The sequence below is a fragment of the Phascolarctos cinereus genome, unplaced genomic scaffold (assembly GCF_003287225.1).
Source record: "Phascolarctos cinereus isolate Bilbo 61053 unplaced genomic scaffold, phaCin_HiC Scaffold_5;HRSCAF=322, whole genome shotgun sequence".
Taxonomy (NCBI): Eukaryota; Metazoa; Chordata; class Mammalia; order Diprotodontia; family Phascolarctidae; genus Phascolarctos; species Phascolarctos cinereus.
The window spans coordinates 27,324,486-27,428,916 of NW_027555958.1; the positions used below are offsets into that span (position 1 = coordinate 27,324,486).

General features: G+C 46.0%; 2 protein-coding genes across 2 annotated transcripts; one reads left to right on the forward strand and one right to left on the reverse strand.

Moving 5' to 3' along the window:
- Positions 1-409: 409 nt before the first annotated feature.
- ASL (argininosuccinate lyase) lies at positions 410-19,684 on the reverse strand. Its single transcript, XM_021007036.2, is given in 18 exon segments — positions 410-1,102; positions 2,736-2,842; positions 3,022-3,102; positions 3,770-3,853; positions 5,196-5,255; positions 5,441-5,525; positions 6,078-6,192; positions 6,477-6,539; positions 7,392-7,444; positions 8,827-8,904; positions 9,076-9,153; positions 10,742-10,839; positions 11,008-11,064; positions 11,618-11,701; positions 12,834-12,913; positions 12,916-13,027; positions 19,211-19,269; positions 19,593-19,684. Coding segments are annotated over 17 exon segments (1,392 nt in total). The 5' UTR covers positions 19,223-19,269; positions 19,593-19,684; the 3' UTR covers positions 410-957.
- A 3,223-nt stretch (positions 19,685-22,907) lies between these two features.
- On the forward strand, positions 22,908-71,111 carry CRCP (CGRP receptor component). The gene is made up of 6 exons (XM_021006999.2): positions 22,908-23,068; positions 37,430-37,466; positions 40,646-40,744; positions 44,352-44,446; positions 62,082-62,139; positions 69,679-71,111. The coding sequence occupies exons 1-6, from the start codon at positions 23,061-23,063 to the stop codon at positions 69,817-69,819; spliced, it is 438 nt and encodes a 145-aa protein (XP_020862658.1). The 5' UTR covers positions 22,908-23,060; the 3' UTR covers positions 69,820-71,111.
- Positions 71,112-104,431: the final 33,320 nt, after the last annotated feature.

Here is a 104,431-nt window from a genome sequence, read left to right on the forward strand (position 1 = left end):
ATAGATATAAATATAGAGACAAATCCATAGTATATGTTATGTATAACATATGGCATGTATTATGTATAATAGAGGCATAGCTATCTATCTATATATGCACATATATATGTTAGATATTGATATCCACGTATGCGTGTATCTGTCTAAACATACTCGTGTTTTCTGCCCGGCCCACAGAAGTCACTTAAATGCTTGTTAACTGACCGTGTATATATATATATATATATATATATATATATATATATATATATATATATATATATATATATGTATATTTGTATATACTTATATGTATAAATGTTGTCCCCCACTCCTCCTCTCACAGAATGTAAGCGGCATGAGGGCAGGGAATGTTCCCCTCTGTATATCCCCAGCCCCTAACACATAGGAGACATTTGACAAATGCTCGTAGAGGAATCCATTGGGAGTCTCTTTGTAAGTAGACACCACAAAATCATAGGGATTACAGATCCCGCTGGGCTTCTGTAAGCCTGATTCGGGGCCTGGGCCTTCTAAAGTTAGACCAGTGCAGTAAGTGGAGCCAGGGAGTCACTGAGAATCCCAGGGAAGAGGGGCCAAGGGCCGTGATGTTTTAGAGGACTGGAGTCCTGTCCCTTTCTTCCCCTGCCCATCTCTCTTTTCCTTCATCCCCTCCCGGGCCCAGACCCCCTGCACCCTAGCCCCATGGAATGCTTTATAATAAGCTGGTACGCTCAGGGCTAGAAGGGAGGCCCAACCCCCTCCTTTTTACAGATGTGGAAACTGAGGCCCAGAGAGGTAAGTCACTTGGCCAGGGTGTCCCAGCTGTCTGAGGCAGGATTTGTACTCGGTCTGCTTCGCTCCCAGCCCCACACTGTCTCCACTGCCCTCCCCCAGATGATGGCGAAGTCAGAACACGAACGCCCAGTCCTCCCCTGGGAGGCTGTGAGTGGGGGTAGGGGGCTGGGTGGGGGGTCTCTATCGGGGCAGGGTCTGCAGCAAGTCTCTCAGCTGCTGGATCTGCCAATCCACGCTGCTTCTGGCCGTCCCGCCCAAGGCTTCGTACTGTTCCACGCTGTTGGCGTAGTTCCACACGTGGCTCACGTCGCTGGTGAACAGGGGGCTGGAAGGGAAGAAGGAAGGGGAAGGTGTGAGGACGGGAGTGCCCCTCTTCCCCTCTAGTCCCACGGAAGGCCCCAGGCGAGATTCCCCTTCTTGGCCTCCCTGAAATTATCCCATTCATTCTCCACCCAAACTCTGCCCCCGGCCAGGCTCAGCGCTGCCTCCTCCAGGAAGTTTTCCCTGTTTTACACTGGCCCCTGGCTAGGAAGCATTGCTTCCTTCCTGACTCTATGTGACCTCTGCGATGCGGCTGACCACTTCCTAGGGAGGCAGCATGAGGTGATGGAAAGAATCCTAGATTTGGAGTCCAAGGACCTGAGTTTAAATGCTGTCTCTGCGACTTGCCACTCAGAGGCAGCTGGTGGTACAGTAGATAAAATGCTGGGCCTCGAGGCAGAAAGACCTAAGCCCCAACTCAGCAGCAGACACTTACTAGCTGTGTGGCCTTGGGCAAGTCACTTACCTCTCTTTGCCTCAGTTTCCCCACCTGTAAAATGGGATCATAATAGCACGCACCTCCCAGGGTGGTTGAAAGGACCAAATGAGATTATATCTGTAAAGGGCTTAGCACAGGGCCTGGCACATGGTAGAAGCTAGAAATACTTATTCCCTTCTCTTCTCCCATGGAACCTTGAGCAAATCACTAACCACTTTGGGGCCTCAGTTTTCTCATCTGCAAAAGTAGAGAAAAGGCAGCTAGGTGGCACAGTGGATAGAGCACCAGCCCTGGAGTCAGGAGGACCTGAGTTCAAATCTGACCTCAGACACATGATACTCATTAGCTCTATGACCCTGGGCAAGTCACTTAACCCCGACTGCCTCACCAAAAAAATAAAAAAGCAGAGGGAGGGTGGCACTTTTCCCGATGACCTCTAAGGCCCTAAATCTGTGAACCTGGATTCTAATCATTTGTGTGTGGTTCATTCTCCTCATACCCCAGACTGTAAGCTCCCTGAGGACAGGATCTAGGTTTTCTCTTATCCCAGCATCCCTGGCACCTGAGAGAATGTTCCACACAGGTAAACTGAAGCCCTGCTAGGTGGTGATTCGCCCAAGGTCACACAGGGAGGGAGAGGTAATATTTGAACCCAGGTCCTCTGACACCAGAAGCAATGCTCTTTCCACAGTACCCCTTCCCCCACTAGAACGTGAGCTCCTGGAAGCCGGGGATTAATTCCTTTTTCACAGTGGCTGGCCCACAGTAAGAATTTAACACAGATTTGTCGATTGAGTCGGCATGAGAAGGATCTGGCACGGCGCGGGCATGAGCAATCTCTGCACGGGGCCGACCGCAGCCCTTACAGCGCAATGCTGCATTTGGCCTCTGATGGCTGATGTGGTTAAAAAAACACACAACCTGCCAGTATCAGCCAAGCTGGTGGTGTTTCCCTCAACTTGGCAAAGTTGGTTTGCTGTTGAGAAAGGACAAGACTATAGATTTTCTAGACCTGGGTTCTGCTGGCAGGGTCAGTGAGAGCCCACACTGCCCTCCAGGCCAGGATGAGCACTAGGGGAGGGCTTTAGCAGTGTAGACAAGCATACAGTAGGTGCCTAATGGATGCTTGTTGAATTCAGTGGAGAGGGAGACGGAGAGCTGGCCAGAGCTGCAGGGGCCTTAGGAAGGGGCTTCCCACCTGATGGTCTGCAGCTCCATCAAAGAGAGTTGGCTGAGGGCCAGCTTCTTGGTCTCGGCCATGAAGACAGCTTTTCCCGAGGCCTCGTGGGCCCTCCTGAATGGCATCTGGGCCAGAGGGAAAAGGAGGGTGGTGATGCCGTCTTTCCCTCCCACCTCCCACGTCTCCCTCCTGCCCTTCATGCTTGTTCAGTCCCCTGGCCCAGAAGCAGGGCTGCGAGGCTCCTGGGCCCGGGGGTGGCTCCAGCCCTCTGTACCCCATGACATCCGGATCCGTGGCTTCTTACCCCCTTTCTGACAAGATAGTAGGCCAGGTCAGTGGCGAGCATGTCTGGGCTGAGAGCCTCCTCCATGCATGCCTTGTTGATCTGCAGTAATACATAGGAGAAGCACATTTTAAAAATACCAGAAAGTGATCAGCTTATAAGAGGATGCCTGCAAATACGGTAATTTTTTTCAAGAGTCACTTTTAATGTGTTTTTCATGACTTCACATGTATAATCAAATTTGATCAATATATATCAAATATATAAAAATATATCAAATTGCTTGCCTTCTCAAGAAGGCAAAAGGGATAGATTTTGGAACTCAAAGTTTTAAAAAATGATTGTTAAAAATTCTTCTTGCCTGTAGTTGAGAAATATTTAATGAAATAAATAAAAATATTCTTTAAAAAGTCAATTTTGTTAAATTTAAAATATGCCTTTTTATAGGCCTAGAGATGGAAGGGACCTTAGAGGTCATCTTGACCAACCCCCTCCTCTTACAGATGAGGAGCAGAGGTCCCCAGAGGGTGACTGGTCCAAAGCCAGATGGGTTATGAGTAGCACAGCCTACGTCCAGACTGGAGGGTCCTTGGACTCCAAATCCACTGGGGCTCCTCCTGGGCCTCTGGGCTCCCAGCCTCTCTGCCAACCCCTTCTCTCAGCCCCGCCCCGGCTCTCCAGAACGGGAAGCAGTGGGCAAGCCTTTGGGGAGAGAGGACTTGGGAGAGGAGGATAAAGGCAAGGGAAATGGTGTAAGAGGGAGTCTTGCCTTCATGGTAGAGATGATGCCGGTGGCCACCTGGAGCACAGAATTCATGGTGTCGAAGACTTCAAAGACGGCCTCTTTGTCCTCCTGTGGGGCCAAGGTGGGAGAGACGTTAGCCGGGAAGGAGGGGGCTGCAGAGCGGGGTCTCTCTCCGACTCTTCTCTCTTCCCTTGCCCCCAGTCTCTCAGTGTTATCACCCTTTAGGAGTACAAGGACTCCTCTCCCAGGTGCTCTAGCTTCCTCTGGAGCCATGGATGGCATTGGCCCAGGGGCCTGGGAAGCACCTAGCCCTGCCTTCTACCCCCAGATCCAGCCAAGAGAGCCTGGTGGGAAGCAGGGGAGGGTTTACTGGCTGTAAAGGAAGAGCTCTGCTTTCCCAGGCCTGTGGAGCACCTGCTATGTGCCAGGCATTATACTAAATGCTTTACAAATATTGTTCCATTTGATCCTGGCAGGTCCCGTTTTACAGTTGAGGAAACTGAGGCAAAAAGAGGTTAAGTGATTTGCTTGGGGTCACACAGCTAGGGAAGGGTCTGAGGCTAGATTTGAACCCAGGTCTTGACTCCAGACCTGGTGCTTTATCCACAGAGCCATCTAGCTCCTAGAGGGAACTCCTGCACAGAGATCAGCAGGGAGGTATTTGTGCAAACATGCTTCCATTCATGGGTGAGCAGGCACTGCCCTGAGTACCTGGGAGTCTGAGCTGCTTGGGTCAGGGAGCAGCTGAGGAGGTACTCTGGTGTATGGGAAAGGGAGATAAATTTGGCTTCAGGGCAGCTGGGTAGCTATCTCTGCCATTTATCAGTCAATAAATCACCAAGCATTCATTCATCCATTCAGTTATTTATTTATCCATCTATTTATTTGTTTGTCTATTTATTTATTTATTTGCTAGGCAGTCGGGGTTAAGTGACTTGCCCAGGGTCACACAACTAGTAAGTGTTGTATGTCTGAGACCAGATTTGAACTCAGGTCCTCCTGACTTCAAGGCCAGAACTCTATCCACTGCACCACCTAGCTACTCCTTCACCAACCATTTATTAAGGACCTACTACATGCCAGGCTACCTACAAGTCTCAGCTAAAACCCTGCCTTCTACAGGAACCCTTTCCGGATCCCCCTTAGTTCTTTCTAATTATTTATTATTTAATATTTATTAAGTATCTAGTGATTTCTAGTTTCTCCCACACACAGCTTGTTTGGACGTAGTTGTCCTGATGCTGTCTCCCCGACCCTGAGTGTCTTGAGCTCTAGGACTGTCTTTTGCCTTTCTTTTTATCTCCAGCTCTTAGCATAGTGCCTGGCACACAGTAGGCGTTTAATAAACGTCTAGTAACTAACAGACCAAATGAAAACAGGCCCTGCCCTCAGGGAGGTTACAGTCTACCCGGAGGGGTATACTATCCGTTAGTCCTAGCAGGAGCCGTACCTGTAAGTCTTTGTTATAGGTGCTTGGAAGTCCCTTGAGCGTCATCAGGAGCCCAGCACACTGAATGATGGGAAACCTGGGGGTGAGACTTGGGGCCTGGACCCTAGGGCTGGGCCAAGGCCTTGGGTGTGGAAGGGCTGGGGTTCCGTGGGAGTGGCGATCCTCCCCCTCCCCTGCACTTGGACCCTGATTCACAACTCTGCCCATCCACACACCCCCATCTCCTCTTGGCCAGTGCCCCTCACCCGGCCAAACACGCGCCCCACTTTGCTCCGAATCAGCTCGAGACTGTCGGGGTTCTTCTTTTGGGGCATCAGGCTGCTCCCGGTGCTACCGACACAGAAACCACATGTTTAAAATGGGTGAAGATTCCCATCCCACCATCCACTTGACCTGCATCTCAGAAGACTCCCAGATGAGGGAAATAGTAAGGTTACAGTGGAAAGAAGGCCCTGCTTAGGATTCATGGGACCTGGGTTCAAATCTCTGTTACTTACTACCTTTGGGCATGCCACTTCCTTCAGACTCAGTTTCCTTCTCTGTAAAAGGAAGGGTTGGCCTAGAAGGCCTCTGAGATCCCTTCTAGTTCTGTATCTATGACCCCATTGGTGTGACTCTGGGTTAGCCATTTCACCTCTCTGGGCCTCAGTTTTCCCATCTGTAATAGAAGGGGGTTTTTGACTCAATGGCCTCTGAGGCCTCTTCCAGCTCTCCATCTGGGTTCTGTGACCCCGATCAAGGGGAAGAAGCTGAGGGAGTCCATGTGGGGAGAATCTAGAGGCTCTGTTGTCTGGGCTGGTGCACCCCAGTTGGCCATCATGGGAGAAGGTCAGGGAACAGGTAGGGGGAGCAGGGCATGGAGGGGGCAGCCCTCCCCCTTACCTGTAGGCATCAGATAGCTGGACAAAGCTAAATTCCTTGGTGCCATAAATGATCAGGTCCTCCGCCATCTTGCTGAGGTGCGTCATGCATAGAGAACCCCAGAAGAGGAACTCAGCTTTCAGAGTATGGGTAAAAAGAAGAATGTCCCAGGTTTGAGCCCTCCTAAGGTGTTACCTACCCCGGCCCACCAGTCACCTCCCTCCTCATGATGGGACATACCCAGGACCCCTGAAAAACATGGGGGAATCCCTGGGATTTAGGGAGAGGTTGAGGGGAGGGTGTGTGTGTGAGGAAACCACTGGTGAAACAGGATTTGGTGGGGAAGGAAACGAAAATGAAGAGAAGCTGGGGGGAGGGAGTTCCAGGCCAAGGAAAGAGGACCCGGGGAGCAGAACTCACCCACGAAGTCTCTCTCGCTGGTGGCGTCCATGCTGTTGAGGGTGATAGCACTGAAATTCAACTCTGAGGGGCAGTAACAAATCCACAGGGGAATGAGGTGCTTCCCTAGTCCTCTGGGGGCCCCAGCACCCCCCCCCCACACGTGGTAGTTAACAAAGTCCCCAGCTCAGCCTCCTGGCCCCCACCTCAGGGGGCAGGGTAGGGTGGGGGATGGGAGAAGGAGAGTCTGCCATTCAGCTCAGAAGGATGGAGAGACAGGATCCTGGCCCCCAGCTGGGTGACCTCTCTTCTCTGGGCCTCAGTTTCCTCCTTTGTCAAACAAGGGGATTGAACTAGATCTGGGATTCTTAACCTAAGGGGTCCATGGACCCTACAGACAGGTGAACTTGAATGGGAAATGAATTTATATCTTTCTTTTCACTAACTCCTTTGTTTCCTTTGTAATCTTATGTATTTTACGCATTTAAAAACAGGAGTTTATATTTAAAAATTGCATTTTTATTTTGTTAACCTTTGGTTTTCTTTGTAATATTATGTATTTTATTTTATGCATTTTAAAAAAGGGGTCCATAGACTTCACCAGACTGCCAAAGGGAGTGATGACCCCAAAAGGCTAGGAGCCATTCTGATTGCCCTTCCAGCTCCAACGTTGGCCCCCTGGGAGGAGCCCTGGAGCTGTAAGCCCAGGACTGAGGCTGGAACCCTGCCTCGTGACCTTTGGGGGACCCCCTGGGCCTCTGAGCAGCTTGGGTAGACAGCCTCTGAGGGCTCTTGAGGCCCAAAATCTAGAACCCTCTGTCTGAGGGCTTTTTGAGGTTCTTTTTAGATCCAGAGCTGTGGTTCTAGGCAGAGGAGATGGGGGCCTGAAGGGCTTGGAGAGAGGAGGTGATGCCTCCTACCCAGGGCAGGGCTTACCTTTTCGGAGCAGCTCTCTATCCACTCCCAAGGGGTTGCCAGCGATGGCCCCACTGGAGGACATGGCGGGAGAGGGGAAGAGGGATAGAAAACATGGGGAAACTCTAGTTAACAATAATCATGACAATAAAGCGACTTACATCCCCAGAGCATTTAAGAGTTCTGGCATGCTTTCTTCTCAAGCCTATCAGATAAGTAACGTGTGTGCCCATTTGACAGATGAGGAAGCAGAGGTGCAGAGAAGTGAGGTGATTGGCCCAAGGGCACACAACTAGCAAGGCTCTTGGGCTGGATTTTAACCTGAGGTCTCCTGACTAAGTCTGGGGCCCTTTCTGATGCTCCTGGGGCCTGTGAAACCATTCTTTCTCCCCCTTCCCTGTACATACCCCCTAACACTCCTGTCCACTTCATCCCTTCACAGGCCTCTAGAACTCAGCTTAGAGAAGGAGAGGTCATTCACTGTCCCATCAAAAGGAAAGAAAAATCAGAGAAATTCCTTCCTTGCACCAGGAAGGAGGCAGTCTGGCTTTTTTCTTTGGGAAGCGCTGGTCACCAGCTGTCTCCACCCCCACCTCTCTCTCTCATTTTACTCCTGGGCCCAAAGCATCTTTCCTTCCTTCCTTCCTTCCTTCCTTCCTTCCTTCCTTCCTTCCTTCCTTCCTTCCTTCCTTCCTTCCTTCCTTCCTTCCTTCCTTCCTTCCTTCCTTTCTCTCTTTCTCTCTTTCTCTCTTTCTTTCTGGCAATTGGGGTTAAGTGACTTGCCCAGGGTCACACAGCTAGTAAGTGTTAAGTTGGTCTGAGGCCAGATTTGAACTTAGGTCCTCCTGACTTCAGAGCCAGTACTCTATCCACTGCGCCACCTAGCTGCCCCCCAAAGCATCTTTCCCAGGAAACTTTCAGCCCGGCTCATGATCCAATAAAGGTCGACGACCTGGGTCCCCTGAAGGCAGGACAACAGGGTTCTAGTCCAGGGTAACCTTGGACAAGTTTCAGTGAGTATCCCACAGTGAGAATTCTTTTGATTGTATCTTAGAGCTGGAAAGGGGACCTTGGGGTCTCCTAGTCCAATTCCTTCCTTTTACAGATGAGGAAACTGAGGCCCAGGAGGATAAGTAACTTTGTAAGATCATAGATTTAGCTGAAAGGGACCTTGCGGACCATCTGGTCCAATGCGCCTACTTTACAGATGAGGAAACTGAGGCCCAAGGGGATGGAGTGAGCTGTCCATCGCCACACCAGTGATAACGATGGTGGGCTTTAACCCAAGGTTTCTAACTGCAGAGTCAACGCTCTTTCCACCATCACCACTGTGATTCCTCCATGTCTCCTCTCCTGGCCTCAGTTTCTTCCTCGGGTCTAACCACCCCATTTGCTAGACAGTCCACCCGTTCCCTTCCAGCTGTGACATTCTGTGAAGACCGGGTCCCTCACTCACCTCCCCAGGGGCAGCACGTCAATTCTTTTCCTCACCTCCAGCAGACGCTCCAAGTCTCGGGACAGGGCGACGGCGTGACTGTCAGGGACAGAGGAGACGTCAGTGCAGGAGAAGATTTGGGGTTCCTGAGGTGACCTGGCCCCAACTCCCGAAGGCCAGGTTTGAAGCAGAGAAGAGGGTTTGGGGTGCCCTCCTCCCCGAGCTCATCTTCCCAGGCCAGAAATCCCCTTCGGGGGTACCTGCCCTTACCTCAAGATCCAGTGGCTCCAGCGAATGGGCTGAGCCCTCTGTAGGTGGGTGTAGCCCGGAAAGAGCACATCTTTTTCCCTAGGGCAGGACCAAAGAGGGGCAATCAGCACAAACATGGCAGCTTTCCAGGGTACAATACTGCTCACACTCTCCACCCCAACATGGGAACGAGGGCTGTTCAGTGGGTCTTCTTGGGAACAAACAGGGATGTGACCGCATCTTGGAGATCCTTCTGTCCCTCACAACCTGGCCCCCTCCTGTCTTTTCCAGTCTTCTTGAAGACATACTGGTCTACTTGCTAGCCTTCAAACCCAACTCTCCATCTCTGACCTCCAAGCTTTTTCAATGGCTGTGCCTCATGCCTACAGACTCTTCCTTGTACCCCTGGCCTTAAGACCTGGCTCCAGTCCCACCTTCTGCGGGAGGCCTTTCCTAACCCTCTGCTGATACCTTCTCTCTGAGATGACATGACATTTACTTTATAGGTATAATATATGTATATATATTTTGCATGTTGCCTTCCTGATTGGAATGTGAGCATTCTGAGGGCAGGGACCGTGTTTTTTGCCTTTTTTTATATCCTCAGTGTCTGACACAATGCCTGGCACATAGTAGGTGCTTGATAAATATTAATATATAAATATTAATGAGGAAATAATAAATATTCTTCACTTGTTGACTGTTGACTGACCAGGAAAGCAGACCCCTTCCATCCCCTTGGGGCTGAGCCCAAAGCTAGGACTGGCATTGCTGACCTAGGCCTCTCCTTGGCTTGTGTTCCCAGGACAGCACGGGGAGGGGGAGATTCTTAAACATTAAACATGATGCCCCCACTGCTGGCCATGCAAGGGACCTTGCCCTCTCTGTCCTCAGCTCAGTGCACTCTGGGTCCCCGTTTGCTAACAGTAGATCCCCACCTAGCATTTCTTCTCTGTGTATTTTTTCCTCTCACCCTGCCCCCCACCTGGTCCTGGGAGATAAGGGTCAAGGAGATGAAGCTCTACTTCTCCCCTCCCCCCTTTGCCACCCAGCAGGTGGCCCTGCCCCTCTGGCTCCTCCTGGGTAAGGGGGAGCGATGCTGAGGGAGTCAGCCTGTCCAGGGCCCCCCAATTCCCAGCCAGGCCTCAGTCTTAACACGCTGGGGGTTACTCACCCAAGCCCCCCGTCATGAGGCACCCCTCTTCCCTGCACCTCTAGCAAAGGCAACCTATAAACAGTCCGCCCTAAAGGGAAGGAGGTGGGGGCCACCTTCCAGTAAATACCCATATCACAGGCTCACAGAATTAGATCTAGAAGGGACCTTTGAGGTATTAAGTCCAACATCCTCATTTTAGAGATGAGGAAACTGAGGCCCAGAAGTTAAGGTCCCACAGGTGGTAACAGATATGGCAGAATTCGCACTCAGATCCTCTATCTCCAAGGAACCAGTCTTTCCACTGCACTGCCTGCCTCTCATAATAGGAACTTAATGAATATTTGTCGACTGACTGTTTGATTGACCTGGAGGACAGCCCAGAATTCCCTCCCGCCCACCCAGTCTCAGTCTCAGGATCTTCCCTCTCTGGGCCTCAGTTTCCTCCTCTGTCAAAAGCAAGGGTTGATGTCTGTGACCCTTTGGAGCTCAGCCACTGTGTGTCCTGGGATTTTACAGGAGGGGGTGACTCACGCTTCGGCTCGCTCCACCATGGTTGAGAGAAGCGTTCGGAGGTGGGCAGACAGCTCGGAGCAGGACCTTCGCATCCAGAGTCTCAAGTCCGTGACCACCTGCCAGAGGGGGAGGGCCGGCTCTCAGAAACGTGGGGGTCCAAGCTCTGTGCAGCCCGAGAGCCAGGGACGGGGCACAGAGAAGTCCCCCATGGCGAGGGCTGGATCAGAGGGTGGGCGAGAGAAGGGCATCAAGCTCGGCAGCTTGGGGGTGGGGGGGGGCGGTACCTGGTCATTCCGGCTGCGGCCAGTGTGCAGCTTCCCTGCTGTCTCCCCAATGAGCTCCTGCGAAGGGGTGGGGGACAGGCCCAGAGGGCGTGTGAACAGCTGCTGATTCCCATCCAAGGGCCCAGCACGGGATTTCTCCCCAGCATTTGGGCCCCTGAGGACCCCGTTTCCCTCAGGGTCAAGCCTGAGTCACCTCAGCCACCACTGCCCACCCAGGCTCTGTTCTCCCCCTTTGTGGATGGACAGACACGGACCCCTCCCCGCCACTGCCCCATTCTTTCTAGCAGGGGCCCCTTCCAATGCAATGTCAGGTCCCTCCCAGCTCCACCCCAGGTTGGAAGAGAAAGATGGCGGCTTGTGCCCAGGGAGGCCTTGGATGTGAGGGAGAGAAGGGGATTAGGCTTCTCCCAGAGACTAATGGCCTCCCCAGCGCCTTGTATTTACCATGTACATACTGATTTATATACCTAATAGAATATAAGTTCCCTGAGGGCAGGGAATGTTCCATTTCTGCCTTTGTAGCCTCAGCACCTAGCCTGGGGCTTGGTTCAGCAAGGGCTCAATAAGGGCTTGATTGGTGAAGGGAAGGGGGGAGGGGGGTCCGGCACACCTTCAGCCTCCGCTCATTTGCTGTATGGATGTCCTCGTCACTGGGGTTTTGTGCAAACGTGCCGTTGGCCCACTCCTCGGCCACCTGCGTCCACGACAGCGAGCCCCAGAGTCAAGATGGTGCCCCACATGGCTGATACCTCGGTGGGAAGGGCAAAGCCAGGAGGCGCCTGCCCTGCTCCCACCCTCAGCCTTTCCCCATTGGCCCTCTCTGTCCTGCCATTAGCTATCTGGTTATAGGACGTGCCCCCCAGCAGAATGTAAGCCCTGTCTTGGCATCTCCAGCAAACAGCAGCCAGTAGGTGTTTAATAAATGCTCCTTGAATTGGATCCCCCCCCCAGAGCCCCCCAGAGACACTGGCTATACCTGAAAGGGTGTCCTGGGAGCACCCTTGTCCTTGGGGTAACCCCTCACAACCCAGAGTATCTTCAGCACAGGCTTACACCATGGGGGTTAATGGCATCACAGATAACTGAGATTTCTGTAGCATGTTAAAGCGCTTTGCACAGTGCCTTCTCTAGCACAATGCTGAGAGGTAGAGAGTGCGAATATCATTATACCCATTTTACATGAGGGAACTGAGGCTTTACAGCTAACAGGTTGGGATTTGAACCCAGATCTCCTGACTCCAAATTCAGTAGTTTTTCTACCCCAGCACACTGTCTCATACACATATGTATATTTATTGTCATTTTTGGTGTGGATGGATCCGTGATTTCACCAGCTAAGGAGGTCCCTGGTGAGGAAACTCCATCCCCCAATTCAGATCAGCACATACTCTACCTTCTAGTCTTTTTTTTTTTTAAGGCAATTGGGGTTAAGTGACTTGCCCAGGGTCACACAGCTAGTAAGCGCCAAGTGTTTGGTCTGAGGCCAGATTTGAACTCAGGTCCTCCTGACTTCAGGGCTGGTGCTCTATCCATTTCACCACCTAGCTGCCCCTACACCTACTAGTCTTAAGAGAGCTTCCAGGCCATTGGGAGCTGTGGGTTACTCAGAGTCACACAGCCAGTGTGGGTGAGTGGGGGAGACTTGAACCTTGGACAGCACATCCCTAAGGCTGGCTTCCTAGGCATCATACCACACATGGTTGAATATTGCCGAATTAGGTAGTAGGAGAATACCTGTCGACAGGGAGGTCATTTTCTCTCTAGAGAGAGAAATGGAAATGATGGGGCCATTGGGTATGAGCAGGGAGGAGGGGAGCTGCCAGTACCTTGTCGAGGCCATGAAGGATCTCGCCCAGCTCGGCTTTGGTCAGGAGCCCTGCCTTCTCTAGCCCTTTGCTGTAGGCCTGCTGCCCTGGATGTCGGCCTCCCACATGCGCTGGTCATAGGTGATGGATGCGTTGAACTTCTCCATGATGGGGTCAACTGAGCCCACGAACCGGCCGCCCCACAGCTTCCCACTCTGCCCAGGAAGAGAAGGGGGCACAGTTAGCACCCGAAGGATCCTGGCGGTGGCCTGGGAGAAAGCCCAGCCACAGAGCCCAAGACCCTCCCAGCCAGAAGCAGAGCCACAGAGCCAGGGACGGAAAGGCACCCTTGCAGGTGGGGTGGCAGCTCCAGGTTCTGATGCATCATTTCCCACCAATTAGGGCAGCTAGCTGCCCCCCTAGCAGATGGCAGAGCCCAGAACACTGGGCAGCCAAGTTTGAAAGGAAGGCTTAGTGCCAGCCCATGGGTGATGCCCAGACAGGGTGGGCCAGAAAAGAACATTTCTGGTGGGAGTCTCTGAGACCTAGGTGCCATAGAGGGAGCTCAGACACACCTCCTTTATAGATTTGTATCTGATCAGCGGTCCCATCAGGGACACAATTAATCTGCCAACAAGCATTTATGTGGCTCTTACAATGTGTCAGCACACGCTGTGGGAAGCACCGGTGAACACCAGGCTTCCATAAGCCAGCACGAGGACCCAAGTATGAATGGTTCCTCCAAATCCACTCAGTCCCCCTGCACTCAATAAACTCCAGGGGCCCCCGATTACCTCCAGGATCAACTCTAAAATCCTCGGGCTTTTTAAGCCCTCCACAGCCTGGCCCCCTCCTACCTTTCCAGTCCTCCCTGTTCTTGACTCCAGGCCTTGGAATTCTCTGTCTCATCTCCCCCTGGCTTTCCTGGCTTCCTTTGATACAGCTCAAATTATGCCTTCTATAAAAAGCTTTTGCCCATCCCCCCTTAATTCTATCTTAATTATTAATCTTAATTATTCCTGATGAAATTGCCTCCAAATGACCCTCTGTGTGTAAACACACATAGATAGATAGAGAGATAGATAGATAGATAGATAGATAGCTGCTGAGGCAGCTAGGTGGCTCAGCAGATAGAATGCTGGGCCTGCAGTTACAAAGACTTGAGTTCAGATCTAGCCTCTGACACTTACTAGCTGTGTGACCCTAGGTAAGTCACTTCACCCTCTTTGCCGTAATCCACTAAAGGAGAAATGGCAAACCACTCCAGGATCTTTGCCAAGAAAACCCATGGACGGCACTGGCGTTTTATGGTCCACAGAGTTAGGCACTACTGAACACATCTATTGTAGAAGTTGTCTCCCCATTAAACTGTAAGCTCCTGGAGGACAGGTATGATTTTCGTTTTTCTTTGTCTCCCCATTGAATGCCTATTGACTTGACTTGTTCACTTGCTATTTCCAGAGCACTTGGGCGGTCTCTTCCAAAGAGCTTTCACATAATTTATTTCTCTGGTCCTCACAATTCCCAAAGACATAGGCAGAGGAGGTATGATTGTCTCCATTTTCCAGATGCAAAACAGAGGCCTAGAGAAGTTAGGTCAGTTGCTTGTGATCACCCAGCCAGCCTATGACAGAGCCAAGATGGATAGGGTCAGGAAGACCTGAGTTCAAATCTGCCCTGGACTTGTTTTGGCAGAAAGGACCTATCTATCTAGACATTCTCTTTGCTCCAGGAGTGAGCTTAGCCTCCTAGTTAGCCAACGGTTCTGATATAAACAAGAGCTGTTGGGTGAGCCAGAGGACTCTGCCCTGGGGGTACCTCTCCAGCTTCTCTCTACACCCACTCCAGCCCCTGCGCATTCCTGTCAGTCTGAGAACTGATACCAGCCCTCCATCTCCTCCCCCAGGCTTCAGCACCAACTGTGTGACCCTAAGTCCTTTAACAACTTCTCTGTGCCTCAGTTTCCTCATCTGTAAAATAAGGGAGTCAGACTAGCTGGTCTCTGATGCCCCTCCCAGTTCTGAAGGTAAGCCCCATGCTTCCGGCCCCTGACAGGTGACTACCGGCTTCTGGGAACACTGGCTTTAGAGCTGAAAGGTATCTCAGAGACCACCCAGTGCAGCCCCCTCTTTTTACAGAGGAACTGAGGCCCAGGGGGGCATGCTGACCTGTGCCATGCTCTTTCCCTCAGCCCCACAATCCCTGTTGCCATCGCCACTCCTTATTTCTCCATTTCTGGACCTGCAAAGGGAAATATTGCAGGGAACCCTGGCCCTGACCTTCTGGGGTCAAAGTTCCGAGTGACCACATAGTTCAGTCAGCCAGTCAAGATACAGTGAGGCAGCCAGGCCCCTGGGCTCTGTGTTTGCCTGAGACCTTGCTAATTTCCAAACCCAGCGCCTTTCGAGGGGCACAGCTGTATCCAATGAAAACTCATGCTAGCGTGGGCAGACGTGGCCTGAGGACCACGGAGCAGGGACTAGTCTTTCTGACTGACATGGAATCGTGGGAAGATGATACCCAACAGAGCAGGGTTCAAGCCTGGTTCTTTCTCAACCATCCTACCCATGGGACCTTTGGCAGACAATGTCACCTCTATGTGCTTCAGTTTACTCATCTGTAAAATGGGGATAACAATCCTTTTCATTACCTACTTCACAGATTCATAGAGCCTCAGATCTAGATTCTAAAGGGACCAGAGATCAGACTTCTTGTCTCAGGCTCATAACCCTAGAGCTAGAACTAGGGACCTCATAAACCATCTATTCTAATGGTCCCATTTCACAGATGAGAAGACTGAGAAGGAAAGCATTCAAGTGACTTGTGGGGCATGTAGTAAGCATCAGAGGCAGAATTTGAACCCAGGGCCTGACTCCACAGCCAGTACTCCTTCCACTGTACCATAACTGCCTCCCTATTTAAAGGAAGGAGCCTCTTCCTCTACCGTAAGGATAGGGACTGGCCCTGAGATTTTATTGGTATAGGGAAGTTCCCAGGTGAGGAAACTCCCTTCACCAACAGGATAAGCAGCTTTTCAGTGGCTTAGAGGCTTAGAGAATTACCTCAAACATACCTGGAGCTGAATCAGATTAAAATATAATTGGGAAATATTTGACAAAATAAATAAAAATACAATGAAACATAGATAATGTTAATATGTGGATTTCTAAGTCAATATGCCCCTGCAAGGTTATTTATGTCTCATTTAGTGGCCCCATTTCTATCTGAGTTTGGCACAGGCAGGATTTGAACTCAGCCAGAACCTGACCTCGACAAGAAGATGGAAGTGATCTGCTCTGAATCCCCTCAGCTCCCTTCCTCCGTTTCTCCAGATCTTTAGATGTCCTCACCCCCATCTCTCTCCTTTCAGTCTTAATCTTCCTTTGTACCTTCCTTGCCCCCAGTGGAATATAAGCTCTTTGAGGGCAGGGTCGCTTTCATGCTTGCTGTTTTGAATCTAAAACCTTAAAGCATCATAGAAATGTGTGTTATAATAATAATAATAATAATAATTAGTAGTATTAGAATTGTTATTAGGGGCTGAAATAATTTCCTTCCAAATGACTCACTCCAGCCCTAGCCCAGGGCTGCTGCTGGCACTAACAACTTAAGTGCCTCTGAGTTCAAAAGCAAGTCAATTAGCTCTGGGCTCCCAACCAGCCCCAGATGTCCAAGTTAGGCTGCAGGCAAGACTGCAAACTTCTGGAAAACCTTTGGCATCTCTCTTCGGGAGGATGCCACTACCTCCAGGCTGGTGAAGCTGGTGGCATGTCAGAGATGGAGGAAGGACCAACATGTTCTTGAAGACTGGGTAGCCAAGTGGTCCTGCCAGGGGAGGGGAGTCTTCAAAGTGCCGTGACAGTATGGTTCAGAAGAAAGGGCCCTACAGGCAGGTAGGTGGTACAGTGGATAGAGCATGGGCCTGGAGTCAGGAGGACCTGAGTTCAAATCTGGACTCATATACTTACTAGCTATATGACCTTGGGCAAGTCAATTGCCTCAAAAGAAAAAAGAAAGAGTTTCCACTATTAAAATAAATAAATAAATAAATAAATAAGAAGAAAGAGCCCTATATTTGGACAACTTACAGGAAGACTCTGGGTCCTGGCTCTGAAACCTTGGCCTGGGGACTTTGCCTCACTGGACCATAGCTTCCTCATCTATCAAATGGGGAGGTTGAACCCCTGAGGTCCAGCCTAGCTTTATCTCTGATCCTATGACTTTCATTCAGAGCATGAAAAGGGTAGCATGGATACTAGAAGTGGGAAGGATCTTAGAAATCACTTAGTCCCAGGATTCTTTGCCTTTTTGTGTCCCAGGCCCCTTGGGCAGTCGGTCTGGTGAAGCCTAGGGACCCCTCCTCAGAATCACGTTTTTAAATACAAAAATAAAATACCAAGATTACAAAGGAAACAAAAAGCTAGTGAGAATAAAGATGTCCATATTCATTAGCCTCCTGAAATCTATTCCTGGATCCCAAGCTTAAAAATCCTGATCCAGCCCCTTTCCCTTGGAGGCCAAGTGACTTGTTTAAGGTCATAGAGGTAACAAGAGGCAAAACTGGGATTTGAATCCGGGTCCACTGACTCCAACCTGGGGCTGTTTCCACACTTTGCCAGGCATGTGCCAAAGAGGAACCTGAAAGGTGGTTTGCTTTCCTTCCCCTACCAGTGCTGAAATAACAGCCAGAGGCAGATTCTGAGCTACCCCTGTCAGCGGGATAAGGATCACAATTTGCATCATGTCAGTAACTTCCCAAACTGTTTTGATTAGCTTGTTTGGTCTTCACAATAACCCAGGGAAGTTGGTAGGGCAAGAGTCGTTGTCATCATCATCATCATCATCATCATCATCATCATCATCATCATCACCATCGTCATTCCCATTTTAGAGAAGAGGAAACTGAGGTTTGAAGGAGGTGGCTGACTTGTCCAAAAGAGCAAAGCTAGGTCTTTTGACTCTCAGATACTAAGTCTCTGGGACACACAGCACATCAACAGTAAATGCCACCTTTCGGTCCAAGGGTTCAAAGTTCAGAGGGATCAGGACCTCAGTGGTCCTCCGACCAGCCCACAGAAGCAGCCAGCTATTATTATTCCCATTTGACAGATAAATCAAGGGAGGTCAGGTCATCTGTCTTAGACTGAGTGCCCCTGAGTGGCCAGGAACAGGACCCAGGATCCTCACCTCCCAGTCCCTGGCCCTCAGGCTGCAGAATGAATTGAGACAATGGTCCAAGTGGTTTCTGCCCTGTTTGCTGACTCCCCTCCCCCCCTTTCCCCATCCCACTCTGCACTTTGACCCTATTGGATTCTTAAAAACATCCTCCTCCCCACCCTCCCTCCTCATTGGATTTCCCTAAAAATTAGCAGTGGCTAGATGGATTTAGAAGACAAGAAAAACTTTAGGGGTCTGGGGCCAAAGGAAGTCTCAGAACTTGAATAAGGAACCCTGAAAAGGCATCGAAGGGCCTGTGTATCTGCCAAAGAAAGATGGGGCATGAAAAGAGGAGGCATAAAAAGCATCATGGGATTGAGAAATCATGCAAGGAGAAGCCCCTCCACTGACTGGGGCTGGGGCAGGATGGGAGGTTTGTCCAATGTGACTGGCAGAGGCAGTGTTTGAACCTAGCTGAGAAGATGATAGATTTAGAGCTGCAAGTGGCCTCCAAGGCCAGCTCATTTGACACAGGGCTTAGGGAGAAATGACTTGTTCAAGGTCACACAGGTAGTAAGTAAGCATTGGAAATGGAGCAAGGGCCCTTTTGGCTACTATGGGGGGGGGAGGCAGAGGGCAGGCATGGTTAATCTTTAATGTACGGTGCTATTTCCTCCTACTCCCTCTTTCCCTCCCCATCCCCCAGAGAGCCATTCCACAGACAATTTTTGGCTCCATTGGGTATTGGGGCCACAAGATTTGGGCAATATGGTAAAAGAGCAAAGTGCGATGTAGGGAGGGACTGTGTAAGCAATGCCAGGGCTGGCTCCATTCCCCAAGTGGTATATTGTGAGAGTTTTCACATACAAGGGGGCTGTCTCTTAACAAGGGAGAGTATAGGGTAGAGAATCAATAGGAGAGGAGGAAGGGGGGAAGGAGTAAGGTGGCCACTGCTTTGCCAGACCTCAGGAATAAAAGCATCTCATTGCGATCTGGAAAGGGAGGGAAAGTGGGAGAGCATGGAGCTAGGGACAGGAGGCAAGAAGAAAGGGCCACCTCCTTCTCTCACTCACCTTTTCTGGGAGGCCCTCCTCCTGTACCCCCCTCCCCAAAAGTGATCTTCGGCATTTTCCTAGGAGAGAAGTTTAGGTACGAGGTGAACCTTCCGGGGGGAGGGGATGGAGCGCCAGGGAAGCAGGTGGAGCTAGAGGTGTCTTAGATGAAGCAGAGAGACGGCTCACCTCTGATGCCATTTTGGACAAGTCCTTTTCCCCTTGGCTGATCTCAGATCTTGGATAATCTGGAAAGTATGACATGGATGGCGTGGGTTAGCTGTCCCCCTGGCAGCACCCCCCCCATGCCCATAGCGGGGTCCCAGCCATTCCCTTGCAATCAATCATCCACCCCGTGCCCAGAATAGGGACACGGCCGCATTCCCCACCCTGGCAGCCCACCGTCCACCCCGTGCCCAGGGCAGGACGTGGCTGCCCTCCGGGTTCTTGTCCCCTGGCCACCCGTGAGCTCCAAGCTCCGGCCAGGCGTGCCAGGACGGGGTAGGGCATCACGCTGCTGCCCAGCGCCACACCCCCTTCCAGGAGGGTGCGGACAGGAGCCCGGACTCACCTGATGCAACAGCTTCTGCCCAGACCCCAGCCCCTCCGCCAAGGCTTTTCCTTCCCGATGAGGACGACGTCACCAGGTCCCCACTCCTAGGCCCCACCTCCTCTGGGAGCTGCACCAATCAAGGCCTTCACTGCGTGGAGGTGGGGCTAGCGGCTTTACCTGCCCTTCCAGTGGGTAGCCTCTTGTCCCCAGGCGTCACCCGGAGCCTCCCATATTTGTGTGGCCAACTGTTGATCCTGGATGGTGATGAAATCTGGCTGCCAGCTTGGGTGTCTGACTTCCCCATCTGGAGAGCTCTCAGCCTGGCCTGTAAAATGTCTCCTGCGTCCATGTCATCTCTCCACCGGCTCCTGTCTGCTGTGCCTCTCTTCCACCCTCCCCATCTAAATGGTGCTGGACCCTACCCCACCACCCTCTCGGAACCCAGATCCAGAGCTGCGAGGGACCTCAGAGGTCCACCCTCACATTTTACAGATGGGGAAACTGAGGCATAGAGAGCTTAGGGGGCTTTCTCAAGATTATACAGATATAGACCACTTCCGACCAGGAATTTGAACCCAGGTGCTGTGACTCAAAATCCAGGGTTCTTTTCCCCCATGCCACGTTGCCCTCCCATGCTATATCTTTGCCCAGCTTCAGCCATGGTCTTGACACGGTCCAAGATTCTGCCCCGCTCGACATTTTTTTCTGTAAGACTTCTGGAAGTTGCCATCGGCTAGGATCGCATGCAAAACCACCAGCAGTATAGCCACTGAGAATACCAGGTGCATTCATCTGCCTGGCCTGGGCTTTGGCTTTGGTCCCTCTCCTGTGCCAGAACCACTGACCTCAGAGCCAGCCTGGTACACTTAAGCTGAGAGGGCAGGGGTCATGTCTTTGAACTCCCTGTGCACACACTGGGGTGACAATGCGGTGAAACGCCCTTAGGTTATTACACCATCTACAAGGTGTCACTGGAGGTCAGTCGGTCAGTTTCAGCCTGTCCCTTCCTGGGGACTTGTTTCTTCTGAGTTGTCACGGACCTGACTCAGCTGATTATGACGTTACAATAAGCCTCGTAATTGGTCCTCTTCTCTCCAACCTGTCCTTTGCATTGATGCCAAATTGATGTCCTCGATGCCACCCCACGCTCAAGAAGTCACAGTGGCTCCCTCTTGTTTCTAGGAAAAAATCCAAACTTGCAATTTAGCATTCAAAGTCCTTTCCAATCCCCATGCCAAAGACCTCAATCTGCTCTCTATGGAACCTTCCAGACTGATTTCATTTTGCTCCTCGGCCACATACCCAAACTATACTGCTTCCTCCTAAACTTGACCTCCCGTCTTATCTTTGGGTAGAGTCTATACTCAGTCCAGAAAAACTGTCCCTGCTCACTCCTCCCTCCTGGGAATCCCAAGATCTCTTCCAGACAGAGCCCATGAGCCACTTCTTAAAGGAAGCTTTTCTTCATCCCCCCTCCCCCAATTGTTTTATATTTACTCATCTTTGTACCAGCTTTTACTCCAATAGAAGGTGAACTCCCTGAGGGCAGGTAAAGCTTCATCTTTCTCTGTCTTGTCAGCCCTCCTTGGGTTGTTATGAGGATCAAATGAGATAATATTTGTAATGAGCTCTTCCTTCGAACCTCAAAGCACCACATGCTAGCAATTATTACTAAAGGAGTGGTTGGAAAGGGAAGAAGTATTTACATAGTGTCCATACTGTGCTAAAACCATTCAGGGTCAGTGCCATTATTACTCCTATTTTGTTTTTTCTTTTTAATTATGATTTATTATTTTTCCCCCAATGACATGTAAAAACAATTTTCAATATTTTTAAAAATTTGGAGTTCCAAATTCTCTCCCTCTCTCCCCACCTCCCTCATTGAGAAGGCAAGCAATTTTATTATCCGTATTTTCTACAGTTAAAGAAACTGAGGCAGAAAGAGATTCAGTGACTTGCCCAGAATTACACAGCTAGTAAGCATCTGAGGTTGCATTTGAATTCAGGTCTTGACACCAGACCTAGCGCTCTATCCACTGTGCCACCAGCTGTCCCTATTGTTATTATTATTACTATTATAAATACACTGCATTTGGAGCCAGGAAACCTGGGTTTAAATCTTGCCTCTGACACTTATAGCTTTGTGACATTGAGCAAGATGGTTAGCCTTCCGGAGCCTCAGTTTCCCTATCTGTAAAAAAGGGATGATAACATCCTACCTCATTGGATGAGATTGTGTATGTGAAGTGTTTTGCATGCTTTGAATCCAAGTCTACCCGCCCATCCCACCCCACTGAAGTCAATGTTTTCTCCTTTCTTTCCTGACCCAATTCCTTTCCACCTTCTAGTGTTAATCGACCAAGTCATTAAGAGTAGGGATGCTTTCCTTCTTTGTCTTGGTATCTTGGGCCTGCAAGAAAACTAGGTGCTTAATAAACACTTGGTCACAAACATTAAGTACCTACTATCTCCATCTCCCCCCCCCACTAGTGCAAAGTACTGGAGTGTGAAGCCCAATCCACTAATGTGCACTTAATAAGAAGCTACCCTAAGCTCCTTGAGGGCAGGGACTGTCTTTTGCCTCTTCCTGTATCCCAATCCCGACTTGGTCACTGTTGGATCTTGATTTCTCAGAGGGAATGTAAATAGCAATTGTTTCTGTTTGATTTTTTTTTTGGACTAGGTGAAAAGAGGCCATGCTCTGCCTCATTTCTTACCTAGCCTGAATCACTGAACGGGTGTTGCCTCAGTCAAACTGAGACCTGGCAAAGACCTTAGCTTGAAAAGGCCAAGGCCTCCCACTGCATCCAGGGCCGTCTGCGGTCGTCCTGATCTATATCTTGCCACTGGATGGAGAGGCTCTGAAGGAGAAAGTGAGGCTGGTGACTGCACAGTCCTGCCTCACTTAAAGCCAGTCACTTGCATGTCATGGTGTCACCTTCAAGAATGAAGGACAAACAACAATGATCCCTAGCAGTTCAGCACAGCTCCTGGCCCAGGGAAGACGCTTAATAAATGTTAATTGATTGATACTGTGTGCCGGGTTCCACCGGGCATCTTGGTCTAGAAGCAATGCAGGATTGATTCAGCTCCAACTAGGGGCTTGGAAAGCAAAAGAGAGTCAGTCCCTGTCCTCATGGAGCTTGCACTTTAAAATGCAGCCAAGTCTGCAGACCCCGTAGCAAAGGCAAGAAGGCCGAAGGCGTTCCCCTGTTACTTCCTCCCTGAGCTCCCATCCCCGCGGCCACAGCTAGGGGGCTGCGCACTGCAGGCGGGGGAGGGGGGGGGGCTCGTAGCCAAGTGAGCGCGCGGCGTGCATCCGGAGGCGGTCCCTGCGTGCGTGCGCGCGCGCGCGCGGAGGGTGGGCGGCTCCGTGACGTGAACCGGGAGCCCTGCCCCGCCTCCGGCCGCCCCGCTGCCTGCAGCTCGGCGTGGAACGCGGATTCCGGGGTCGTGGGAGAGCGGGGAGGAGGAGGAGGAGCCAAGATGGAAGTGTGAGTGGGCAGGCCCGCGCGCGTGGGAGGAGGAGAGGGAGGCCCGGGCTGGGGGAGGAAGGTGGATTGTGTCCGCGTGTGTGTGCATGCGTGTAGGTGCACACGTCCATTTGTGCGTGTGTGCGCGTGCATTTCTGGGCTTGCGTGCGTGTGCGTTTCTCCCGTTTATTAAGCTCCTACTATGTGCCCCGCACTGAGTTAAGTGCTGGGGAGACCGAGGAAGGCAGCGTACGGTCCCTGGGGTGTGCGTGTCCGGCCGTGTCCCCGTCCCCGCGTGGGCCGCTGTGCTGGGGTGGGGGCAGGGCGTGTTTGTGACTCAGCAACACCGGCTTTTTCCTTTTTTGCCCCCGCCTCCCACCCCCCTCTTTCCCTTCCAAACCCCGGAGCCCTTCATGGCGCCCCCCACCCCCCGCCCCAGACCAGTGTGGACACTGCCCAGCTCCGGCCCTTTGCGGTGCCACGCTCCGTGGCTTTGTCTCGGGTGCCTGCTTGGTTAATTTTTTAAAAATTAATTTATTTTGATTTATCAACAATCACTTCCATAAGCTTTTGCGTTTTAAAATTTTCACCTCCTCCCTCCCCCCTTCCTCCCCTAGACGGTGCACAATCTGGTAGAGGCTATAGGGATACGTTCCTATTAAACACTTTCACATTAGTGATGTTGTGAAGAAGAATTAGAACCAATAGGAGGAACCACCACAAAGAGGAAACAAAACACAACAGAAAAAGAAAAAGAGCAAATAGCCTGCTTCGATCTGCATTCAGACTCCGTGGTTCTTTCTCTGCACGTGGACAGCATCTTCCATCATGCAACTTGTGGAGGTGTCTTAGATGCTTGTATTGCTGAGAAGAGCCAAGTCTATCAAAGTCAGTCATTCTTACACTGTTGCTTGTTAACAGTATACAACGTTCTCCTGGTCCTGCTCACTTCATTCTGCATCTGTTCTTGTCTTTCCAGGTTTTACTGAAATCTGCCTGCTCATCATTTCTTATAGCACAATGGCATTCCATTACATTCATATACCACAACTTGTTTGGCCCTTCCCCAATTAGTGGGTATTCCCTCAGTTTCCAATTCTTTGCCACCACAAAAAGAGCTGCTATAAATGTTTTTGTGCATGTGGGTCCTTTTCCCATTTGTGTGATCTCTTCGGGACACACAGACCTAGAAGTGCTATTGCTGGGTGTAAGGGTGTGCACATTTTTATAGCCCTTTGGGCATCGTTCCACATTGCTCTCCAGAATGGTTGGATCAGTTCACAACTCCACCAACAATGCATTAGTGTTCCACATCTTCTCCAACATTTATCATTGTTCTGTTTTGTCTTGTTGGCCAGTCTGATAGGTGTGATGTGATACCTCAAAGTCATTTTGATTTGCATTTATCTAATCCATAGTGATTTAGAGCATTTTTTCTTATGACTATAGATAGCTTTAATTTCTTCCTCTGAAAACTGCCTGTTCATATCCTTTGACCATTTGTCAGTTTTGGAATGACTTGTATCTTATAAATTTGACTCAGTTCTCTGTATATTTTAGAAATGAGGCCTTTATCAGAGACACTGGTTGTAAAAATTCTTTCCCAGTTTTCTGCTTCCCTCCTGATCTTGGATGTATTGGCTTTGTTGGTGCACAGACTTTTCAATTTAATGTAATCAAAATTAACCACTTTGCATTTCATAATGTTCTCTGTCTCTTGTTTGGTCATACATTCTTCTGTTCTCCATAAATCTGACAGGTAAACTATTCCTTGTTCTCCCAGTTTGCTTACAATATCAGCCTTTATATCTAAATTGTATACCCATTTGGACTTTATTTTGGTATATGGTGTAAGATTTGGGTCTATGCCTCGTTTCTGCCATACTCTTTTCCAGTTTTCCCAGCAGTTTTTGTCAAACAGTGAGTTCTTATCCCAGAAGCTGGGGTCTTTGGGTTTATCAATAGTAGATTACTGTAGTCATTGACTACTGTGCCTTGTGTACCTAACCTATTCCACCGATCCACCGCTCTATTTCTTAGCCAGTACCAAGTAGTTTTGATGATTCTGCTTTATAGTACAATTTGAGATCTGGTACGGCTAGGCCACTTTCCCTAGCGTTTCTTTTCATTAGTTGCCTTGATATTCTGGACCTTTTGGTCTTCCAGGTGAATCTTGTTATTCTTTTTTCTAGCTCTATATAATAATTTTTTGGTAGTTTGATTGGTATGGCATTGAATACTGCTTGGTTAATTTTGTTCATTTGTTAGCATTTTTATGTAATCTTATGGGACCCCTCCCCCCAGGGGGCTGGTGACCTGCCCAGGGTGATGCCATCAGCATGCACTGAGTATGTCTACTGGGCTCCGTGTTGCCCCTGACCTAGACTAGACGGGAGATCTTTGGACCTGTCACTTCACTGTTGAGCCTCCATTTCCTCATCCTAAAATCTACCAGTCAGCAAATACTTATTAATGAGCTACTGTATGCCCAGCACCAGGCCAGGTGTTAGGGATAGGCGTGCAGAGACTGAAACCATCCTTACTGGGAGGGGTGATATTTTTCAAAATTAAGCTTTGTTTTTTAAAAATTAGCCAAAATCTGCCTTCTTTCCTCCCCTTTGACTGAATCCAAGTTAGGATTTGGCCACATGTAGCCCCGAGGCTGTGGGTTCCCCATCCCTAGACTAGACCGTCCCTTCTGTTGTATAAGACCAGCCCTCACTCAGTCCACCAGGCTATACTGCCTTTTTAACGTCAGCAACAATGACACCAGCTTACATTTACGTGGTGACGTAAGGACTTTGCCATTTCATCTCAGCTTCTAAGGTCCATGCTAGCATTGTCTGCATTTTATAGATGAGGAAGCTTATTGTAACTGATAGAAGGCATCAGGCTTCAGAGTAGCTGCTTAGGTCTAAGTCACATACATACTGTCTCTGTGACCCTGGTCACATCACACTTATCTCTGAACCCCAAGCCATTCTCTAAGACCACAAGGTGGAAAATACACTATCACCCCACCATGGGAGTGAAACCACAGGTCCAACCAAAGAAAACAAAAAGTTATAGAGCAAGTGGTCCTCATGCATCAGTGGAGGGTGTTTTCCATACTGGGAATTCCCCATAACCCATGAAATCGTGGAGTTGTTATTATTACTAATGTGAGAGTACCACGTGTGTATATGCATAATTATGGAATATATGTAGGTGAGAGCAAGGGATAAAGATGTCTGGGGTATAGTGGAAAACAATGGCTTTTGACCTCCAAATCTGTGATCCTAATATGTATATATGTGTGTGTGTGTGTGTGTGTGTGTGTGTGTGTGTATAGGTATATATATATATGTGTGTATGTATATATTTAAATATTTTATTTTTTCCAATTAACATATATAAACAATTTTTAACATTAAAAAAAATTTTGAGTTCCAAATTCTCTCCCTCCCTGTCTCCCTTTCCTCTCCCAGAGAAGGCAAGCAATTTGATATAGACTATATATGGGCAGTCATGCAAAACGTTTCCATATTAGCCATGTTGCAAAAGAGAACACAGACCAAAAAAAAAAACCAAGAAAAAAATTTTAATGTGTGCTTTGATCTGCATTCAGACTCCATCAGTTCTTTCTCTGGGAATGGATATCCTTTTTCATCAGGAGTCCTTTGTCATTGTCTTGAGTCATTGTATTGCTGAGAGGAGCTAAGTCATTCACAGTTGATGCATCATACAATGTTGCTGTTACTGTGTACAATGTAGCATGGATATTTTTAAAAATTTAATATTAAAAATAGCAAAAATGTATTTCCCCCTCTCATCTCTTACTTCCATTGGAAAAGAAAAAAAAGAAAAAGAAAAACAAAACCCATGCAACAAATAGGCACGGTGGTGCAAAACAAATCCCCACATTGGTGCTGTCCCAAAACCTCGTATCTCACTCTGCAGCCTGTGTCCGTCACCTCTTTGTCCGGAGATGGGTGGCGTGTTTCAACATTTGGAATCATGGGGATTGTTGCTTTGATTAGAATTCTTAACGTCTTTCAAAGTTGTTTGGCAGCTGATTAGAAATGAGGGGTGAGGGACAGTTGAGGGGTCAGTTTGGACACCAAGGTGATGGAGGGGCCTTTGACAGGAAGGCAGAGTGCGGAAGAGGGGAAGGTTTGGGAGGGAAGGTGACGAGCTGAGTTCTTTTCGCGTTGAATGTGCGGTGCCTGCAGGCTGTCCACTAGGCAGCTGGCGGTGTGGGACGGTTGCTCGTGAGACAGCAAGGAGGACCCAGGCTGTGTTTTGGGCGGACCCTTGAGCATCATCTATAGGAGATGCATGGGGTGACGAGGCTTGGGTATCTTTGGGATACAGCGTCCACATCCATGAGACCACAGATCCATCCCTGTGTGAGAACATACCCTGATCTGAATGGGTCTTAACAGTGTGGGGCATGTTAATAAATAAGCTCCATAAACAGATCAATTATTATCTCACTTAGCAAGAAAGAGAAAGTGCTGTCAGAGTCTTGCTATTTCTTAGAGTAGGGGTGTCTAGCTTGTCAGTGTTCTCTAGGTGCATGTCACTGGGGGAAGGACCCCTTTGGTAGAGTGGGTCAGGTCTTGATTTGAATCATGCCTCAGATGCTTACCAGCTGGGCGGGGCAAGTCAGCTAACCTCCCTGGGCCTCAGTTTCCCCTTTCTGAAATGAGGGAGACAGATTCAGTGTCCTGTAAAGTCTCTTCCAGCTCTTAATCTTTGATTCTGGTGTCTTCATCCTGCCCTGTCAGTGGCTTTTTGGAAATCTGGCCCCATAGTCAAGTTCTTGCCCGCTGGCATCTCTGGAAAAACCCCAAAGCCCTGCCTAATTTAGAAAATGAAGTGTCATGTCCGGGGAAGCTCGGTGTCTGCCTAGGGGATTTTCTGTTTTCACTGTTTCCTTATTTTTCTCAACACCCTAATCCAGCTACCAGGAAAACAGAATCCTTGCATGTTGGTGGATCTGGTCTTAAGGAAGGTCCCCAGCCCTGGGCTGGGCCAGGAGGTGTTTGGTCTCTCCTCTCCCTTAAAAAAGCAGACCTCTCCCTCCTTTGACCAGGCCATGTGGTTGGGCCCTCCCTGGTCACTGTCATTAGTCCTGAGCCTTAGGCATCACATGGTGGTCAGGTTTCAAGGCCTCAGTCCGTGGTCTATTTTTCCAGCTGAGTAGAAGCATTCCTATTCTGACTCATTAGACAAGCTTGTGAGATGATTGTGAAATGATTGTGAAATGAGTGAAGTAAGCAGCCCAGCCACCTTCATTGACTGTTGAGCCCAGAAGGGGCAGAAGAAGAATGAGGATGCCATGGAGTTTTTCCATCCAAGGGGTTCAAGATTTGAAGGGTTTTAGTTAGACCAGAGGCTGGACCAGCCCTAGTCAGGGATGTCGAAGTGGAGACTTCTGTTTGAGGGTGGATTAGACTGGATGGGGCACAGCTGTAGATCCCAGAGGAATCTTACAGGTTGCCACTCCCCTCATTCTACATTGGCAGAAGGTGAGTCCCTAAGAGTTTGGTAAATGGCTGCCAGGGTCACACAGCTACTAAGTGTCAGAGTTGGGATTTGAACTCAGGTCTTCTTGAGTTCAAGTTCAGCAGTCTGTTTTGTTGGTAGGTGGGTGGTGTGGAACACCAGGCTAGGGAAGAGCCACTTTGTGGCCATGGGCAAGTCATTTGGCTTCTGGCTTAGTTTTCTTATCTGTAAAGTGAGGATAATTTACCTGTCTTAACAGAGTTTGCATGGGGCAACTGAACTGATGTATGTAAAGTGCTTTTAAAATTAAATTAACCCAGGGCAGCTAGGTGGCGCAGTCGATAGGTCTCCTGCTTTGGAGTCTTAGACACTTGAAGCCTTAGACACTTGAAACTTACCATGTGATCCTCGGCAAGTCACTTAAACCTGATGGCCTCACCAAAAAAAAAAAAATTAAATTAACCCTGTAATCTCATAGTAGGCAACACCCTTTTGAGGTAGCTGTGGGTTGAGCTTCTTTCTCCCTGCTTTACAGGCGGAGAAACCGAGGCTCATAGTGACTGACTCACTAAGGCTGTAGGTTGTAACATACCTTCTCCTGAACTGTCTTCAGAGAGGTCTGCCTTGATGAGTCAACACATAGGGAGGAAGAAGAGGATGCAGATTTCTGATGTGCACCAGAGTTGAGCTCACCTCTTCCAGGAAGTCTTCCTAGATGAACTCTATTTTATTTATAATGCCCATCTTGCATCACTTTTAGGAACACAGTCACTTAAGCCCAGAGCACCCGCCCTACTATGTTTTTGTCTTATTCATTTCCAGATGTCTCCTCAAACTCCACCAAATTAGCCCTCCCTTGAAAGAAAGAAAAAACAGTCAAGCACAGCCTCACCAGCATGACCATGTCTGACAGTGTATGTGACGTTCCGTACCTGTAACGCCCACCTCCCTACCTGAAGCAAGCAGATGCTTCAGCTCTTCCCCTCACCAAGTTCCAACCCACTGGTCACTCAGCACTCTTCAGGGCACACTGTATGTTCTTTTCCTCTTTCTCTTTCTGTCAGTCCGTGCGCATCTCCCCATGCTTCTCCCAGTTTCCCATTCTCTGTTTCTGCTGGTGCAATAATATTCCATTGTGTCTGTATCTCACAGTTCCTTTAGTCGTTACCCTGCTGATGAACACTCATTTGGCCAACATTCCGTTTTTCGGGCTCATCTTGATTAATTCGTTAGATTGTGGGCAAGGACTGTCTTTTGTCTCTTAAGCACTTAGCACAGTGTATAGTAGACACTTAATAAATGTTTATTGATTGATTGATTCCCCTCAGCCTTCTATTCTGATAAAGGGTTTTGTTAAACACTCATTTGAATTGAATCAGCTTTGGCTAGAACCATGGGGAGGTGTGATTCGGGAGGAAATACTCTATACTTCCCCAATCCCAGTTTTTTGTTGTTCAGTAGGTTTTTCCAGACCTCTCTGGACCTCTTTTGGGGTTTTCTTGGCAAAGACACAGGAGTGGTTTGCCATTTCCTTTTCCAACTCATTTTACAGATGAGGAAACTGAGGCAAACAGGGTGAAGTAACTTGTTCAGGGTCACACAGCTGGTAGGTGCCTGAGGCCAGATTCGAACTCAGAAGGATGAGCCTTCCTGACCCCAAGCAGGGTGTTCTATCCATTGCACCCCCTAGCTGGAATCCGAGGACCTGGGTTCAAATCTTGCCTCTGACATTTATACCAGTGTAACCTTTGGCTCTTCCCAGCATTTGGCTGTATTGACCACCCCTTCTCCCTGGATCCTCTCTCAGCTCTAGACTCTTTCTGATGCTGGTTTGTCTTGGTTCTCCTTTTCAGTCTGCTTTGCAGGTTCGTCCTGTCTGTCATGACCCATAATGGCGGGAGTAGACCAAGGCTCTTTCTTGGTCCTCTTCTCTTTCTATGGTCTCTTACTTGGTGACCTCATCAGCTTCCATAGGTTTAATTATTATCTTTATGCTGATGATTCTCAGACCTTTCTTTCTTTCTTTCTTTCTTTCTTTCTTTCTTTCTTTCTTTCTTTCTTTCTTTCTTTCTTTCTTTCTTTCTTTCTTTCTTTCTTTCTTTCTTTCTTTCTTTCTTCTTTCTTTCTTTCTTTCTTCTTTCTTCCTTCCTTCCTTCCTTCCTTCTCTTTCTTTCTTTTTTCTTTCTTCTTTCTTTCTTTCTTCTTTCTTTCTTTCTTTCTTTCTTTCTTCTTTCTTCTTTCTTTCTTTCTTTCTTTCTTCCTTCCTTCCTTCCTTCCTTCCTTCCTTCCTTCCTCCCTTCCTCTCTCTTTCTTTACACCCATCCATCCACCCATCCATCCATCTATCTCACTAAAGCTTTGTCTCTCCATACCTCCAAAGAGAGATCTCTTTCTAAGCCCCAGTTCTGCACATTTCAAACCGGATGTCCCAGTGACATTGCAAACCCAACATGTCTAAAACAGGAGTCTTTGTCTTTATCTTTCCCCATAAACCTCATTCTCTACTAAATTTCCCTATCTCTGTGGAAGGTAGCACTGTTCTTCTGGTATCCTGGGTTCATAACCTCAGCTCTCCTGGGTGCCACATCTGTCCAGTCAGTTGTCACATTTTGGGTTTCCATTTCCGTGGCGTCTCTTACATCCGCCCAGCCGCCACATTCGTTCAGACCTTCCTTGCCACTCACCTGGATCTCCCCACTGCAGCCTGTGATTTTCCTTCACCTGCACTTATGGCTTTGTCGTACTCAGTAAATCGCCATGGTTTCCTCTCACCTCCAGGATCAAAGGGAAACTCTTCCATTTCACTTTTCAAGACTTTTGGAGGCTTTGGCCTCCCTAATTCTTTCATCCTTGTTATATGTTATTTCTCTTTATGCACATGTTGGTTCAGCCAAACTGGCTTCTGTCTGTTCCTCTGTGTCTTTGCCCTGGTCATCCCCCATTCAGAGAATGCCCTTCTGTCCTCCACCCCCAAGATTTCCACTCCTCCTTCAAGACACAACTCAAACACTCCCTTTTGCCTCTTTTCTTTCCTGATCCCCAGGCTGGTGCCCCCATCCCCAACTTTGTTGTCTTTATATTTATCCTGTTCATGTACAGAAGATGTAATGCATTCTCCTGTGATAGCTTATACATTCCTTGAGAACAGAGATTGTTTCTCTATCCCAGGAACACAAGTGCTTAATAAATATTAACAAAATAAAATGAGCTCTTGTTAATTGATGGATGGGGCAAATCACTCGATCACTCTGGGCCTTAGTTTCCCTATCTGTAAAGTGTTTTTGTGGGTGTTGGGGGGTGAGGTTGGGCTAGCCAGACCGTGAGGTCACCTCAAACTCTCGATCTAGGAATCTTTGGTTGGGAAGAACCATTGGTCCACAAGCATTAATAAGTGTGCCACTGAGCTAGGTCCTGGGATACAGAGACAAAAGCATAGGACGGGGGTGGAGCCTTCAGCCTCCATAGCACCGGTTTACAGGTTGTTGCTAATTAGTGTTTTCAGTCTTGTCCCACTCTCTGTGACCCCATTTGGGGGTTTTCTTGGCAGAGATACAGGAGAGGTTTGCCATTTCCTTCTCCAGCCCATTTGACAGGTGAGGAAACTGAGGCAGACAGGGTTAAGTGACTGGCCCAGGGTCACACTGCTAGTAAATGTCTGCAGTCAGATTTGAAGATGAGTCAGTCTTCCTGACTCCAGGCCTGGGGCTCTGGCACTGTGGCGCCACCTAGTGACCGTACCGTTCATCAGCACTTTCTAATAGATGTTCAGTGTCAAAGGAGGCCTTTCGTGGTCTCCATCCTCCCTCCCCCGCTTTGTCCAACTCTAAATGCCTTCCTCTCCGAGGTTACTTTGCATCCATCCTGTGTGTATCTTGTATACAGAGCTTGTCCACAAGCCTAATAAATACTACATTTGTTTATTCTTGTGTGTATTTGTTTATGGCCTGGTGCTGATATACGTAGGGTTATTGACCAGAGCAGCCGACCACCTATCCTTTGTGACCCAGTAACACCCGGAGCCCCCCCCCCCCATCGAGGCTCCTACCTCCTTGTCCCCACCCCAACCCCCACTTTGGTGAAATGGATGAAAAGGTAATTTTGGCTCCTTGTTAATTAGATCCAGAAAAGGTAGCAGTCCTCCTGAATCCAGTTGAATTGATCTTGGTGTGGACGGCAAGAGGGTGGCATGTGGGGAAGTGCCGGACTTGCAGTCTGGAAGGTTTGGGTTCGAATCCAGCCTCAGACACTCTGTGGCTCCGGGCAAGCCATTTAACCTTTGCAAGACTCAGTTTATTCATCTGAAAAATAGGGATAACAGTAACATGTAGAACCAAAAGACATAACGTACGTGAATATTCCCCCGTTTCCAGAGCTGCACGTCGTCAGAGGGGAAATGGAAAAAAAAAATCATTCTAAGATCATAGATTTGGGCAGCACAGTGGATAGAACGTTGGACTTGGAGTAAGAAAGCCCCGAGTTCAAATCCTATGACATTTATTAGCGTGTGACCCAGGGCAAGTCACTGAATCTCTGTCTGCCTCAGTTTCTTCCTTCATCTGTAAAGTGGGGATATTTATAGTATCTTCCTCCTCAGGTTGTTGTGAGGATCAGATGAAATGTGCTTTAACACCTCAAAGTGCCACACGACTACTACTACTACTTCTTTTTTCCTCCTGCTCCTCCTCCTCTTCCTCCTTCTTCTTCTCCTCCTTCAGTTAGGGCTAGAAAGGCCTTCAAAACCGTCTAATCTAATATTCTCATTTTACAGATGAGGAGACTGAGGGAAACGGAGGTTAAGTGACTTGCCCAAGATCACACAGTTAGTAAGTGTCTGAGGCTGTGTTCAGAGCTGACTCCTCCCATAATACCATCTATTTTGCTCCTTTTGCTGCACCATTCTGGGTGGTGGTTTCTTCCATGAAGAACAATATTCATGTATGTATGTATGTATGTATATATATAGATACACACACACATTTTTTTTTGTTCCTCTGGAAGTTTCTAGGAGAAGAGAGCCAAGCCAAGCCCAGTTTAGAGCAGAGCCATCCATTTAGAAGTATTTTAAGGCTCACAGACTGTCCTCAGTCCATAAGACTCCCTGCCTTTTCATTAAATTGAATTACATTATTTAATGAGCAAAGAAGCCATGGGATCAGGTTAGCAGTTTTCAGGTTGGGATGGATGGACACTCTGGACACTAATTAGATCTTTTTTCTTCCTTTAGTGGTTTTTTTTTTTTGAAATTCATCTACTTCATAGAATAAATCAGAGATGAGGTCATTTGCAGGGGAGGGTAGCTCTTTCTATGTCTCCCTTTTGATTTGCTAAAGCAGTGATGTATTACCATGATGACTGGTCCTTAGGGTCCTAAGGCCGTGGGGCACCCGTGGGGTCTGGTATAGATTTTTGGATCATACTGTGGCCATGTTGAATCCCAAGGCCAAGCACTAGACCCATGTGTGGTCCAGTTCACTGCTTATTTGGTCAGAACAAATATTATCTTGGAGTCACTCAGTCCACAAGTTTTATCAGGTATCTTTGTACCTGGAATTATGTTGGGCTCTGGGAACACAAAAACCAAAATAAAACAGCCCCTGCCCTCAAGGCTTGTATTCTAGGGACCTTCCATACTTCCTCTTGAGATGATGGGGATATTGATGGATGGAACATGAAGACCATCCACATGTTATCCCCATGCCCCCCCTCCCCCATGTGTGACAGCCTTGTACATTTCCCAGCTTTGGATTTCAGGAAATCCCAACACGAATAGAATCACACAATTTCTGAGTTGGAAGGAAGCTCAGGAACCATCTCATATAACATACGCCTGAAAACAAATTTCTTCTTTAACATGTAGAACAAGTCTGACTTCCAGTGGGAGAAAGCCCACTTTTCTCCCAAGGAAACTCATTCCATTTTTAATTTATTTTTTAATTAATATTTTATTTTCCCCCAATTACATGTAAAAACAATTTTAACATTCTTTTTAAAAAAATTTTTTTGAGTTCCAAATTTTCTCCCTCCCTCCCCTCCCCCCTCATTGAGAAGGCAAGCAGTTTCCACTTTTTAATAGCTATTATTGAGGAGTGTGTGGATAGATTTCTGGGGGCTCATGAACTTGAATGGGAAAAAAAATAAATCTTTATTTTCACTAACCCCTAATTGATATTTAGCATTTCCTTCCATGTGAATGCTTTAAAAAACATTATTCTGAGACAGGGTCCATGGGCTCCCCTAGCTTGCCAAAGGAAGAGTGATCCGTGACACCATTGAGCTCTAATTGTTGGGGAAATTTTTCTGGCTCAAAGCCTAAGTTTGCCTCTTTGCAGCCTCTGTCTCTCACTGTTCTGAAGCAAACTACCTGCATGGTCTCAGACAAGTCACTTGAGCTCTGCGGGCCCGCAGCTTCCTCATCTATAACAGAAAGGGGTTGGATTAGTGGCCTCCTAGGTCCCTTTCAGCTCTAATTCTGTGAAACCGTAAACTTCTTCCCACAAGTCATTTAACCTTTCTGAGCCTCAGTTTCCTTATCTATAAAATGAGGAAGAATTTGACTCAGTCTCTTTGGTCCCTTCCAGCTATAAATCTATGATCCTACAGTATGTATTTGTATGTACATACATACAAAATACAGACTTAGAGACTAGACCTTTGCTTTCATTGGTTTAGGGGACCTCCAGGTGAAGAAAGTCCCTCCACTAGTGCAGGTTGGCACCTTCTCTGAAGCTTAGGCTGTCAGAGATTCGTCCAGATCCTGAAAGATTAAGTACTTTGTACAGAGTCACACAGCAAGTGTATGCCAGAAGCAGGGCTCAAACCAGGGTCTTCCTGGTTGTGAGGCCAGCTCTCTGTACCCTGTATGCCTTCTCCTATATGACCCAGTCTTCCCTGGCTGCCTTCCTTTTCCCCTGATTCTCAGGGGTCAGCTTGGTCTCTTCCAGCCACATACCGCCATCATTTTCTCTCCTTTGACTGTGTTGAATTTTCCATACTTTCTCCTTTGGGCATCCAGATCCCTGAAGGCTCCACTTGGACCCTGCCCTCTGCTTCTTCCCCTCCCTACAGACACACTAATCTGTCCCTGCTCTGTGTTCTGGAGCATAGAGCTGGAGGCAGCCTCAGAGCACAGCTTGCCCACTTCTGCTTGGATTAGAGACAAGGAAACTGAAACCCCAAAGACTTGCCCAAGGAAGTATAGCTAGTAAGAGACAGAGTCAGTGTTCACACCTGGAAGTATAGCTAGTAAGAGACAGTGTCAGTGTTCACACCTAGAAGTATAGCTAGTAAGAGAGAGAGTCAGTGTTCACACCTAGAAGTATAGCTAGTAAGAGAGAGAGTCAGCGTTCACACCTGGAAGTATAACTAGTAAGAGATAGAGTCAGGATTCACACATCAAGCTCAACCTCTTTGCTTATCACCCAACTCCCTCCTCACTTTGCAGTCTTCTTACATCTTATTCTGGAATACAGCTGACTTTGTATATATTTGTTTGCACGGTGTCTCCCCCATTAGATTGTAAGCTGCTTGAGGATAGGGACTGGCTTTTGCTGTTTTTTGTATCCTTCTTTGTTGTTGCGTAGTTATTTCAGTCGTGTCCTACTCTTCACAACCCCATTTGGGGTTTTCTTGGCAGAGATACTGGAGTGGTTTGCCATTTCCTTCTCCAGCTCATCCCTTTGACAGATGAGGAAACTAAGGCAAACAGGGTTAAGTGGCTTATCCAGGGCCACACAGCTAGTAAGTGTCTGAGGCCACATTTGAACTCAGGAAGATGAATCTCCCTGACTCCAGCCCTAGGGCTCTGTCCACTGTGCCACCTTCTTACTATGTCTGTTAAATTGGTGTTTTTGTTTTTTGTGAGGCAGTCGGGATTAAGTGATTTGCCCAGGGTCACACAGCTAGTAAGTGTCAAGTATTTGGTCTGAGGCCAGATTTGAACTCAGGTCCTCCTGACTTCAGGGCCGGTGCTCTATTCACTCTGCCACTTAGCCACCCCTAAATTGGTGTGTCTTGATTAAAGAGCGGAGAGGCTTGGGCCCTTCTATGACCCCCAAAGCTGCCGAACCACTGACTGATTTATTGTGGGGTAAGTACTCATCAGAGGGATGAAGGCTGTGATGCAGCATCTGTGCTGCCTCTGTTGCTGGCATCAGATGCATTTTGGCCGATCTGTAGGTAAGAAGATATTCCATTTCCAGCCTCTGCGTCTTTGCCTAGGTGGTGTGATCTCTTCCTGGAAGGTGCTGCCTTCTCACCTCTGCCTCCTAGAATCTGTAGCTTCCTTTAAGGCTCGCCATCTTGCCTGAAGTCGAAGCCACTCTAATAGAAAATGTTTTCTCCCTCATCAAACTACCTCCTTTTTACTTACTCGTGTAGACGCCGGATTCCCTTCCACCCCTCTGTAGACTGAAAACTCCTTGAAGGCAGGGGCTGTTCCATTTTGTGTGTGTGTGTGTGTGTGTGTGTGTGTGTGTGTGTGTGTGTGTGTATGTGTTGTAAATCCCCCCACATCTGGCACAGTGCCTGACATGTTGTAGAGGGAGCAGGTGCTTAGCCAGTGTCTACTGGACCGGTTGACTTTTCAGAGCCATGTACTGGAACATTCTGCACTTGAGTCCTGAAGGCTTCTTTGCTCTCTACTTTGGTTTAGTTCCAATTCTCTTCTCTCCTGTGCCCAGGCCCCTCCCAGGTACCTGGGGACTCTCATTTCTGCCCACTGACCTCCACTTTCATGTCAGGGAATAGGACATGGTTCCATCAGATCTTAGCTTTGGCATTGGAAAGGACCTTAGCGGCCGTGTAGCAGCCCCGCCTCCTGCTCCGGAGGTCGGACCATTTATTTTTCTTGATGGGATTATGACTCTGTTTTTTATTTCTCTGCTTCCTTTGCAGGAAGGATGCCAATGCTGCTCTGCTCAGCAATTATGAGGTAATTGGCTCTGGGTTGGATTATCTGACAAGCTTTCTGGCCCTAAGTGCCTCCTGAACCCCATAAGGGTTTGCATTTAGAACCTCAGAGATGGAAGTGACTTCGAAGGTCATTCAGCCCAATCCCTAATCCTTCAGACAACAGCAGTGGGGATCAGAGGATTTAGAGGCGAAGGTCTTCTAGGCCATCTAGAGATGACGCAGAGCTTGAGCAGGAAAGGGGTGAGATCAGCTCTGTGATGGAGGAATGGTCCAGAAAAACCTGCGCTTGGCTCAGAGTCCAGAGACTTGGGTCTGGATCCTGCCTCGGACACTTACTGGCCGTGTGACCGTAGACAAGGCCCTTAAATTAGATTTGGTTTCCATCTCTGCAAAATGGGGACAATAATCCTTGCAACGGTTCGGCCCAGAGGTGTGCTGTGATTAAAATATTGAAAGCCATATCCAGTAGGTGAGAAGGATAGGGAGGAAAAATAGGAAAGAGGAAAATACACAAGCAGTTGTAGGCTAGAATGTGAATGGGACGGATTTACCCATAAAACGGAAATGGATAGCAGATTAAAATTTTGAATTCAACAGTATGTTGCTTTCAGGAAACATTATAAAAATAGAGAAACACAGAAAGATAAAATGAAGGGCAGGAGTAGAGTTTAGTATGTAAACAAAGCAGGGGTAATAATCATGATCTCAGACAAAGTTGTAGTTAAAATAGATTTTATCAAAAGAGAAAAATAGAGGAAGTATACTATATATCAGCAGTATTACTTAATATTGTTTAAGACTACTTAAAATAACTAGGCAGTATAAAATGCCTGAGCCTATACTTGCCAAAAACAGATTCAGGAACTGTATGAACATAAATATGAAACACTTTTTATACAAATAAAGTCAGATCTAAATAACTGAAGTAATATTTATTGTTCCTGGGTAGGTATCACCAAGCTAATTTTAAAAATGACAATTTTACCCAACTAATCTAGTTATTCAATGTCATCCCAATTAAATTACTGAAAAATTTCTTATTGAGTTAGAAAAAATAATAACAAAGTTCATTTGGAAGAACAAAAGGTCAGGAACTTCATAGAAACCAGAGAGAAAAGATATAAAGGAAGTAGATTCAGCAGCATCAGACCTTAAACTATATAATAAGGTGAGACATTGTTGAAGTGTAAAATGGATAATTTCGATTACTTTAAATTAAAATTTTCTTGTATAAATGAAACCTGTGGAGCCAAGAAAAGAAGGAATGGGGAAAGTTGGGGAAAACTTTGGTAGACAGTCTCTCAGGTAGGATGGGATTGGGTTGAATATTGCCGTGGTATAGGAAATGATGAGTTGGTTGATTTAGAAAAACATGGGAAGGCTTGGGCTTATGAAGGAAGCTGCCAACCATCTCCAGAGAAACAGATGATGGGAGAAAATAAGTGTAGTCTGGGCTTACGTATATGTGTATGTTTATAGATATCTATGTATGGGTATATGTATCTATACTTAATTGGAGCCTTCTTTAGGATGGGGGTTGGGGGTCAGGAGCAGGAAAAATAAAATGAGAAGTGGACAGCAGACAATAAAAGAAAACCCACAAAGAAGCAAAGAAAGACTGGGCAGCTTTGAAAACAATGTGTTGTATTTATTATATAGGTTTTCTTGAAATCGAAATTTATTATTTTATATTGAATCCTCTCACGTTCTGCTATGTACATGGTAATATTTCTTTTCTTTCTTTTCTCGTTTTGTAATTAAGTTTGAAATAAATTTTTAAAATTTACACAAAAAATAAAGCCATATCCATAAAATCACAGTTAGCATAATATTTTCCTTATAAAGATGAAAAAAAACCCCTCAAGTTTTAAAAATGAATGTTAAAAATTGTTTTTATATGTAACTGGGGAAAAATAAAATACTAAATACATTTTTAAAAACACTTTACAAATCTTAAATCAGATATGGGAATGAGAGGTATTGGGATTTATTAGGTTGGGGGGTGGGGAGGGAGAGGGGATATTTAGCTAGTGAAATAAGGCAGCCACATCCCAGTCTGTTTGGACTTAGCTGTTACTTCTTTGGGATCTGTGGGAAGGCGGGTGAGGCTGCCCTTCTGGTCCACCCACCTCTCCTTCAGCCAACCCCGCTGGCGCCCCAGCACTGTGTCTCTGTGATTGGGACAATGTGACTCCAGCCTTGGGCAGGTCGCTCACTGCCCACGCAAGCCCACTTCCTGTGAGCTCTGCTGAGGCAGCCAGTATGGACAGGGGCCACGTCCTCATCAGCCAGAGACCTTGACCCTTCCTCTGTCCTCTGTTCTCTGTGGCCATTTGGTTTTTCAAAAACAGGAAAGAGTTTTGTGTTCTTTGCTCGTGAGATGTCCCCCTTTGACAGCACTGACTTTGCCTGACTATGGAGAAACAAGGACATTCCCCCTGGGCAGGGGTGGGATTGGGGCAGGGGGTTTCTGTAGCATTTTTGCCAACCTGCCCACATGCTGTTTCTCTGAGTGTTTTTTCCTCCACATTATCGGTAGCAGGCTTTCTTCTTACACAAGAGAATCTGGCTTCCCTCTTCTGCAGGAATCACTCAGCTTGGCTTTGGATTTACACCCCGGCCAGTGATTTCCTTGGCATAGGACCAATGCAGCCCACATCTCTCTTTTTACAGATGAGAAATCAGGAAGTGAAAGGAGGATGTGACAGACATGATCCTTAGTCATAGATATAATAATAACAATGATGATGACAAAAATTTTTGTCTTTAACTCTCCATGACCCCACTTGGGTTTTCTTGGCAGAGATACTGCAGTGAGTTTGCCATTTCCTTCTCCAGCTCATTTTACAGTTAAAGAAACCGAGTCAGACAGGGTGAAGTGATTTGCCCAGGGTCACACAGCTAGTAACTGAGGCCAGATTTGAACTCAGATCTTCCTGACTTCAGCACTACTGCTCAGTCCTCTGACCCCAGAGGTCCATCCTACCCATTTTATTAATGAAGAAACTGAGGCCCAGAGAGATTGTTTTGCCCAAGGTCACACATATAGTAAGACTGAATCAAGGTGAGGTTCTCTGAGCTCGCTCACTGCTAAATCCCAGTGCCTCTTTTTTGGGGGGTGCAGGGGGAGATCATTTCTAGTTTAAAGCCTCAGATTTCTTCATCACAACTTTTTTATTCTCCCCCTCCCTGATCCAGGTATTCCAGTTACTTACTGACCTCAAAGAGCAGCGGAAAGAGAGTGGGAAGAACAAACACAGCTCGGGTCAGCAGAACCTGAACACAATCATGTACGAGGTGAGGTTGTGAAGCGCTCTTTGTCTCTGCCCTCCCCTTCTTCCCTTTATGTGTCTCTGTCTGCCTGTCTGCCCCTCCCCCTCTCCTCTCTCCCCTTCTCCCCCTTCCCTTCTCTTTCCCCTTCCCCTCTCCTCTCTCTCTCTCTCCCTTTCCCCTCCCCCTCCTTTCCCCTCCCTTTCTCCCTCCCCTCCCCCCTCCACCAGCCCTGTCCAGCTGCTTCCTGGCCAGGGTCCCAATGGCCACCTGGGTTGACCTGGAGCCAGACAAGCTGCAGTTGGAGGTGTTTCTGCTGTCCTCTGGGGAGGCCTGCCCATGTCCCTGCTCCTCGCCCTCCCCCACTGCCCACTTCCAGTCATGAGTGGGGCCCTTCCTGTGAGGCAGAGAAAGTAGGTGAGCATTACCCGTGCTGAGAGTCAGAGATGGAAGGTAGAAGTCAGGAATCTGAGGCAGCCGGAATTGGGTGAGTCGGCGAGTTGGGGTCAGGGAGGCATGAGTTCAAATCCCCCCTTGGGACATTTATTGGCTGTGTGACCCTGGGCAGTTCACTTAGCCTGTCTGAGCCTCAGTTTCCTTCTCTCTAAAACAGGCATGATAAGAGCACCTCTCTCCCAGAGTTGTGAGAATCAAATGAGATATATCTATAAAGCACTTAGCACAGTGCCTGGCACGTAGTAAGCACTACATAAATGTTAGCTATTCTTTTTTTTTTTTAAGGCAATTGGGGTTAAATGACTTGCCCAGGGTCACACAGCTAGTAAGTGTCAAGTGTTTGGTCTGAGGCCGGATTTGAACTCAGGTCCTCCTGACTTCAGGCCCGGTGCTCTATCCGCTGTGCTACCTAGCTGCCCCAGCTATTCTTATTAATATTATTATTCCTGGACAAGTCACTTAACCTTTGTCTGCCTCAGTTTCCTCAAATGTAAAATGGAGGTAATGACAGCACCTACCTCCCAGGGATCAAACGAGATAGTACAGTGCCTGGCACACATTGGGTGCTTAATAAATGCTTACTTCCTCCTCCTAATGTTTTTGGCATAGAAACCATTTGAGGACAAGTCAATATCTGGCTGTTCTCTGTTTATATTTCTGTTTTGAGGCCTCGAGTGCAGTTGTATAGATGACTGCTTTGTGTAATGGAATAAGAAAGCTGGGGTATCCACTCTTCTTCCAGAGGCTGACTGAAAGCATTTGGGGACCAGGCCAGTAGCAGAAAAGAGGGTGAAGCAGCTGTGGGCCTGTAGATGTTTAACATCTGGCTCTCTAGAGGGAGAATACTATACCCACAACACACTTATAAATTTAATCTACATGATAAATACTAAATCCATCAGTCTAGACCATCAAAACAATAAATGAAACTAATTTGTAGCATTTGCCAATTTCTGAGATATAAACACTTGCATTAAAAATCTAACGATCAGCTCAGTAGGTACAGCTGGTTCCGGCCACTCTGGCTTGGAAGCACTTTACATGCTGAGATGTTGGGACATTTGAGAACCGGAGTGCTTAAGGTAGCAAGTGTTTCCTCTCTTCCCCCCGCCCCATTTTAAAAGTAGAAAAACTGAGGCACAGAGGGTGGGTGAATGGGGAGGCAGTTTATCCAGTGTGGACATGTGGTTCAACATTTGGTTTTCCCGATCCCGGTCTTCCAGATGGTGGAAGGAGACATGCCTTCATTTAGTTTACTCGTGTTTTGCCAATTAATCGCAGTAAGATGTGTCTGCATTATTCAGTTGTGTTTGCAAGCGTCCCGTTGTTTATGCTCATTCCAGTTCAGTTCAGGTAATCTTGGAGACTAGAATAATGGGGGTCTGGGGCACCATCTTGTCCCTGACTTCTCCATCACCGTGCCCCATTTTGAGGTTCGTTGAGAGGGTGTCAGTAAAGGGATTTCCTCCCGACCCTGCATGTTTCCCTGTGCAGTGGGGAGTTCCTCTTTGAAGCTGTCCATCTGCACACATTTATCTGTGTGGGCTCTAGTCCAAGGAATAAATTTCCCTCCCTGGACTGCTCCCTCGCTTTGGCAGGAGACGAGGTTAAAAGTTGTAAAGAGATCAGGCCTCTGGTTCTCAAGGTTGGGGTAGCTGGGTTGGAAAATGATGGGCAGCCTCAAGGACAGAAGATGCAGGCAGGGGAGAGGGGCAGCTGAGTTGGAGTGGGGGAAAGGTAGGGGGTTGTATATAAAATAGCCTTCATCCTTGCTCCTCCGCTTCCATTCTCCCTATCCCCACCAGGCTTCTGGGGAGCAGGCCAAGGGTGCAGACTGACTGAGGCTCTCATCACGAAAAGAGACCAGCTTTCGTGACAGCTGGAGCCAAAGGGAGATGTTCAAGGTCTGGCAACAGAGGAAGGGGAGCTGGGCTGCCCCCAGAGCCTCAGCTGGGGTCATCCTTCCTGTAACGTGGCCGAGGCTCAGAGCCTTCCCTGGGCCTAACTGGTGGGGAAGTGGTCAGCTTAGTGTCTTCTTCTGCCACAAGTGAGACCCCAGGGAGACAGTCCCTGCCTTCTAGGAACTTCTCAGGGGCCCCAGCAGAGAGAGTGAGGGGACCTGCTCCCTCCAGGTTTTCCTCTGGACAGGTTCAAAGGAGCTTTCGCCTCTTACAAAGGAGGAGGAGGCATCTCGTGATGAGGCCCAGAGAGGTCTAGTAATGAATCCAGGGTCACACAGACTTTAAGGAGCAGGCAGTCTATGGAGGTCCCAAGTTGTCTGGATCGATTAATGAGCAGAGAGCCCCTCCCGCTCCAGAGCAGGAAATCACTGCCTCTTGTTGGCCTAAATAGGCATCTTCCCCCTCCTCAGATTCTAGTTTTGAAGGAGTCCAGTGTTTGAGTGTCAGTGCTGATAGAGATTTGCTGGCCTCAGAGTCAGGAAGACCCAGGTTCAAATCCTGCCTCTGACTCATGCTGGCTGTGTGACCTTGAGCTAGTCACTGCACCCCCTGCTCTGGGCAGCTCTTGAAGACTGTAAATTGCATAAATTGGATAAAACAGATAAAATTGGAGGCCATTTAAAACTACCCTAACCCCAGAGAGGAATATAATGGATGTAGGAGAGATAGTCATCGACATTTGGGGCCAGAGGACCTGGGTTCGAATGCGGCTCTGCTACTTTCCACCTGTGTGACCTTGGGCCAAACTCTTCCCCTGCTCTGGGCTTCGGTCTGTTCGTGTTTAACACAAGCCCTATGATCTCTTAGGTTCTTTTCACCCCCGTGTGCACATTGTGGCACCCGTGGAAAGAGAACTGACTCTGATGTCTGAAGATCTGAGTTGAAATCCTGCCTGGAATGCTTTCTGTGTGCCTTTGGCCCTTATAAAATGAGGGGGTTGGATCAGATGACCCCTGCGGCCCCTTCCACCTCTCCAGCGCTAGGCTCTTCTGGCCGAGTCCTTCCGTTTCCATCAGCGAGGTTCTTTTCAGCCCTCTGCATCTCGTGTCCTCAGCCCCGCCAGTGTTGGGGCAGCGAGTGTGCTGGACGAGGGTGTGGGACCTGCTGATTCAGACGCTCTTGAGGAAGCAGCCCGGCCAGTGTGGAGTCCTTCCCGTGCTCCCCGCCCCTGCCCCTTGTTTCATGCCTCCCTTCTTTCTTTCCTTCCTTCCTTCCAGACGATGAAGTATCTGTCCAAAACGCCCTGCAGGCACCAGAGCCCGGAGATCCTCAGGGAATTCCTCGTTGCCATGAAAAGCCACAAGTTAACCAAGTAAGTCTTACATCTTGCCATCTTACAAGCTGGAAGAGGGCCGTGGAGAGGCCGCGTGAGGAAAATTATACCTGGAGGAAGGCCACTCAGCAGCTCTGCTCTGAAAATGTTTTTGTTGTCCTTTGTGAGCATCAGCACGATGGTGTTGTGATATAGGTACCTACTGTCCAGGTGAGGCAACGGGGGGCCTTCCTTCTACTCATGAGTGGCCATGTGGCTCAGTGGGGTCAACGGAGTGCAGAGTTCTGGCAGGCTGTGAGACCTGGACAAGTACCTTGAGTTTTCTGAGCTTCGGTTTCCTTTTTTCTAAAAAGGGGCTAATGACCTCTATTTCATAGGGCTGTAGTGAAAATGGTATAAAAATGGGAGCAATCTTCTCCCCCCTCCAACTTAAAAATTATTTTTATTGATCCTTTTTAAAAAAAATTTTATTGTGCCCAATTACATGTAAAAACAGTTTTTAACATTTTTTAAAAAATTTTGAATTCCAAATTCTCTTCTTCCTTCCCCTTCCCCCTCATTGAGAAGGCAGGCAATTTGATATAGGTCATACATGTGTAGACATGCAAAACATATTTCCATATTAGGCATGTTATGAAAGAAAACACACGAAAAAAGCCCCAAGAAAAAATAAATTAAAGAATGCTTCGGTCTGCATTTCGGCTACATCAGTTCTTTCTCTGGAGGTGAGTATCATTTCTCATCATGAGCCCTTTGGAATGGTCTTGCATGGTGGTATTGCTGAGAAGAGCTAAGCTGTTCAGGGTTGATCATTGTTACAATGTTGCACTCACTGTGTACAGTGTTTTCCTGGTTCTGTTCACTTCACTTTGCATCAGTTCATGTAGGTCTTTCCAGGTTTTTAATGAGAGCATCCTGCTCATCGTTTTTTATACCACAGTAGTATTCCATTACAGTCATGTACCACAACTTGTTCAGCCATTCCCCAGCTGATGGGCATCGCCTCAATTTCCAGTTAATTCTTTACCACCACAAAAAGAGCTGCTATGAGTATTTTTGTACGTATAGAACCTTTTCCTTTTCCTTCTCTTTTTTGTGATCTCTTTGGGATATAGACCTAGTAATGCTACTGCTGGGTCAGTTGGGACATGCACAGCTTTATAGCCCTTCAGGCATAGTTCCATATTGTTTTCCAGAATGGTTGGATCAGTTCACAATTCCACCTACAGTGCATTAGTGTCTCAGTTTTCCTATATCCCCTCCAACATTTGTCATTTTCTTTTTCTGTATATTAGCCACTCTGATACGTATGAGTGGTACCTCTGAGTTGTTTTAATTTGAATTTCTCTGATCATTTTTTCATATGACTATATATAGCTTTGATTTCTTTATCTGGAAACTGCCTGTTCCTATCCTTTAACTACTTATCAATTGGAGAAAGGCTCTTATTTTTATAAAATTGACTCAGTTCTCTATATATTTGAGAAATGAGGCCTTTATCAGAGAAACTTGCTGTAAAACTTTTTTTAGTTATTTTTACTATGTATTTCCCTCTATCTTATTCCTCACTCTCTTTCCCGTTTATCCTACTCTCTCCTTTTTCCCTGTCCATCCTCAGGTATTTTTCTTCTGACCACTACCTTCCCTAATCCACCCTCCCTTCTATTAGCCCCCCTTCTCTTATGATCTTTTATGTTTTTAACATTCATTTTCTCTTATATCCATTTCCCCCTCAACTCCATGCACCATTTCTTACAAGAAAAAAAAATTTTAAAGAGCAAAAAAAAAAAAGGCATTTCAATAAAATTAAACAACGCAACAGCCAGGTCTGACAGAATATGTAGTATTTCACAGCCATGGTCACCTACCTGTGCAGTGAAGGCAGGGGAGTCCATTTTCTTGGGGCAGACTTCTTGGTCACTGTAAGATTAGCCAGGGTTCAATTTTGTTTTATTCTTTCTATTAACAGGGTTGTCATTGTGTAATCTTTTCCTAGCTCTGCCTGCAGAAGTCTTCCCTTGCTACTTTGGGTACTTTATACTTGTTTTGTGCTGTGCAGTAATTTCCCACCATACACACCCACCCACACACCCATCCACTCATCCACAGTTTGGTTAGCCCTTGTTCAGCCATTTCTTAGCCTATGGGAATCAGTTCTTTACTACTACAAAAAGTACCGCTAAATCATTATTGTAAAACATTTTAAAAACATTAATTTTTTTTCAATGAGCAAAAATCTATTTTCTCTGTCCCGTTGGAAAATGAAAATGAAAACCCTGTAACAGTCTGAATCCATCTTTTTTTTTTTTAACATTTCTTATGGACCAGTAATATTTCATTACCAGTTCCCACAGTGGCCATATCAAAAAAAAACTCTCTTAGTCTGTACCCTGAGTTTATCACCTCTTTTGTCAAGAGGTGGGATGCTAGAATATTATTTTCAGGAGTCACCACTGCCTGTAAAGTCTCTCCTAGAGACAAGTTGAGCACTTGAGTTTCTGAATCTTCTTAATCTGGGAAATTTTTTTTTCTTTTTTTTTTCCATTCATTTCCCCTTCTTTTAAGAGCAGAATTCACAATAAAATGGTTGGGAAGAAAAGTTCAGCTACTAAGGACTTCATATAAACAGTTGACATATAAACAATTCCTCCCCACTGGTGTTCATTTCAGCCCAGAGTGGCTTGCCAGCGTCTTCTCTTGAGTTTGCCAGTATTTCTTTTTCCCCCATGACTTTCTTTTGTGAGTTCATCTCGGAAAAATGCAAGGCATAAATAGTAACATTATAGGTTTAAGACTAGAAAGGACCCTAGAGATCATTTAGACCAACCCCCTTGTTAAAATAAGGAGGGCAGATGACTCACCCAAGGTCATGCAAGGTAGAAAAGGCAGTGCCTGGATTCAGACCCAGTCCTTTCATGGGACTCTGTGGCAGTGGAATTCCATCCCCCAGAGAAAAGTGGTTTGTTTCTACTTCTTTGTTACAGCAAAAAGTGCTGCTGTAATTATTTTTGAACATATGAATCCTGTTCCTTTATCTTTGATGTCTCTGACCTCTTTGGGGTCTGTTTGGCCTACTTTTTAAAAAAATAATTTTTTTGTTATTTAAAATTTCTTACTTGTACTGACATTTTATCTTCTACCTAGTTAATTATTTTATTTATTTAAAGATTATGGACTTGGCAGTCATCAACATAGAAACATTTCTATTTTAAAAGGATGGAAAAAAAGGATTGCCTATGTAACTGAATCTACCATGTTTACGACTTGGTTTTTAAAACGTATACATCCTTCTTAACGTGATAGTGTCAACCATGCCCTGCTCGTCTCTGCCCCCTCCTGGACTTCTCTGTCTTTTTTAAAAAATATATTTTATTGATGCTCTTTTTTTCCCTGTTTCTTCTTCTTTTTTTTTTGTAGCACTATCATTTCCTCATTCCCCAACCCCAGAACAAGCCCACCCTTGTCACCAGTGACTATAAGCAAGCAGAAGCAGTCTTGTGGCTTATTGGGCATATCTGAAAATGCCAGCCATTTGAGCCCATCACTGAGAGGAGGAGACTAGAGTCCTCATGGGTTCTTGCATTGGTCAGAGTTCTGTAGGCTTTCCCAGGGGCTATCTTTTATAGTGTTATTAATATTGCACAAATTGTCCCCTTCACTCTGCATCAGTTCATATCAGTCTTCCCAAGTTTCTCTGAAACTACACCCTTCATCATTTCCCATGGCACAATGGTATTCCATCACATTCATAGACCATCACTGGTCCAGCCATTCTCCAGTTGATCTGTTTCCCTCAGTTTTTAATTCTTTGCCACCACAGAAAGACCTGCTATAAGTATTTTTGTACACATGGGTCCTTTTGACCTTTTGAGGATTATGCCTCATAGTAATATCACTGGGTCAGAGGTTAAGTGACTTTTGGAGCCTCGTTCCAAATTGCCCTGGACCAGTTCCCAGCTCCGGTAATGGCCTGGATGTTCTCCACCGCCTCCAACAATTGTTACCTGCCATCTTTGCTGATCCCGTGGGTGTGAGATAGAACCTCAGTGTTATGTGATTTTGCATTTTTCTTTTTATCAGTCACTTGGAGCATTTTTTCTCTATAAGTCCAGTCTTTTGAGAACCTGCTTTTAGGGCAGTTATAATCTGGGCACTAGCTGGGTGCCCAGAGCAGCAGCCATACAAATACCTATCTTCCCACCTGCTCATCCCTTAGCCTCCAGGTCACCTGATGGGTGTGTCACCTTCGAGGGCAGGATATGTGTTCCAGGACAGTGACTGGCAGGGTGTGTGGGATCCCCCACTCCTCCCTTTCATTTTGAGGAGGGCAGAATGAGCAGGGGTGAGTAGGTTGTGAAAGACCACAGACTTTATGACATCCCACCCCCACCCGCCCCTCTTCCTAACCTTCTCATTATTGCCCAGGGCATTTCCATCTTTCCTGTCATTCAGCTTCACCATCTCTGTCGTGGGGGCCATTTTTACATTCATATCATCCTTTCTCATGTGATCCCTTCTTTCCATTGACCCAGCAATCCCCTACTTTTGTCAGTCGGTCAGTCAATGGACATATATTAGGCACCTGCTGTGTGCCAGGCATTCATCACCTTTTGACTAGACTATTTAATTTGGCCTTGCTGATCCTCTGGCTCCCCTCTCCAAACCATCCTCCATGTGGCTGTTGGAGTGGTCTTCCTAAAGCCATAAATATATGTGGCTTCCTGTGGACTCTGGGGTCAAAAGGCATTTATCTCTCATTCTTTTCAAATTTCACCTTTTTCTCTGAAAATAATTATGAATGCGGTAGTACATATATGTAATTTATAAATATGTGTATGAATATGTATAATTTATGGACACATGCATATTGCCTCTGGGTACTCACAATTTTTTTATGATAGGAATTGTCTACTACTACTACTACAGGCAATACTCTGGAGAGATTAGGCATTTGTAAGGAGATCATTGTTTACACAGTAACTACAAGGTTAAATAGAAAGAAAACAAAAGGAATTTAATATTGTGCAATTGTAAATACCAGGTTGGACCATGGAGAAGAGTTGAGAAAAGCAGACATCTCTTTGTAGAAGTGGGGGATTGTGGGGTGGAATGTTGCATACTCTTTCAGACATTTGGGCCCTGGGCCCACTCCCTTATTTTACAGGTGAGGAAACTGAGGTGTAGGGAATTTAAATGACTTGCACACACAGGCGGTAAATGGTGGAGCTAAGATTTCAACCCAGGACCTTGGGCTCCAGTACGTGACATTGCTTCCCAATGTATTGGTTGGTTTGGGGGCTGGTTTTTTTCTTCTTTCTTTTTTGTCTTTTGTTACAAGGGATGGCCCCTTGAGTAGGGTAGGAGGAAGGGATATATTTTGGGGGAATGAAGGTGATAGAAAAAAAAATCAATAAAATCATATAATGACACAGTGATGCATGTAGCAAGCTTCTGCTGTTCGGGGCGACCCTTAACGTCCCCAGTGGAGTCTTGTTTCTAAGCTGTTCTGTAGAGAAGAGGACCAAGATCCTGACCAGAGAAATCCGGAGCTGGGAACCCCGGGGAGGCAGCCTCACCATCCCTACAAATAAGGAGTGAGCCTTATTCTGTGTTGTCTGAGGACTCTTTCTTTTCTGCTGTTTTTTCCCCGTATAATTTTATGATTCTGTGGCCAGAGAGAGTCCCCAGTGGCTGCTTTCTTCTCCTTCTTCCTTTTGGAGAAAGATAGTGAGCAGAGATGACCAGACAAGCTGCTGCTGGGATTGCTTTCTAAAACAATGAGCCCATCGATGCCCAGACACTTCCTCCAGACCCAGGCGCTCAGCACAGCCTGGAACTGGGCCTCTGTTTCTCTGTCACTTTTAGACAGGTAAAACTGATCAATCAGCACACATTTATTAATCCCGCATAATGTCCTAGGCCCTGCTAGGTGCGGAGAATTTAAAAAAAAAACAACAAACCAGTCCCTGCCCTCCAGGAGCTTACACTTACACTCTAATGGGGACACAGCTTGCTCATATTTGAGTACATGCAAACTCCCACAAAACTGATGTCAGAGAACCTCGGGGGGAGGGGCCTCACAATTTGGGGTGAGGGCGGGGCTGGGGAAGGGGACCAGGAAGCTCTTGTTGTAGAAAATGAAGCTTAAGTTTAGTGGAAAAAGAAAGGAGAGATTCCAGAGAGCCCGGGTGCGGAAGGAGGGCCAAGGCACAAAACCCCATTAGCTAATTTCAAAACATTTCCTATTTGCAAAGTGTTGAGCTCAGCATTGGTGGGAAGGAGGTGGGGTGGAGTGGGGGGTAGAGAGCAGTTAGATTAGGAGGATGTCCCTGTAGGAGCTTGGAGACTAATGAGAGGATAAGATAGATAGATACATAGATAGATACATAGATAGATAGATAGATAGATACGTAGATAGATACGTAGATGCATAGATAGATAGATACATAGATAGATACGTAGATACATAGATGGATAGATAGATACATAGATACATAGATACATGGATGGATAGATAGATAGATAGATACGTAGATAGATAGATAGATAGATACATAGATAGATAGATGGATAGATAGATACGTAGATACATAGATGGATAGATAGATAAATAGATACGTAGATGGATGGATAGATGCATAGATAGATAGATACGTAGATACATAGATGGATAGATAGATAAATAGATACGTAGATACATAGATGGATAGATAGATAAATAGATACGTAGATACATGGATGGATAGATAGATAGATACGTAGATACATAGATGGATAGATATGTAGATACATACATAGATGGATGGATAGATAGATACGTAGATACATAGATGGATACATAGATACATGGATGGATAGATAGATAAATAGATACGTAGATACATAGATAGATACGTAGATACATAGATGGATAGATAGATACGTAGATACGTAGATACATAGATAGATATGTAGATACACAGATAGATACGTAGATACATAGATAGATAGATAGATAGATAGATATAGATAGATAGATCTGTTGTTTAGTTGTTTTTCATTTGTCTGCCTCTGTGATCCCATTTGGGATTTTCTTGGCAAAGATACTAGAGGGGCTTGCCATTTCCTTCTCCAGCTCATTTTACAGAAGAGGAAACTGAGGCAAGCAAGGTTAAGTGACTGGCCCAGGGTCACACAGCTAGTACGTGTCTGAGGCTAGATTTGAACTCAGGTCTTTCTGACTCCAGGGCTGGTGTTCTATCCACTGTGCAACCTAGCCGTCCCATACACAGATCTATCTCTATAGAGCGAGAACTTGCAGTCTAATGGGAGGATAAGGCATATATCTATATCTACACACACATGTATATGTATCTATCCATATCTAGATGTGTGTATTATATATGCACCCACACTTAAGCCAGGATATGTTAGTTACACTGGGATACAGGCAAAGGAGAAGTCTAACGAGGTGGAAAGATGGCCAGATTTGGAATTAGAGACGCTGAATCCTGGCTTGAATCCCGGCCCTGACACTTGTAGTGTCTGAGCGGCCTTGGGTAAATCACCACTTTGGACCTCCATTCCCTTAACTGTAAAATGAAGGTCCTTTCCAGCTTTGAGGCTGTGATCTTGTGAGCCTAAGGAGGTGATGTTCACTTGGGAGAGGGAGTAAGTATTAAGTGCCTTCTGTGTGCAGGCACTGTGCTAAGTGCTTGACAGATATGGAGAAAGTAGACTTCGGTCTGGGCCTTAGAAGGGAAGGGTTTCAGTGGCTAAGGAAAAAGTGTATTCCAGGGATGTGGGGAGAGGCAAGAAGGGACAGGACAGGATCAGGGGTGCTAGTTATGTATTTTTGGTTGGAATGTAGAATCTGAAGAGGAAGAAAGTGAAATAATTCTGAGAGGGTAAGTTGAAGCCAGATTGTCAGGGGCCTTAAAGTTTGTGTTCTATCCCAGAGGCAATTGGGAGCCACTGAGGTATCGGAGCCATGGAATGATCTGGTCAGATCTCGTGCAGTAGGAAGAGTATTTTTGGCAACTGCAAAATAATGCACCGTGAGGGGCAGCTAGGTGGTGCAGTGGATAGAGCTCTGGCCTTGGAGTCAGGAGGACCTGAGTTCAAATCTGGCCTCAGACACTTGACGCTTACTAGCTGTGTGACCCTGGGCAAGTCACTTAACCCTGATTGCCTCACCAAAATGCAAAAAAAAAAATGCACCATCATTTCTTAATTCTGATTTATAATGTAAACTGGATAGAGCCCCTGGTTAGGAAGACCCGAATTCAAATATGCCCTAGGATATTTACTAGCTGTGTGACCCTGGCCAAGTCACTTATCCTCTTTTGGCCTCCGTTTCTCCAGCTGTAAAATGGGCATGATAATAGCATCTGCCTGCCAGAGTTGCTATGAGGATCAAATGAAGTAAGAATTGTGAAGTGCCTAGCACAGTGCCTTGTACACAGTAGGCGCTCTATAAAAGGTTCTTCCCTTCCTGCCCTCGCAGGAAGAGGCGTGTGTAGTGGGTCGGGTTGCTGACTTGCTCCCCAGTGAGTTTAGAGCTCAGCCCTGAGGTGCGGGCGGCAGCCAGGGGCTCCTCAGGTCTGGTCCAGACTCTGCTTTCTGTTCCAGAGGGCAGAGGGAGCCGCGTCAGGGCGGATGGCAAGACCTCTCGTTTGGATGGAGAGAACTGTTGCAGACTTGTTCTCTGCCACCAGGGGGAGCCATGGTGCTGTGCAGCCTCCCAGGCACTCCTGCAGCCCCAGGTCTGACCTTGCTCCTCCCAGTCCTCCAGTCTGAGCATTTCCACTGATGGAGAGAGAGCTCCTGTGATGGGCTTGTTGGCCTGGGGCGGAAGGGACCTCAGAGGCCATCCAGCCCCATCCCCCCATTTGACAGATGGGGAAACTGAGGCCCAGCCTGGTTAAGTGACTTGCCTGATGTCACGCAGGTAAGTGTCAGAGGCAGGATTCAAATCCAGGTCTCCTGACACTGTGTCTAAGCGATGGATTGTAACCTCCTTGAGGACCAGGCTGAGCCTTCTTTGTGTTTGTGATCTCGGCGCCCAGCACATAGACAAATGCGCTTGTGGAGTGATTGGTTGAGGTTTAGTTTCAGTGACTTATCCATGGTCACACAGCTGGTCGGTGGCAGTGATGAGATTTGAACTCGGGTCCTCCTGACTCCCAGGCCTGCATTCTGTCCACAGTGCCAGTCTGCGCCTGGAAAAGTAACAGTGGCCTTTACAGGGGGTTCTGAGGATTAAGGGAAATCCCCCGTGTACAGCTTGCCCAGCACATTTAAATCCCCGCGTAATTGTAAATCATTTTTATTATGATGGGGAGGCCGCTAGTGTGGTTGGCTGAATTTAAACCCCCTCTGCCTAGAGCACTTGCCTTTGGCCTCACTTCTGTTTAGATATTTCCTGCCCAAACTGGTAATGACCCATTAAATAAGAGCAGATGGGCTGATACAGAGGGGAAGGCGTCCACAAAAACCTACCAGAGACAGAAAGCCAGCAGCTTCCCCCCGCTGCCGGGCAGGCCAAGGGGATGCGATCGGGAAGTTCTGGGAGCTGCTCCCGCAAGCCAGCTTGGGGTGGGGCTTGGAGCGGCCGAAAGAACACAGCCCCTGAGCTCCCTCAGAGCTCTCGGTTTATGATTTCGTAAAAAGAAAAATGCCTGTGCATCCTCATTCCCCCTCATTCATTAGAGGTGGCCCAGGTAGCTGGTCTTGTCTGGTCGCTTCCGGGAAGCTCAGCCCCCACGGAGTTGGAGGTCTTCTGTATCCAGATCTGTATCTGTCTGTCTGTCTCTTTGTCTTATCTACCTACCTACCTATCTACTTCTCTGGATATATCCACCCGTCCATCCACTTAACCAATCTATCTAGATCAATGCTTCTTAAACTATGGGTCATGAGTGGGAAAAGTTTAAGAAACCCTGGTTTAGATATATCTCTCTTATCTACCCACCTATCATCTGTCTAATCTATCTAGGTATAGCTGTCTTCCTGTCTATACAGCTATCTACCTCTCTGTGTAGCTTATCTTTTTACCTACTTACCTACCTTTCTATCTCCATCTATTTATATATCTACCTACCTTTCTATCTTATCTAGATCTATTTATCTATCTATAGGTATCTATATTTATAAAAGGAGTAGATATATGTGTAGATATAGATAGAAGTCAATATACAGAAAGTTCTTGCTTTACATTCACGTTATACAAATTCAGCTGTCCAGTGACTGGCCAGCCCAAGCTCCTCTTCTAGGTAGGTGGTGGCAGCAGCAGGGCTGGGGCAGCCCCTTGCCAAGGGTCCTGCCCTCTACTCACTGAAGCTGCTCCAGCAGCCAGGGCTGAAGAGCTGCCAAAGGGGCGGGGCCATGTGGAGCCCCACATATAGATAACTATCTATATCTCTCTGTCTCTATCTCTACGAAAGGACTGGAGATAGATGGATGTATGGATGAATAGATGGATGATGGATAGATGGATGGATGACAGAGATGGGATTGAACTGTGGCCCTTTAATGCTAATTCCAGCAATCTTTCCAGGTACTGGGCATACAGAGACAAAAGGAAAAACAGTCCTTTCCTTCAAGGAGATTGCATTCTGCTGGAGGCCGTCGCCTGTAAACAGACACACAGACACACTCACACACACATTTATTTATTTATAATTATTTGAGGCAGGAGAGCTCACTAATCCTAGAGGGATCATGAAAGACTTTGTGCAGGAAGTGGCCTGTGAGGGGAGCCTTACCAGGAGATGAGAAAAGAGGTGGAAGGGAGGATGGTGTGCAGGGTGCGGGGGACAGCCTGTGCAGAGGCACGGAGATGGGAGATGAGGAGTTGAGTTTTGGAATCACATCAGTAGAGCAGTTTGGCTGTAATGTTGGGCACGTGAAGGGGAGGGATGGGAAATGAGACTGGCAGAGTAGATTAGAGCTGAATTGTGAAAGGCTTTACATGCTGAAATGAAGAGTTTGCATTTTATGCTGGGGGCAATAGGGAGCCATTGGAGTTTCTAGAGCAGGGAGAAGTGAAAGGGTCAGACCGGTGCTTTAAGAAGAGGACTTTGCAGTTGCTTGCTTTACTGACATCAGTTAAATCAGAAAGCCAGTGGATCAAAGCCTGAGGATTTTTTTTGTTTTTTTGTTTTTTGCTTTTTGGTGAGGCAGTTGGGGTTAAGTGACTTGCTCAGGGTCACACAGCCAGATTTGAACTGAGGTCCTCCTGACTCCAAGGCCAGAGCTCTATCCACTGCGCCACCTAGGTGCCCCTAAGATTTTTTTTTTTAAATTAATTTATTTTGAATTATCAACGATCACTTCCATAAGCTTTTGAGTTGTACGTTTTTCTCCCTCTGCCTCTCCACCTCCCTCCCCAAGACAGCGCACAATCTGATATAGAAAGCCCAAGATTTTGCCCTGGTGATTTGATGGGTTTGTGTTCTGTTCTCCAGGGCCCTTGGCCAGACGTCCTTCATTCTCGGTTCTCATGGCCTTTTGCACAAATGGGCCCATCTTTTAGAAGTAAGTGTTTAAATGCCGCGGAGGAAGCAGCTTTTCTTCTCATCAGATGAGATCACTTTTCCTCCATCAGGAATCCAGTGTCACCAACGAGACCAGGACAACGATGGCTGGCAATTTAATTTACAGAAGCCACGGCAGGAAAACCACTTGTTAATGGAGAAACCCTGACGCCCATGATCCCACTGATGCTTCCTTCTTGCCAGGGAAGGCAATGGTTTCCTTGGAACCCACCTTTTTTCTTTTTCTCCTTGAAACATTAAATTATTTTTTTTTCAATTAACAAGCATTTATTTTCTCTCTTCTCCCACTCCCCTCCACTAGGAGGGGGAAAAAAACACCGAACCTTTCATAACCAATTTGCACAGCCCAGCATTGGCCACGGCCAGAAACATATGTCTCCTTCTGCATCTTGAGTCCATCAAGTTTTCCTGGTTTCTCGAGAGAAAATAAGGTAGTCTTTTCTGAGCAGGCACCAAGCTAAGACTCAGATGGAGGGTTTTTCCAGCACTGGGACTTCTCCCTTAGAATTAAGCTCACAGCTTTTAGGAGAGAGACAGAGATGGACAGAGACAGGGAAACAGAAAAGGAAGGAGAGACAGAGACAGAGAGAGATGGGGAGAGACATCTACATAGGGGAGAGAGAAAGAGAGAGTTTGTTTAAAAGGTGGCCCAGTGGAGAGAGAGCTGGGCCTGGAGTCAGGGAGACCTGAATTCAAATCCAGCTTCAGACACAGCGTAGCTGTGTGACCCCTGGCCAGGTCACTTAACCTCTGTCTCCCTCGGGTTCCTCACCTGTAAAATGGGAGTAATAGCACTTCCATGGCAGGGTTGTTATGAGGATAAAATGAGATATTTGTAAAGTGCTTTGCAAACCTTGATGTGCCCTATAAATGCCAGTTGTTATTATTAATATTAATTATGTTTTAATTTTTAGTGTGTGACCATCTTAACCTCATGCCGGTGATGAAGCCTTACTGCTCCTTCTTCTTGTCCCTGATTGGTTTTTGTTGCTGAGGCTAGTCTGGTTGTTTCCCCAGTAGAATGTAAGCTGCTGGAGGGCAGGGGCTGCTTAATGTCTGCCTTTGCAGCCTCAGCACCTGTTCCAGCTCCAATGCTTATGGATGGATGGATGGAAAGATGGATGGATGGAAGGATGGATGGATGGAAGAATGGATGGAAGGATGGATGGATGGAAAGATGGATGGATGGATAGGTGGATGGATGGAAAGATGGATGGATGGATGGATGGAAAGAAGGATGGATGGATGGATGGAAAGAAGGATGGATGGATAGATGGATGGAAAGATGGATGGATGGATAGATGGATGGAAGGAAGGAAGGATGGATGGAAGGATGGATGGATGGAAGGAAGGATAGATGGATGGAAGGATGGATTGATGGATGGAAGAATGGGAGGATAGAAGGATGGATGGATGGAAGGAAAGATGGATGGATAGATGGATGGATAGATGGAAGGATGGATGGAAGGATGGATGGATGGATGGAATGTAAGCTCTTTGAGGACAGGGTCTGCTTCATTCATCGCTTTTGTACCAGCAGCATGTTGCACGATGCCAGCCATGTAGTAGAAACTTAGTTAAGGTTTGTTTGTTTCAGTTTTTTGGTAGGATCTTAACCCTCATTTCTAAGAAATTAGGAATTTCTTGGCTGTCGTGGGAATGTTTCACTCAGATCAACAAACATTTATCACAGTAACATCATAGATGTGTTTAGTCAGTCAACAAGCATTAATTAAGTGCTTACTGGGTGCCAGGCATGGTGCTAAGTACCAAGGATAAAAAGAAAGGCACAACCCCAGTGTTGGATCTCAAGGAGCCCACATTGAGGGGACTTTAAAGGGCATAGAGTGTGGTCCCTCCTGAATTTTACAGAGGAGGAAACCGAGTCCCAGAGAGAGGAAGCTACTCCAAGGTTACAAAGATAGTAAGTGGTGGGGATGGCTTTGGAACTCTCTGCATGAGGAAATCACCTCTGTTGAACAGGTTGGCCCCTTCTCTGGTCCTCCAGTATAAACATTTGCAGTGATGGAGAGAGAGAATTCATGTCAAAGGATCAGAGCTCTAGAGCTGGGAGAGACTCTAGAGGCCATTTGGACCAGCCTGTTCATTTTACAGATAAGGAAACTGAGGCCTGGGGAAGTTGGTCCAGAGTCTTTTTTTTTTTGCGTTTGTGTCCTCAGCACCTGTAATAAACAGCACTTGGCACATATGAAGTCCTGAATAAGTGCTTCTCTGTTGTTGCTGAGGCTCCTCTGTAATAGTGGCAGAGGCGAGATTCAGACCGAGGTCCTGTGACCCAGAGCCAGGGACCGGTGGGAAACTTCACTCCTCTTTGGTCTGTCCCCAGACATCCGTTGGGAGCAGGGCACTGGGTGTGTGCGCCTTTGTTATCACAGAGCTGACCCGTCCTGTTCTTGCCTTCTCTGGCCTTCCTAGAAATGAGAGCAGACAAACAGCTCTTTCAGTGATGCTGCGTTCACAGGCGGTGACATCGCTGCTGCAGACGGGCTGTTAAAAGTCTTTATTCTTAGGGGAGAGACGTTCTTTGGATGTTCTGAATGTGGCACCAGCTCTGGCTTAATCCAAGGCTGAACACTTAACCTCCAGCGTCTTAGGCCCAGTCTTTAAAAAAAAAAACCCAAAACAAAAAACTTATTTATATGAATAACTTTTGTTTTTAACGTCATCTTCATTTCTGAATGTGTCCCTTCCCCTCTCCTACCTAGAGGGCCATCCTGAGTGACAACAACTAAAAGAGAAAGGCTAAAAAAAAAAAACCGGTTCAGCAAAACCAGCCACCACGTACACTGTGTCTGATGGAGGAAGCCGTATTCCGCTCCCATAGTCCCCTGCTTCTGCAGAGGGGGGAGGGAGAGAGATATGAAGAGGGGGAGAGAGAAGGGAGGAGAGAGAGAAAAAGGAGAGAGAAGGGGGGAGAGAGACAGAGAGAGAGAAGGAGAGAGGAGAGAGAGACAGAGAACAAAGACAGGGAGAGAGAAACAGAGAGAGGGGTGTCCCTGGAGAGGAGAGAACGTCAAGGAGACAGAGTGACGAACAGTGTCAGAGGCTGCAGAGAACTCAGAGAGAATGAGGATGGAGAAGAGGCTGTCCCCGGGAAGTCCAGCCTGTCTACTGAGACAGACCATTCACCTCTCCAGCTCTGGAGGTGTGGGTTCCAATCCCAAGCCTTCAGCTGTCTAGGCCTTAGTTTCCTCATCTGTAAAATGAGGGTTGGGAGTGGATAGCCACTGACAGCAGCAACAGCCTTTCATGTGATGCTGTAAGGTTTGCAGAGTGCTCTAGAGAAACTAATTCATTTGATAAGGGCCAATCAGAATGAGTCTAATTCTTGCTTTTCCATAGGAGGGCCCTTCATATGCTTGAAGACAGTGGTCACGTCCTCCATTTTGTTCTCTAACCCAGACCTCCCTCCTTCCTTTCCTTTTCTCCCTCCTCTTCTCCTTCCATTCTGCTTCTTTCCTCCCTCTCTCCCTCCCTCCCTCCTTCCATCCTTCCTTCCTTCTTCCCTCCTTCCTTTCTTCCCTCCCTCCTGCCCTTGAGGGTGGAATGATGGGGTGGCACACCTGATGAGGCAAATTTAGGCTTGATGAAAGCAGAAATATCCTAATGATTCGACCCAAAAGCTTATACTCTAATGGAAGTAATAGATCTGTAGTGACCCAGAGTTGGAAGGACCTGAGAGATGACAGATGTCCCTTATCAAATGAGTAGTATGATGCCCATTATACGTATGTGTTATTCTTCTTGTTCCATTGTTTTAGCAGCACCCAACTCTTCATGACCCCGTTTGGGGGTTTCGTAGCAGAGATACTGGAGTGCTTTGCCATTTCCTTCTCCAGCTCATTTGACAGATGAGGAAACTGAGGCAAACAGGGTTCAGTGACTTGCCCAGGGTCACCTAGCTAGTGAGTGTCTGAGGCTGGATTTGAACTCAGGAAGATGAGTCTTCCTGACCCCAGACCTGGTACTGAATCCACTGTCACCTAGCTGCCCTATAGCATAAATAACAGACTGATTTTTAAAAGTTTATTAATATGTTTAATTTTTACATCCTTTTTATTACCCACTCTTCTCCCCCATTCTGAGAGGTATTCCCATAATGCAGAATGAAAAAGAGACAAAAAAAAGCAGCTCAGCACATCTGAGCACATGTCCCTTCAGTCTGACAGCATGTGCCATTTCCTGTATCCTTAGTTACAGGCTCTTCCACCTAGAACTGGAAGTGATCTTAGAGGCCCTCTGGTTTTGGCCATCTTGATTTTATACGCAAGGGCCAGGTGGATGAGGGGATTTGCCCCAAGGTCACACAGATGTTAAGCAGCAAAGGTGAGATTTGAATCCAGGTCCTCTGACTTCAGAGCTTGTCCAGGTACTTCTCAGTGCCTCACCTGCAAAGGAGGAGATGTGCGTTCCATAACTCTTCTTTGGTGCCCAGCCTGGGCATTCTAGTTACCCAGCCTTCAGTTCCTATGTTTGCTGTTGCTGCTATTGTAACTCTCTCTGTTTACCTTGTTGTAGTCATTGTGTGTACATCTTGTGTCCTGGTTCTGTTCACTTCGCATCAGTTCGTGTAAGTCTTCCCACCCTTCCCTGTATTCTCTGTTCATCATTTCTTTTTTTAAAATTTTTTAAATTAAAAAAAAATTTAAATATAAAATTAAAAAAACAAGAATGTCATGTACACAGTAGAACATAGGAGAGGATTCAAAATATATAGCAATAACTTTTCATTTCAAGAACACCTGTGTGTTAAATACTGTGCATTATGTTGAAAGCCGTCCATCTTTTCTTTGCTCCTTGTAGGTTTTCTTTTGTTCTCTGCTGCATACTTTTTACTTTGTTCTTTTTTCCCCCCTCCCTCCCCCTTGCCCACCACCCCAGGGCTACAACTGAGCGTTCAATATATTTATATATAGGTATTGATATATACATACACACACATACATACATACACACGTATATACATGCATACACACATATATGAACATATACTTTCCCTAAGAAATTCTACTCCTAATCTTTGTTTTTATGTTTATACAGATCTCTTATTTTCCTGTCTCTCCTGACACTTCTACTTTACTTCTGTCTGCTACCTTACCCTCCTATTACTTGACCTACCCCCACTCTAGCAGTCCCTCCCTTATCCTCCCATTCCCCTAAATCTAAACCCCCTTCTATATCCCCTTTTGGCCTATTCCCACACCTTCCCCGTGTTCATCATTTCTTGCAGCATTAAGATAAGATATACTATCACCTGCCACAATTTAACAGGCCACTTTTGAGAAGGAGTCATGAACTGCCTGATTAGGAACTCAGTGTCATAAAGCTAGGACTGGAAAGGACATCTAGGTCAACCTCCTTGTTTTATTGATGAGGCAAATGACAGTTTTCCGCCGTTTCTTTGTTCAGCTCCAGATTGCATGGAAAGGACTCAGAAAATAATAGCTTGCAGCTGGGCAGCTAGCTGGTACAGTAGATAGCGTGCTGGGCCTGGAGTGAGGAAGCCTTGAGTTCAGATCTGGCCTTAGACACTTCCTAGCTCTGTGACCCTGGGCAGGTCCCTTAACCTTGTTTGCCTCAGTTTCCTCATCTGTAAAATGAGCTGGAGAAGGAAATGGTAAACCATTTCAGTATCTTTGCCAGGAAAACCCCAAATGGGGTCATGGGGGGGTTGGACCCAACTGAAAACGGCTAAACAACAACATTTATGTAGTGTTTTATAAAGGCTTTTAAGTATATGGTACCTGCCAGGCACTTTACAAATATTACTTCATTTTATAGTCTTTTATAGAGGTAGTTTTTTGTTTGTGTTTTTGCTTAGGCAACGGGGTTAAGTGACTTGCCCAGGGTCACACAACTAGTAAGTGTTATGTGTCTGAGGCTGGATTTGAACTCAGGTCCTCCTGAATCCAGGGCTGGTGCTCTATCCACTGCATCATCTAGCTGCCCCTATAGCTGATTTTTTACCGATGAAAAAAAATGAGGTTAAATCAGAGAGACGATACAGGTAGCAAGTGTCTGAGGCCGGACTTGAACTCATAGCTTCCTGACTACAGATGCAACGCTCAGTGGGCTATACCTCCAGGAGTGTGAGATGTGTCTGTTGCATTTGACAGGGCAGAGAAGCTGCAGCTGCTGAATCACAGGCCCATGACTGCTGTGGAGATCCAGCTGGTGAGTGAGCCCAAGCCACTGGGGCTTCAGGGGATGAGTGGGAAGGAGCAGAGGCTGGAGCCGCTTCCCAGGGGGCAGAGGGGACCTGTTGCCTTTCAGGGCATCTTTCCTTAAAGGGCTGTCTTGTGGAAAGGGGACAAGACATAGTCTTGCTTGGCCCTAGAGGTGGGATTGGGGAGTGGGCTGGGGCTTAGAGGCAGATTGAGGCCAACCATGGGAGCTCCCTGGGTCCCTGCTCCCTGGAGGTTTTCAGACAAAGGCTGGCTGACCACTTCTTGTCACTTAGCTCATAGACATTCAGGTATAGGTTGCTCCAACCCAGAGATTCTTTGTCTCTGCCTGAGCTTGGGATCTATCAAATATGCCAGAAGCTGAGAATGAGCCAGAGAGGGTAGGAGCTAGGATCACAGGGTCACCAATTTAGAAGCCGTCTAAGCCCCCCTCATTTTACCAAGGAGGCGACTGAGACCCATGAGGATGAAATAAATTACAAAGGTAGTAATAATAGTAATGGCTAATGGTTTGCATTTATTTATATGTCTCTTTAAGGTTGGCAAAACACTTTACAATATTTTCTCATTTGACCCTCACAACAGTCCTGTGAGATAGGATCTGTTAATAACCTCAGTTTGCAGATGAGTAAACTGAGGCTGAGAGAGGGAATTTGGTAGTAAACTAGCCTCTCAAACAGGATTTGAATTGAGGTCTTCCTGACCTCAAAGCCAGTGTTCTTTGTCCTTTACCAGCTGTTTGGACAGAACTGGGATTAGAACTCAGGTCCTCTTATTTTAAATCTTTCCACTGTACCAGACTGCCTAGATTTGTCCCGATGGGGTCATTTTTTAAGGATGTTGAGAAGCGGCCGTGTCAGTTGGCTGACTTCTTAGAAAGCCGCATTGACTCGGCATGCAGCTGGTCCTTGGGGACCAACAAAAGCCGGTGGCCTCTTTCCCTGCACTGACAGAGGGGCGTCCCACCGTGGTTGCCAATAAACTGTGTCATTCCTGGAGTGTCTGCTGAGGAGGTCCAGAGATGTAAGCTCTAACGCCATTTGTATCAAGACACCATAACAACCTGCTTGGGCTCTGCGGGATAGAAAGCTTAATGAAGTCAGAATGAGTGGCTGTTTTCAGGTCAGCAGTCCCCTGCGTTGGCCATCAGAAACTTTGTTTGGGAAGGCAATAAAGCAAAAAAAAAAGAGCAGATTTTGGAGACAAATGTACAGTAATCAGCTCTTCTCTCTGGGTCTGGGTCTTTTCTGTTCCACGTTGCCTTGAGATAATAAATGTGTCCTCACTGAAATTGAGAAAAGTGTTCAAGAAAAAAGGACACAGAGAACCTAAAATGTCTGGCCTATAGATCCCTTAGAATTGGGTGTTTGGGGGAAAAAGGGATGGGGAATGGGGATAGATACTGGACCTGTTATTTCATTGGTATAAGGAACTCCCAGGTGAGGAAAGCCCTCTACCAATGCAGGTCAGCACCCTTTCTGCCCAGGGTCAGACAGTCAAAGGCCGGACTTCCTGGCCTCAAGGCTGGCTCTCTTCTGACCACATCACAGTGCTTCTTTTTCAGTAGGGGAGGGGAAGAGGCAATAATTTTTTTTTAAAGGACCATGAAGGGTATTGTTTTTTAAATGTTGCTGAAACTGCTCAGCAGCTATGTGGATAAAGGGCTGGCCTTGGAGTCAGAAAGACCTGGGTTCAGGTGCTGCCTCTGGCATTAACTGGTTATGGGAACTTAGGTAAGTTAGTAGTGGAAAGAGCACTGACTCTGAGGCCCGAGGTCTTGAGTTCAAATCCTACCCCTGTTGCACCTTGGGCCAAGCTAGAAGGGACCTTGGGAGTTATTGAGATGAAGAAACAAAAGCCCATAGAGGTCGACTGACTTGCCCCAGTGTCACTCAGCCAGCAATCCTCTGTGGTAGGATTTGAACCAAGGTCTTCCTGACTCCACGTCTCACATACCACCTAGTCTACCACCACCTCTCCTTCACAGGCCTAGAAAAAACTCCTAAAGGTTTAATTTTTGTTTCTGTGTTGACAGAAAAGTGTTTATTGTTTTCTGAAACTGTTTTGGCCCTTTTTAAACAGACAGAAAAGTTAAATTAGGATACCAGTTTCCCCAGGTGTCTTTCCAGGGAAGCTGGAGATCTTGTCGCTCACCCGCTTTTCCCAAGAAGCGGCTGCTGTTTTTTACCTGTTTGACATCGAAGACTGTGAGCTTCAGAGGGCGTCAGCTTGAAAAAAACAGCCCCCGAAAACAAAACACCACGAGACCGTGACTCCCATCCCACTGGGTTACAGGTCACAGGCTGCATCTCTGTCTCTTCCGCCAACATTAACCAGCACCATGTGCTGTTCTTGGCTCAGGGACATGAGGTGACGGCAGGGAGGAGGAGGAGGGGAAAAGAGAAGATGGGGAGAAGAGGAGGGAGAAGAGGAAGGGGAGGAGGAAGAGGAGAAAAAAGGGGAGGAAGGAGAAAGGGAGGAGGGGAGAAGAGGAAAGAGGAGGAGGAGGAAGAAGAGGAAGAAGACAAGGAGGAGGGGAGGAGGGGGAGGAGGGGAAAGGGAGGAGGGGGAGAATAGGAAGGGGTGGAGAAGGAGGAAGAAGGGGAAAAAGACAAGAAGGAGGGGGAAGAGGAGGGGGAGGGCCTGTGCTTGGAGCTTAGACCACTGTATGATGGTAACTTGAAAGGAAGAAAGCAGTGTCCTCATCCTGGCCTTATCTCTGAGATTCTTCCCCTCCCTAACGTGTTCTCTACCTCTGCCCTCCTCAGAGAGATCCATCCATCCTTCCCTCCCTCCCTATTTCCTTCCTTCCTTCCTTCCTTCCTTCCTTTCTTCCTTTCTTTCTTTCTTTCTTTCTTTCTTTCTTTCTTTCTTTCTTCTTTCTTTCTTTCTTTCTTTCTTTCTTTCTTTCTTTCTTTCTTTCTTTCTTTCTCTCTTTCTTTCCTTCTTTCTTTCTTTCTTTCCCTTTCTCAAGATTTTCTCCAAGATTCTCTCCATCTGTGATTCTTTCACTTGTCTCCCTCTCCACCCCTTCCCCTCCCCCTACCCCCATGAGAGATTCTCTCTCCTTTCTTCTTTCCTCCTCTAGCAGACTCTCTCCCTTACACTGGGGTAGTGATGTCTCTGGGATGTCTCTAGCACTTTCTGGGGCAGCGGTACAAGTGCTTAAGGATCATCACCTACTCCCTAGAAGAGAGATTAATTGATTTCATCCTGGGCAGCCAGGTAGTACGGTGCATAGAACACTGGGCCTGGAGGCAGGAAGGACCTGAGTTCAAATGTGGCCTCAGTCACTTAACTAGCTATGTGACCCTGGGTAAGTCACCTCACCTTGCTTGCCTCAGTTTCCTCATCTGTAAAATGAGCTGGAGAAGGAAATGGCAAATCACTCCAGTGTCTTTGCCAAGAAAAGCCCAAATGGGGTCACAGATCTCATGCTGTGAAAGTGGAAAATGGAAGGGGGCTGAGGCTTTCCACGTGGCTGCCTTTCGGCTATCCCTTTCCCCAGCGCCAGGAAGCGTTCTCACCGGTTGCAGCCAGCTGGCTTCTCCCCACTGCCCTTCTCTCACTGGCACTCCCCCCCCCCCCGCCTCGTGTATATTTTCTCTGGTTTGTATCTATGTGTCCGGTGATCTTTCCTCCAGGTAGAATATAAGCTCTCTGGAGGCAGGGGCTATAACCTTTGAACCCCCACGGCCCCCCTGGTGCCTTTGGAGTCGGGACCCAGGCTCCCACCCTTCCTCTGCCATTTATCATCCCTGTGTCCTCAGCCTTAACCTCTCTGCTTAAGTGAGGTAGTCATCTCTAAAGAAAAGGGGTGGAACCAAAGGGTGTCGGATTCCTTCCAGCCCTGAGGCCGGGATCTTGTGGACTGTCTGTATCTGTTGGACCCTGGGACTGTGGTTATTCCAGTTCTGTTCCAGTTATATAACCAGGGTCAATGTCAGGACTTAAGGTTTTAAAATATCATAACTTTTTTCTTTGCATTTTTCTTGTTGAATTGAAATGATTTGCCAAAGTCATCCCTCTGGATAGCAAGGAAGGAAGCAGGCATTGATTAAGCTCTCACTGTGTACCAGGCACATGCTAGGTGCTTTAGAACCAGTCCTACCTGCTTGATCCTCACATCAGCCCTGCTGAGACAGGGGCAGGTGCTGGTGTTTTCCCCATTTTACAGTTGAAGAGGCTGAATCAGATAGAGGTGCAGTGACTTGCCCAGGGTCATACAGCTAATAAGTGTCCAAAGCTGGATTTGAACTCAGGTCTTCCTGACTCCAAGACTAGAGTTCTATCCATTGCGCCATCTAGCTGCCCCTTGTTTTCCATCATTCTTGCGGAGGCCTCTCCCAGTCCCACTTTTGCTGAAAGTCTCCTCCCTTTCCCCAGTGCCTTGCCCTCTCCTGCAGCCCAGCAGAGCATTTGATTCCTTTGGCTCCCACCTCCCTGTTGACTCCTGTTGAGCTTGTGGTCTGCTAGCACCCTCAGATCTTTTTCGAGTGAATGTTTTTTTTCCTTAGCCATCTCTTCTCCACAGTGGATGCTATGCCCTTTTCCTGAGCTATTTCAGTAACAGTTTCTAAGATAAGCGAGTTGACACTGTGAGGTCACTCCAGACAGGAGAGGTTGTGTATACTTTTTAAAAAAATGGTAATTTGTGAAGTTTACAGATGAGTAAACTGAGGCAAACAGGGTGAAGTGACTTGCCCAGGGTCACATAGCTAAGTAAAGGTCTGAGGCCAGATTTGAACTCAGGTTTTCCTGACTCTAGGCCCTGTGCTTTACACATACTATTGTGTAATGTGTATACACATGTGTGTGTGTGTGTGTGTGTGTTGTGTCTTTGTGTTCTATATTGAAGGACAGACTTGATTTCCACTGGTCCAGAACAGCTCAGCCCCCTTTTTGTGGAGAGAGAGCAGGAAGTATTGTTACTTATTTAAGATGGGGGGATGAGAGTGGAGAGAATGAAGAAAATATGTTTAATTAGTGATGTGGGGACATGATAAAGAAGCCTTGTGCTTTGGGGGCCTCTGTGGGGCCAGCAGAGAGGTCCCCTTTGTGTCTTAGCTCTTAATCCAAGGCCCAAGAGGCCTGGGAGGAGAGAATCCTGACAGCTCTCCCATCTGTCTAGGCCTGGGAATAGAATGGAATATTATATTAATTCCATTGCATTAATATTAAGGCTGTCTGAGAGAGTGTGCAGTAGAGTGTCTGCTCCTTGAGGACAGGGACTGTGAACAGCACCTAGTACAGGGCTTGGCATACAGAAAGAGCTTAATAAGTGCTTGTGAATTGAATGGGAATGAAAGGAATTGATGTCATCTCTAGTACTGTGTACAGTTGGGCAGGAGGGGCCTCTGAGCTCAAAGTTGCTGGATCGTAGGTGTAGACCAGGGAGGGATCTCAGAGGCTAGCTGGGCAGGGCCACCTTGCTTTACAGATGGGGAAACTGAGGCCTGGAGTGGTTAAGTGACTTGTTGAGGATCACCCAGGTAGTCTGTGTCAGAGGCAGGATTTGAACGCAGGTCGAGCATCCTTTTAGTCCAGCCCAGTCCGGGAAGGATTCACCAAACTTTGAGACAGTTGGGCACCCGTCTTCATCATAAGCATCTTCATGGAGGGCATTCCAGAGCTTGCTTCACTTAAACAAATCTTTAAAAATTAAAAGTGCCTTCTTTATTGGCTGTTCTGAAGGCAGAGTTTGGCGGCTTTCCCCCTCTTCCCTGGCCCCCTGTCCTCATGTAGCACTTTGCCCTGGTCTCACATCTCTTCTCTCTTCTTTATAAAATCTCGTGGAAATGGGAAACATCTGGTGGCCATCCCCAGCCTCCTGATCCTCTCCTAAGCCGTGAAGACAGCTATTATGCTTTCCTCTCACCAGGTTAAACGGCCCAGACCGGGCCTTCTCCTGGTGCCGCTCCTGCTGGCCTGCGGGCACATGGCACATATGGCTCTTTTGCAGAGCGCAGCTTTGCTTGGGCATCTGGTCGATGAAATGGAGATTCCTCCCAGAGCGTTTGGCAAAGAGATCACATTCCTTGGGCCATTTGATCTTTTGAAAGGGATCTTTGGTGGGAATTTTCCCCCCCCAGAGCATGATGGGAGGTAGTGTGGTAGGCCACTCTGTTCTCCCCGCCCCTGCCCAGGAGAGCCTGGGATGGTTCCTGTGTGGCGCGGGAGCAGTTCCCTGCTGGAGTCCCAGCTCTGTCCTGGACTCGCTGTATGACCCTGGGGAAGCGGCTTCCCTTTGTGATCCTCTGCTCTCCTAACCTGTGAAGTAGGAGGGCTGGACTGGGCAGCCTCTAGAGGCCTTTCCAGCTCGGGGCTGTTAAGCCCAGTATATCTCTACCCTTTCTGATCCCTGTCGGCCAAGATTTCCATTTACATTGTGGGTCTGAGTGCATTCTCTTTTCCCCTGTAAACCTTCTTCTCTTCTGAACCTTCCTGCTTCTGGCAGGGGCACCTGGACAGCCGACCTTGGCATTCTCCTCTGCTCCCCATCCCTCTTTCTGGCCCCTTCTCTTCACCAGGCCCAGCTCAGCTGTCTCCTAGACCATTGCAGCGGCCTCTGTTTGGGCCTCCCTGCCTCCGGTCTCTCCCCACTCTGGTCCGTCCTCCACATTAAACTTCGGTGGTTTTCTGGTGTCTCATTTTTTATCTCATGTTTCTAGTATCCTTTTTAATTCTTGATTTTTAGGTGCACCGGTTTTATAAGCTACCCAGTCATTAGTACAGGGGCCATATAGTGGTTTGAATAGCCTTAAGCTGCCCTAAGACTTTGGGGACCTCGTGTACAATTTATAAATAAGCAAGCTTGCACATACTGGGGGGAGGCTGGGATATTGTGGTTGACAGGGATATACAGTCTAACAAGCTTTGGAGACGATTGTTGTAAAGTAAAATAGATTCCTCGGCCGGGCATTTGAAGCCCTTTCCAGCCTAGATCCTGGCTACCCTGCCCCTATTCTGGTCTAATCAGCCCGTATATCAATACCCAGATACAATATTCTCTCCCCCTCCTCAGTGCCCTCCCTTATAACACAGAACTTAAAAAAAAAAAAAGAGGGAAGTCTTAGCAGAATGAACTAATCCATCCACTCTGTGTCATGGCTGCTGTGGTTCTACCGATTCTGGCATCTTAGCTTTAGAGATGGAAGGGACTTCAGAGGCGTCTTCATTTTACAGATCACTGAGACCCCCAGAGGGTAAGTGACCCGCCCAGAACCACATGGTTTATAAGTGGCTGGGGCTAGATTTGAACCCAGGTCTTCCTGACTTCCAAGTTTGGTGCCCTTTGAGAGGCTTGATGTGCTTGAATCCAGGAGGACCTGGGTTCAAATCCTACCCCGGCTACTTGGACAGGCCATTCGAACCCCTCTGAGTTTCGGTTTTTCATCCGTGAAATGAGAGGGTCGCACCGAGTGACCTCCAACGTTTGTTGCGGCCTCTTCCTGCGTGCCTTTCCCTAGCCCCCGTCTGTGGTGCCTCTGTCCCTTTTTCACAGGCTGGTGGGTTTTCTCCTCCGCAGATGGTGGAGGAGAGTGAAGAGAGGCTGACAGAAGAACAGATTGAGGACCTTCTGCAGACTGTCACCAGCATCCTCCCTGGGGACCCTGAGGCCGAGCAGAAGCCCGAGGACATGGCGGTGGATGAAGGGGACCCTGAGTAACCGTGGGCCCCGGGACTGGACTCCAGACAGGGAGCCGGCTGAGCAGCTAAGAGACCTTGGCTTCAGAGAAGCCCCTCCCCGTTTACAGGGACCCCGACCCTGGTGGCGAGGGCAGCGAGCCGGCACGGCCTGCTGAGGAGGGAAGGACTCGGAAGGGGCAGCCAGCTGGGGGAGGGGTGGGAACCAAGCTGTCGGCCCCTTGGGTCAAAGTTCTTCTTTCCTCGTTCCAGCCCCAGCTGTGAGCACCTCCCTCGCTCCACGGTGGGGCCCTGCCATCCTAAGCACTTTCATATGTCTCTCCCCGCAAAGGGCCGTCTCTCCAGCTCCCCTTCCAAGCGCTGTGGATGGGGGAGCTCTATTTCTCTGGGCTATTCTGACGGCTTCTTGTTATTCTGTTAGAGAACCACAAAGAAGAAAAAGAAGAAAGGAATAATTAAAAAAAAACCCACACATTTTTCCCAGCATGCCAATTGAGTGAATTTAGCCAGCCTTTTCTTAAATTCATTTTATTAATAATGCCCCTTGTCTCAAGATCGGGGTTTTCCAGTGGAAAAACTGTGACTTAGTAGCTAAAGAGCTAGCTGGCTTCAGAGGCCTGGGTTCTGGGCCTGTCTCTGACTCGAGCTGGTTGTCTGACCCCAGGCATGTATGTAACCTCTCACTGCAGTAGGCTGCTCTCTCAGACTGTCAGTTGCATTGGTATGCAGGGATTCCTTGTATCGATGAAATCTCCAGTCGAATCTTTCAACTTATTTTTTTGGAGCTCTGCCGTCTAAAGTGGAACCCTTTCTTGTCTTTTCTGGTTTTTGGCCTTTTTTTTTGGTTAAATTTTTTTGGATTAACAAACATACATTTTCTCTGCTCCCCCCCCAAATCTTTGTAACATATATGCAAAACAGCTTCCCACAGTGGCTGTGTGTCCAAAACTGTGCCTCGTTCTGCTTCTCCAGCAGGTAAATTAAAGGTAAAAAGATGGTTTTCCACTTAAGAGCTGGACACAGGAGTCATGGAAATGAGGGCTGGAAAGGGCCATAAAGCTCCTCTGGTTCAGGCTTGGCTCCAAAGAAGAGACAAAATGCATCTCCCTCTGTCCTTGGCAGAGGTGGGGGCCTGGGGGTGTGGATCACTGCATATACTGTCACACTTGGTTCATGTGGTGGTTAGCTTTGTAAAGTCCTTTTTTTCCTTTTTAAATTTTTTTTTGTGAGTAATGGCTTGCTGGATTGGTGGGGTGGGGTGGGGAGGAAGGTGAGAAATTTAGAATGGAAGATTATGTAAAAGAAAAAGATAAATAAAAGCTTTTTTAAAAAAAATCCATTCCTACCTCATTTTAATTTTAATTTATTAATTTAGTTTAATTGACACCTCCTTTTGCTTTTATACCACAGTCATAGGACCCTGACACCCCCAGCTGGCTCCAGACCCTTCCTTGTCACAAAGAGATTCAGCCATCCCGCACACTGGCCACATTCTGTAGGACAGCTTACGCCACTTTGCATTTTTGTTGGTTGATTAGTTATGTCTGACTCTCCGTGACCCCATTTGGGGTTTTCTTGGCAAAGATACTGAAGTGTTTGCTGTTTCCTTCTTTAGCTCGGTTTTACAGGTGAGGAAACTTAGGCAAACAGGGTAAAGTGATTTGCCCAGGGTCACCCAGCTAGTAAGTATCTGAGGCTGTATCTGAACTCAGGTCTTCCTGACTCTCGGCTTGGTACTCTTATCTACTGTGCCACCCAGCTGCCTTTTACAGATGAAGAGCTGGGATTTGAACCCAGGTCCTTGGGCTTAGTCCAGAACTCTTTCCTTGGGTCTTTGAATGTGAACCAACAGATTATTAGTTCATTATCAAGTGAAAAACTCATTCCTATTCAGCCTTAGCCACAGGTATTCAGCCTGAGTGAGGATTCTGGGTAGACGGTTCTGCTCTGCCGCAAATGTCAGGGCTATGGTGCTTTGCTTAAAAGGGGTCGTTATTTTTCCAGATCTGTGGCTATGTTTTTCCAGAAGGTTGTCTGCTTTTAATGCCACCATCCAGAACATTGATGTGGCTGCAGTTACCTATTTAGGTCCCTATTGGCTGGACTCATCCGTATTGCCCCCTCCCAGGACGGAGCTGAGCCAGGTTACAGTCCCCTTGAAAGTGAGCCAAGGATTCCTCTGTCCGTTTGGCACACTGAGTGTTGGCCATCAGGCTGTGCACGTGTCCCTGTCGGTGATGCTTTCTTTTGAATTAAGGTGTGCGAGATGATTTACTGGACAGCAGTCCTCTTTACCGCCCAGTCCGCTGAACAATAAATCATTTCCAGGTGTCTGCTAAGCTCCAGGGAAGCCTTATAACAGAGCAGTTGGCTCTGTGGATGGAGGGAAAGAAAGAAAGAAATCTAGCGTTAGGGCAGTAGCAGGTATTTCTAGGAGCCATTATCAGAAATATCATTGTCATCAGTGAGGTCCTGACTGAACTAGGTTCTGTACTGAATTCATTTACAAAGATCCAGTCATAGGAGTGTATGTTTGATGGTGAGAGAGACCTTAGAAATCAACTGATCCAACCCTTTCCTTTTACAGCTGAGGAAACTGAGGCACAGAGAAAGGAAGTGAGTTGCCCAAGGTCGCTTAGATCCTGGCCATGAGCCATCCAGGGTCTTCTAGATAATGTACTTGGACACTATGATGAACATGAACAAGTGAGGGAATTTGAGAATTAATTGTACCCCTGGGACTAAAGCCTGATGTCTGCCTGCATTCTTTGATGTCTTCGGTTTCTGTAAGTCCAGGTACATTACCCTGTCCCTGTTCCCCCAAGGTAGGATGGAAAAGAGCGTGTGGCACAGTAGAAAGAAGACTGGTGAGGGGTGAGGATTCCTCCAGCTTCTGTGACCTACTCACTGAAATGACGGCAGATCATCTCTGCACTCTGTGGGTCAGTCTCTTCATTTGTCCAGGGGTAGAGTTGAGTCCACTGGGGAAGAGGTCAGCAGAGAAACTGACCATGTAAGAAGGTGCCAATACACCGCGTTGTTCTCCCCACCATCCCTTTTTGGTTTGACAGAATCACAGAGCTTCAGAAGCGGGTCGGCTGAAAAGATGACCGTCTAAGGCAACCTGTGTCTGAATAAGAATCCCCTCTTACCGTCCTTTTAAAAAAATTAAATTCATTTTTGTTACATTTTAAGTTCTGAACTGTCTTCCTACCTCCCTCCCTGCACTAGAGAAGGCCACCATTTGATGCAGATTTATAAATTATGTCAAACCATCCTATGCATACTTCTGTTTATCAGTTCTTTCTCTGGAGGTGGATAGCATCACCTACTTTTTCCATGGTATCTCTGTCTTCATCCTCTCCCAGGGAACCACCCCTTACTATAAAGAATGAAGACTAACATATCGAAAAAGTCTGCTCTGACGTTCAGTATTCTGTATCTCTGTCACCCCCTCCAAAGACGTTGGGGGAGGTAGACTTCTCATGGCTCTTCTTTGGAGCCAAGGTTAGTCTTTGTAATTTCACAGCATTAGATTTTTATTGTTTTAGTGTGCTTTCCAGTTACCTCGTTTTAGTCATTGTGTGTGTATGTTCTTTTCCTGGTTCCACATGGAAAAGGAGGAAGGAGATTAATAGACCTTCTTAGAACACATGATGAAGAGGTCAAATGCCTGCTGAAATACTTTTGGAATAAGCAGACATCACTTTGTCAGCAGTAGTAAAGACCAGTAACAGATATCCATCCGTGGGCTTTGTTGAATGTAAGTGAAATGGTTTACTGCTAGATGGAGCCCAAGAAACCCCTGAGATACAAGAGGGAAAGCCAAGAGCCTTGGGGATGTTCACATGAACCCATCCAACAGTATGGGAATGAAGATGCTTCAAACATGGGGATGAGTCAGTAGATTGGTTTGTGGAAGCCTAGAGGGTTTTGATGGGGATTCAGGACCAAGTCGATGACACCAGAAATTACAGAAGCGTTATCTTTAAGGAGCCCAGACCTAGGGACCAATGCAGATCAGGCAAGGAAATGGTGGAGATGGTGCAGTACTTCCCTGCAGGTGGCAAAAACTAAGCACCTACTGAATACTCATCATTATGTGACCTGGTGGCTAAAATAATACATTAGAAGCTTGTCTTTCACAATCGAACAGGCAGCAAATCCCTAAAGTACAAATAGATCTCAAGATATTTTAGAGGATCAGCCAACAAACTATAAATATTACATTTTTATCAGGATATATCAGGGGCAGCTAGGTGGCACGGTGGATAGAATGAAAGGCCCTGGGAGTTAGGAAGACCTGAGTTCAAATCCAACCTCGGACACTAGCTGTGTGACCCTGGGCAGGTCACTTAACCCTTTTTGTCTCAGTTTCCTCATCTGCAAAATGAGCTGGAGAAGGAAAGGGCAAACCACTGCAATATCTTTGCCAAGAAAACTCCAAGCGGGGTCATGACTGAACAATTCAACAGCGAATCAGGATAGTGGCTTCTCCTTAGATGTTTTCTATCAGAATTCCATTAAAAAAATAAGAATTTTTTTTTCTGGTTAGCTCAATTGAATGAGCATTCATTTGAGTCATTGCGCTATGCCGAGGCCTTCGTATGAAGTACTATGGCAGACACCAGTAGAGCATAAAATATCATTTCTGCCCTGAAAGATATTAACAATCCAGTTGTGAAGCACAGATATATAAAGACCCCAAACCACCCTACCCCGTTTAGCTCTTGATAACTTAAACTAGGTGAGAACATGTCTTGACCAATCCATCGATCAAAACACCTTATACTAGCTTTAAATTAGAATGCTATTAGAATTATATTCAATAGGTTGATGAAATGTCACCCTGCCCCAGGACCAAGGGATCATCCGTAAGTTATCAAGTGAGTTTGGAAAGGAGGCACGTCCCAGAAATTGGAGCATGTGGCTTTCTAATACATTCCTGAGGAGGAACCACCTGGAAAGAAGAGGGGGGACGGAGAGAGGCCTCTCCTTTGTCCTTAGCCAGGTGTCCTTCCCATCCCCCTTTTTTTTTTAATGTATATACAGATGTTTATAATTCACACAAACACTATACATAGCACTACATACGGTACAAAGATTATATAGGTCTGTGTAAATACACATTTTTTGTACCTAATTCTTTGCTTGTTGTCTTTTTTATTAATTAATTTATTTTTAGTTTTCAGCAATCACTTCCATAAGCTTTTGAGTTTAAAATTTTTCTCCCCCTCCCTCTCCTCCTCCCTCTGCAAGATGGCGTGCAATCTGATACAGGCTCTCCATAAGCATTCCTATTAAACATATTTTCACATTAGTTACGTTGTAAAGAAGAATTAGAACCAATAGGAGGAACCACAAGAAAGAAGAAACAAAACAAAACAGAAGAAGAAAAAAGAGCAAATAGTATGCTTCAATCTGCATTCCAGCTCCATAGTTCTTTCTCTAGATGTGGATAGCTTTTTCCAGCATGAGACTTTTGGAGATGTCTCCAGACATCTTAGATGCCTAAGAAGGGGTTTTCTAAAGCACAGATATTACTCTCTCTCTCTTTCTCTCTTTTACACAAACACACACACACACACACACACACACACACCCATCCCTCCCTACTCAATAAACTCTTCTGCCTTCATTATACCTCCAGGATCAAATATAAAATGCTCTCTTTGGCATTCAGAGTCCTTCACTGGGTCTCTTCCCATCTTATACTTCTCTCCCATCCATCTACTTTGCCATCCAACACTTGCCTTCTTACTGTTGCTCCCACTCTATCCATCTCCCGACTGTGTGTCTTTGCATTGACTGTTACCCCTGCTTGGAATGCCCTTCCCCATCCCCTCTGCCTTCTTAGCCTCCTTCAAGATCTATCTCAAATCCCACCTTCTATAAAAGGCCCTTCCAAGTCCTCCACACTCTTAATGCCTTCCCTCTGAGATTACCTCTTTCCACTTTATATGTATCTTGTCTGTACTTAATTATTTGGATGTGGTCTCTCCCGTTAGACTGTAGGCCCCTTGAGGGCAAGGACTGTTTTTGCTTTTTCTTCGTATCCCCATTGCACTTACCCCCATGTCCTATAAGGTAGGCAGGGTTGGGGATTATGTCTATTTTACAGATGAAAGAACTGAAGGCATGAGCAGTTAGCTAGTTAAATGGCTTATTTATTAGCTAGAAATTAGCTAGTTAAATTTCCTGGCTCCTCTGGAGGACCAAAGCCGATGAGATGGAGGAGAGGGAAGAGTCTTCACCCTGCCTTGAGTCCCCGAAATATGGATGAGACCATGACACAGTTGCCTAACTCAACCCTACCAGGCCTCTCTTCCATGTTGAGGCAGCGGGCCCATTGTATGAAGCACATGCCAACGGACATGAACCAAGTGAGTATGTTTGGAAAAAATGTTTGCTGGTGAGCAGTGATGGGAAGAGAAATTGGGAAAATTGATCGGGCCTCTTCAGTGAGCTCCTGGTTGGGTGAGGATGGCTGTGCTGGGCCCAAGCGGCCTGGACTCGATGGGGAGGTCTTGGAAAGGAGGACTTGGTGCCCCCAGAATCCTCCAGGCAGCTGATGTCTCCTTCCCTGCTGTGGGCCAGCTCTTCTCCCACCGTGCTCTCATTGTCTGCTTGAGGCTGAGGCTGTTCAGATAATTGTGGGGCGAGTCAGTCTGCTTCCAGCTGCCTTTTTTGATGTGGGTTGGCTGTCATCTGTGAGCTCCTGAGACCAGTCTCGAGGCTAAGTCTGGCCATAGTATGCTGGGGCTCTGGACCCAGGGAGTTAGAAGCTCAGGAGTGGGACAATGGACTCTCTGGGGCATCTGGAAGTGGCTGGAGTTTCTCATGCTTCCTTCTGGACCCCAGCACCTTTAAGGAGTAAAGGGCCTAGTCCTTATTCCCTCTAAATATTCACCATGGTTTAAAGAAAGTAGTAATGTGTATGGTAGAGACCAAGTCAACCTGGAGAAGACATGAAGAAATACTTCGTCTTTCTTTGGAGAAATGGAGGACTGTGGGTTTGGAATGCTGAATATACTCTCACACACTAAGTCTGTTGGTTTTGCTTAACTTTTTTTTTTCTTTATTACAAACGAAGGCTACCCAGGAGAAGGGATATATTCAGAAGCAACTGCTGACTTGAAAACAAAAGTCACCAATATAATCTTTTTTTTTTAAGTGAGGCAATTGGGGTTAAGTGACTTGCCCAAGGTCACACAGCTAGTAAGTGTCCAGTGTTTGCTCTGAGGCCGTATTTGAATTCAGGTCCTCCTGACTTCAGGGCCAGTGCTCTATCTACTGCACCACCTCGCTGCCCCTCACCAATATAATCTTGCAAAAACAACAACTAATTAAATCAAGTCTATATGCTGGGCAGGTGTTCCATAACCCGACTGAGAGGGGAGTAATAGAATAGTGTCTGGAGATTCAGATAGAGCGGAAAGAAGCTGAATTTGGAGGCAGCCCCAGTGCCCAGCCTGGCTCCAGCTGTGTGACCTTTGGAAAGTCCCTTCACCCTCATGAGCTTCATCAAGAGATTAGGAAATCTCTTAAAACCCTGCCCATCTCTAAATCTGTGAAACTCGGGACTAGTCATTTCCTCTCTGAAACTATTTACTCAGGGAAGTCATTCGAAGTCTTTGAAAGTCAGTTTCTTTACTAGTAAAATGGGCAACAGAACAGCCAGAACTTGCTGACTTCTGTAGGCCTGGAGAATGAGTTTCTTTTGATTGGCTGCCAGTAATGCCAGAAAATTGCTGCTTACTCACCCAGTGATGCTTCAGGCTGGGGGACGGGTGAGGGTGTTCTGTAAACTGCTTTGCAAACCTACAAGTGGTATTGTCGTTATTATTACTGTCATCATCACCATCATTATTGTTATCGACAATATTGGTGATAATAACTACTATTAAACACCAATAATAATACAGCATTAAATATAATATTAGTAGTAGTATAATATTTAGTATAGTATATATACTATATGTAGTAGAGTATATAGTATATGTACTATATATAGTAGAGTATATAGTATATATACTGTATGTAGTAGAGTATATAGTATATATACTATATGTAGTATAGTTTATAGTATATGTACTATATGTGGTAGAGTATATGGTGTATATACTATATGTAGTAGAGTACATAGTATATGTAAGTTATATACTATATATAGTATACACATATGTAGTATAGTATATAGTGTTCAGTATATAGTATAGATAGTATAGTATCTAACATAATGATTATTATGTTATTATTAGTATAATAGTGTAATATAGTGTATAGTATAATACAGCATACTAACATTATAGTAAATCATAATAAAATATTTATATTATATATTATAATAAAATAAAATATACATATAACAATATAACATGCTAACATTATTATTAATAATTATTAATGCTGGTAATATTAGCTATATATTATATTATTATTACCAATAATAATCATTATTGGTGATGATATAGCTGTATTATTGGTAATATTGATATTATTGGTAGAAGTTGTGATAAAAATAACAATAACAACCAGGGTAAGGTCACCTAGGAAAATGGAGACTCCTTCTCTGGGGAGACTGAAGCTAAGTGTTTGAGTAGCAATCTTTTCTTTTCACACCGTCTATGTTTTCTGACCGGTTGGCTGCTGTCTCCCTGACTGTTGACCAGGTCCAGTTTGTGAGTAAAGACAGCCACGTCATCCCGGCTTCACGAGGCTGGTGGGAAGGAGGGAAGAGAGAGCCACCGGACTGCTGGAGCTGAGAGAGCCTGGGGGCTGTGATGAAAGAACACATCAGTGTTTCTTTTACGTCATTAGTGAAATCCTTTGGTCTACATTTAGGGTGTTTGTAGTTTACTCCCATTACACAGAGCCTCCATGCTGTTCCCTGATGTAAGAAGCATTTCTGATTCGTCCCTGGGGAGGAGGGGATGGCTGGAGGGCCTTTGGGGATGAGGACTAGGCGGAGTGCCCCCAGGACGTGGTGCAGGAGTGGAAAAAGCCTGGGATTTGCTGTCAGGGAAGCCTAGGTTCAGATGTGGGCTCAGACACTCACTAGATAGCTTCCCTTGGGCAAGCCATGTGACTTCTCAGATCCTCAGTTTCCCCATCTATAAAATGGGGACAGTAGTATTATTATTAGGTGTGAGTCCCTTATCCCCATTTTGCAGATGGGGAAACTGAGGAACCAAGCAGTGAAGTGACTTGTCCAGGACAACACAGCAAGTGTCTGAGGTGGGATCTGGTTGTCAGGAGGAAAGCCCTTTAAACTTTATAGTGTTGTCCAACCAGACATAGGGGTTGGAGGGCTGGCCTTGGCATCAGGAAGGTCTAGCCTCTAATCCTGCCTCAGACACATATTGCCTGTGTGACCCTGGACAAGTCACTTACCCTCTTCATGCTCCAGACCATAAATTGAAGCGAAGTTTCTCATTTGCATTCAATAGGGAGAGTTTCCACACTGGAAACTCTCACATGAATGATGATGATAGCTAACGTGAACAGAGCCCTTTAAGATTTGCAGTGACTTTATATACATCATCTCGCTGATGCTCATAACAACCCTGTGAGGTAGGTCCTAGCATTACCCTCATTTTACAGATGAGAAAACTGAGGCTTAGGGGGTGAAATGACTTGTCTAAGGTCACACAGCTAGTAAGTTTCTGAGTTGGAGCTGGAAACCCAGTTCTTCCTCACATACTCTATCCAGTATCCCGCACTGCCTGGAAATAAAAATTTCCCAATAAATATGAAGAGTTATTTCCTGTGCTCATAAAAGCCCTTGATTCCTTCTCCGGCAGGGCCGGTCTGATGGATGGGAGGAGTCGGTGCTGTGAAGGGTCCAGAGTTCTTTGGCTTTTTGTGTCCAGGGCCCCTCTGGTCAAGCCTGTGGGCCCCTTCTCAGAGTAATGCTTTTAAGTGCATAAAAGAAAATGCGTAAGATTGCAGAGGAAATCTATTATGCTGAAATAAAGATGTCATTTTTTTTCATCTAGGTTCACAGACTCGTTGAGGTCTATCTTCTGACCCCTTGTTTAGACCCAGGTTAAGAATCTCTGATCTAGTTTAGCGCTTTCATTTTATTTTTTTATGTTGCATTATATTTTTATTCATTTTGTTAAACATTTTCTACATTTTCAAGTTTCTAAATTTTAATATTTATTTTTCCCTAATTACATGTAAAAATAATTTTAACATAATTTTTTCAAATTTTGAGTCCCCCATTCTCTCCCCGCCCCTCCTCCCTGCCCCTCTCCACCCCTCCACCCCACATTAAGAAGGCAAACAATTTGTCACAGGTTATATACGTAACACCTTCATTTTAGAGATGAGGAAACTGAGGGAGGATAAATAACAAGCCTATGGTCACACATACAGCAAGTGGGAATGGTCCTCTGAATCCAGCTCTGGGGTCATTCCACTTCTGCAAGGAAGAAGAAGCAGAGGAGGCGGAGACCCTGAGGTGTCTGGGGAGGGCCGAGAAAGGGCTCCCCACTGGGCTTCCCTCACAGTTTTGCCCAGAATCGTCACCAGCCATCATTACACTTCAATCTCCCCTCCATCGCTCCCATCCCCTTTCTCCACCCCACTCCTTGAAAGAGTTGGAAGAGCGGGCCAGTGCCTCATCTCCCCTGACATCCCTTCCCATGGACCAGAGGGCCTGGGGACAGAGGGGCTGAGAGGCCCTGGGGACTGGGGGTGGTGGAGGCACTGCGAGGCGTCCTCTCAGAAAACCCGTGAAGCTCCTCAGCCGCTGGAGTGGCTGGCTGCTTTCTAGGCATTGACAGTTTCTAAGAAAAGGCTAAACTTGAAAAGGCTTGTCAGGTCTGAAAAATTCTGTGAGTACGTGTGTGAAAATCCTAGAATTATGAGTTGGAGAGAACCTTTGAGATTACCTAGGCTAAATCCCATGTAATAAATAGATGTCCAGCCGTCCATCTGTCCAGCCGTCCATCCAAGACTACGTCTACATACATGCACATATCTGTATGTCTATAGTTTGAGCCTTTGGACATGTTAGGTCAGTTCACAGACACACCCTGGATCACTGATCGTTTGTCAGAGGGAAAAGGGGGAAGTTCTGAACTCAGGGCCCCTTCCCCAGCCCATCCCTATGGGCCTGGCCTTCTTCCCCTGTGGCTGTCAGTCCCCTGGCTCTGCAGCCAGTCAGTTTCCTCTCTGTCTGTAGCCACTGTAGAATCTCGTCCAGAAGGGAGAAGCAGCCAGGCCCAGATAGGGGTTGGGAGTCTGGAGTCAGCCAAGCTAAACAGACTGGCTTCCCTTGCAAGGCCCAGCCCTTGGGGCCAGGCCCACCACCGCAGGAGGGCAACTGAGTCAGCAGGAAAAGAGGCTGGGCGGGTCGCTGCAGAATCAGAAGGAGTAACAGTTGGGTTCCAGAAGTCTGGGAAATGAGAAAATAGGCAGAGAGAGAGTCTCTAGGGTGTCAGAAGTGAAGGGGCTCAAAGATCCTGGGTGCAGTGCCAGGAAGACCCGGGCCTGGACCTGACTGTAACACTAGTAACACTAGAAAGTCTTGGGCTTGGAGTTGGAGAGACTTCTTTTGCCTTTCAGATGCTCGAGCTGTGTGCCTTTGGGCAAGTTACTTAATCTCTCCAGGACTTAGTTTTCTCATCTGTGAAATGAGGAGGCGGGACTCCATGACCTCTAAGGCCTCTTTCAGCTTGAAGTATAAGATTCTATGATTTTTGTTTGACAGGGGTGGAAGAGGAGGTTGGGAGAAACAAAGTGATTTGGCCTGGCTCGTCGGTGGTACAGCCTTTTACTGGTAAGAAGCCATTAGTGCTCCCCAAGTTGCTGGAAGAGGCCATATGGTCAAACCCCCTCATTTTATTTTACAATATTAAAGTTGTTTTTTTAATGAACAAAATTCTGTTTTCTCTCCTGCCCAAGAAAAGAAAACCCTTTGTAACAAATATGTATAGTCAAGCAAAACTAATTCATGTCTTGGTCCTATCTAGCTAATGTGTGTCTCAGTTTGCACCCTGAGCTCATCAGTTCTGTCAGGCATCGGGTAGCGCCATGGGTCCTCAGGAAACTCAGTTGGTCATTGCCTCGATCAAAGTCCTTAAGTCTTTCAAAGTTGTTTGTCTATACAGGTTGTTATTGTATAAACTCAGCCCTCTCCTTTTACAGATGAAGAAACTGAGACATAAGGAGCAGAGGTGGATTAAGGTCATTCCAGATAAGCTGGAATAAGGGTGGGAGTCGGGATTCAAACCCGGGTTCTTTGACTCCAGAGCCCTCTCCACAAATTAGAGTTCCCCACTAGAGTCAGGGCTGTCTAAGATGAGACTAGGCCAACAGGACTATAGACAATGAAGGGAGATGGGGCAAGAACTGGGAAGAGGAAATCGAGAGAGTTGGTGGGGGGCACATGGACACCTTGATAGAGAAGTGAAAGATGAGATTGGCTTTTTTTCTTTTTCTTTTTTTTAGGCAGTTGGGGTTAAGTGACTTGCCCAGGGTCACACAGCTAGTAAGTGTCAAGTGTTTGGTCTAAGGCTGGATTTGAACTCAGGTCCTCCTGACTTCAGGGTCGGCGCTATATCCACTGCGCTACCTAGCTGCCCCAAAAGATGAGATTGTTAACAGGAAAGGAAAGAGACTTCTGATAATAACCCAGGCTCTGAACTCTTTCCAGAGTTTTAGAGGAGTGCTGAGGTCCTCTGGAAGATAGTGAGCCTGGTCACCCAGGAGAGAAGTAGGTCAATAGAGAAGGAAGCTGAGGGCCAGACATGGGGAGACTTTCCTGGGGAGCTGGGGTGGGTGATATGGTGATGCTGGAGGGGGACAGATAGAGAGGGAGCAGGGGAGAGGCAGTCACAGGGTACCTGGAGAATAGCCAAAATAGGTAACTAAGTGGCATTGGGGGTAGAACTCTGGTCCTTGAGTCAAGAAACCTGAGTTTGAATTCTGCCTCAGACATGTCCTCGATATATGACTCTGGGCAAGTCACTTTAACCTATGCCTGCCTCAGCTTCCTCATCTGTAAAATGGAGATAGTAACAGCATCTGTCTCCCAGGGTCATTGTGAAAATCAAATGGTATAACATTTGTAAAGTATTTTGCAAACCTGAAAGCACTTTGTAAATATCTGTTATTATTATTAATGGGAAAGCAGGCCTAGCCTGGAGCAGAGAGATGGGGAGAATTAGAACAACCACTCACCTGGGTCCTTGAGCAAGATGATGGAATAATCCTAGGGTCATCAATTCATAGCTGAATGGGACATTTGAAAAAGTGGGGAGCTATGAGTGTGGAATATTGCATATACCATCAGAAGACATCAACATGGGGCAGCCAGGTGGTGCCATGGATAGAGCTCCAGCCTTAGAGTTAGCAGAACCTGAGTTCAAATCTGGCCTCAGACATTTAACACTTACTAGCTGTGTGACCCTGGGTAAGTCACTTAACCCCATTGCTTAACCAAAATAAAGCAAAAAAGGAAAGAAAGAAAGAATTCGTCAATGCATTTGTAGGTTTTTGCTGAACTGCCCTTTTTCTTTCTTTTAAAAAAATTTGTTACATGGGATAGTGGCTCATCTAGTAGGGAAGTAAGTATATATTCAAAAATGAAATTGACATAAAAACAAAATATATTAACAAAAATAAGATTTATTTTTTTAAAAAAGGAAATTATTTATATGAACTTATCTGTGTATATGTTGTAAAATGGAAGCCCATTGAGGGCAGGGACTGTTTCGTTTTTTGTTTGTTTTCCTTAGCACCTAACACAGCGCTCAGCATGTGGCAAATGCTTAATAAATCCTCCTTGAATTTAGTTCTTGGCGCCTGTCCTTTCCTGGGTGCATTCCCCCCACCCCGCCCCAGTGCCTAGCACAGTGCTGTACCACATAGTAAGTGCTCAGGAAATCTTTCTTGCCCATGATGAACAATCCAGTTAGGGCTGCAGCCAGTGACCCTGAATAGGAAGGCCAAAGCCAGCTGGCCCTGGTGAGTCTGGAATCATTTATCATCAGCCTCTAACTTAGCTGGGGAGTTGGTCACTGGCTGATAAATGAGTTTTTCAGATCTCTGACTCTCTCTAGAGAAACTGGATGCAAAGGTGGTCTCTGCTACATTTTTGGTGTTATGGGGGTGTTCAACGCCCAATCACTTCTGTCTCTGAGACTCAGCAGCTGGGTTCACTGGCCTCCAAACAGGGAGGGATAGGGGTGGTGGGGGAGAGATGGCCAGCAAACACTTGGCTGCTTTCTCCTCCTCTATCTTCTCCCCCTGCAGAAGAACTCCAAGAGGTTTTCCCCCTGGGGGTGGTCTGCAGCACTCCCAGAATGGCTGCCCTGGCCAGGGCAGGCTGTGCCCCCGTGGGATGCCCAGGATGCTCCAGGACTGCCCATGGGCAAGAAGGGGTGGAAAGAGTGAAGCCAGAGCTGCTCCTTGGAAAGCTTCTCAGCCTGCATTTTTGGTGAGCTGGAGAGTTAATGATTAAAATATATCCACATGTGGCTAATCCCCCAAAGGGCAGCAAACTCTGAGTATATTTTAACTCATCCATTCAGCCTGCTTCAAGTCACTGTCCTCAGCTCTCATTTCTGAGCCCCCTTTTTTCCTCCCAGGGCCTTCTCTAGGGGAGCAGCCAAGCACTCAGAAGACCTTGTCAGGTTGGATTAGAGCCACAGACTCATAGATTTCGAGCTCTTAGAAGTCATAGGATCACAGAATTAAAATTACAAGGAACTTTGTAAGTCATCCCATACCATCCAGGCCCCTCATTTTACAGGTGGGAAGACTGAGGCTCAGTGAGGTTATGTGACTTACCCAGAGTCACACAGTGTCAGAGGTGGGATCTGATCACAGATCTTTTCGCCCATGTCCAGTACAATATCCACTGCCCACATATTCCCTCACAGGTCACCTACTCTTCTCCTTCCTTTCACAGAAAAAGAGAATGAGGTTCAGTGACTCGTCTAGGGTCACACAACTAGTAGATAGCAGAGAGGAAGGTCTAAGGCAGGTCCTCTGCGGGCAAATCTGGCTGATCATTTTCTACATGGATTGCTACCCGGATCAGTTAATTCATAACAGTGTGTGACCTCAGACTTGCTCATCCTGAGGTCAGCGATCCAAGGACTTCCCATATCCAGAAGGTAGCTGGAAGGGGGTGGGGGTGGGGAAGCCATCTGAGGACCTGGGGAGGAAGCCAAAGTTAACACAATAAAACCTAGCAGAACTCCTCATGTCCTTATTTTGCTGACAGTAAGCCAGACTGGCCTAATGCAGTTCCCCGAACTTAACTCCTCCACCCATTTGCCCTGGCTGTCCCTCATGACTAGACTGCTCTTCTACTTCTCTGAATTGATTCAAGGACTCAGCTCATGTCACCTCTTATGAGAAGCCTTTCATGATTCCATTTTGTTGTTATTGAGTTGCTTTAGTCATTTCAGACTCTTTGTGATCCCATTTGGAGTTTTCTTGGCAAAGATACTAGAGCAATTTACCTTCTCCTTTCTCCAGTTTATTTGACAGATGAGGAAACTGAAGCAAACGGTTGAGTGACTTGACCAGGGTCACATGGCTAATAAGTGTCTGGGGCTGGATTTGAACTCAGGAAGATGAGTTTTCCTGACTCTAGGCTCAGCACTCTATCCACTGCATCCCCTAGCTGCCCCATGATTCCCTTAGCAGGGGTTATTAACCTGGCGTCCATCAACTTGTTTAAAAAAATTTTTTTTCCCGATAATTACATTCCAGTAGAATTGGTTTCCTTTGTAATCCTGAGTATTTTATTTTATGGATTTAAAAACATAATTCTGAAAAGGGGTCCATAGGTTTCACCAGACTGCCAAGGGGGTCCATGAATAAGTCACGCTATTAGTAGTTAATGTTCTTTGGCTTCTCTAACACAATCCCACAGATACTTAATTGTTTAAATATTGTACCCCTCAGCAGGATGCAAGCTTCTCTCGGTCAGGGATGATTTTTGTTTGTTTTCATTATGTATTTGTAGACTCAGTACCAAACACAGTGCCTTGCACACAGTAGGTGTTTAATAAATGCTTGTTGAATCAAATTGTTGCAGCTTCTGATCTCTGCAGAAGCAGCAAATTAAAAGAGGAAAAGAGCTGCTGTATGCAGACACAAGCAAGGGTAGAGGTGAGGGGAGGAGAAAAGATAGCTGACAGACTGAACAATTTAAAAGTAGAGTACTCTGGAATTATTTAACACAGGGTTAAACAACCTCAAGGCCATCCTTCTATTGCAGCCTAGCATAGAAACTAAAGCTCATAAGGATAGTCCTGAGTTGTCAAGAAAAGATTAAATTATATTCAGTTTACTCTGCTTAAGAAGTCAGGGAAATGCTTATTCTTTTATTCAAAAGGGTTAAAATTTTGAAAAAATTTTTGATGGCACACCCTCAGCTACCAGGAAATCTAAGCCCCCCAAGAATAACTTTTTTTTTCTGGAAAGTTGTTGTTATTTATCTTTCATTCTCAAAGAGGACATCAGGAAGGTGATGCCATCCATGATTTGCAAGTGAATTGGATTCAAGTGAGGGAGGGCTGTGCAAAGTCACCAGCCTCACTCTCTCCTCTGGAGCCATCTGGGTCCAATGGTGATATATGCATCAGGATACTGGAGATGGCCCTGGATGGGGTGGGAGACCTTGGCCTTTTTAAGCTAAGGTCTTTGCCAGGTCTCAGTTTGTCTGAGGCAACACACATTTAGTGATTAAGACTAGGTAAAAATGAGGCAAAGAATGGCCTCTTTTACCTAGTCAAAAAAATAAAATCAAATCAATCTGGAAAGGGAAGCCGCTCAGGGTTTCCGGCCACAACAGAAACAAATGCTATTTACACTCACTCTGAGCCATCAGAATCCAAACGATGACCAAGTGAGGCTTGGGCTGGGACCCATTGTTGGCCAATCAATGAGAGCCAGAGTGATCTGGTCCATAAGAAAGAAACCTAGCCTGTAAACCCCAAGATATCTTGTGAGGTTTCAGCAATGAAAATTTATATTCCTTTGGGCAGAGCACCCACAGGTAAGGATATGATTCTTTATGTGGACAGAGGGAGAGGAGGGAAGGAAAGAAGGAAGGAGCTGCATTGCCCAACTGGAACTGGCCAGTTGGGTCCCCAGTGGGGCAGCTCACAAGGCTGTTGTTTGTCCTTTACTCTTGAAGAGGATCATGCCATCAGGAAGGAGATGACAGGACTTGCAAGTGAATCGGCTGGAAGTGAGGGAGGGCTGTGCAGAGTCATTAGCCCTCACTCTCTCCTCCTGAGCCATCTGGGTCCAGATATAGATCAAGATGACTGGAGATAGCCCTCTTCCGGAAAGTTAGGATTTTACTGGATGGGACAATGAGACCAGACATAGAGAAGGCTGTGGGAAGGTTGTCCCTACTTTCGGGAATTTCCTAGTCTGATGGAAATAAAATTCACTGAATGGAATAGGCATGAAATGTGCAACAGAAACACATAGGCATGACTGTAACTAACTCCAGCTGTAGGGAGCTGTAAGGCATGAGTGCTGGGTATGTTGGAGTGACCACCCAGCTGGGGATGTTCTGCACGATGCACACAGCTGAGCCTTCTGTTTCTCCTGGAGGGCTCTTTTCTACATCGGGTAGAGCACTGGAATTAGTGTCCTGCCCTAAGGTTCACAAACGCTTTATAAGATCATAGGATCATAGATTTAAATCTGGAAGGATCCTTAAAGGCTACCTACTTCAACCCCTTCATTTTACAGATCGAGGTGCTGACCCATATTTGTGGAGAGACTCTTCTCACCTGGGTGTTCCCTGAACCAAAGAAATCCCAAGTGCAGTCTCCATTCCCATCCTCATATGCCAGGCACTATGTGGGGTGCTGGGGATACAAGGGCTAAGGGAAGCAGTCTGGAGCCCTAAAGAAGTTTCCATTCTAGCAGGAGAGACAACCCATAAGTAAATGCAAGATGATTTCCAGGAGGAGGACATGGGATTATTAGGAAGGGCACCATGGGAAAGTACAATCTGAGAAAGGCCCATACGGTCAGAGGTTGGTTTAATTCCTGCGAATTCTGGGGGTCTGAGAAGGTTTGGTGGAGGAAGGTGGAGGAGGTGGTAGTTAAATAGGACCTAGAAGGATGGCTAAGATTGGACAGGCAGGGCTAGGAGAAAGAGCATTCTGGGAGAAGCAGCATAACAAAGATGCAGGGGTGAGCATCACAGGGCATGTTTAGGAATGAGGAGTCCAGTTGTATAGGAAAGCAGGGTACAGAAAGGGGAGAAGTGGTAAAGTCAGAAGAGCAGATCAGGTTCCAAGTTGCAAAGAGCCTTGAATGCCAGGTCAAAGGATTTGGGCTTTGTTCAGCATGAGGAGCCATAGAATCTAGGTGCTGGCTGGATCGATGCAAGATTGGGGATGAGCGCTGTGAAGGTCAAAGGGGAAATTAACTGAGGTCAGGAGATCAGCCTGACAGGCTATAAGTTCAGGAGAGTGGTACCAAGTATTTGAACCCTGGGTGGCTGTGAGATGGCTGGATTTTTTTTTTTTTGGATTGGAGAAAAAACTTGACCTTGAAAGACCAAAACTACAGGGGTATAAATTGGTTAGTTTTGTGAAGACTAGGCATTTACGGCACAGAATCGGGTCCAAGTCTAAATAGCAAATGCTAATTAAACACCTACTATGTGTAGACCTTGGGCAAGTCACTTCACCCTGTTTGCTTCAGTTTCCTCATCTGTAAAATGAGTGGGAGAAGGAAATGGCAAACCGGTCCGGTATCTTTGCCAAGAAAACCCCAAATGGGGTCACAAAGAGTCAGAAATGACTAAAACAACTCAACAACTACAAATATGTAGAGTGCCGTGAACCAAATTTAGCAAAGTTCTTGCTCTCACAGAGTTTATCATCTAGCAAAAGAAAAGTTATTAGCACAAATGCCATTACAAAGGAGCACTTGGAAAGTGCATTAGAGAAGTGGAGATTCAAGGATTTGGGTTTAAATACTAACAGTAGCTACTTTTATGATCCTGTAACTTCCCTGGGCCTCAGTTTCCCCATCTGTAAAATGAGCAGGATGGTTTCTGAGGTCCCTTCCAGCCCTAGATCTCTCTCTGATCCTATCACTGTAAGCACTGTGTGGACATTGCAGGGGAAGGTCATCACTCCTCAGTGCACTCCAGAAGTCTTCCTGGAGAAGACAGCCTTGGATTAGGCAGTAAAGGATTGGTGGTGTTTTACAGGTAGAGAAGAGCATTCCATGCACAGAGGGGAGCATGAGGGAAAACCCAGATGGGAAAAAGGCAGGTGCATGGCCACAGATGAGGAAGCAGCGGCCGTAGCAAGGTAAGTGCTTTGTTGAGGGTTCTATGGGTAGTAAGTGGCAGAGATAGGGCTCAAACCCAGGTCCTGTCTCTGAGTGTGTCTGTGGATGTGAGTCTATAGGGCTCACCTGGATGGTGTGTTTCTATGAGCGCATGTGTTGCTACATAACTGTCTGTCTGAACTGTGTTTCTGTGTATGTGTTATATGGATGGAATATTTCTATATGCATGTGCATTTTTGCATGTTTGTCCTTGAGCTGCATTTGTGCGTATCTATTACAATGATGGCACATGTCTGCATGCATTTAGATTTCTGCGTATCTATGTAGACTTGGGTTTGTATATGTGTTGTGTGTATCGGAGTTCAGTGTGTTTGATGTTTTCTGTACATGCGGTGCATTCCTTCGTGCATTTTGTGTGTTTTGTGTAATTTTTTTGTGGGGGGGAGGGACAGGGAGTGCACCAGGTATATTTTAAGCAAGGTCTGTGTGTGTGTGTGTGTATGATTGCATATGTGTACCCGCGTGGGTGTGTGCATCTGCCACGTTCGTCTCTTGGCAGTCACTGGAGGAATTCACATGATCCCATTTTTCCCCTTACTCAACAGCCTCATAAGGATCTGCAGGAATTTGAGAGAATGGGCATTGCTCAGGATGAGTAGCCTCGGAGGGGAAGTGGGGTGGGGACAGGGCTGGGATGGAAAGCAACTGTGGCTGGAGCCGGGCTATGCCTTTTCCCCTACTTAGCCCCAGGTCCGGTACTGGGCCTGCTGGAGAAAGACCTTAAAAGCCACGTGGCTCATGGCCCATTATCAAACAGAATCATGCTGGAGAACTTTCACCGGACGTCAGAGTCAAAAGCAACCCCAGAGGAAGCCTAGTTCAACTTGCATCTGACCAGGGATCCCCCAGACAGCTTGCCTGAGGAGTGGTGGTCTGACTTCTGCCTAGACACCCCCAGCTAGCAGAGGGAGTCTGCTACATCCCAAGGCTGCCCCCTCCACTTTGGGATTCCTCCAAAGGGCAGGAAGAATTTCATGATGTGAAGCTGAAACCTGTCTCTCTAACTTCCAGCCACTGTTCTGGTCGTCCCTCTGGGGCCAAGCCCAATGAGGCAGATGCCTCTTGATAGCCATTCGGGGAGTTGAGCATAGCTACCATGCTAGCCCTGAGTCTTCTGCTGTCCAGGACAAACATCTCCACTTCCAGTCCTCATATGGCCTAACCTCAAAGCCCTTCTTCTTGGGAAGGAGAAGGGATGATAGACCATTGTGAGAAGTCTCATTTTATAAAGCAGAGAGAAGGGAAGACCAGTTTAAATAAAGCTTAGCAAGAAACAGAAGGAAGCAAAGTCATCTCAAGGTCACTGGGGCCCTTCTGGTTGCCTTCTGGATGCTTTCAACTTTATCCATTGATGTCCTCCCTAAACTGTGGTAGCCAGGACTGGCCATAATCCCCCAAGCACAATCTGACTAAAGCAGAACTAAACAGAGCCGTGACCTCTCTCGCCGAAGATGGCTTTGGTCTCTTGGCTGTCATACCACACTGTTAATTCATATTACATGTTCACATTAGCATATGTTACATATAACTCCTGTTAACATAACTCAATAGAATATAAGCTCCCCAAGGACAGGGTCTTTTTCACTTCTTTGTATCTCCAACACCTAGCAATGTGCTTGGCAGTCACTTTATTATTAAGCATTTATTAAACACCTACTGCATGCCAGGCACTGTGCCAAGCACTTTACCGATATCTCACTTGATCTTTACCACACCTTGTAAGGTAGGTGCCATTATGATCCAAATTTTACAGTTGAGTAAAGTGAAATAGACAGAGGTTAAGTGACTTGCCTCAGATCAGTCAGTCAATAAACATTTATTAAGTGCTGACTATATGCCAGGCACTGGGTCACACAGCTAATAAATGTCTGAGGTTGAATTTGAACTCAGGATTCCCTGAGTCCAGGCCCAGCACTCCGTCCTCTATAATATATAGCTGCTTCCAGGAATAACTATGAGAGATGTTGAGGAGAAGGACTGGACAAGCCTTGCTTGGCAATGGGAGATGAATGAGAGAGAATGTTAAGGACCACTTCTATCTTTCGAACCTGGGTGACTAGGAGGACGGTGTAGAACCTTTGGCCAAAGTCAGGAGGACACGTCCCAGCCTTTCACAAGGCTTAGGCCATAATAGCTGCTTAATACACTCAGTGAATGAAGGTCCAAGGAAAACATTACAGTCATGAGTCATTTTTACTGACCCCCCATTAGTAGGAACCATGAGGGATTTAGGATCATCCTTGTAACAGAGTCCTGGATCATCAGAGGAATTTGTAGTTTAGTCTAGAGGGAACTGAGAGCCACTGCAGCTTCTTCAGCAGAGGAGTGACCCGGTCAGATGTGTGCTTTAGGAATAGCAGTTTGGCATCTGAATTGGGGAAGGGAAGAGGTTATTGCAAGAGTCCAGGTGAGAAGTGATTCGTGTCCAGGCTAGGAAGCAACCTTTCTAAACTGTAAAATGGGGATAATAATAGTACTTAGCTCTCAGGGTTGTTGTGAGGATTAAATGAGATGATATCTGTAAAGTGCTTTGCAAAACTGAAATCATTCTATAAATGCAACAATAAATTGTTTATAAACAATAAATTATTTTTTAAAATGCTTTGACATCTTATCAGCTTCTTCATCCCCTTGTTACTGTTGATTCCTTGAGCTGTCCTCCCTTCATTCTCTTGTTTCCTATCCTCTCTAAATGAAGCCACACTTTCTTAGGATCTCTGCTCCCTCCCCACTAAATCCCATAACCTAAGGAAGCAGCTTGACGTCTTCAAATGGGCCACATGTGTGAGGAAGAAGGTAGGAGTAGTCCCACTGGGCTCTGCTTTGGCCAGCTCACCCCTGGTTCGGGTTCTGGGTGATGTATTTATTTATTTATTTATTTATTTATTTATTCATTCATTCATTCATTCATTCATTTATTTATTTGTTTATTTTTTCTGGGTGATGAATTTTAAGAGGAACATTAAGCAGCCAATTAATACTGGAAGCTTTTCTTTTTAAAAATTCTTTTGTGTTATTCTGAGCTTGATAAACGCCAACATATAGGAAGGTTTCCACCTATGAAGGAAAAAAGGTTGCATATGAAATGCGAATCTCACAGTGCTCTCACAGCTTTTTTTAAAAGTATGTATTTAATTCAGCACCTTAGTTCCAAAATTTAATTATTGCCTTCTAACCCTCCTTCCAGTCGTTTCAGTGAATTTTCTTTAAATGCTTCAATGATGCTTTATCTCCTTTTTTCCTTGTCTCTCTCTCCCCGAGAATCCTTCACCTATGTCCTGCCCTCCTCTGCCCCCAAACCTTCCCTTGAAACAGGTTACCATGGTCAAGTAGAACACATTGGCTGTGCCTGAGAATCTGTGTTTGGATCTTTGCCTCTAATCCAACACTTCTCCGTTGTCCCAAATATTTTCTACATCCTATGATTATTTTTAATGGAATTTCTCTTTCTATCTTTTCCTGTTGGGTTTTGTCGACAATGTACAGAAAGCCTGGTAATTTGTGTGGGTATGTCTTATGTTCTGCTACTTTGCTGAAGTTTTTTCAACTAATTTTTAGGTGAATTTCTAGGGTTCTCTAGGTGGGCCATCATATCATCTACAAAAAGAAATAATTTGCCTCTGCTTATTTCATTGTTTTTTCCCACTAGCCTTATAGGCAAGCGTGATATACATATAGTAGCACTATATAAAATAATGATGATGATAATGAATATTAACTTAACTGTTGATCTTAATGGAAAGGCCTTCGGTATTTCTCCACCACAGGTGATGCTAGCTTTTGGTTTTAGATACTTATCATATTAAAGAAAGGTCCATGTATTCATATGCATTTGCTGTGCCTATTAATATAATCATGTGATTTCTATTGGTTTTGTATTAATATGATCTATTATGATTATAATTTTCCTTATATTGAACAAACTCTACATTCATAGTATATAAATCCAATCTTGTCATAGTGTATAATCTTTTTAATATATTGTTGTGGTCTCTGTACTAATGTTTTTGTGTCAATATTCATTAAGGATAATGGCCTAAATTTTTCTTTCTCTGCTTTATCTCTCCTTGACTTAAATATCAAGACCATATTTGTATCTTACATGGAACTTGGTAAGATCCCTTCTTTTCCTATTTTTGCAGACGGTTTATATAATATTGGAATTAATTTTTCTTTGAAGGTTTGATAGAATTCACTTGTAAAATCACTTGATCCTGGGACTTTTGTCAATTAACTGCTGCAATAAATGATGTGAGGCCATTATCCCAACTCTCATTCTCACTAATAAGTTGGGTCTCCAGATTGACTACTACATACTGTAGGACTCTAGGGATAGCCCTGAGAAGTTGGGAGTTGTCCTTCTACTGCTGTAGTTCATGAGTCCCCACAGTGTGCTTCCCATTATGCTTATAGATTGCTATCGATTAGTCTGCCAGACTCTATTAGCTTTTAGGAAAGAGTATTGAGTGAGATGGTACAGTCAAACAGTTGGTACAAAACATCTCCCCCAAAAGTCTGTGACACAGTTTCCCATGAGTATATAAGTCCAAGGAAAAATGGTCTTAGAGAGCTACGTTGCCAAGGGTATCACACACCTCTTAGAAGTCTTTTTGTTAGTATCTTCAAGATGTTCTCTTGGCGTATAATGCGGTTTTTTTCCCCGTACAAAGATCTTTGTAGAGCCTTGCATCTTCATCAATCAGTCTTTAACTCTCAATGCAAACATTGCTGTTAGCTGATCAAAGGACCTTGCTAGGATCACACTGGCAAGATGGGAAGTTTTAGTTCACAAGGTTCACCTTCGACCAAGGCTGGGAGTGGGCATGGGAGAGGAGACCAAGACTAAGACCAAAGCCTGATACATTCTGTACTGGTTTTGAATTGGAATTCTCTTTCCATTATTTTCTCTTGGATTTTGTTGTTATTGTATAAAAATACTTTTGATTGTTTGGGGCTTATTTAGTACCCTGAAACTTTACTAGAACTATTAATTGTCTTAATTAGTCTCTTTGCTGATTTTCTAAATAAACTATCATGTCATCAGTACCTAAGGATAGTTTTCTCTCTTCTTTGCTTATCTTTACATGTTTAAGTTTTTTATCTTGTTGCTGTAAGTTCTAGAACTACATCAACAATAGTGGGAAGAGTGGGCATCCTTGCTTTATTTCTGTACTTGCTGAGAAAGTTTTTAGATCATCCTCCTTATATATGCTGCTTGCTTTTCATTTTAGATAGATATTTTTAATGCTAGTAAAAGGATCTCTCTATATCTATAATCATATCCCCTTTCTATCCCCACTCTGTAATTTCCAGAACTCAATTATATCTATCTTTTCTTCAGTTTTATTCAGGTGCTTAATTTCTTTCTTGTTTATCTTTTTGTTAGAGTTCTCTTGATATAAGAGGGATACACTGATGTCTCCAACTATTGTTGTTCTACTCTCTCTTTCTCCCTGTAATTCTATTAACTTTCCTTTAAGGACTTAAATGCTATACCATTTGTTACATATATATTAAGTATTGATATTATTTCATTATCTGTGGTACTTTGAAGCATAACATAGTTTCCCTCTATCTCTGTAATCCATGTCTATTTTTACTGTTACCTTGTCTGCGGTCATGATTATGACCCCTGCTTTTTTTGAGTTTACCTGTAGTATATTAACATTGTATGATTTTTATGTTTCAAGTGTTTTGCTTTATATCTATCTATTTGGGGATGTTATTTTATTTATTTATTTTTGAAATTCATTAAAATTTTTTTTGAGTTTTTAATTCTCTCTCTCCCTCATATCTTCCCCCACTCATTGTGAAGGCAAGAAATGGGATATCAGTCATATGTATGAAATCATGTAAAACATGTTTCCATATTAGCTATGTTGCAAAAAAGTAAGAAAAATAAAGGAAGTGAAAAAAATTATGCTTCAATCTGCATTCAGAATCCATCAGATCTTTTTCTGGAGATAGCATTCTTCATCATAAGTGCTTTGGAATTGTTTTGGATTGTTGTTTTGTTCAAGTGTTTTTCTTGTGAATGATGTATTGTTGAACTGTGTTTTCTAATCCATTCTGCTACCCTTTTCCATTTTATCAGTGAATTCATCCCATTCACCTTCACAGTTATGATTGCCAGTTGTGTAATGCCCTCCATCATAGCCTCTTATACTTTCCCACCTTTATTTGGCCCCTGCCCCACTTTACAAAGAAGGAGAGGAGGGTGAAAGAGAAGGAATGAATTCAGTATTCCTGATGTGTAAAGTGATTTGTTTCCACTCCATTGTTCTTCCACTCTTCCTCTCACCTAGATCCCAATCGCTAGCTCTTACACTTTCTTTCCTCTTATCTCTTCCTTTATGATTTACCTTCTGAAATTCAAGTTTATTTTGTTTGAAACTATTCTGTCCCAGATGCTATCCTGCCTTTAAAATCCTCTCTTTCTCCCCTATCCCTACTTGTTTCCCTGTTGAGTTTAATGTGTGACTACACCAAACTCTTTGTATGTGTGTGTGCGTGTGTGTTTGTGTGTGAGTTCAACACTTCTTGGTCTAGTTCAGATAAGAGTAAAGCTCATGTGATGCCCGTTCCCTTCTTCCATATCTGTATATCCTTCTTGAATACCCAGTTATTAGACATTATAACTTCTATCCCCTTCTTCCTCATTTTTTTCTCAGCATATTCCTTCCCCCACTTAAGATTATCAAAACAGAACAAAACCACCCCCAGATCTTTTTCTGTTGGTCTTATTTAATTCCATCGATGACCCTTTAAAACATTAGAGATTTGAGGTGATATCTCTTTCCCCCTCTATTAGAAGGTAAGTACTCCAACACTACTTAGCTCTTTCTGATTGCTCAAATATATTTATGTTTCTAGGTTTCTCTTGACTCCTATGTTTGCAATTCCAAGTTTCCATTCAACTTTGGTCTTTTCATCAGAAATATTTGAAAGTCCTCTCTTCTATTAAAGGTCCATTCTTACCCCTGTAGGATTATGCTCAGTTTTGCAGGGTAAGTTATTCTTGGTTGCAACCCTTTGTCTTTTGATTTTTTTGGAAGATCATATTCCAAGATTTTCTATTCTTTTAGTTGATGAGGTCATCGATTTAGAGATCAAAAGGACTTTATAGGAATCTAGTCCAACCCTCTCATTGTATAGATGAGGAATTGGAGGAGGGAACCAGATGAGGATCAGAGAGGTTAAAAAACTTGACTAAAGCCACACAGGTAGGAAATAGCAGAGATGGACTTTGAACCCAGGTCCTCTGACTCCAAATACAGCACACCTTCTATTGTCCCATGCCAAGGCTTGTGTGATATTAATTGGGTTTCCTTGGTCGTTTAATTCATTTTTTCTGGCTGCTAGCAATCTTCTTTGGTTGACCTGGAAGCTCTAGATTTTCCTCTCAGGTGTTGTCATCGTTTTTTTTCAGGAGGTAACTGACGGATTCTTTCTAAATTCATCTTGCCTTCTGGTTCTAGTAGAATAGTACAGTTTTCATTCAAAAAAAGCATCCAGGTTTTTTATTTGGAAATGATTTTTTAGAGGGTCTGATGATTCTTACATTGTCTCTCTTTGACCTATTTTTCAGGTTAGTTATTTTTGATAATAGGTAATTTACATTTCCTGCTATTTTTCAATCTTTTAATTTTGTCCTAATATTTCTTGGTGTCTCAAGGAGCCACTGAAGGCTCTTTGGTCTATCCTGATTTTCAGGGAGTCTGTTATTTGGGGAAGGTTTTCTAGCTTCTGCTCTAAAGTATTTATTTGCTTTCTAGTTCCTTCCTTCAGAATTCTTGTTTCACTTATAATTCCATTTTAAAAAATCTCTTGATTTATATCTTCTGGTTACTCTTGTAGTTTTGATGTGGTCTAGCCATTTTTTGTCCCTCTAAGTTGTTTTGGTTTGGACTTAAGCTAATCTTGACCTATGCTGTTTCTTTATACTTTTCATTATCATTTGAGTTGTTGTGACATGGCCAGGTTCTTCTCTCTCCCACACTCTGGTATAATGATAATAATCAGGCCCTATGTGGTCTTCACATGGATTTCCTGCGTTTCTGCCCCTGGCTTCTGATGTATTTATGGTTTTTGTCATTCAGTCATTTTTAAGTCATGTTGGACTCTTTGTGACCCCATTTGGGCTTTTCTTGGCAAAGCTACTGGAGTGATTTGCTATTTCCAGCTCATTTTACAGATGAGGAAACTGAAGCAAAGTTAAGTGACTTGCCTAGGGTCACACAGCTAATAAGTATCTGAGGCCAAATTTGAACTTAGGTATTCCCGACTCCAGGCCTAGTTAGTGCTCTATTCATTGCCTCTGTATTTATGCTTGGAGGGCTGGCAAGCTTTAGTGTTCGCCAGTAAGAGTCTTTCTTTGGGCTTCTACTTCCCCTACACATCCCATGGGGGCCTCCCTTGCCCAGGTACTACTGTGGGTTTCTGACTTGTTCACCTGAGCTCCTGCTGGCTTTCCCGGAGGGATGCTACACTCAGCACTTATAGCTTTTAGTGATCTTTTCCTGTAGGCCTGGCATGGAAGCCTACTACTGTTTTCTTTTGGATTACTTAATCATTATTTGACCTGACGACCTTCTTAGATTTTTTGTTTTGTTTTGTTTTTGCTTTTTGTTGAGGCAATTGGGGTTAAGTGACTTGCTCAGGGTCACACAGCTAGTAAGTGCCAAGTGTCTGAGGCTGAGTGTGAACTCAGGTCCTCTGACTCCAAGGCCTGAGCTCTATTCACTGTGCTACCTAGCTGCCCCTTAGATCATTTTTTAAAGAGGCAATCAGGGTTAAGTGACTTGCCCAGCATCACACAGCTAGTAAGTGACTGAGACTTGATTTGAACTCAGGTCCTCTTGAAACCATGAGCCGGTGCTCTATCCCCTGTGCCACTTAGCTGTCCTGCCTTTCTTAGATTATTGCTGGAGCATACATGAGAGAGCCAGGCTTCTTCTCTATGACCTTCCACATCACCGTCTTAACCAGAAATCTTTCTACATTGTTATATTAAATGCCTACTTTGTATCAGGCACTGTGTGAGGGGCTGGAGCTAGAGACAAAAGAGAAACAAAAAGTCCCTGCCCTCGAGTTACCTACATTCTATTGAGGGAAACAGCATCAACATCTACAGTTATACACAGCATAGATACAAGCTGGTATAGCTGGGGGAGCATTATCATCTGGGAGGACCACGAAGGGCTTCACGCACAAGGTTGTGCCTGAGCTGAGTCTTGAAGGAAACTAGAAATTCTAAGAAGTGAAGGTGAGAAAGGAGTGTATTCCAGGACCACAGAGTATGTGAAGACAGCTAGTGTGTGAGTCAGGCTGGAGAGGGAGGTTAGGCCAGATCACGAAGACCTTTAAATGCTAGGCAGAGATCCTATATTCGATCCTAAGAGCAATAGGGAGCCCCTGGAACTTCTTGAGCAGGGGAGTGACTTGGTCAAAACCGCACTTTAGGAAATTCGCTTTGGCACCTGCATCATTATTGTTTTTGCGGCTGATAAAGCTTCTTTCCTCTTAAGCTAGAGAAAAGCCTGTGTTCCTAAGGGCCCCTCAGCTTGAGGGAGATGGGGGGGGAGTCATGCTTGGGGGCAGCAGTGACTGGCCTGATTGAAGTGGGAATCAGTCTAGAGCTCCCAGCAGTAGGGGCTCTGCAGGGCAGGCAGGTGGCAGTCAATGACCAGGTCTTAGGGAGTCTGCTCCGTGGCAGGTCTGGCCTGGGCTCACCGCCCTGCCTGGCAGGAGCAGCACTTATCTAGGTATTTTTAGAAGGTGCAGAAATTCTGCAACCCCACTGGAAAATGCCTGCTCCCATGCTAGGGCTGGATTCTCATTTAAGTGATGACGTGGCTGAAGGGCCTCAGCCTAGCCAGGTTTTGAGATTCAGGGGTGGAGAGGGTGGAGATGCAAGCTAATTTTTTTTTCCTTTCTTAAAATTGAGTCATCTTTTTCCTCCGTTTTCTTTCCTCAAAAGCGCCTTCAATCTAACATGCTCTAAGAGGGATGCAAGGTGTCTCCTTCCAGCCTCCCTCCCCTTCTCAGTTCCACCTGGAGTTTGGAACTGAGTTTGCAGGTAAGTGAGCTCTGCGATGCCCTGCTGGGAGTCAGGTCCCTTGGGCTCCTCCAAGTCACTTACAGGTGTTCCCCAAGCACTGGAGAAAGTAGCTTGATGGAGGTGGTACTCCTCATACCAAGACTTCAGGGACAGGAATGGGAACCCCTTTCTGCTTCTCACCCTGCCCACTCCTTACTCATTCAGACCTTAGCTCTGGAGGGACAGAGAAGCAGGAGGGAATGGAGGGAGAGAACATGCAAGGCATCTGGGAAAGGAGAGGGCTTCAAGAGGCTGAAGTTCTGGATTCAAATTCTGCCTCTGGCAATTACTACTAGCTGTGTGACCTTGGGCAAGTCACTGAACCTTTGAATCTCAGTTTCTTCCTCTATAAATGAAGGTGGGAAAAGATGGCTCTTGGAGGACTCTAAAGCTCACCTCTAGAGAGAGGGATTTTATTATTTCCCCCTCAGGGGAAAAAATAATCTTAATGAAATAAAAGGTCCTCGTGGTCTATTTTATGACCCAGGTGAAGAGTCAGATGGTCCTGGGTTCAAATCCCATCTCTGACACTTGACTAGTGGGGTATATATGTGAATGTGAATGTGTCTCTGTGTGTGTGTGTGTGTGTGTGTGTGTGTGTGTGTGTGTGTGTGTGTGTGTGTGTGTGTCTATTCTTGGGCAAGTCACATCATCTGCCTGAAATTGTTCTTTCACCTGTAGTATGGAAGTGAAAGGAAGTGTGGTTCAATGCTTAGAGAAGTCTTAGAGTCAGGAAGACTCTAGTTTTGCCTCTGAGCCATCTTGGCTGTGTGACCCTGGGTAAGTCGCTTAAGCCCTCAATACCTCTGGCAAGCCTCTAAGACTAGAAGTTGGAAAGCAAGTGTTTATTTTTGTATTCGTTCTCTTGTATATTAACTCTGTGTGTATTCATAGATGTACTTGTCTCCCTGGTTAGAATCTCTCCTTGAGAGTAGACTTTGGAGGCAGCTAGGTGGCGCAGTGGATAGAGCACCAGCCCTGAAGTCACGAGGAGCTGAGTTCAAATCTGGCCTCAGACCAAACACTTGACACTTACTAGCTGTGTGACCCTGGGCAAGTCACTTAACCCCAATTGCCTAAAAAAAAATAATAAAATAAAAAAATATATTAAAAAGAGAGTAGACTTTGATTCATTCTTTCTATTTGTTTTCTTAGCTCCTTGAATTGTGCCTGGCACACAGTAGGCACTTAAATGATTGACCTGCATTAGTAGAGCAAATTTCCTCATTGGGAGTTTCCCACACTGATGAAATCAGAGGTCTAAACCCTCCAAAAGTGGAAGGAAATAAGCATTTATGAAGTACCTACTATGTGCCAGGTACTGTGCTAAGCACTTTAAAAAAAATAAATATTATCTCACTTGAACCTCACAAACTGACAAGGTACTATTTTTATTATTAATGTCCCCATTTGGCGGGTGAGGAAACCAAGGCAGATAGAGGTTAACTGTCTTGCCCAGGGTCACACAGCCAGTAAGTGTCTGAGGCTAGATTTGAACTCAAATCTTCCTGACTCAAGACTTGGAGCCGTCAGGAGATAAATGGGGATATGAATACCTGTATTACTGACTTCCCAGATTTGTTGTCAGATAATGAGGTGATAGGGATGAAGATAAAGTCAGTCCTTTTTCTGATGATCCTGTTGCACCTTTCCTTCCTGGGGAAGAAGCTGAGAAGGGTATAGTGATCAGATGGCCTCACTCACTTGTCCTTCTGACTCCGGAGAAAACCCCCAGGATGTGCCCTTGAAGCAATTGCACCAGGCCTGTATTCTGGCCAAGTGTTCCTGGGTCTTACCCTCTGGGCTCAAAGTGCCCTCTCCTCTCCCCCTCTCACCAATACAACTCTTTATTTTAACTTATTGACCTGTTCAACAGATAAACAGGTAAGTAGAATATGGCATGAACACAGGACTCTGAAAAGAACCCAGGATTTGTTCTTTGTCAGGGAACTGACATCAGTCTCTGATTAATTGTTTTCAGGATCATAGAACCCTTGAGGTCACCCCTTGCTTTTGCAGATGAGGTAAGTGAGGGTCCAAAAGGCTGAATGGCTATAAACGTCATGTAGGTATTAAGGAAATCTGGAATTTGAGCACAGGTCCTCTGACTCCATATCCCATACTATCCCCACTGAACCACACTGCTTAGGACCGACCGATCTTTCCTCCCTCTTAGATCTTCACAGAGCTTGGCACATCGTAGGCATTTAATAAATGTTTGTTAAGTGACTGCTGCCAGGCTTGCTTTTAATAGAGTCATCAATCAATCATTCAGCAAGCTTTTATTCCTCATCTACTGTGTCAGGCACTGTGCTAGACACTGGGGGATACAAAGACATGAATGAAACAATGCCTGCCCTCAAGGAGCTTACATTCTAAGGGATATACATAAGCCATTCCACTATCTAAGAAAGAAGACTGCTCATCTGATATTTATGGAGAATTCATAGCTTCATTTAGTCTGTATTCTACCCTCCAGTTCTTCCATGTGTCTAACCAAATTCTTGATAACTATTGTTTACCTTGCCCCCACTCCTTCCTTCTCATTCAGTCCTTTGAAGAGATGGACAACAATTGGTTAGTGTGAGCAGACAGCCCTCCAACCAAATACTTCTCCAAACGTCTCTCTCCCTCCTCCCATACGAAAGTGTTCTGGGACACTTGTAGAGCTGCAAGGGACCTCAGAGGTCAGATCTAACCGTCTTATTTTATATATGAAAGAACAGAGGCCAAGAAAGTCAAAGCTGGAAGGCGCCTGGGAACATAGAACGTCAGATGTAGGAGGACCCTTTGAACATAAAAAGTCAGAGCTGAGAAAAGCCTTCGAACCTAGAATGTCAAAGCTGGGAAAAGCCTTAAGGAGCAGCCAGTGACGTCCCTCATTTTGCATAGGAGGAAACTAAAATGCCCTAGCATTCTTTCCATTTGCTGATTTCTTACAATCTGCATTCAACTTAACAGAAATTTATTAAATAATCATTGATTGGTGGATTATCTCTGCCTTGAACTGGACCAGATAACCTTTGGGGGTCCTTTCTAGATCTCAAATTATAAACCTTATCCTCAGTTGAAATGGGGACAAATGTGAAGCAGAGAGTGAGAGATGTAGACACACACACATATGTGTGGAATCTCTCTATCTCCTAGCCTCTCAGGGCTGGTTTAGTCTGGATCTTGGAGCCTGGAGTACAGGGAATGATGTAATGTTTAATTGGGAAACATGGCCCCATTCTTACTCTGGCTGATCATTAAGGAAAGGTGAGGGGCCAACCCCAGGTGGGCTTAACTCGGTTTCCTTCCTCCTCTTCTCCAGGGATATGTGCCCCCAGCACTTATCCTTCCTCTTCCACCGAAAGTAAATTCATTATGGATGTCGCAAGAAGGGAGCTGTTTTGCTAGAGATCCTAATAGTGAGTCTAAAGATCCAAGGGCAGTAATCTATGGATTAGTTAGTCAAGGACCATAAGGAACTCCCATCAGTCAGAGGACACCCTGTGGCTAGAGCTGGACACGGAACCAGAGCCATTCAGAAGTGGCCTCCAGCATAATTAAAATAGTCTTTCTGAATTGCCTTCCTTGTCTAGGCCCTGGGACCTTAGCCTAGGCCTGCTTGGAGGAGCCTCCAGTGACCTAACATAAGGCATCCAGCTGCGAGTTGTAAAACTTCTTCCCTGGGGAGGCTGAGGATGTCCAGGAGAGGCAATGTTCTGTTCGGGGAGTTTCTGCAGGGCTGGCATCTTCCTGAGGCTCCTGACAGAAGATTTGGAGCCCAGGGAATGGGAGGAGGATGGCAGTGGAGCACTGCGAGAGAGCCAGCTCATTTCAGTTGTGACCCAGTAATTTGCCTCGTATCCAGGGCACCTTGGATTTGTCTGAGATGCTGACAGATCTAAGGTATCCCTTATCACACCTTTGTTACTTTTCCTTCTTCCTGAGAGTACTCAGCAGGCACCTAAGAGGTCATCTTCATTTCCTAAATGTCCTGCTCTGGGGTGGGGGGTGCTTATGGTATTAAATCAACCAATCAGCATTTATTACTAGGAAATAAGCACTGTATTAGATGCTGGGGATACCAGATAAAGAATTAATCAGTCCCTGCCCTCAAGGGCCTTACTGGAAGAATGTAACACACACAAAGAAGTAAATATGAAATGTATACATAATAGATACAAGGTGACTTCTTGCAGTGGTTGGGAGAAGCACTAGTCCCAAGGGGCATCAGTTAAGGCCTCATGCATACAGTGATATTTTTGAGGTAGAAGCAAGGAGGTAGTACATTCTAGGCATTGGATAGAGCCAGCGGAGGGTCATGGACTCAACAGATGGAAAGTCTTGTGTGAGGAATGAATTAATGAATAAGCATATTTTAAGGCTGAGGATGTTCAGAAGAGGCAATATTCTGTTCAGTGAGGGTCTGCAGTCACCTGTGTCCACTATATGGGCCTTGTACATGCAAGACATAGTACTAAGGAACAGTAGTTCGGCTGGCACGGGAAGGGGAGTAATGTGTAGTAGGCCAGAAGAGGTAGACACGTGAGCTGGATCATAAAGGGCTTTCAATACCAAAACAGAGGAGTTTGTATTTGGAACTTTTTGAACTAAGAAGTGCAGTGGGCCGATCTGCATTGTAGGAGTAACAGGCAGTGATATAGAGAATAGATTAGCAAAGGGAGAAAATTGAGGTGGGGCAACAAATTAGGAATCTGGGCAACAGCCCAAGAAATTAGAATCAGTGAGACTTGGTAACGGATTGGGTCTGAGGGGGGAATGAGAGTGAAGAGCAGAGGTTATGAAACTGGGCAATTAGAAAAATGGCAGTACCCTTTACAGCAATAGGGAAATTAAGAGGAGGAGTGAGAAAGATTACGAGTTCTTTTTTGAGCTGAGTTTGAGATGCTTTGCTTTTAGGACATCCAACTAGAAATGTCAAATAGGCAATCGGTGGTATGGTACTTGAACTCAGGAATGGGAATGGGGCAGAATATTAAGTTCTAGGAGTCATCTGTCAAGAGTTGATACTTGAACCTATGAGAGTTGATGAGGTCAGTGAGAATGAAGAGAGAGAAAACTGAAGGGGAAATCCACAACTAAGGGAGAGGGAGACATGGATCATGGTCACGGAGACTGAGAAGGAGCAGTTAGACAGTAGGAGGAGAACCAAAAACTAGCATTGTCA

Coding starts and splice junctions, on each gene's coding strand:
- CRCP (XM_021006999.2), top strand. Junction 40,745..44,351: donor TGAACACAATCATGTACGAG/GTGAGGTTGTGA, acceptor CCTTCCTTCCAG/ACGATGAAGTATCTGTCCAA. Junction 44,447..62,081: donor AAAAGCCACAAGTTAACCAA/GTAAGTCTTACA, acceptor TGCATTTGACAG/GGCAGAGAAGCTGCAGCTGC.